Source organism: Trachurus japonicus, chromosome 1 (genome assembly GCF_045865225.1).
Source record: "Trachurus japonicus isolate A0001 chromosome 1, Traja_1.0".
Taxonomy (NCBI): Eukaryota; Metazoa; Chordata; class Actinopteri; order Carangiformes; family Carangidae; genus Trachurus; species Trachurus japonicus.
The window spans coordinates 13673143-13789889 of NC_140907.1; the positions used below are offsets into that span (position 1 = coordinate 13673143).

Below are 116747 nucleotides of genomic sequence, written 5' to 3' on the forward strand. Positions count from 1 at the left end.
CTGCCGGGTCTTTACTGAGTGAGATTCTGCCTCTGCGATGGTCTCACATTTGGGATTATTATGACAAAACAGTAGCTCTTATCAGAATAAGAAGCAGACTTTGACCGAACAAGCTGATGTGTTTTTGGTTTCTCTAAATAAATAATTCCAAAGCCCATGGAAGTTCAAACAGAATGCACTTCTGCTTTTTTTAGGAAAAGGGCTCCAAATTTTGCATCGCAGTTATTGGGCAGTCGGATGGAACTAACCTCACTCAGAGGCATGTCATTGTTAACCTCTACTGTAGGTGACAGGGATGGATCTACTATGGGCCAGTGATCTCCTCAGGACCTGGTTGCTGCCCTAAGCAGGACCCCCCCCCAAAAAAATAAATAAATAAATAAAACAAACAAAAAAACAACAACAAAAAAACATTAAGGGGGCCTCCTCCCTCGGCACTCTGGATCCCTGGTCCAGCCTCATCACCTAATACTTCAGTCTATCTTATCTCACCTTGCCTAGTTATACACAACTCTAATTATATTAATGGTAATTTCTATTTTTACACTATACTATACTACATTACACTATATCATTGTACATTACATTAGGTCGTGTTATATTATTTTAACTTACTATATAATTGTGTTATTATGCATACCTCACCGTCACCCAAGCATACGCATGGGAACACGCATAGAGTAGAGTAGTAATTAAATTGCTTTCACTGCCACTGTCATCGTCTCATCTTGTTATTAGCACGTAAATAAAAAGAAGCTCATTGTTTAAATTCTATAAGGCTCTCTGCACATTGTGAGAGAGATGATTGGCTTGTCTGGGGAAGAAAAATCAGTTTACAAGTGTTCAACTTCAGGCTCAAAAGGAAAATAGCAAATCACTGCAGAGATAGTTTAAAAATAATAATAATTTTTAAAAAAACAGGGGCATGGCAAAACTCACTGGGTTGAGCAGGCGCCCAATATACAGAGGCTATCACTCAGTTTGAATCCCCTTTGCTACATATCATTCACCCATTCTGTCTCCCCATTTCCTGTCTCTCTCTCACTATGCTATCAATTAGGCATAAAAGTCCCCAAATATACTTTAAAAATAAAATAATAATATACAAGCATAATTAATACTGAGACATACTGTAGCCTAAATGGAAATCTGCAACCCTGATCACATCTTCATAACCTCTACAGGCCAGGGTGAGCAATAAATTGTAATCGCTGTATGAACACAGCAAACAAAACTCAGCTACTATTTTTCTTGTAGTAGTTCTGATTTGTAGTTTCCTTTAAAAAAAAACAAAAACAGAAACACACAAAGATTAACTCTGACATAGAGGGAAAATTAGTTGCAGTGTCTGAGTTATTTTTGTAACGTCCCATACTCAAAACCTCATCATTTTCTTTCCCTCTTGCCCATATTTCATCAACTGCACATTGAGACCAAAGAGTATTAATGCAAAGAATTATAGCATCCATCCAGCTGAGCGGTGCAGTTGATAAAAGTATTTCAATAATACAGTACATGGTGTTCCCTGAGTTACAGAGGGTGTTTGGTTGGATGTTAACATGTTTGGACGGGTTGGCAACAGTCTCAACTCTGTTATGTCACATCTTTGTTGAAATACACAACAATAATGGGGTGGGACTTCATACCACCAATCCTGGTGTAAAGTTGTTGCTGTCACACTCAATTGCTCCATCATTCAGCTTTCAGTCACTGACAGGTGCAGCAGGTTATTCTGAAACCACCAGAAACTTGACTCTGCTGTGGGGCTCTGGATCTGTGATCAGTCTGAAGGAGAAGAACCTTCAGGGCTACAACCAATATCTGCTGTCCTTTGAGAAAGTGGAGCACAAGTCAGCAGAGGTCATAAATCTCGGGAGTCAGGTAAGCCCAGACCAGTCCGCATTTTTCTAATGTCAAGAAAAGTAATGAATTCCCATGCAGCCACTATTGCTCGAGATACAACTATTCTCATACTCGTTCCACAAGAAAACAACAGCACTTCTGATCGTGCTGCTTTATTTGGTGTACTTGTAGTCAGTTCAAATTACAATGTGTTGTGTTGGACTGGAACACTGAATAACAATCAAAGTGTGATTAGTAACCTGGCATTAATTTTCTGCCATTCTTTAGAGCTGTCATCCCTCTGCCAATTTTCATCACCATATAATTATAATAAATGTGTCTTTTTACTATCAACAGCAATCCATTATAATTTTCAGATTAAACCATAACCCATACATAATCTTTGAAAGCACGTTTTGATGTTTGGATATCAATAGGGTTGAGGTAAAAAACAAATGTTGCTTCTCATACTGTCCTCTGGTTTGACTCACTGGTTTTCAGACTTGCCTTTCCCCTGGTTGACCAAGAATTGTCAACACAATATAGAAACTGAACCCTAACTTTTAATTGGGATTTTAAAGGTTTTTACATCAAGACTACAAAGAGGCAGTGTCTGGGTTAATGCTCCTCTTGTACTTATCTGATTCTGTGTGAGAGGATTCAGTGAGTTACGAAAAGTGGTCATCAAACTTAAAGCAGAAGTAAGTGATATATTTGTGTTAATATAAGTCTTAAATAGTTATATCTTCCGACAGCAATCACTTACATAGAGTGTTTGGACTGAAACACGGGTCTCTCAGTCACTCTGCTCTGCTCTGAGCCGAGGAGAAAACATTTATCGTATCCTACAGTTTTTATCCAATGAGGAGAGAGAACGGCATGCAGGGCTATGTGTGCAGCCAAGGAACGCCGTGAATGTGGCAACGTAGGGACGAGGACTGTTATGGTGCGTTCAAGGAAACTCGTATTTTTCCGACCGTGAACTCGTACCAGTTCGATCTGGTACGAGTTCACCGGTCGGAAGTTACGAGTGGCCGTTATAGTGACTTTCACAGGTAAAACAGGTCGGAAAAACACGAGTGGGTTGCCTGGAACGCTACAAAGTCGTAAGTTGTGACTTGAAGCTGTAATTTACGATTTCAAAAGCCTGCCTGGAACGCAGCATTAGCGAAAACGACCGGACCACTTACTTCTGCTTTAAAAAAAGTGCCAAAAAAGTACAAATGTAATCTTTAATCATTTTAATCAGTGCTGCAGGGTCATTGTTTGCTTGCATAATGGACACAAGATCACCAAAAACCTTCATGGGACTACCTTTAAAATTGACTTTTGATGTACGTATGTGTGTAATGCCCGGGAAAGAAGTTTAACTTTACATCTGAAGAACAATCTGAAGATGAACTACAGCGCTTGGCTGTATGAGACATGCAAGAAATTTGTAACAATATTGTAGCATCAACTTTGTACTTAGCTAGATTTCACTAATAGATTAACTGTAGAGTCACCTTGGAGCTCTGAGAGCTCCTTGCCTCTGCATCAGCCACCGCCTGCACCGCTCTGCTCCTAAACTGGCTTGCCGTCCATGTACATGACCCAGCCTGCCAACTAGAAACTGCCTTTATCAGCTCCTCTCACTACACAACCCTTTTATCATGACTAATAAGGTCAGGTATTATAATACGTTATAATTTCTAGTAACTCGCTGACAATGCCCACATTTATGCATTATAAATATAGTTATAATGTGTTACAATTGGCTTATAGTCGTGTATAACTATCATAATAAACAACTGGCACTACACAACCCTCTATACCATGTTGTTAATGCATATTCCATGTTATAAACTGTTTTCTTGTCTGTACACAACATCTATTGCATGTCCCCCCATCCTGGCTGAGGGATCCCTCCTTTTCTTCTGAGTTTTTCCAAGGGGCAGAGGATGTTGTCCAAAAATGGGTTATTTGTCTTGTCTTCTTACTTAGTCTAACTGCAGCTGTGCTGCAGTGACTTTATTCCTCTTTGCAGAGCACTTGCAAGACCGAGAAGATGCAGATCCATTTGATTTTGGCAGGTCTTGTCTCTTTCTGTAGCTTCGCTTCGAGTCAAAATCTAGGTAATATAAACTCTACATTATTGCCATTGCCTAATTTATCTCTTACAGTGTGTTAGTTTGTTATGCCCGTGTCAAATGCCTGAGCCTCTTTTCTTTCATTTCAGCATGTAAACCAAATATTCAAACGGAGACAGATTTCCAAAGATCAGACATAGGATTCGGCTACTCTCCTGATGCAGAGCATTGTCAGAAGCTGTGCACCCAGGTCCCAAGATGTCGCCACTTTACCTACGTTTGGGAGAACCATAGCAGTACAGAATTGTATGACACTAACCCATGATGACATACACAGAACATAATTACATTTTTTTTTTAATACAAATTTTGTTTAAGAAAAGGGAGGAACTAAGTGTTGACTTAAGGATTCAGGCCCTTTCCTATAGGTTGAATCTTCTGCTTTTATTCTCCAGCTGGGCCCCTCCCGGACACTCACATTTCTTTCTTTTTAACTAACTCCAAGCAGCTTCACAGCTTTCGCCGAGAGCCTCCTGTCTACCATGATGGCCAGATTGGTGGAATGCTGCATTTCATTTCCTTTATTTGTTCGAGAGGGACAGTGTACATTAATGAACATTTTAAAAGGATAAAATGTAAATGCACCCAATTATAGCCAATAGGCTAATTTCCGTTGGCAGTCCCCCTGCCAGATGGAGCATGGCAATGAGACCTATGATAAAGGTATACAAATTACATTAAGACAAATGGCACAATATCTACAACAGCAACATTACACTTTAGCCCCCACCCATACGCACATATGCACAAACACTATCCAATCCACAACCAGTAGCCTACTCCCTTTACCCCTCAACCACACAGTAATGTATACATCCCCCATTCAGACAGGGGAATATTCATATCAACAACAAGAACAACAAGTACATGTCAAATTACACTTAATTAATTAAGCCATGTACTACAGGGGATTCAGGGACTAATGTTCACAAATTTGGTTTTCTATTAACCATTTCTTTAGATTGGCTTTAAATGCACCGTATGAAATGGACTCTCTTATGTTTTGTGGTATTGTATTCCACTCTTTGCCTGCCCTACAGGAAAACACTGACTGACCAAATAAAGTTTTTCTATATGGGATCTCGCAATCTCCTCTAGCCGCCCCTCTTGTACCACTTGTTGCAGGTGATCTGAATTGTATAAGGCTGCAGAGTGGAGGCGGAGCTAAACTGTGACGGATTTTGTATATAAGGCAGCAGTTTTTGAAGAAAACCAGATTGTTCCAGCTTAGAAGCCTATATTTTTTGAGGATTGTGCAATGATGGAAGGTTCTTGATTTTTTATCCAGGATTTTGAGTGCTTGCTTGTATAATGATATTAACGGGTTTAAAGTAGTGGGGGTTGCAGTGGGCCCAGGCGGGTAGACAATAGTTAATATGAGATAATATGAGAGAAAAAACATGTACATTTTCGCAGCTTCTGTAGACATATGATTTCTGAGGTGCCTGAAATTTCCAAGTGTGACTCTGAGAATATTGCTTACTTTTTTTACATGATGTTTAAAAGTGAGATTACTGTCCAACATAATACCTAGATATTTGTATTTGTTTACAATTTGGATTCTCTGTCCAGAAATAATAACATCAGGCTCGGTGTATGATTTTTTTTGTTTTGGCAAAAAACATAGCAACAGTTTTGGATGAATTAAGTTGTAGATGGCAATTGTTCAGCAGTTTGATACATTTACCATGACCTTTGTAAGCTTGTGAAGCAGCATCAGAAGTGGTCCTTACCTTTTACAAAAATCACGGTGTCATCTGCATACATAATAACCTCGCAGCCTTGGCAAACAGTTGGTAAATCATTGATATAAAGACTAAAAAGAATTGGACCCAAGATTGAACCTTGGGGGACACCTGTGATGAGATCTTTAAAAGTAGATTTTGTATTTTGTATTTTAACACACTGGGATCGGGTAGTGAGGTATGATTTAAACCAGTTGGACGTAAACTGAGAAAAATTAAATTGATGAAATTTAGACTGAAGGATATTATGGTTAACAGTATCGAAGGCTTTTCGAAGATCTAAAAAAACTGCACCAACCACACCCCCTCTGTCCATTAGAGACTTGACCCTTTCGATTAAATAGACAGTCGCCGTCTCTGTTGAGTGGTGGGCTCTAAAGCCATGTTGCATGGGATGAAGGAGCTGGCTGAGGTTGAGATGAGAAATTAGTTGGTCTGCTGCTAATTTTTCTATAACCTTGGATATGACAGGGAGGATGCTTATGGGTCTGTAGTTTGAAACTGAGTGGGGGTCGGCACCTTTAAAAATGGGGACAACAGCTGCCGGCTTCCAGTATTCTGGGAAACTCCCCTGGCCCTGGGTGAATGAGATATTCACAATGTGGGTAATGGGTTTGGTCAGCGAAGGGGCTAGATCCTTTATCATAGATGAGTCCATTTCATACACATCCTTTGACCACTTAGGTTTTAGTGAGTCAATCACCTTTTCAACTTGAGTTTCAGATACTCTTTCAAGACAAAAGATAGGCCCAGTCGGCTTTGGTGCCTTGGCATTATATTGCTGGAGTAGGGGAAAACTATTAGAGATGGCAGCTACGGATTTGATGAAGTAGTGATTGAAAGCTTCAACTACTTCTGTCTTCTCATTTGTTAGAGTGTCATTAATCCTCAGTTCAATTTGTTTTTTAGCATTATTTTGTCCGGTTAATTTCTTAATTTGCTGCCATATCATTTTGGAGTTTCCTTTATTATTTACTATTATTTCCAGAAAGTAGTTTGCCTTGGCTTTCCTAAGTTCTCTTGTCACATTATTTCTTAATGATGTAAATGTGTGCCTATCTGTTGTGAGTTTGGATTTCACTGATATTTTTAGGGCTTGATCACGTTCTTTCATCATTTGAAACAGAGTATCATTTATCCAGGGCAAGGAGGCTCTTTTATTTTTATTTCTAAACTTCTTTGAGAAGTCTTTAATACGTTTATGTAGTTCATCAGTAAGGTACTGGCTGGTGTAGTCCAGATTATCTGATTTCATTAGATCATCCCACTTAATACTCTGCACAGTGTTTTAAAATCTTCCTTTTTATTCTTTGGTATCTTCATGGAGTCCGTGCTCTGGTCCATGATAGAACATTTCTTTCCATTTACTTTTCTAGCCATTAAAATTAAATTATGATCAGAAAGTCCAGTTATAAGGTTATAAGATTTGATTATTCTATCTGACATGTTACTAAAAATTAAATCAATCTGCGTGCTGGATGAGTTGGTGATTCTGGTTTGGGTCCATCAATTATTTGTGTTAAATTAAAACTGTCTGTTACTTGTTAAAGTTGCTTTCGTGCAGATTTATCTTCCCAATTCACATTCACATCTCCTAATACTATCACCTCTCTGTTAAAGTCACATTGTTGCAATAGTTTTCTAAACTTTTCATAAAAGCTGACATTTGATTGAGGGCGGACGATTAAATGACAATTAGTGTAAAAGGACATTTCTGGTGAAAGTACAATGTTTAGACCCAGGTATTCTAGTTCACAGTTTTCAAGTTCAATTACATTGCATCTAATTGTGTCCTTTATATAACACATAACACCCCACCTTTTCCATATTTACGATCGTTCCTAAAAATGTTAAAAACCGGGCACATTTATAGCCGCGTGCGGCGAGTTTCATTCAACCATGATCAGATATGGCCAAGAAGTCCAGATTTGATTCTTGTAGGAGATGCTGAATTTGTTCACATTTAGAGAGAATACTTCTGATATTTATGTGACCACCTAACAGTCCTTTGGGTTTACTACGTGCGTCCCAGATTAATCTAGAGTTGTTTACAGTTTTGAAAAATTTCCATTTCCGATGTTTGTTTATCGCTTTATTGATGCGCCGATTAGATCTAATTGCGCGTATTACTCCAGTCGTCAGCTTCCCACGATTAACGAGATCCTCCAGATGTCGAGTCGTTTCAGTCGCCGTCAGTCCAGGATCGCTCCCTGGCCCTCCAGTCGCCCCGTTCGCCACCACGCCAGCCGCCGCCTCCCTGGAACCTGTCCCCGAGTACCCAGCCTCCGCACCCCGTAGCCAGTCTCCAGCAGTACGCCCACTCCCGTCTCCTCTCCCGTCAGCCACAGTCAGTCTCGTCACGTCTCCCACAGTCGTAGGACCAGCAGAGATATCCGCATTAGTTAAAGTGCCAGCAAACTCCATGGATGTACCCCAATCCACCGTGCTTACCTGAGGAATCACAGCGGTGCTCCTGTCGGTGTTTTCGGTATGTCTGCGCAGGTCGCCATGTTCGTTACTCGTTTCCCATGTGGGAAACGGGCCGGGGCACTGGTGTATATCCCCGGACATCAGAAGGCAGATGGCAATTATAGCTGCGTCAATATTTGTGCGTTTGGATGCGGTTCTGATATTTATATTGCCGTGACGGTGACGCTTCGGGGCTGCGTGCCAGCTTGGATACAGAAAGGTGGACAGCAACGTAAGACTGCCATACCCAAAATGTTTGAGGCTGACTTTATTCCGTTCGTGAGAGAAACACTCATTAAAATTAGGTCCAGAGTCGATGTTAATGTTTGTCCTACTAGTAGTTTCTCCAGGATCTCTGGAGCTCAGGCAGAGACCTACAGGTTCTTGCTCATTTCTCCCCATTTGCTCATTCTGTCAGGGCAGAAAGCTCCTTAAAGAGTCCTGGTTGCTGCAAATTTATTCCACTTAAGAATAATGGAGGCCACAGTGTTATTGGGACCCTTCAATACAGTGTAACAGTTTTTGTCCCCTTCTCTCCTCCTTCTGTTTTGTTTTTTGCTCGGATCTGCATCACCAACTGAGGGATCTTATGTAGACAGGTGTGTCTTTCCCAAACATATCTAATCAGTGTTGACCACAGGTGGCACTCAGTCCACCGTCTCCAACATGATCAAGAGAAATCTCTTTTTCAAGAGGAAGCTAAGAAGGATCAGAATACTTATGAAATTTGTAATCCATTGGTTTTCCTTTTGTCTATTTGATAATCTGTATCTGTCTGCAGGCATTATAAGTGCCATTATAAGTTCACTGCCAATGGAGAACCAAGCGGTGTTGCTGCAGGAAACGGTCTCGCCTCTGGTTATTCTCTCAAACCCTGTGACCCGGAGCCACGTAAGTTCACCAACATTTTACACCATTACGGTAATTGTTTAATAGTTGGTGAGGTATGGTTTTGTTCTCTCTAAGTCTGCTGTCTGTCTGTTGTCTGTCTGCTGGGCTGTCTCTCTGCCAGTCCTTTGTCTGTCTAAAGTGTACCCCAACCTTGAGTTCCTGGGGACAAACTACACATCTTTGGTCATGGCCACCTATGAAGAATGTCAGAGGGTGTGCACGCGGGACCCTTTTTGCCAGTTCTTTACTTTTGTACATGAAAACTTCACAAAAACGGAAGAAAGGTAAAACTGGTTATCATGTTACTTTGTGGTTTGTCATCTTTTTGAGACATTAGGGGAAGTCATTGGCTGAAATAAAGCGGGGCATGTACTGTAAAGGTACATGATGTGGAGTGAGAGGTCTGCTAAGGTCATTAACAGAAACCACTGATGCATCTTGAGAACAGGGCTCAGTGGTCAAGCTTCATAATATTTGGATCCTATTTTGTTTGTTCATGTTTCGCTAGTATTTTTCACTCACTCCATAACCCAAAGCTTATAATTCTGGTTTTCTGTTCAAAAACGTATTGTCCGAGCTGCGTGATGTCACAGTGATATTACCTGGGTTATTTTCACAGATGTGACAAAACTCCTCCATAGCCACAGATATTGTATGACTTTCTAGTTTTCAACATGAATTGGGACTTTGATTAATCCATCCAATGCACTTCATTTCTGTTTCAGATACAAATGTCATCTTAAATACAGCTGGTCGATACCAACGTTTCCCTCTGTGAAGACTCTGACTGGTGTAGTCTCTGGATTCTCCAACAAATCAAACATATTTAAAAACTTTACAAACGGTGCGCAGTATTGTAGCATCAATAAAACACCCTGTAGGTTGTTGTGTGCATACATCCTAATGTGTTGCCTGTGTTTTGTCCAGCATGTGAGAGCACACTTTTTCCAGACACTGAGATCCAAGAAAACAGCTTCCAGTCCCTGCCTGCTGCCTCTGCTGAGAACTGTCAGGCACTGTGCTCTGCTCATCCATGCTGTACCTACTTCTCATATGAGAGGTAATGCCTGGGAGTCAAACAAAGATGGCACAAACTGAAATGACGAAGTGCTAAATTACTGTAAATTGGAATAATATCTAAATCTGTGGTAATTTCATTTTTGCTATTTTTGCAGTGCTACCTTCACATGTAACATGATGAACAATTCAGATGTACTGATAACACAAGCCAAAGTGGGATTCATATCTGGACTTCCAGTGTACGAGTGTCTGATGAATAGCAGTATGTATCACTAATCAACACTAAAAATGTTAGTCAGGACATAACAACAGTAGAGCAGAACAGGCCATCTAAGCACAGATATTCACAGTCCCCATATTACAGAATGAATACATGATATACATATACACATACTAAGACAAAGGCCAAAATCATTTAGCACAGATGAACATTTATCAATCCATTGTTTCACTATAGAGAGTTTCTGTATTAAATGTGTGCTTCTCTGCTAACAGGCTGGGTGAATGCTCAATATGATAATGTTGACTTCCTTGGTTCGGACATAAGCATGAGTCTAAAGGATACTGTTGACGACTGTAAGGAGGCCTGTAATACAGACCGTAACTGTCTGTTCTACAGCTACGTCAATGACAACTTCAGTGTCATTAGTCGGAGGTACAGTATTCTTAATACATGCATGTATGCCAACTTGAAAACATAGCTGCCATTGAGTCATTTGAGTTGAATGATTAACTGCATTTATGAAATGATGTTGGTTGTATTTTTCAGAAAGGAATGCTTTTTGAAGCGTGTCATCACCATGCCTGCTCCTGATAAAATTGAGAAAGTAGACGATGTTGTGTCTGGTTTCTCCCTGAACATCTGTGTGTGAAGTGACACAGAGACGAAATTAAAGGGAAATCAGTGATTTATAAATCTCTTGCTTTGAAATTGGCAATGGGACAGTTCTTTTGGTTACAAAAGTACATTATTGTATACTGCTCCCATGATACACTTGTACTCTAAGCCTTCATATATGGCACTTTGCTAGTAATGTGGCTCATCCCTCCCTCCTTTTCTTTTTTATATACAGTATTTACTTTCTTTTTCTTTACTTCTTTTTTGTTTGTTTGTTTTGCACCCTATACTTAACTATGTATGATTCTTTTGGTAGGTAAAGGTATTCTCAGTTGTCTGTTTGTCTCTGCAACAAGGTTTTTGGAAGACTACATTAGAATTTCATGTTTCTCTGTGGATTCACATATCTGCCCTAATTGGATGATTTGTCTTTGATCTATATGCTTGTTCAAATATTAAAAAAAGGAAAAAACTTCATAAATAAAGGCATGCTTTCACATTTATCTATTTTATGCTTTTTTCAGGCTTTTTGTTTCATTGGCTCAGTAAAAGTTTGATCACCCCTTGATAAAACTGACCTCTGGGACCTCAGAACAAGTTGTTCAACTCATAGATATAAATGAGAAGACTAGATAATTCACCTGCCACTGCTGCCCAATGACACGGCGTAGCTACACAGTGGCCATCTTGGGACGGGCAACTCTCTCCCTCAGAGCATTAAGCCTACAGTATGGTGCATGTTCTGCTACAGTATAATGACCAGAGCATTAATGCAGTTATGATGTAGCATACTTAAAATCATGGATCATTTTAATCATGTACTTTAATTTTTTTTTATATATATATAAAAGTAACATTATAGTAACATTATGCAAATAGTTAAAGTAATTGCTACATACTGATTTGTTTTTCACAGAGTTATGAATAGTTTTTTTTCGTGAAGATGACTGGATCACCTATTTACTGCACTGTAACTGTATTCAGAGTCAGAGCAAGTTGCCTGTCCTCAATATGGCGGACTGTGAGCTACGCCTGCGTGTAGTCCATGGGGCGTCTACCTATATTATATGGTTCCACTAATACAGTGCAGACCAATCCAACCAAGACTGACTCAATACAGACTTGCATACTCATCAGGATGTTTCCTGGGATGTCAGGATTTGTAAATAACCTGGTCTGACATCATCAATACACAGATAAAACAGGGAACCCGAGTATTGATTTAATGGTATCTTGTTGGAGAGTCGTGACACTAAGCTGTGTAACTTATTTAGCTTATTATTAGCAAAAATCAAATATTGCTTTCATAAATACATATTTACCGAAGTCTAATAATCATGAAAGCTTTCTCGTAGCTTAGAGTTATTTACAAATACATAGGGGGCGGTGCACCCAACCGAGGCTGCCATATGTTGCATCGCCATCTTTGAGTACAGTGGCTGAAACGGGACAAACTTGGTTCAAACGCTCTATTGAGTGTCTGTGACTAGGGTTGTGCCGATCAGCAACCTGATCCAGGACGATCGATTATGTTTTTTTTTTTTTTTTTTGCCGTTATAAAACACACACATGGTGCGAGTCATACATAAGACCTCAACATCGGGGCAGCAGATCTCTCACCATGGAGCCTACTGTTTGCACCAGTTATTATTGACATAAACAGCTGTGCCGCTGTAATGGAAATTTTTATGTTTATGACCCTTGGTTGAACTTTGAAGTTGTATGCTCATGAACTTTAGGTGAACTTTGAAGAAAGTGCAAGTTGCACTTTTCTGCTGTGCATAGGGCAATATACAGGTGTCCATCTTGGTTCCTGTTGTTTTTGTGATGATTACGCTTAAGCAAGCAATTGTCTCCATATTCAAAACCACGGTGGATGTCAACGAGATGTCAACACGCTGAGGTGTGAAAAAACCACAACAAACCTTCAGTTACAGATAACCGCTAGCTTCCTGCCTTTACATATGAGTTAATCTTATAATAGCCCAATGCTAAGTGCAAACCTGTACTTTGATTGGTCTGTTGCAAACTTACTCTGCAAGAATGCAATAATGTTATTGGACAATGTATGATGCCGCCTCTTAGGAGGAGCACAATGGCTCCTTCCCGCTCTTGTGCCTAATCTGATGTACTAACTACATCTCAGTGTGCACTCTCAGACTTTGTGCGTGACAGTCCACCATTTTTGTTTTAAAACCAAAAATAAAATACATTATAGTCTCATTACTTATCCATGTACTCAATGAGTTTGTTGTCACCTCCTCTGGGTGGAGCTGCCCAATCACTGCTAGTTGACTGCAGCTGTATGACCCCCTGCTTACTCAGCCTCTGATTGGCTATCTCTGACAGTGTAGGCCATAGTAGGGGAGAGTGGGGTAATTTGTGCCATGGGGCAAGTAGTTCCACCCCTGTTATCTAGAAAACCATAGAAGACGTTGGTCTTGTGATCACATATTTTTGAAGGGGCATCCAATTTCACTCATCCTATCAAGAAGGGAGACACATGGCTTGAGAGGAAAGCACATTTATGTTCAAAAAACAAGTTTTTGCCCTCCAAAGTAAAATTTCTATGATCAAGGTTTTTTGATTGCCATGTTTGAACAATTATAGATAACTTTGAAAACAGTTCACACATGTTTTAGTGCTTTATTAAGCTACACCATGAGTCTATACAGTTAGCATGATGCCAGCTCAAAACAGCTGGGGAATCCCTTTTTCTCAAAATGCTGGGCTTGGGGTAATTTGTGCCAAAGGGCCTGGGTTAAGTTGTGCCAGTGGCAGTGCTGTCTGTGTATAGGAGAAACATGGCAGTGGGCACGGATTTGCTTGAAACTTGACATGTGTGATGAGGGACCGCCCCTGAACACACCTGCCCAGGCTGGTTGTGCTCGTAGCCTGGTGGATGAACAAAACATTGCGTTTCTTTGCGCCACAGCCCCCAGCGTGCCTCAGGCCTCCGCGACTGCATGGGGACAAGCGAGGGCCCGATCATCGCCGCTTCTGGCTTTAATTTTGTATTGAATGTCTTGCTTTTATATAGCATTAACATTTGTGAGATTAAAATGATCTGTTTTACTTCAATTATCAATGGCACAATTTACCCCAGTGTATTCTCTCTAATGGCACAACTTACCCCGCACCGGGGGCAAGTTGTGCCAGAATTTTTTTTTTTTCTAAAGCTATATTTCTGAAACGGTTGATTTAAGATTCAAAGTGATTGTTCCCAGGGATGCACAACATCCTAAACTATATGTACATATATTAGTTGGGGGCATTATTATAATCCCATTGCTTTAAAGGCAGTTTAAGTAAAAATTGGCACTACTTACCCCGCTCTCCCCTACAGTATATTTGCCTGTAATGTCACTGCTGTTTTAAAAAAATCTCTGCTTGAAAAAGGTCCTGAGGACCGAAACATTGTTTTTTCTACATTAAAGTCTTTTGCTACTGACTGGACAGTGCGGGGGAAACCCTTTTTTTCCTCGTTTACTCGTATCTCATGCTCCTACACACCTGTCTACCAAAGATTTTTTTAGGTGTGCACCAGCCTCCATATCTTGTCTGTTGTCTGTTACCTCGTTGCCGCAGCCGCTGCCTTTCCGCCTCGCTGGCTTCTTTTCCATAGCCGTAACCAAGTTTGAATTTAAAGGAAGAACAGAAAGTTATTTCTTTATGTCAATATCTGAGTTGATCTAGCCTATGTCCCTGCTACACTGGTCTTCAGCACCAAAAATGTCTATTTTTGCAGCTGCATGTAAAGATGGCTGTAAACTCAATTGAGTTTTCTGTCGAAATATCAAATAGAAATCTAATGAAAAGAAATACAGAAATACAGATGCCTCCAAATTCCACTGAGAGCGAGAGAGCGAGCTGACAGGAGCAATGATGTAGACACACAACCACCAACCAGGGTATTTCCAGTTGAGAACTGAGACTACTTCTTGTAAATGGTGGAGGGAGAGGTGAGGGTAAAGTCTAATACGTAATATACTGATGCAGGCATGTAGTCTACTATATAGCCTACTCAAATACAAATCTGAGTTGACACAGCAGAACAGGTCTTGAGCCAATAAAATATATAAAATGCTATAGTGGAGGACCTTATTCATAAATAAAGGTTGGAGAAAATAGAAAAGATCACTAACACAGAGCATCTTTGAAAAATCTCATTTATCTGTACGTAAAGCCACACAGTATTACACTTAATTGAGGAAATGCATTAGTAATCTGTAATCTTTGAACAAGATCCTAGTAATTTTCTTGTCTGATATAAGGAAACACGGTGGTACTAAATTGGAAGACTTGCAAATAATGAGTAGGACAAAGAATGTGGAAGCAGTTCATCAAGAAAACAAAGATAACCAGCCTTGTTGGGGGTCATTGGTGACACCAATGAGCAAAAACATCTCCATTTTTATGTCCGCTGTGCTGGGATCATATGGGATATGTTGGTTTGATATAATGTGATTTACCAAATGAAACTTTTCCACAACTAAGATAAGCTGATAGTGGTTAATTGCTACCTCTTGTCAAACTCTAAAAATCAACTTCAGATAGCGAATTGTTACTTAAATTATAATGGGGCATATTAAAACAACTCTTGCTAAGCCAAAGCATGGTTTTGAATATATTCTTATTATATCCCAACTATAAGTGAAAACAAAACTCCCTGATCGGGTTTTTCTTTCAGTTTCCTTATGAGAACACTGCAGATGCTTGTGGGTGTGTTTGGTACATTGAGCCCATATAAAAGAAACTGACACATGCTCAACACTTCACTCTTTGATTTGACTGCAGTGTCTACTCTGGTCTGTTCACCTTAAACACAGGCAGCAGCTTTTACAACCTAAACATGGCAAACTACTCAGGTAAGTCATGCTACAGAATCATCATGTTTTCAGTGAACCTTTCCAGTATTTTAGTGCTGAATCAAACTTCACATAAAGTACAGGTCCTGATGCTCAGACAGAACTGCATATGTGTTATTTCTGTTTTTCATAATCCAACAACAAACTCCTGACTGCTCATACATCTTGAATTTTCCCAGTTATTACTTTAGATTGAAAATGGGTATGTTACTGTAAAGCAGAAGTAAGCGGAATGTTTGTGTTAATATAATTCTTAAATAGTTCTATCTTACTTACTTACTATCTTACTTATATAGAGTGTTTGGTCTGAAACACGGGTCTGTCAGTCACTCTGCTCTGCTGTAAACCGAGGAGAAAACTTTCCTTGTATCCTACAACCTTTATCCAATGAGGAGAGAGAACGGCATAAAGGGGCGGTCCTCTCTGTGTGTGCAGCCAAGGGATGCGCGTGAATGTGGTGACGTAGGGACGAGGGCGGGGACTGCTAACTCCATTGGCTGACAAGAAGTTAGCCAAAACCACCAGATCGCTTACTTCTGCTTTACGTAAAGATTTGGGGCATTTTTGGGTCTGAAGTAGCTTTTATGCTATTACATAAATCAATCTGTCTGAATGTCTCAACACAGGATTAAGCAGGACAAATGATGAAGAGCTCAGGATTGTGATGGTGGGGAAGACTGGAATTGGGAAGAGTGCAACTGGAAACACCATCCTGGGTCGACACTGCTTTGAGTCAAAGTTCAGTGCTAAGTCTATGACTGTCGACTGCTCCAAAGGCAGAGCTACAGTAGATAGACAGCAGGTTGCTGTCATTGACACCCCAGGCCTGTTTGATACCAGGTTTGGCATGGATAAAACAACTAAAGATGTCTGCCAGTGCATTTCTTATGCTGCTCCTGGACCCCATGTCTTCCTGGTTGTCATCAGACTGGGCAGATACACTGAAGAGGAAAAGCAGACGGTGCAAAGAGTTCAGGAAATGTTTGGCCAGGCTGCAGACAGATACAGCATGGTCCTCTTCACACATGGTGACCTTCTTGAAGGCAACACTATTGAGGCGTTCTTGGATGAGAGCCCAGACCTCCAAGAACTCGTGGCCAGGTGTAATGGTCAATACCATGTTTTTGACAACAAGGTGATGGATGGCTCTCAGGTCAGAGAGCTGCTCCAGAAGATCAAGGCTTTGGTCCAGAGGAACGGAGGAAGCCACTACACCAATGAGATGTTCCAGGAAGCTGAGAGGGCAATTGAGGAGAAGAAACAACGCATCCTGAAAGAGAAAGAAGAGAAAATACGTAGAGAGAAGGAAGAACTGGAGAGGAAGCTTCAAGAAAAATATGAAATACAGATGAAGAAAATGAATGAGCAGCTCCAAGCTGAGAGAGAGAGGGAGAGAAGAGAGAGAGAGGAGGAGAGGAAGAGAGAGAGGGAAGAGATGGATGAGGAGAGAAGGAGGGAGAGGGAAGAGAGAGCGGCAGAGAGAAGCAGAGAGAGAGAGGAGAAAGAAATGGAGATGGAAAGAGTGATGAACAGAATGAAGGAAGAACATGAGAGAGAACTGAGAGAGGAAAGACATAAGTTGCAGTCCAGACATGAAAATGAGGCCAGAGATGAAGCTGAAGAATTGAATCCACTCTTTGCTCTGGTAAAAGCTGTAGATTTTGCTGGCAAATCAATAGTACAAGGATTTAAAGCATTGGGAAACATATTCAAATGAGCTTCCAGAAGCTCTCACACAACATACAATGAATAGAAGAATGAATCCACAGAATAATAATCACAAATCCTTTTATCTTTATCAAAGAGGGTGATATCCAATATGTGTGGCGGATAATGTTGTGCCATATTGGAAATATGTGTATGTACATGTATGTAAATTCTACTCTTTTTAAAGTTGAAGATAAAACATACTGTAAGGACAATTGTTTTCACCAAGATCACATGGTTTGTTTTTGTGACTCTAGTACAAATCTGTGTTTCAATTTGAAGAAAGAAAAGGTGAGTGTTGATGATGCCAAGTAAAATTTTATATTAGTAAAAATACAAATGCATGTTTTGAATATTCTGTAAAACATATCTGCCTGTTTGACATACTGTACAACAAAGATGACACTTTTGATGATGAAAGTATGTTTTAGAAATAAAATCCATAAATAAAGTAACTTTTATATTGGAAAAAGAATATTATTGTACACCAGATAATACAGGGTAATGTGGGGTGGAGGGATACAGAATAAACACTCTTATGTAAAAGAAAAAACACTTTTAAATGGCACTTTTTGCACACACTTGACTGAATTAAACAAACTTTTGGCAAGTCTTTAATATTTTCATTACCTCAGCTTGAAGGGAATTTATTTTTCTCTCTTTGAGTTTTGGATTTATAAAAAAGTACTTACTTTTATACTCCTGATATGTGATATTTCTGTTTGATAAACAGTGTTGAAAAATAAACTGAACTCCATTCTTGACAACTTTCTAACAGAAACCTGTACTTGATGTCAGACATTCAACAACACTGTTGGAGAACATTTCACTCTGAGACACATTTGCTGCTCCATTCAATTCACTGTTCAATCTTATTTAGATTACATCAATGATTTACTTTACAGGATGGGTGTAGAAGACCTTGCCCTGACAGATAGCCACCCAACAGTCCGTACAATGAGCAAGCAAACAGAACCAGACTCAGAGTGGCAGTTGTTGGTGTTGACAGGTTGGTTTGAGAGGGAGGCAGGTGGTGGAGAGAGATAAAAGTTGGGGTCAGATGCAGGTTTAGGATGGAAGGTGAGGAGGTGGGAGGAGTGGACGGAGACTTATATCCGTGGGCCTCTATTTTAATTTCCCCAATGAGATCAATAATGTTTAATGTTAGTTTTCCTCAGTTTATTAGTCTTATGTATCTTGTGTTCATTTATTATAAAGATAATATATTGTAACACATGAAGAAATGCATGAAGAAAATGTTTTTGAAGGGAAAAGACAAAGCAAACACTTTTGTCTTTTCCATCTGCCATCTGCACTAAAGATGTCATAATAATTCTAGCAGCTGCATTTCAAGACATTTCAAGAGCTGTGTTTTTAATCATGTTTTCTGTCAAAATAGAAATTAACTTCTAATGCAACAAATCCAAAAATCCAGATGCTTCCAAACTCCACTGAGAGAGAACAAGCTGACAGGAGCAGTGTTGTAGACACACCCACCAACCAGGGTGTTGCTGGGAAATGAGACTACTTCTTGTAAATGGTGGAGGGAGGGGTGAGAGGGCTAAAGTCTAATAATGACAGATACTGATACAGACTGATAAAGGCATGTACCATTGTATACTCAGATAAAAATCAGAGCTGACAGCAGGACAGGTGTTAAGGCAAACAGTTCTTTAAATACTACTGAAGGACTGAAATGATTTTGTAAATGAAAAGAATTAGGAAAAAACAGGCTGGAAAGAAATAGAAAATAAAATCAACATAGAGAATCCTTTACTATATGTGTAAGGACAAAAGGACAAAACCTGATGTATTTGTGTATATATGAAGAGGAAAGTCTGTGCCACAATTATCCTTCCTTACTAGAACACAATATCTGTACTTTTATCATGGAAATACCCCTGCTATAAGAGAACAAAGCTAAGCTCAGTATCACTTTCACTTTGGTTATTTTCAGTTTCACTCTGACGTTCACAGAGTGGGAGTGGTTTGCTGCATGGATCCATCTTATAAAAAGGCGAAAGAAAAAGACTCTGTTACTTACCTTGAGCTTTGGCACCCGGTGACACAAACATGGCCAGCAAAAACTACTATGGTAAGCCATGGACTCTATTTAGTAAGGATACAGATACATATATACAACATGTTTACTTGAAGCAACTTACTGTAGTTTTGACATGTGCTTACTTTTACAGTATCTTCTATTCTATTTTATCTTATAAATCTACTATACTGTATATGTACAGTTGGGGGTTGTTACTAACTTGAAATGACTGTAGATTAATGAAAGCATCAGTTTTAGAAGGCATATCAGGAAACCTTTGTATATCATAAAGCTAGAGTGTTCATTCTTATTTACTGATATTTGTTGTTCCACACAGAACAAGATGATGTTGATGTAAGGATTGTGATGCTGGGGAAGACGGGTGTTGGGAAAAGTGCCACTGGAAACACCATCCTGGGTCGACACTGCTTTGAGTCAAAGTGCAGTGCTAAGTCTATGACTGTCGACTGCTCTAAAGACAAAGCTACTGTAGACGGACAACAGGTTGCTGTCATTGACACCCCAGGCCTGTTTGATACCAGGTTTGGTATGGATAAAACATCTGACAGTATACATCAGTGTATTTCTTATGCTGCTCCTGGACCCCATGTCTTCCTGGTTGTCATCAGACTGGGCAGATACACTGAAGAGGAAAAGCAGACGGTGCAAAGAGTTCAAGAAATGTTTGGCCAGGCTGCAGACAGATACAGCATGGTCCTCTTCACACATGGCGATGACCTTGAAGGCACCACTATTGAGGAGTTCTTGGAGGATAGCCCAGACCTCCAAGAACTCGTGGCCAGGTGTAATGGCCAACATCATGTGTTTAACAACAAGCTGAAGGATGGCTCTCAGGTCAGAGAGCTGCTCCAGAAGATCAAGGCTTTGGTCCAGAAGAACGGAGGAAGCCACTACACCAATGAGATGTTCCAGGAAGCCGAGAGGGCAATTGAGGAGCAGAAACAACGCATCCTGAGAGAGAAAGAAGAGCAGAGACGCAAACAGGAAGAGGAAATGGAGAGGAGACTTCAAAACAATTTGGAAATACAGAAGAAGAGAATGTATGAGCAGCTCCAAGCTGAGAGAGAGAGGGAGAGAAGAGAAAGAGAGGAGGAGAGACGGAGGGAAATTATGAGGATTAACTTGGAGAGGGCAAGGGAGATGGAGTTAAGAGAAGCAGAACGGAGGAGACATGAGGAGGAAAGGGAGAGGGTTTTGGCAAACGCGAGGAGAGAACTGGAGGAACAGCGTGAGAGAGAGCTACAAGAGGAAAGAGAGAGATTGAGAAGGCAAGTAGAAGCAGTGCAACAAGTTATCTATCACTCATCTCGCTCAAATGGTGGTTGTACAATTCACTGATTTGTTTTTCCTGCTACTTTTTTTCTTTTATGTCCCGGAGTGCAGTGACCAATTCAACTACTTGTAACATCTTAGGCCGTCCACTGGTTGTTTTGATGCTCTATTAACTGTCCATTTACCACATGTCATCTCCTTAGTCATTACAAGCACCCTGCTAATGGGATACAGAAATGAGAAAGAGTACCTCTGGTTTGTGATTGTCTCCCTCTTGCCCAAGTCCATGTCATCAATTTGGCGATCAAGTTGTCCTTGTCATACTTTATAATCTGTCCTCATGCTGTCATCTTTTATTCCAGTGCCTTTGCTGTGACCCACTTGAGTGAATTGAATTTGAACTGGACAGCTATGCACCACAGCCCCGAAAAAATCTAGAAATTTAATACACCATGATTCTGCTCGTCAATAGCCCTTTTACTGTACCCTATAATGAGTCCTATCCTACTTTTAAACCTGATTTTAAGTTTATTTACATCTATTCATTTTTTTTACCCCTTGCCTGCACTTGAATTTTATGGTTTTGTTTTGTGAATAGTGGTTTTTCTTTTTACTGTTATTGTAAATCTGTAGCCTATGGTGTTTTATATTTTATTGACCTGTAAAGCACTTTGAATTGCCCCAATGACATTTGCTACATGAATAAAGCTGCCTTGCCTATTGCCTGTGCCAATAGGTAAGGACAACAACAATTAACCACAGGCTTTTTGTGCAACAAACAACAACCGTGGAAAAGCAGCTTGTGTGAAAACCACGTGGATGTAACTCTTAATATTTATCATATTTGCATAAATCTGGAACAACCTGAAAACAAACAAACAAACTTAAACAGAGGATCTACGTCACATTAGTTACGCTGAAATCTGTACCTTGAATCCAAGAGATGGCTGCAGCAAACAACTAAAATACTGATGCTCATCAACTGGATTTAAATGACATCAAAATTAGTTACACATTCATTTTTAATTTGGCTGTATGCAATTTTGTGATAAGAGCCCCAAGTTTGGCAAAAACACTCAAAACACAGATTTAATTTATTAGTGAACTGTAAAGAGTCACTAGATGGAGCCAGTGAGCCACTGTTCAGTGATCCTGAGGGGCAGAGGGGAGAGAACTTTTCAGATCCTACTCAAGGGGACTAATACCACATTGAAAATGATCCGCTGCAAAATAAAAGTCCAACACTGAAAAAAGCTATACTCAGAGAAACAAACTTTCTTCATTAATAGTAAAATTTAACTGAACTGTTTCAGATTTATTACAAATGATAGATCAGTAAAAATAAATGAATAAATCAGGATCAAATCTGGTTTAGGTGGAAAACTTTGTACAAAACTATTTTGTATCAGACTGCAGCTGATTATCATTCTAATGGATTAATCAGTAAATCAGCGAATAAAGAGCATGCTCATCCAATCTAAGGTGTTATCTTCAACTGTTCCCTGCTCAAAAGTAACCAGGGTAATCAAGAAAAACAAAAACTTGAATAATTAAAGAGGAGGCTGTCAAATTGTTATTGCTTAGCTAGAAATGTTCAGCACTTCACATGAGAAAAAGATTTAAACTATTATCAAAGGAATTAGTTTCATTTAATTTCATTTGTCTGTACTATATGTCTTAGAGCAAAGCATCATGTGATCAAATTTTTCCTCTGAAATGTAGAAATGGTATGGAAATTGGTATGGAAAGAAAAGACTTAGATATAGTACAAGTACTTGAGCTCATGTGCTTAGTCCAGACGCTGATAGGAAGCTCATAGTTGCCATGGTTATCTCTGATCCCAAAATTATTTGACAGAGTGTCCCGGTTTTAGATGAGGTTTGGTGTGATTTAATTAAAGCAGAAGTAAGTGGTCCGGTCGTTTTCGCTAATGCTGCGTTCCAGGCAGGCTTTTGAAATCGTAAATTACAGCTTCAAGTCACGACTTACGACTTTGTAGCGTTTCAGGCAACCCACTCGTGTTTTTCCGACCTGTTTTACCGGTGAAAGTCACTATAACGGCCACTCGTAACTTCCGACCGGTGAACTAGTACCAGATCGAACTGGTACCACTTCACGGTCGGAAAAATACGAGTTTCCTTGAACGCACCATAACAGTCCTCGTCCCTACGTCGCCACATTCACGGCGTTCCTTGGCTGCACACACAGCCCTTCATGCCGTTCTCTCTCCTCATTGGATAAAAACTGTAGGATACGATAAATGTTTTCTCCTCGGCTCAGAGCAGAGCAGAGGGACTGACAGACCTGTGTTTCAGACCAAACACTCTATGTAAGTGATTGCTGTCGGAAGATATAACTATTTAAGACTTATATTAACACAAATATATCACTTACTTCTGCTTTAAAGCTCTGCAATGTTAGTGAGTAATATGAGACATGAAACTCAATCCATGTGATATCAATAAACGTCTGTATTCTATATTGCTGTTGGTTTTGATAGACTGCTATTTTTATTATGATAATTATGACAGTTTGTTGTGAATTTTATTTTATATTGCGTGAGCTTAGAATTATAAGGTTCTATCTCCATTTTTTTCAAAATTGAGTTTTTTGCATAATATCATGCATTAGTGGTCTGTTAATGCCTGTATGGTGTTATTTTTAAATTTTCAACATTTTTTTTAAGTAGTTATTCATAAAATAAAAAGGTTCTATCAACCAAAACACAAGCCGAGTTGGAACTTTGATGCTCAATATCTCGGAACTACCGAAAACGGAGATAGAACCCTATAATTCTAAGCTCACGATTGGTTAATCTATTAGTCTTAGTTGTATTTATATTATTTAAATTACTAATCTGTTCAACTTGCATGTGACAAAATGCCTTAAAAATAAAAAGGCACCATTTTTGGATAAAGTTTGCATGTTTTCCATTGTTTAAGCATCTGTTCAGGCACCGCTTAAGCACTTTACTCTAAGTGAAAATACACAATTACAGACGGTACAACTTTCAAATCTGATGGAAACTGCAAACTACATTTCGTAACAACCTTGATATAACACATTTTTAAGAGCAGCCATTGTACCATTTCATCCCAGTGTTCCTCAAGTTAATTGACAAATCAGAATTGCCTCGTGTTCAGTGAACAGCAGCGGACAGTAGAGGGCAGCAGCACTAAAGTGAAAGCCTTGGAGACCTTCAGTTTGACAGATCCAGCTCAGGTCATAGACAACCGATTTACACATTTGTGAACCACATGTCCATGTGGATTATTCAGTTTTGTGTAGATTTCACAGTGAAACTAACATCATAGTGTCTTTAAGTTGGTAAGAATCAGACAGATTCACTAGCAGGTTGTGTTTCCTTGTATCCTCCCTGCTTATAACCGCCTCCAGCATGTGAACCAGTCATGCATTGCCGATTCATCAGTCACAAAATACTAGACAGAGTATGTATTGTATACACATAATATATACTTTTTTATTTTTAAAATTTCATGCTACAGAGCATTGGCAATGCTTGAGTGATGGGCGCAAGATGTCTGAGTGAGTTATTTCATCTTGTCTTGACGAGTGACAGAGTGACACCCTTTGGTGTGGTGCAGAAATCTGCCATTTTGCAAAATGCTGTGACAGCTCCATCTCTCAATTGTTGGCTTCTCCAGTCGCCTCTTTGGCATAATAGACCTGTCATCAGCAGCGTCCTCCACCATCTCTCTCCTGCTTTTGTCTAGACAGCATTTTATCAAACATCTCCTTTTTGTTTTTCTTTGTTCAGATAAGGAAGATCAAATGTGGAGTTTTGAGTACCAGATGCCAGATTAGACACAGATTAATATTTGACCTCCTCGGGCACTGTCTTCGGTTTTCTGCAAAAGTACAGATTGATGTGCTGTCTTGGCACTTGCTCTCAGTAGGACATTTTGTGAATTGTTGAATTCTTAGGTGTTTCCTTTTGGATTGAAATTGTTTTTGAAATTATTTATTTATTTAATTCTTTTCCGTTTTCAACACCGATAATCTCACTTTTTTGAAAACCAGTCATGTCAGCTTGTCATTACTGAATATTGCGGTATTATATGAAAATAAAAAAGAAAGTAATTAAGATTTGAAGGGTTAATAAAACAAAGATATCATGATTATGTGGCAGCCAGTGCACTGACAGTAATGACATTCTGATCTATCTCCTTTCCTGCCCCCGGTCGCCCTCAGCTTCCTCCTTACCTGGCAAACTGTCTGCTGCAATGTCCACAGACGGTTAGCAGAACCTCCTCTTACTCTTTATATGTAGGCCTACTTTGTCTCAGAGCAGCTACCGTTGAAACACAGGCATCTTGGAATCTCAGACCAGGTCTTGTAGATACATCTATGTTTAGTATAGAAACAGTAGGCCTAATGTAAATATGAGCACATGAGGTTGTTTGTCTCTATCGGTCGGCCCTGTGATAGACTGGCAATGTGTACAGAGTCAAGGAATGTATTGGTAAGAATAACACACATAACAAAATAACTGTGAAAGAGCAAGCAGAGCATACTGTTTAAAAATGACTGAAACATTGGCAGATATGATAGTTTTCTTTGTCACCATAGTAACCACAATATGTTTGGCTTTTGAACTTTTGTTTGAATGAAACAAATGTGAATATGTTACTTGGACAGAGGGAATATCTGACATTTCATAGAGAAAACATTTAACCAATTACCCCAGATTCTAATCGACAGGTTAGTCAATTGATAAAAATGTAATTTTTACTAGAGGGAATTACAGGAAATCATATGACATCCTAACATCTTGTCATGTCAGAGGGTTCATATAGCCTATGGCAGTTTTGAACATATTAGGATTACAGCAGGTCATGGTCAAGGTGACACTGGAAACTTATCAATACAAGTCCATGTGGCCAAGTGGCAGCAGATAATAGACTCCTGGTCCTAAATGTTTCTGTTTTATCACAACAGATATGTTCTTCATCATCTGTCAGGGTTGGAACATCTGGAATACTTTGCTCAAAACTTTTATACCCATTAATTTATGTAGCCTTTAGGGCTGAGCATGCATGCTCTTTTACAGCACAACCCTGTTTAATGAAGCAGCTAAAACTAAACAGCAAGAACAAACAGAGTCATTAATAAAACCCCAAACTGACAATCAATACATAAGGTACAGACTCAGTGAAAACAGTCACGACAGACAACGATTGAGAGTGTTTTTCAGTTTTATAGACATCTGAATGTTTTGATTTTTAGTCGACACAGTGTGTTACTCCATGAGATGGTTACTTGAATGGAAAAGGAGAGACATGGGCCAGCAAACACGAGATATAAGATGGCAATTTTCCAACCATGTTGTATCAGTACCTGCAGTCATTTCATTTCTCAGACAGGGAGGGCCAGCCAACTATATCCTGATAGTGCTGTGGTGAGTGTGTAATGATCAGCAGTGATGAACCTGGGGGCAGGGTGGTAAATGAGATCTAGGGGCCTCAGGGCGAAGGCAGCAGCAACTATCTTCTTTGTACATGTCAGGACAGATGGTTCAGCCACTGCAAGAATTTCCAAATGATATTCAAGTTGACATTTCCTATCAAGCCAGGTGACAAGATATTTTGAATTGCTCAGAAAAACTGAGATCTGTACCTGTGGACTTGAAGACTAGAGAGATATTTGTTTCATTTTTTCTGGTCCTGTGATCTTCATGTCTTCATGTTATCCTTGCGTCCCTTTTGTGTGTTTCACTTATCGTGCTTTTGTGTGCACTCAGGACCCAACCCCGGGTCATCTGCTCCTCACCTGCTCAGATTCCTCCATTCATTCATCATTCATAAATAGTTGAAACCCTGAACTGGACGCGTTGTGCTCTGTGTTTGCGCCTGGGTTCCTCTGTGTTTCTGTTACAATTGATCTTTACTTACAGTATCTGGTAACTTGACATCTTCCCATCATTCCTCTTTTCACCCAGTTTTGCTATCCACTTTAAATATTTTTGGATCTATATCTGTGAAATGTCGTCTGCTACAATAAGTATGTTCAATGGCTAATCTTAAACTATGTGTGTCTGCACTGCACTGTGCATTGATCAGACCTTTCATTTTTTACACAATGCATCTGCTGCCTGCTGCTGCTGGAGGACACCACTGAAACGGGGAGCTGAAGGTCATGAGATGATGCTCAGTGGGGTCATGTCTTTGTGTGACCCATGTCACCCATGTCCTCCCCAATTTCTGATTAATTGCCTTTCCCACACAAAATTCAAATGTCTCCAAACTCGAATATATCATCTGGGGGTCCGAGCGGAGTCCAACGCAGAAGGTTTGGTTGAAATCGGGCCGGTGGTTTTGGAGAAAATGACCAGAAACCACACAGGCGATTTTCAAAACTTCTAACGGCTCTGTTTCACTCTCCCCCTCTTTATCTCCAGATTTCTCCACCTCTCTCTCTCTCTCTCTCTCTCTCTCTCTCTCTATCCTCTCTCTCTCCCCTCTCTCTCTCTCTGTTTTTCTCCCCACCCTGGCTCTCTCATTCCATCAGGTCCTCACAACACACACACCGCAGCCGCTGAACGCCTCCTCTCCTCCACCAGAGCGAGAGGATCAGAGAGAGGGAGAGCAGAAGTGACAGTGGAGCAACATCAGCACCACTGACAAGCATCTCCCTCACTGGGGGAGAGAGGGAGAGAGGAGAGAAGTGGCAAGAGTGAGAAGAAAAGAAAAACAGAGGAATGAAAACAGTGAGAGAGATAAGTTTTTAAGAGGCAGGAGGACAAGTGAGCGAAAGTTTGGAGTGAGAGAGCTCGGCGGGTGGCAGTGGGGGGATCCGGTGCTACGTTTTTCCTTTTCTTTTTTTTTGGCTGTGAGCGCTGCCTGCCTCCGCTCCTCTCCGTCTCCCCTCCTCCTCCTCCTCCTCCTCTTCTTCCTCCTCTCTGCTCCTCTTCTCACCCCGACTCTCCTCTCCCAGCTCCCGCCGTGGGTTCTCAGCTCTCCGTCTCCCTCCCCCCCTCCCTCGCCCCCTACCTCCCCCGGGCCCTGCTGGGAGCCTCCGGGCTGCTGCGCCGCAGGGGGATGTCTCGCAGGGAGTCTCCGCCGCCGCCCTCGCCGCCTCCACCTCCGCAGCTGCTGGGAGTGATGAGGAGAGGAGAGGTGCAGTGTGAGGACCGTCCGGAGCGGGCCAAGCCGCTGTCCGACGCCGAGAGGGAGATCATCCAGGACACGTGGGGGCACGTCTACAAGAACTGCGAGGACGTGGGGGTGTCTGTGCTCATAAGGTGAGTTTTGTTAAGAAACGTGTGTGTAGCCTACTAGGGTGGTTAGGTCAGATTGGTCTCAGCATGAGTGGACTCATGAACAGATGACAGATCAGATGAGTGAGTGACCACAGATGAGTGGTCACATCTTTGGTTTCCCTGCTGCTTGAGCCCTCACTGTCTGTATAGGTCTGCCTGGATGTACGTATACATGCTTTATTCTCACTTTCTATTAATACTCGGACAGCAACTCATCGTCCAGAGCATCTTTAATAATCAGTGGTTGAAAAGTTGAGTATTGGGATCATTCTTCTCATTTGTCCTCTCTCCATTCTTTGTGTTTTCATTTGTATGAAAAACACAATGAAGGCAAATGAACAGACATCCACTCCAAATCTAAAACATGTTTTTCTATTTCTAAAGTAGTTTATGTTTTCTGCTCTCAACAGTGAATGAATAGTCAAGGAATACAGCAATCACACACTGTGAAAAAATGTGGGGGAAAATCTAGCCACATCTTACTATTGTGCACCAGAAGAGCTCATCACAGTCAGATTTAAGAAGCATGAGAAACTCACTAGAAAACTGACATTGGGTTGAGTTTATAAGTAAAATTGGTTTCACACATAATAATGGCATTTTGTTGCTGCTAATTCACTCATAAGGGTTTTATAGCTTTAAAGTTTCTTGATTATTGATTCAGTGGCTTCTGAATGAACAGATTGGTCAGTTCTACAGTTTACAGATCACAGACCGCACAGTCATGCTTGTGCTCAGTATCTGCAAATCCTCACCAACCTGCTGAGCTGAACAGTGATGGGCTGTGAGGAAAATTGCAGGTATAGTTATGCACATATTCCCAAAACAGATTTTGCTGTGCACGGCTATTACAAAAAAAATGTGAGAAATGTTTTTAAAACATCACAAACGCTCTCAAGGGTCTTGTTCTTTAACCAGAATTGTTGTTTTTTTAGCTCCCAATAATGAAGATGTAGAAGAAGTTATTATTTACGTCATCTACATGAGTGGTGAATCAGCAGAAGTCAGAAAATCCAGAAGTCTGAGGAAACCTGAAAAACCGTTTCAATGTGCAGCTTTCACTGGGAGGAATGGGGAGCACAGCATTCGTCTGTGATGCCTTAAACATTGGTCCGTACAGATCTGATCAGCCTGAAGGATTTCTCTGTTGTCACGGTTACCACACCAAAGTCTCAGCTAACCTCGATCTTTAACCTCAAAAGGACTATTTTCAACTTCAGATTTTATCCCAAGGATTACAACTAAAGATACTATACTATATTTCAGTTAGTGCACTTCTGGTCATGCCCTTGCTGAGATTATCAACAGTACGAACTCAAGGCAATGATTTTCTGCTCAACACCTCCGTATTGGTGCGTCTTGTGTGTTATACCATACCCATATTGCCCATCCTTTTGAGGGTTGGGGGTGTGTCTGGAGGCAAGATACACCCTAGGTGGGTTGCTGTGTCATATGCATACTGTAAAAACCTTGGAAATTGGCTTTATTAATATGCCCTGGTGACTATATGTTTACAAAGTCACCATAAAAGCATGAAGAGAACTTAGCAGAAGCTATATCTTCTTTTCATGGACCTCGAGTTTCTAACTTGCTGCATTGGTTGCACCACAGGGTGTGTGGAGTTACAGACCTGAAAGGGAAGTATGATATATCTCAGTAAAATATACTGTCTGCTATTACAGTAGTTGGCCAAGTAGTTTATACTGCGGAATAATTTGATGCCTTTTGTATTTTTATTAACTTCTTAATTACACCATGTTTTGTAGAAATAATCCTTTCATATGATCACAAAGGGAGGTTTTTGTTCAGTGACAGGAGTCATGCAGACACACACACACATACACACACACACACATACACACATACATACATGCAATCAGAGAAAAATAAAGAGGTACATGGTCTGTTCATGTGCAGAGTAAGTGTGTCTTAGCATTAAGAAGAGTAAGCAACAGATACTGACACATGGTGTAGGAAACCCAGCCATACATATGATAAATGGAGGCTGCATTTTGCATAGGCCAATCACTCACTCACACACACACACACACACACACACACACATACTCACATGCACGCACACATTCTGCACCCACTCCCTCAACCTCTCACCAATAACTGTGCTGTCACAAGTGTAGGGATAGAAGGAACATTTCATTCCTCTCTCATTAGGATGCCGAGGAAAATCTCCATAGTTCCCATCTTTGTTGACAAGTCATGCACCGTCTTCTCAGATTGGTAACACACTGATTTTGTTCCTCAAGCATTTAAGCATTTGTATTTGCTCATGGTGTAGGCTAATTCACGTATAGAGGACAATTCATTCATTGTAATTCTAATTCTTTGGATAGAAAGTAAGCTCCTTGTTTCTATATTAATCACAGCTCTTGCTCACCTACTGCTACTTTCCTCTTAAGTTGTCAAACTGTAGCCGTAAACAGAAAATCAGGCATTTTCTCCAAGAGCCTAATCTTCAACAGGCAGTAATGCTCTTTGGAGCTGCAAAGTGTCTCAGACTAACTGGATGTAACACAGCTTGACTGTGTTTTTCCTGCTTCTTTTCATGTTTTTTTATGTGTCACAGAGGAAGACTTGATGCGTTTGAATGTCCCCAGCTAAAGTGTCTCAGTGTTACACTAAGAAGGCCTTTAAGGGCTTGTTAAAATGGACAGCGAGTCGTAGCCAAGGAGACCGATGTGAGTGAGACAAACTGATTTTCAGTTTGGGGTGAGGAGAATCCCTGAGGGGAGAGAGCAGAAGGGGCAAAGACCGTGTTTGTGTGTATGTGTGTCTTGTGCTCTTATCTGTGGATGACAGCAACAAGCTTTGGCACTCCATGCCTCCCTCCAAGCCTCACTGTCTGCCATCTCTCTGTCACTACTTTCAATTCTTTACGTATTTCTTTCCCTCATTTGCCACATTTTTCCTCCCTTGATGATGAATAGGTGACTTATCTTTGGTTGTGATTGTCAGCAAAATCCATCCATTCAAAGCTGCCGAGCACATTACATATCCAGACATTTGTTCCGCTGGCTTTGCTGTCGATGTATATTGATAGTTCACTTCTCACAGCCAAGGAGCATCAGAACAAACATGATGTGACAGAAGCAGAATAAACACAACTCCAGTGTTTGTTTGTTTTTAAACTTCCTTCAAGCTTTTTTTTTTTTTTTTTTAAATGTTGAGACCCACCTATTTGATTTCTACAAACAAAAGACATTTTTATTGTAAAATGTTCAAAATCTCCATCACAATATCTGAGAGCTGATACCTTCGTACTGCTTTTGCCTGACCAAACCCTCAGATTACAATGAAATGGAAAAAGAAACTTGATTGAACATTTTTAAAATTGTAATATTCCAGGTATCAGTGAGTGATGTTTGGCATTTTCACTTACGTAATAAAAAGACTGAAATGGTAAATCATTTATCAGAAGGATGTTCAAGGAATTATCTGTTGATCTATTATTTGAGTCAACATATTTTTTCTCCACTTTCCATGACATTTAAGTTGTTCTCTCTCTGTGCAATTATCAACAGTTGGCTGGCAGTTCCCCAGTTACCTAACATAACCTGAGGCTGATTCAGGGTCACGGTCCTGCATGGTCTAGATCTTATTTGTGAGATCAGTGCGCCACATCCAATGGATTTGCATTATTATGTCGATCCATCTGCTTTATGCATGGAGAGACAGTGACATTAGCCTCAGTTGATCTCACCAACGCGTACAAATGCAATTGCACCAAAGAGTGAGCGCACCCCAGGCGTTAACACAACAGTGCATACAGTATGGAAGCTTTGTGAATATAATCAAACTGTGCACAGAAAAATAATAAAGTGCTTATAGGTGGATTCAAGCGCATGTTCACAGAGGACGATATTTAAGTGTCACAATGATACAGAATCTAGAGAAAATCTAACTTGGGATTGGTTTAGTCTAAATGTTTAGTGGTGCATGATGAAGTCGTCATACACAGCAGGAATCACTTCATTTCTTTTTAACTTAGCATATATAGATAAAATATAAAAGAACACAACACTCAAAAATATGAATGTGGTGAAATGCTGTCTGAACATCTGCACAAGGTTTCATGGTGATCCATTCAACAGTTATAAAGATGTTTCAGTCTGAGACCTACATTACTGTTAAGCATAACACCTTTCTGTGTCTTTCAGTAACCATTATCTTTGGAGATACTTCTGAGAATAAATATAACAACTGATTGAGATGCAAGGGCAGCCCCCAAAACCTCTCAAAGTCTTCAAGAGGTCTGCCCCACTGCAGACAGGAGACACAATGCTGTTCCAATATGAAATTTGTAGTAAATTGCAGATTTATTTGATAATAGGTCTTCTGAAATAAGTTTCCTGTGAGTTGTTTTCATCATTATTATAATCATTAATTGTTAATAATTGAGCAAGCAGTGTCATAGAGTTTGCCTTGTGAAGACGTCCTTTAAGTTCTGGCAGCGAAGCTCAAGGTTGTTGAAAGAACTCCACAGAATTATAAAAAACCTTTCCAGTCTAATCAAGGTGTGATTAACAAGCCCCACTAATGGCTTTGATGAATTCATTTAAATGCAGAGACAGGTGCAAGAATGTGTTCAGAGCCCTCCAAAGCACTAAACACAGGTACTTGTCTCACACTGGAACAAAATGTTTCCCACCATGCCTTAATGGACAAGTAGGATTACACTTCTGGAATATATATAGAGTCACAGCTAGCTGCAGGGATGCACCGAAGGGAACATTTTTATTCCAGTTGATTGTTCTGTCTTTTGATCGGTCAATTCTGTCCACCACTTACAGTAGGCCCAGGCTCATATATACTAACGACAGGATTGAAAATGTTGCTTTGTAGAGAATGAACCCCTTTGATTTAGGTGACTTTACATCCATTGGATGCGCATTTGCTGTTTATGAATAGTTCCCAGACGATGTATGCATTTGACTCTGACTGTAATGTCAACATGAGACTGACATTCATGGTTTTTAACTAAGGAGATCAAACCCCAATGAGTGAGCGTAGTCCTTCAGAATACATACTTCCTGTAAACCGAACAGCTCTTAAACAGTGAGGATCCGACTTGAAAGTATGACAGGGACTTTTAGACTTACAGAAAGACCAGATCAAAAAGGTTTGCTGCGTGTGGTGATGTGCCTGTTGCTTATTTTCTTTTTATGTACTGTAAAACCATGCCTTGGCTGTGAGGGATTAATGGCGTTTCATCCTAACACAAGGGGACAGGGACTCTGTTTTACCTCAAAGAAAGCTTCAGAGCAGCAGCAGCCTGTTTTCTTAAAGCGCTGCAGTTAACTCTCATGTTTGTCTAAGCTGTACAAGGGCTGCTAGACAGTCTGTATTCTCCCTCTCGTCGAGGAAAGAAGTGTGTGTGTATGTATCGTGACAGCTGGTAGAGCCAAGCTAGAAGTGCTACAAGCGACCCGAGCCTTTGTAGGCCTAGCATGACACAAGATCTGGGGGATGTGGATGTAGTGTAGCAGTGCTGCCCAGGGCCAAACTCCAACTGGGAAATAACTGTACTAGCAATTCTAGTCAGCTGGAGGACGGACAAGATTTAAAGTGGGTCACAGCATAAGTGTGTGTGGGTCCGTCTGTCTGTGTGTGTATGTGCAAACATGTATATCCATCTGTTTTTCAGTCAGTGTTGGTCTGTAAAGTTCAAAAGCTTTGTGTTAGCTACACATTTTACTTCATCTGTCAGATGTCTCACAAGCCGCTTCAGCTAAGCTTGTGGAAACTATATTTCTTTGGCGTACACTCTTTCCTCTCTCATACAGAGCTGCGATTAGCTCACAGTCGCCTGTGATGAAAACTGTCAGACCCCTGAATCAAAGCAAGCCTTCGTAACTAGAGTCCCACGGGACAATTTACATTTTCTTTGTTTATCTCTTCACTTACATCTACCAGGGTGGTTCAAGAATGGAATTTACTACATCTGCACCTAAAATAGCTCCTTAAAGAATAAGATTAAACACAACCCGGGCACATCAGAGATAAGTGTCATTTTCTTCCACATCACCAGTCTTTATGGTGGAGCAGAGTTTTGAAAAGCGGTACAGTAAAGCTTGGAAAGGACCAGCTGAAACGCTTACTCAGGTTTGCAGGATCATGTCGGGACAGGCTAACTACACAATCTTTTTAAATCTTAAAAGAATTATTCCAGAGCCTACACTACAACATCTCTAACACTATAAAATGGATTGCAGTGAAATTTGGTTTAGACTTTCTTAGTGTCCAGAAGAGGAATCCATTGAATTTTCATCACTTTTTTATGTACAAGAAACATATTGAACTAATGAGATTTACACTACCTGTGGCCTCAGCTCTTAGTCTAGCTAAACCTTGGAGAATGTGGAAAGTATTTTATCAACAACAAATAGTAACACATAGACCTTTCTCAGATTACGCAGCATTGGGTACATTATGTAGTGGGGTCCAAAAAGTCTGAGACTGCTCATTTTTGGATTCCGCTGTCCAGATTGCAGATTTACATGTTCATCTTTAAACAAAGACGTGTGTCTGCTGCTCTCGACAGCGAAGTGATTAAAGCTCGATTTATTAGAATTCATGGATATGATATTGTGGAAGGTAAAAAGGTATTATAGCTACAGCTTTTTTAATCTGTCTGAAACTGTGCCAACAGTAGACGCCATTCAGGTTGATCCGTTGGCACACACAGCACCAGACATGCTTGAAAATTAAACACCTCTCTCAGCACACCTGCATCTAATTACAGTCAAAGAGGCTGATCAGTCTTAACCATCGAGGTCTCATCGGCACTGCCACACTCTAAAGGTTTATGCCAAGGCACTTCCTTCCCGGCATACTGATAGTGCAGAGGTGGATAACACACTTTGCAGGCATGAAAAAGCATGTGTGAATGTGTGAATTGCTCTTTGGTGAAAAAAACTACTTACTTAGGAAGAAAATCACAAGAGACTAATTAGATGTCATGTCATGCTGTGAATTTAAAGGCTTCAGGACATTGTTCATCGTTTGACTCTGGGTCGTGTTTTCGTAATATGAAAGACTGACTCTGTAGCCGTGGGTCATTCATTTCCTGGTTAATTCTAATTTTTCAAGCATGAGTCCTCACATTCGTTTGGGATTTAATATGGGACTCTAAAGGGATTTGTCCCAGTTAAGTCTAATAGATGTCATAGCTATCTGTTTTTTGCCAATAACAATTCAAGGCTAAATAGAAACAACAATGTGAGGTGACAATGTCTTCCTTGTTCCAGTGCATGTAGTCTTAATGCTCTCAGTATCCAGGATGGTAAAGTATGTCTTTCTTCTTAAGCTCTTTGGGAAATTCTTCCAAATATGCAGTACAGTACACAACCAGAAAATTACACCCGGCAGGAGCATTTTTGTAATTCCTCCTCTTGCATTTCTCAGCCTTTCTTCACATACAAACTCTGTTTAAAAAAAACAACAGCCAAAACACTAGGTAATTTCATACTGCTATATATAGCATATGTATCATATATATAACTATAGCATCCCTGCTCTTGTCTATGGCATAAAGGTACAATTTGGTACCACCTTCGTCACATGTTTTGAACCTTCTGAGCACTCTGGATTTTTTTCTTTGTACAATTTGGTAGGTTAACCAAATTGCTTGGTAAAGAATAAATATCACAGATTGCTTTTTAAAGATTTATATTGGGCTTTACTAGGTTTGACACTGATCTGGTGGTTGAAATGGAAAATGAAGTGTATTCTGTAATGTTTGCTTGTGTTAGTTATTGTCTCTTAAAAAGTACAACGTTCTTTTCCTGGTGTATCACACAATTGATTTATTGTGGTGTGTCTCAAATCGCATAGGCTACTAGTGCACTTCTTTACAGTACACTATAATGCACTTACTTGCACAGTGCACAAATTTTGACAGGGTAGTACCGTCTCAAATCAAACACTGCCGCTGCGACTCGACAGCTTCTTCTTCTATTTTTAAAATTCTGATTGCAACCGGCCGTTGGAGCCCTATCGCCGACACTTGACAGCGCTTTTTTGCCGATCAAAACAAGCTACTAAGTTGTGTTTTATTGTGTTAGTGTTGTTGTTGTGTTGTTATGAGTGTTTTTTAAAGACATTTACGCCGGTGTCAGCTCCGTCGCTGCTCAAATCAACCGCCGCCATTTGACCGCCACGCCACTAAGATGGCGGCCGTTGAGGGTGGAAAGTGTCCAACAATCCACACTCAATTTTCTGGCCGTTAGAGTGCGCCAATTGAGTGTGCATAGCACACTACATTTTTGCACACTGCTCAGTGTGAACGCACTTATGTACTCAAAATATTAAGTGTAAGTGCAGAAGTGCACGATTGGGGACACACCACTGGTGAAGAGTTGGCTATTTGTCCAGCATCATTGTGTGCCATGTGATAATCAATCCATTCATACCTTAAACCTATTGTTGTATGTTACTTAAGTTGCAGCTCTAACAGGCTATGAATCATTTTTCTTACTTTTTTTCTTTCTTAAAGCAACCCTTACCTTTCTGGACATTTACATTTTTTAAGTTAACATGCTATTAATAATCTGATGACACACTAAAATGTAAGTGAACCAGAGTCAACCAGAGGTGAGGCAGGAGAAAGAGGTGGGTGGGACTTTGGAGGGAGGTGCAGTTGGTGATTTTAAATTTTTTGTGCTGTGCTGTGTGAATTGCCAAAAATGTAAGGGTTGCTTTAATATTCTGCGGCATAAACTACCTTGCTGGTGGCATTTGATTTTAGACCACTTGAAATGGCATATTCTGTGTCTTGTTGGGATCGACAAAACATAGCACTGTTGAAATACAGCAGATGTTCTATACACCTCTATTTAGGGAAGGCTAGGGGAAAATAACAGTGCCTGTCCGCAGCTGCCACTTATGTTGGGAAAACACTGAGAGTTAGATGAGAAAAACAATACCACAGCCATGTCCTTAAGATACCCCCCCCCCCCTCCCCCAAACTACTGAAGTAAGTTTAGTTGATCAATGAATTTCTGCATAAGTCAGTATAATTCACTGTATTTTCTGAAACAGAATGAAAAGTGGTGTACCCTTTAGGGCATGCAAAAGAGGCTAACCACATTAAAGTGTTAGCTTTGTGAGGCTTATTGTTACTAACTGGCTAATAGTGAATATTAAATGGCTACACACAGAAAATTCACATTTTTAGCAAGTTCAACATCAACGTTCGCTCACAAAGCAAAACACTTAATTGTCCAAATCTGCCCAAAAAAGAGCTTTGACTACAGCTCTGATGTCAGGCAACAGCATCCAACTGGATATAATTAACCTGATGATGACAGTGCAGGGCAATGAGAGGTTATGGGCTCACCAATGAATTCTCAGAAAAACATACACTGTAAGTATTATTACCTAATTTTCATGGTACTGTTATTAAGACATCACTTAGACATATCACTATGAACCATATAGAGCCTAAAAAGGCTGGTGAAGTTGGAAGGAAAAGTAAAGAGTTTAACAAAGACATAAGGACTATGAACCTTTTATTCATTTTTTTAACCGATTTATTCACACATGCTGAGCAATTTCACTGGATAATTGGAAACTCTGACATGCTGGTGACTCTAGATCTAACATTAGGGTTCATCAAAGTCATTGTGATTAATTTTCCTTAATGAAAAATGTCACAGCAGGAAAAGTAGTTGATAGGCCAGCACTGCCATCCCACTGTAAGACAAATCGTCTTTTAGATCTAATGTGACTTTTTTTTTTTCTTTGCCTCCTTAGGTTCTTTATCAACTTCCCATCAGCCAAACAATACTTCAGCCAGTTCCAGGACATGGAGGATCCAGAGGAGATGGAGCGAAGCAGCCAACTTCGGCACCATGCCCGCAGGGTGATGAACGCCATCAATACTGTGGTGGAGAACCTCCATGACCCCGAGAAGGTGTCGTCAGTGCTGGCCCTGGTGGGAAAGGCCCATGCCATCAAACACAAGGTGGAGCCCATGTACTTCAAGGTAACTTTAGGAATTGTTGCATACTCGGATTCCTATAAACTTTGTCAGCCACATTCTGCTTTAAATTGTGTCTTGTTTTTTTTGTTTTTTTCTCAGAGTTTTTGCTGTCACCAAGCCAAATTTCCACAAGGGTGTTGTTCTCTAGTTTTGGCCACTGGTGTCCTGTATCTAATTGTCGAGCTCTGTCTCTCTAACCTTGCTGCAGAAGTACTGTAGCACAATGGAAGTATTTTATTGCTTCAACAGCCCCCTGACTTATGGAAATACCCCATGTGAAAAAGGAAATTTTAATTACCAATCTAATATGACAGGTGATTCTACTAGTTAAAATTTCCTCAGGCAGAAAGAGTGAAAGAAGAGTTTTATGGGATAGACAATGAGCCTTCATCTTCCTCAAATCTTTTTGATAATTGATCTTCTGTATTAAAGAGTATAATGAAACTACTACAAATCAAGCATGACTTTCAAATCACATCTGCAGCAGTTACACAGCCTGAAGTCACTGCAACACAGGAAGAGTTAAATCAGTCAGCGTTCATGCATTTAAGACATGACATGAGACTAAAAAACGTACTATATAGTACCATATTGACATCTGTTTTTGATTGATAAGGGTGTGACTGTCACCAGATACAACAGTGCTGAGGCAGAAAAGCACAGAATCAGTATCATCAAAAATGTTAAGGACCTAATGTGTAATTTTAAACCATACGGTTGCATAATTTTGAGTGTGAAAATCCAACATACTTCCGCTCTTCATCTGATTGAAGAGGGGAAGTATGCGTCGCCTCCTCAAGTCTTTTGAATGTCATCTGAAGTTTGTTAATAAATGCAGCTGCGGAGAACTAACACACTGCTTCCAGTGAAGCAACGCTAACTTCCGATTTACTGTAGAATACATTAACATTTAATTGATCAGTTCGGGAGTGAATCATTAAATTGATTAGTCTCTGTGTGTATTTCCTGAACTCTTAACCCCTCATGTACAAGGCTGTTTCATATAGTGTCATTGTTTTAACACTGCCATTTATTTTAGGCTATGATAAAGAAAATTGATTATTGAAGAGCATGTGGTGGTCTAAAAACATTTGACCCCAAATTATCCGTATGTGTGTGTGTGTGTGTGTGTGTGTGTGTTGTTTCAGCCCTTTGATTAACCCTGTCCTCACCCTATGCCAGCTGCAGCCAGTCTCTGGCGATCTTGCACAGATCAGTGGTACAGATATAATGGATGGATGGAGGCTTCTTTCTTGACTTTAAAAAAAAAGAAAATTTTCCATACAAGGTTAAACTCACTCATGGCCTACCTCAGAAGACGGACTGGCTCAGTTGTCATGGAAACAGCTAGAGATACATTGAGGAGGTCGTTGACTCTTGACCGTGGTTACAATCTCTGCCCATATGACCACCCGTTGAATACGCAATCTAAACCACATGCTGATCACGCGATAGCAACCTAACACTCGCCATGTGCTGAAAGGTTTTGTAAACACGGAGATGGGGAAAAGGGCTTTTTACTGTTTTACTGTTCATTGTGTTTGTAACGGTATTATTGCCACACTAACATGTAACTTAGGCAGTTTCTACATGTCCTCATTTCTCACAGATTGCATTTCATTGCTATAGCTTCAACACCACTATTCATCCACAATATTTATAAATTCATGCTTCTCTCTTTATTTTTGCTTTCCCTTTATAACTACTTTTTTTCACTTCCCACCTGTGTTGTCCCTTCTCTCTACTTTGTCATTTTCATTCCCTTTGTGTTGCCTGTCCGCCCACTGCTTTCATGTTTTACTGTTATCATTTTCAATTCTCACCTGTCTCGCCTACTTTTATGTCCAGTGAATTGGATTCTTTTTTGTCCACCTATTCGCTCCCACTTTGCCCCTTTAATACGATTTCTCTGCATTTCCCTCTCCTCCCTCCAGCTGCCATTATCTTGATAGCTGCATATTCCCATCCTTTCTTTCTTGTACTGTTGCCCTGCTCTTTTCTTTGTTAATTAAGTTTCTTTCTCACCTTCCTTCCCAGATCCTGAGCGGCGTGATGCTGGAGGTGTTGTCTGAAGATTTCCCAGAATTCTTCACGGCAGAGGTGCAGATGGTGTGGACCAAACTGATGGGGGCGGTGTACTGGCATGTGACAGGGGCCTACACAGAGGTGGGCTGGCTCCAGGTCTCCAGCTCAGCGGTGTGAAGAGTTAGGAAGGAGAGGGGGTAAAGGAGTTTCCAGTGGACTTAATGAAAAATAGAAGATGATGCATTTGTGGTTATGTAAAATGTTGACGAGGAGATGAGTGGGATTGCAAGAGGTTCTGTAAGGATGGTTTCACAGATATGGATGAGGTAATCCACACAACTCAACTTTATTTTGGTGACATTTTGGTGCTAAGCCTTTGTTGTGGTGATGTTTCTGCATCGCAGTTCCTAGAGGTCATGTGGACACCAAACGATGTAGCCACATATCATTTTACTTTCAGTTTTAGCACAGGATACTTGCTAATGCTAACTATTCCATCCCTCTACAGTTTATTCAAGACAAACTCCCGGCCAAAAATATGTAATGCATCTCTTTCTCTGTAGCATTGGATTTTCCCTGTTGGAAATCTACCAAGTGCTTAGACAAATCCAAAAGCTTTAATCAACTGGTTGATTTTTTTTTTTTTTTTTTTTTTTTACATTCATTGACAATTGACCTTTCACCAAGCCTGCTGATTGACCTGTCAAGTTTTCCAGTGATAAAAGTTATAGATTACTAATCACGTTTCTCAGTAATCTTTGAAATAATTGGTCTTTGAGATAGAAAAAGGCATGACAAGACATTGATATAGGCAAAGGCCAGTGCATCATTCCTCAGCTAGATATGAAATGTGGCTTGCAGACTAAGTCAGTTATTGCTAGCTAGTTGTTAGATAAACTTAAAAATTAAAATAGACATCTGATGCTAACTTGTTTGAAGTCAACAGTCTCGTAATCAGCACTGAAGGGTGAAGCTGTAGCAGCTACGAACATCAAGCTAAAAGGCTGAGACAAAATATCCAGTGTCTATTTAAAAAAAATCAGATTAAATGATTTTTGCATTGCAGAGCAGCTGGTTAGGGTTAGTGTTACAGTTCAGCATGGTAAGAGAAGAGAAAAAAGAACATATCACCTGGGTATAGCTCCAGTGCTGGGGAAATACTACAAAATTGTTACCTCACAAAATAATGCGGTCAGCTAATGACATACTCCTTAGCCTTAAAGTTAGTTTACTGCTGATGTTATAAACTCCTGAAGCAGAGATGCTAGTATCTGCAGTTTATATTAAGGACAAAGTTTGATCTGTAAAGGTAACCAAAGTCTATTTCATTAATTGCCATGTCAAGTTACATGAGGTGTGACTGGACAGTCGCAGTTCAGGGCAGCGCTTTAGTGAATGGTCAGTTGGGGATGTCAGACATTTATTCATAGCAAAATGTTGTGGATTATTACTTTATAGAGTTCATTTCTGTGGAAACCAGTGAGGGGAATACCCTCCAGCTAAGCTAACACACTCCATATTTTGACAAGGAGGTTAAGAAATGTTAAGACAAGGAATGATTTTTAAGCTATGAGAGGGGGGCGGTTTGTAGTTGAAGCCCCGGCTATGGGACCATGGAGCTGCTGACTGTTAATAGATTATCTTTGTGTTCTACTACAGTATATCCTCATGTTTAGGGGACCCGTGCCCCTTTCTCTCTCTATTGATGCATTGTCTTGTTAAACCTAACTGAGGTGTTGTTTGTATAACTGTACAGTGGGCAAGTGTGCATACTCTTCTGCCTTTGTTTACAACTCATTGGCACGTTGACTCGTTGGCGTGTTAAAGAGGGCTGTTTTTTCTTTGCTATAAGTCTTGGACTATCAACAACGCTTTAAAATTCTTCCCATCTATCACTTTCATCATGCAAACACACGTGACTGAAAATAACAGCAGGTGGACACACTCAGCACCCGCACATGTACACATTCACACAGAGGCAATGCTATATTGGACCTCCCCTGTGTTAATATTTACAGGACTGTCAGATCGTTTACCTCTTCCAAACCCCATCAGAGAGACATGCTGCATTAAAGGCTCCATCAAGGGCTTTAGAAACTCTCTGGAGGTCTCAGAAAAACATGTCAACATTAGAAACACCATCAGTGAGCTTCTTTTGACTTTGAACCAATCCAACTCAAGAAATAATATACCTGAACTGCAAAATTTGAAATTCCTTCATATTTCACAAGCAAAGTGGTTCAAGATTAATGTCATCATTTTGACAGTTTCTGCAGACATCACATTTAGTTGTCTGCCCCTCCTCCAAACATACTGCATACTGTCAAACTAACTTTCTTTACCTGACATAACCCCGCCTTCTTGTCACCAGTGCATGCACGGCTGTGTGCAGTCCCCATTTGCAGGTCTCTCTCCAGTCAATTCCCAAACCTACGCAGCAAATCTGTTTAGGATGGACATTTGATCCAATCTTCAGTTTGCATCTGCTCCAGTGACGTCCTGTATCTGCCGTCTGAACCCCCCTTGGCATCGGCATCTGGCATTAATGAGGAGGTAATGAGTCTCCTCTCCTCCTCATTTGGCCATTCATCTACTGTAACTTCCCATTGCCTCCGTTAGGGCCGCGTCACAGAGAATAAAAACAATTATGACTGGACAGATGGCCTTAAAGCCACCATGCCATGGCAGCAATTCACAACACCACTTTATAAAAATCTCTTTCATTTACTTGGAGGAGAGCAAGTTAACATAGGAATGTTCAAGGATAAATTTCATAGATTTAAAAAAAAAAAAGTGTTTAAGTGACTTCCTGAGGGTATTAATTACACACTATGCTTTCTAAACTTTTCCTATCATGCTCCCCCTTTTACCCCCTGGTGGGTAGATTGATTGACTTTTTATCAATCAAAAGTAAAATACTGGGGAAACTGGAGAGAAATGAAAGGATCAAGTTTGAAAATCTGATCAGAGTGTCTCTAATTAGTTAGCTAATTAGTTTCTATTGCACAAGTGCACATTAAAATTTGTAAAACTGTGCATAGGAAGAAACAAGGCTTCTTTTCTGCAGTGTCAAACATCTGTTCACCTTGAACTTTACTTGTTGTCTTGCTTCCTGAGCGCATCTTGCCAACCTGATAAATGATTCTGAGTTACAGACCTTTAGCCGCAGCAGACGCGCTGACTTGTCATACACAGGTGTGACTAATAACATTAACGATCACTCTGATCCAGTAATCGCGTGCACACAGCAATTAAAAGCCTATTGGATACACCTGTGTTTGTCAAGTCTAAACGTCTGCTCATGTGTTTTCACTGGTCAGTTGTGCTCCCCCTGTATTGGCTCTTTTTAATTTCCAAGAAGAAAAAAGGTTGAAATTCACTTGGCTGAGGCAGAAGTTTGTGTGACTCTACAGCTGTTGTCTATTCTGTGCATTCGTTTCTTCAGCTCAATGCACCCAATTATAATATTTGCATAAAGTGGTGAATGGAAATGTGGTTTTGACACTTTATTTGGTCTGAAAGAAATGAGATTAACGTAAATGGTTCAGGCATTGTATTTCAGGGTGAGTTTTGCTATAAATCCCAGAATATCTCCTCTGAAACGTCATTTTAGATTTATTCACTGAGTTGGGGACAGCCATCATATTTTTTAAGACTCATTATCAAGAGTTAATAACTTGCAAGTCTATACCCTGTAACATCATTAAATTGCCGTGGCCGGTTAAGTTACCATGAGATGGCCAGTTAACTTGTAATGTTGAAATATCAGGATTAAGAACAGTTATGGCGACCACAGCCACTCTCAGCTTCAGCGTCTGCACACACAGGCCATTAACATCCAGCTGCATGCCGACGTTTATGAAAAGCCCACATTAAACTTTCAACTGGAGAGACATAAGCAGGTCCAGTCACACAAGTAGAATAAAATACACAAACGAGTCAAACAGACCTCAAGTTAAACTATTTCCACTTCGGCTCAAATAGATCTGGAGGTCGTAAAGCTGTTGTCGGTCATAAAGGATCCGTTTCAAAGTACACACCACCCCTGATGTTGTGTCCCCCTGAGGTCAAACCTCAACGTTTGAGTGGCTCAAGGTTCAGGTATATTTTTGTTAAGCAGAGTTCCCCCGACACCTTGTTTATTAAACACTGTGTGGTATGAAATCCATCTGCAAACACACTCATTCGAAATGGAGATGTATTGTTTTTCTTGCCAAGCTACAGGTTTTGTGTCCCTTTTCCTCTATATGCAGCATGTTTCTCCTCCCACTAGACACACACACATTCAATTATGTTCAGACACACCCAATCATGCTCACTCAGTTTCTTTATCGCTTCTCACACACACGCACACAAATATGGTCCTGCATTAAAACGCTGGACATGTCCTTGCATGCCAAGTGCACTACAGCTGCACCTAATCCAGTTTATGTTTTCAACCATTTTCAGCTGAAAGTTGGACAAATTTTCTTTTGCTTATTAAGAAATTTCACACATTTCCTTCCAGCAAATAAGGGCATCACAGCATATGTGGAACTATGTGTCTTTGTTGTGTAATGTTTCTGTCTATCAGTTGAAAAGTTAGGACTTTATATTTTTCTAAATATATCTATAAGAACGAATCTTATGTATTTGAATACTGTAAATGAATATGTCATTGTATTGCGTTGTTGGTGGGAGCGAGTGCAGTGGCTTTGTAGTGTTTTGAGCATGTTTGCACAGCCTACCACAAACTTGTATCTTTGCAGACCTGGGGAAAATGAATCATGACCATCAATAAAATATACTTAAGTTAGTTTGTCTCTGTCTGTCCAATCCTGACTGACGTTTTTAAAGGATGCATCAGATTTCAGACATAGATGATCCAAATGAAGATATGACTTTTAGCTTTAACTAATGCTACATACAACACACATGCACAAGATGGCCTTAACCTTAACTTTATCCTTAACCCTTAAATCAACATCTAGCCACAAAATAATCAGACATCTATGGTGAAATGATCAGTTCTCAATCAATAAGAGAAGACAGAAGTTGGCTAAGGTGTGGTTATTCCACTAGTCTCTGCTCACTGAGAAATATTACATCCAGGTTACATCATACACTCGCTTTTATTTTCATTATTTATCCAAAGTGACTTGCAGTGTGGATAAGAGTAGAACTGAAATGAATTCCTCGATCACCAAAAATACAAGTAACAGAGATGTAATATATTATGTACAGTGGCCCTGAGAGCTTAATGCACTGCAACTAAAATGCAGTTACGCAGCATATCTATAAATATATAGATAGTTTACACTTGCAAGTTTATGAAAACATTATACAAAAATGTTATATGTTTTTGCACACTGAAATTAGGTTTATTAAACTATAAATGTAAAACAAGTAGAAAGGTCAGAGGCTTAGTGCTCTAATCAGCCCAAAAGGAAAAACAGAAATAGAAAATAATAATAATTCAAACAAAATATAAAAGACATGAAACATGAAAACATATAAAATAAAATAAAAAATAGAAAGAAATACATGATAAAAGAAAGTGAAAAGTAGTAAAATGGAAGAGTATGACATGACTGTTTATTGCGACATGTGAATAAAAACAGAAAGGTTTTAAGCCTTGATTTAGCTGAAAGCTGGAGGGTTTGATATGTGATGCTTGGAAAATGAATGCTGCTTCTCCATGGGAGGCCTGGATGGTTCAAAACGTAGCAGCAGAGCAGAAATGTATTTTGGCTCTGAACCGTTCAGTGTTTTATAAACCAGCAGTATTTTAAAATCAATTCTTTGACACACAAGGAGCCGGTGCAGAGATCTGAGAGCTGGTGTGATTCCACTGTCATGTGTTACTGAGCCAGCTGAGTGAGGAGAGGGGATTTTTTTGTGAAAATGACAACTGAGGACAAATGTTTTTTTGTTTGTTTGTTGTTGTTTTCATTTTCATGTCCACATTTTTCTTTGTTTTACATTTCTTCAGTAAAAGTTGAGCTTGACCCAATTAAGCAAGCCTCATGCACACAGATCTCCTGCCTGCAGGTAGTTGGTGCAAATACACTCTGCCTGGCAGTCCCACAGTTTCAGGAACAAGAGATAATTAAATGGAATGAGATGTAAATGTTCTTAATCAATGATTAATGGTTGCCTGTTCGCTGTTTGATGCTGCAGGCGAGACTCTATCTAAGACTCCAGTGGGAGGTTCATGCAGAGAGGAAGAGACTCATTTTTCAAATCCATACAATAATTTATTCAGACCATACATCCCATCATCAAATGGAAGACTCTGTTACTGTATATCTGCTCTATGAATGCACACAAGCATTTTGAAGTGATATTTTCCTCTTACTGTCATAAACACATTCATGTGTGCTATGAAAAAAAATTAAAGATATTTACAGCAGTTTCACAGCATGATGCTGTGCAGTGGTCGGGCTGAAACACTATCTTTGGGAATCAATATGATAATTAGGAAATCAATTCTACCTCCTTGCTGCCTGGCTTGAGGAACAGGAACAGGTGAAGCAAGTGAACAGCACCACGAGTCAGAAAATAGAGTCATTTTCCCATTAGTGTATCCATCGTGCACAGCGTGGTCGACAGGACACGGACTTGTCACCATGGCGACACATTTTCCCACTGCCAGATATTGTCATTTCCAGAGAGCGCTGGCAACAGGGGCACATCGCATCCCATGGGACTGATGTGCAAACCCACCTGGACCAACTACTTTCACACCCACCTGAAAACACATACAGGCTAAAACTGGAAAAGAAAATCCATCGCTCACTGACAGAAATAGCTTGACATATTTTCTAGATCCAAGCTACTCTTGAAGATGCATTGACATTTCTCATTTAATCATACTGACACATTCACATGTGTCTGTCTCAGCAGGTCATGAGATATTCAGAGGGTTACTGGACAGACACGCAGGATTGGAATTTGTGAATTTCACTGTATCACAGGTGGTATACTGGAAAATTATACTGGTTTGCAGCTGATCCACGTTTTCATGTGAGAACTAAGGATCAAATTGGAAATGTGAGTGTAACGTAGGAAGCTGATCATAGAGACAGACAAACCCTCACATTCTCAATACTGTTTTTCAGTTCATTGTTTTCATTATATTACGTGGTCAGCTCTCATCAGCTTTTTTTCATTAACAGGACAGAAAAAACTCTGATAAAGCTATGACTTCCTAGTGTCACAAGAGTTTTACCTCCTGACAACAAGAAGACCTTTTGCTACGTTTGGTGAAAGAAACATCAAAAAGTCAACAACAAAAAAGACAGAAACAGCATGCATGTTGTTTTGTGTTGTTCACAAAATGAATGGTCATTCTATTTCCCTACCACAGGTGCAGACAGTGTGTGCAATCGCAGCTTCTGGGCTGGATGCAGACATTTTCACAGATATGGTGAAACCTACATAATGCAAACCCTCGCAGTCATGCAGACACGAAGACCATGGATTATTTGTTTGCACTAAAATATGTAAAAGTTATTAGATGACTCCCTCTGGGCACCATGAATGTCTGGACAACATTTATGTTAATCCATCCAGCAGCTTGAGATATTTCAGTCTGGTACAACATTACAGTCCCTGGATGACAAAAAACTATCCAGCACACAGGATATTGCAGGTCTAGTTTCCAAAATACTGACAAATTTGCTGCAATAAATCCCTTAATTCTCTGATTCAAACCGGCTCAGAGCATGTCTAAGCCAGGCAGCACATGCAAGTCAACACAAATAAAAGCTCTGTGGCACCTAATCCCAATGATTTTTAGGCACTGGTGAGTCTGAACAGCTCTCCATCACCACAAAGCCTGAGAGGAGGCCTGAAGAATTTTCCAATTAGGCGGCATGAGGTTGTCTCAAAGCTGCAGATGAGATGCACAGCCACATCGCTGCAACTTGACATTCCTGACAGCCACTTGTGTGAAGCTCGATCCGTCCGCCATCCACGCACCATAGGTTTCGTGACAGAGCGAGGTGACAGCAGAGTCACAGAGGCTGTTGTGGTGAATGTCATCACTGACTTGAGAATATCCACATCCTGCTGTCTGCAAGAAATATAACTTCAGCCTAATGAGACAGAGATGTGTGTGTCCACTGGGTGTGTTGTGGGTATTCATAGCCTTTCTCTGTCTTGGATCCATACTCGTTATGTAAGCAAGTTGTAGTTCAGTTCCATTTAACAATTAGCCTGGGTGTACCCATGCTGCCTTGCGGGCGATTTTATTCACTCTGCAAGTCAGCCGGGAAACCATGGACCCAATTTTTCCCTCAACAAGGGAGCCAATCACAGAATGGGGAAAGGGCAGCAAGACGATGACGACACACCGAAGTGACTTTGTTGATAGCTTGTCAATCCAACATGGTGGCAGACGCTTTACCTTTCAATGCAGCATTAGAAAATGTTTTAAGTAGTTTATACGGCAAGTTTATTTTGAAAAAAGAGCAACGTTAAGCGTTAAATTATTTCATTATCAAGAAGGATGTCTTTGCCCTGCTGTTGCTCTACATACGTCATTGGGTATGATTGATACGATTGGCTAAGCTACGTACGCATTTGATAGACATTCATAGCGCCCCAATAAACAGCTCTGGGCTTTCGTAAACCATGCCTCAAATATGAAAAGTTGAACAGGTGGTTCCCAGACGGAATCTCAGTCTACATTGAGATGAGGTCTGGTGTTAGCCAGGCTAGTTAACAATGGTCATCATGTTAAAATACCTGAGTGGGATTCAGCTTTGGATTCTGGGCTTGAAATGCTGCTGCAGGTTATCCTCCATTATTGACAGGCTCAGGTCACTGCGCCATATGAACAGCAAACAAAAGTGAAGAGTCAGGTCATTGCTTTTTCTTTATCATCTAATGTTGGTAAAAGTCCAAATTGTTGCAGTCAGTTTGCTATGGATCAGAGCTGTGCTGCTCTGCTGTGTCAAGTGTTGTGTGGGTCCCAAAGCACAGAAGCATAGCAGGTGAGGAGGTTACAAGACAATGTGTCCAGTCCATGAGAGAAAACGAGTACTTAAGTGACGCCTAGTTTATTCAGTCTATTAGCTTCTGATCACGTATTGATCACAGTGCAGACCACTCTCCAAATCCAGAGGTTGGGACCTTTTGTTGCAAGTTTTTCTTTCCTCCTGACAACCATATTGCCAATATTTTTCTACATTTGCTTGGGAAATTAGATACCATAGGTTTTTCTAAGCAACAGATAAACTGTCAACAAAGGTAGACAAATACAATCCCCCATGGTTGCACTTGTAAACTTTCATATCATCATGACAACTGTACAGCACTGATTGTTAAGCTTTAGCTATCACAGAATATTAATTTCACTTTGTTTCCAAACACAAATTTAAAGACCCGACATTGTATTAACTGATATTTCCACATTTATTCAGGTCTGTGTTCTATAATAACAGAAAATATCAAAGCACTTGGTGCACAGAGAAAAGTACACCGCCTATATTCACAAACTGAGCCTTAAAACGAGCCGTCAGCTAAGGCATCCATACATTTGTGATGTCACAACAAAGCAGTCACCACCTTCAGCCATTGCCCCAGCCCTGCCCACCTGGAGCAGGTGACTGGAGATCAGCAGGGAGTGCACAGCTGCTGGGCCATGAGGCAGAGTCTGGCATAAAATGTTACAGCAAAGAGAAATGGCATGAACCAGAGAAAAATGCAAAACTTAAAAAAGTAAGGTGGTGCTGTCATAAAAAAAAAACAAAAAAACATGAAGGTAGATGCTTTTCATTGGAGATTTTCACATTAATATCTGCATCATGCACAATAACTGCACACACATCATAACATAGCTTAGATGTGCAGCAGCACTGCGCCTCAATAATGCACCATGTCATCTTTTCTAATCTGGGATTGACTAATCCCCTGACGCTCCTTATCCAGGCAAGCAGGCAGAGAGAGAGGGAGAGACAAACACCTGGTGACTGGAGAAGTCCGCTGTTCACTATGGCTGGTTCATGTTGACCCTGCTGCCTGTTTGGCTGCAGGGTGGTGGTCTCTGGGGACCATGTGCACCACCATCATGCTCCTCTCCACTCTGGCTCTCGTACTGCGCCAGCATTTCACCAGCGGAGCCAAAACGTAAGTTTTTTTTTTTTTTCTGTTTAAACTTTATGTGTAAAGCACAAGGTTTTGTCAGTTATTCATACCCCTTCTAGGTACTACAATCTCTTTTTCATTCATGTTCATTTTTTACAACTTGACTGCCTGAAAATACTCTAAATAAAAATTTGAAATTCAGTACTGACTTTGAAACAGAACACATCTGTGAAATCTCTGTTGAACCAACCGTCTACTTTTGACAAGTTTTCACATTGATATACTGTCACAAAGCATGTGAAGTTGCAATTGTTTTATTGCAATTGCTTCTTGCTATTTATTGCTTTAGATGTAAGCCCTGTTACAGACTAGTCTAGGCTGGATTTCGTCACAAAAACGTTCGTTTGTTTTAGAAAAACAAATAGTTTATTAAAAAAATTCAGAGGCCTCATTGCCAGCTCAGTCAAAATATCACACATGCAATTATCACCAAACGTTGGCCTTTTTGTGAGCCATCCCAGCTTTAATGAGCACCCTCAGGCCAGCACAGTGTACATATGCTCTAACTAATTATGACAGCATAATACACGATTGAAATTAATCTTGTTTAATTCAGTAGTAATCCAAACTTTAGAACAAGTTAAATCTGTTCACTTTCTATGAAGTCAACACAGGACAAAAGCTTGTTCAACACATCTTTTCTATCCTCCATCTGTATTGTAGCACAATTAAGTGATGTTGAAAACATGAATTCACCTTGTGTCTGGTCCAGTTTTACTGCTCAGGAGGTTCAGATTGAAATCTCTTTCATTAAATACTGTGAAATAGCTTTGCTTTCCTTTGGTGCTCTGGATGTGTCCTAATATTTGAGAATAAATTGCTTTAGATGTTATCATCTTCAGGGTGTCAGATATTGATCTATCCACACAATTATGCGTAATGAGGTACGGTGCCTCAGTTGGAGATCCATGTCTAATGCCAGAGCATGACAAGTAGAGACCACTGCATGAGTCATTTTCTGAGAAGCTTTCTTGCCTTCAGATGCTCAACCCCGGGCAGAGTCTGTCGTTGGATCTTTAGCTCATTACGACGTTGAACATCCGCGGACGAACAAAGTAATCATGTGGTGTGAATAACACCACGGTTTGGGGCCTGAATTGATTCCAAGGTGACTGTGTGCTGGGAAACGAGTGCTGATTACTGTGAAATGTTTTTGTCTGTCTGGGTTAGTCAGCCTCATACTGACTGATTTGTCACTAAAGGGAATCTCCAAGAGCTGGATGCTATTTTGAGTTGGTAAATACTGATTGCAAATGCCAGGACTATTATGTTGAGAACAGTAACACAGTTCAAATACTGATGTAGGGTTATCGAGGGTTGTTTTCGCATAAATGTCTGAACAAACAACTCATCATTATATGACAGATGTTTAGGTTGGCTCCATGACTATAAAGTTTACAATGACGCCATGATTGGACATGGCATAAATATGACATTTCAGAGGAAGTTCAATATAGGAATGTCATGAACAACTTGTATGTGATAAATGTAGACAGAACTTTCCTCAGGAACAGCGTGTTTTCTCATGAAATACCCCAGATCTAAACTGATCGCAATCAGGTACATCCAGTAATAATCATCTAATTGTTTTGACATTAAACTAAATAAACAGAGAACAGATTATTGTATTGTCGTCAGCTACCAAAAGACTCAACAGACATGCAGAGAGAAAGGAAAAAGTAAAAGGATTCATTTTTGTTTTTGTTTTTTAATCAGTGTCAAAGGCCAGTAATGAAATAACCTCGCTTTCCACGCTCAGCTAATAGTGCCTAATTAAATTAATTATGCTTGTATATTATTTTGCACCAACTAACAGTGGATGTACGTTGAGAAAACACATCCAGACATAATTTCAACATGTGGACTCATTTTCACATAAAAGAAAATGCAGCCTCAGCTGTAGCTCTACTTTGTCTTCTCTGTAAATGTTAACACACTAATGTGCAAAGCATCCATGTAGAGTCTAAATCTGATAATAATCTGTTGGATAGACTTGAAAAATGTCACAAATAATACATTCATCTTCCTTCTTCATTGTTGAATCATGTATGCTCTGATGAAGGTCTGCTAGACCGAAAGATCACATTAAAGTGAAATATTGCACAGATCTGAGTGTGCAGAAGCCCTTTCTTTTCCTCTGGACGCTTTTGGTTCCAGCACCTTGACAGAGACTGGTCTGGGTTGAGCGGTGGTCCTGCTGCAGTTTACACATTTATCTTCCTTAAAACGTCTGCTGGTGGCACCTAAAACATGATTAAAGCTCATGAGTTTTTGAATTTTTCAACCTTTGACAAGCAGCTTATTCCTTCGTTTTATCTAAAAGTGAAGGTCAATTTACAGAATGATTTAATCTATCATAACAAAAATAACATCTGTTTATCATAAATTTCTTGAATATAAAGATATTACTCACCTAGACAAGTTTTATTTGGATCCATTACTGTGATAATGACCTGTGAGGATAAAATTAAACAAGCTCAACAGTCTATCATCACACTCTCAGCCCTGTGAGGCACAAATGCCCAAAACATTAAGGTTAGTATACTAACATTATGGCAATTACAATTGATGTTTGGCTGGTATGATAATGCATGTTTGGGTTATTATGATATATCCTCTGGGAACATTGAATGTCTTGTATAAAATGATTGGGAAATTGTATCTCTGTCTGGGGAAAACAGGTGGACTGAACAGCTACAGTAAAAATCTAAATTAGGTCGTTATGCTCTCTGGTGAGTGAACTATGTTGCTGAGACAATATTTTTACACTACTGTAAACAGGTATTTGGCATTCTGCTACAGAATTTATTGTTAGCAAAGATCCAACATATATCAGCTGAAAAAACACCTTGGCTAAATTCTTACCAAGACGGTTGTGTGACAAAATAAAACAAAATCAAATGTTTAATTATTTGTGACTTATAGTATTACAAGTTACACTAGAAATTAAAAGTTTTTTTCAGAGTAGCTGCTGATACACTAGAAATGTGCATGTTAAAACCCACTCTGTAAATTGTTCAGCAGCACAGGTAGAAAATTAAGTTTTTACACTGCTTCCTCTCTTGATAGGATTAAAAGACATCATCAAGGAATCAAATTTGCTTTGTGTGCACTTGAGTAATTCTACCAACCAGCTACAAACTGCAGTAACAACATAACCGCTGGTTCAGAAAGTGATCACGCAGAATAAACCACTGCCAAACAGATTCATTTTGCATTTGTATTCAAATGACTTAAAAGACTTTGTTGAAACATTGCTTCAACAAAGTCTCTCTCTCTCTCTCTCTCTCTCTCTCTCTCTCTCTCTCTCTCTCTCTCTCTCTCTCTCTCTCTCTCTCACTTACACACACACACACACAATCTGAGACAGTGTGACTCATAAGCCTACTCTCTCTATTTGGATTACTGCTCCCGACTTTCTATGGTAATTGTTATCCCACCATCATTACTCCACTTATCACCCTCAAAAATGTTTCTCATCATGATCTCCCTCATTTAATTCATTATAATCTTAATGTACATTTCTACCCACTTCCCACTCTGCTGACCTCTTCCTCACCTCCATCACTTCCTCCTCTCAGTTTTCCAAAAGACTCGGGGGAGAACGAGGCGTCCCGAGTGCAGAGCAGCAGAGATGCTGAAAAGTGAGGCCCAGTGTGTTACCAGGCATCCACCTCAGGTATACAATGATAGAGATACAGTTTTATTCTCCCACAGATCACTGCTTCTGTTTTCTGCTTTTCTGACAGAAGGTCGGCATGTCAGAGTCAACCCTGGGATCAGCAGTTTGTGGAAAAAGTGACTTTTTTTCAACCAGAGGGCAATCCTTTCTTTGAAAGCTTTCCTCTTTTCACACAGAACCATTTTGATTGTGTAATGTCACCAGAACCACCAACTGCATCTCAGACTTTGTGTGCTTTCTGTTAACTACAGTATAAAAGGTCTGCCGTTGCTCAATTTTTGAGTCAAAAAATGACTCAAAAACTGACCTAGACAGGTGTATTAGAAACGTTTTATTTAATGATAAAAACTAGTAACAGCTGTGTTTCCTTAGTGCCAAAGACAGAACATTGATGGGTTAAGGCTTTTAAAATCTGGGACAAATAATACAATCAGCATCTCAGTAGTCACTACCGTCATACTAGTGCAATGGGTAGATAGATTCATTTCACTTATAAGTTTGTTTGGGAGCAAAAAAGGGTCACAGCAGCCCGAAAAATAAATGAGCAAGAGAATATAATTTTGCTGTTCAATTGCAGCCATGATTGTTGGTCTTTTAAAGCGATTTAGCACAAACGAGTATCCATCGTGAAAGACAAGGGCTCGAGGGTCTAGGATAAGTAGAGATCAGCGTTAAAGATTTGCTCAAAGGTGGGGAGGAAACATGTATTAACGTTTCTGAAAGCAACTGGACTAATTAGCTTTAAGCTTGTAATGGGTGATTAAAGTCAGAGCGAAGCAGTAATACAACATGATGCAAGCCAAGTGCTGTAGATCCTTAAAGGACAAGAGGAAAAAGAAGTAGCAGTGTTTCCTTTGTCAATAGATTTAATATCTGTTCAGATCCTTTGACTGACATTGCCACAACAAACGCATGTCTCTGTTCACACAAACCTCTTTAGGCGGATCAACAGTAGGCTTCATCCCCATATCCTGAGATAAATCCTACATTTTAGAGTGAAGACTTGGTTTAAGGTGAGAGTTGCTGTAACGTTCATGGTTCTGCAGGTGGTGGTTTGAGTTAGAATTAGGGAAGATCTGGAGACAAAAGGTTGAAACGTCACAGTGTGTGTATCTGTTACAGTAAGTGTCAAGTGTTATATGACTAATGTGGAGATTTAAACCTGTAAAGTCAGTGAAGAATCTTTGGCTGATGCAGACTATAAATAAACCAAAGGGGAAGTTGTCCACCCACATTTTAAATTTCTGCAATATTTTCTAGGATTTACATAAAACATCTGAAATATTTTGATATGACTTCAATAAAATCAGAGTCTAAACTCTAATAACTCTGCTGCTCCATTTAATCATAATGTGTTTGATGTCTCCACAGATGTGTAGGCAGCCTCCAGCTGGGAACTACATTTAAAGCTCAGACTCAATAGGACTATGTTCACCAGGTGAGACCTGCATTATTCTGACTGGCACATGTAGCCAAACCTACACTCTGGGATCCTGTAATGTTTATAACACAATGAAACAGTTTCAGTTGATCAGAAACACTGCAGTGAAAAGGACATCTAGATTTTGAGATGTGCATTTTGTCGGCTTTCGGACTGATAATAGGACTGCAGTGCCGCCACATTATCTTTCGAGCAGAATAATTTCGATCCTGCACACCGTTCCCACCCACAGTTCAGCTTTTTGCTTTAGAGTATCAGTTACTAGAGTCGAGTTACATCGCAGGAAACTGTGTTGGACACTTGAGGGGGCGGACGCGCTTAGTGCAGTGACCCAGCGCACTGGCTTGGTGGAGGGGACATCACGGCTAGGAGGGGAGACGGCCGGGCTAATGATGCATGTTGGCCAGGGCACAGGAGGGATGAGAGATTGTAGCAAAGGGAAGAGACAAAGCCACAGAGTTAGACAGTTCTGCACACAGAGGCCTGAACATTTTGTGATCCAGTTTTCTAGGAATAGTCCTTCGCATAGCTTTTGCACATTTAAGTGCAAACAGACTGAACACAAAGCTACAGTATTCGTTGTTTTCTCCTGGTTCAGTCAATACTAAGTCATTTAGACAGTCTGTTATGTAGGCTATTCTATGTACAGTGCCTCTGGGTATTGTCCAGAGGATCAATCATTGGCAGTTCTTCTTTACTTATCGCTTAACTGTATTGGGGCTGTTGTGTAACAGCTCTCTTGAGTCTTTGTATGTTTTTATAAAAATAAGATTCATACATGATTGAGTCCCATTGGGTGAATAAAATATCATCCTCAGAAGCAGTATATACCTGAGCTTGCTGGTACTACATATTCTTTTATATATTTATTGGATGGTTTCATGTATTAAAATGTATAATGACAGTTCATGTGTTTTTTTTTCCATTATGAACAATCTATTTAAAAAAGCTTTTAGAGATAAAAACCAACAGGACATTTTAGGACAGTGCTAATATTAAAGACATAAAAGTATCTCTAATTTATGTTTTAATTTAATACATATCTGTCCAAGATCTGGAAACTGGACCTTACTCCCTGTGTGAGAAAATATCTTCGTCTTATTATAAATCTGCAGACTATACTGTATATGTATTGTCATGTGTTTTCTTCAATTGCTGTGCCTGTCAGGCACAAGGAGAAAGACAACATGAAAAACAAAAGCAGAGACTAGTCATGAAGACGATGATGACGGGCATGGTTATTCTGGAGACAGGCCAGGAGGCTGGACAGACAGTCACAGGGGCTCTGGGGACCAACCAGGGGGGCAACGCCGCTTGCAAGTCCCCTCGGGAGGCAGGGCTGGAGGGCAACACTGCTGGTGAGACCCCTCTGAAGGCCAGGCGGAAGGGCAATGGTGCAAGCAGACCACCGACTGGAGACCAGAGACTGCGATGGATCAAAGTCGGAGGACTGCCAACTGGAGACCTGGGACCACTGGAGGTCAGGGGCTGTAGCTGGATGCACCACCGGCTGAATGGTGCCGAGGATCGGCGTGTTTGTCTCCTACATCTCCTCCTAGGTGCTTTGACCTTTTCTACTGAGCATGGTGCTGTTGCATTGACCCCTGGCGCTGAGACAGAAGTGGGTTTCGCGAGAAGCTGAGACACAGGAAGCGAAGGCCCAGCCATGGTCGGGGCCGGAGAGGGGGCAGGTGGTGGCTGCCGCCCAGCGGGAGAGGGACGTGGAGGCTGCTTCCCAGCCAGAGCAGGTTGGGGAAGCTGGAACAGGGAAGGAGCAGAAGAGGGGACAGGAGGCGGCTGTGGCCCAACTGGATGAAACTATGGAGGTGGCTGCAGTCCAGCAGGAGACGGCACCTGATTTGGCCGTGAATTAGCCTGCGAAGTTGTACTATCGCAGTGCAGTGAGCTGGAAACCAAAGCTCTGGATTAAGTCCTTGCAACCACGGTGCTTCCATGATCCTGGTGTATGCCAGACAGCAGGCCAAACTCCTCCCGACACTGTGCAACCAGACACCTTAGGTCGTAACGCAGCTCGTACAGGTCCTGTTTAAAAAGAGGGTCTGCTCGGTCCATATTGATTGGTTGGTTCTGTCAGGTTTTCAGTAACTGGACCCAAAAATGTAGACTCGCCATGGAAACAAATAAAGTGCAACAAAAATATTTTATAAAACTTACGGGAAAACTGAAGGAACATGCAGGGGAAAACACAGGAACATGACATGGACTCAAGGCAACAACGCAGATGAACCGATAGAGGACACTGGGAAAACAATGAGGTTAAATACACAAGGAAACGAGACAGAGGTGAGACACATGAGGTAATCACAGGTGGGAGCACATAGGAAGACAGGACACTGAACTTCAAAATAAAACAGGAACTCAACAGGGAACGAAAGGCACAGACCATGACAGTGCCTTAGCAACAATCGAACTAGATGTCTATTAAAAGCCCCTGAGCTTTTTAAAAAATTTCATCAGCCAAAATGTGAAACTGCTCCATTCAATCAGAAGTGGGTCTACTATGATCAAAAGCAACATGAGCCGATTCCACTTTGCATCCTGTCTCTATAAATGATGAAATATTTCATTGTCAATTTGTCACTTTCACATTATCCCCTCTGCTCCCACCCTCCCTCTCTCACTCTCCTCTCCACAGATGTGAGTTGCAGATGTGCAGGGCATCCTCGGGTCCATGGCCAGACAGCTGGTGAGTACTTCACGAGAGGCACACACCACAGAAGCCATTTTAGTTGTGGGAACTGGGAAGCTATGTTCAAATATCGATTGTATATGACGGAGCAGATGAAGTCAGAGTGGATAATAAAGTGATATCATTAGTTCCTCCTTACAGTTTATACGGCTTGTGATGTTTTAAGTATATGGGTCTATATGTATTATGTGTGGTTTGTAGAGAGTATCACCATTGTCACATCCTCCAGAGCAAAACTGATGCACAGTGAAAACTGGAAACCACAGGCAGCCCACAGCCCTCTGATTATATAATGTCAAAATCCTGTCACAATTGAATGATGAAGCACTATTGGCTCAGGCAGAACAAATACAACACGGTTTTCTTGGAAACAGTAGAGTTAAATCTTTTGTTTTTTCCTCCTAGTCTTTTGTATTACTTGTATTTTCTGCTTATTATCTCTCACCTTCATTTATGCCACTGATGTTGCTGAAGTTCCTCTGTCTGCTGTTCCTCCTTTCAATTAACTATTTTTCATCAAGCGGGCCTTTTTTTAAAAATTACAGTCAGAGTCTGAGCTTTTAGTGCCATCAGTTGTGTTTGCGTTACGTCTGTATTTGCATACATGCATTGCATACTGTACATATACACATAGATACCAATATTTTCTGTGTTTGTTTGGTGTGTATGACCAGTTTCTTCATTGGCCAATAAGAGTTTAGCCTCATCCACTGGATTTGTTTACCTGACTGACCGTTTACCTGTTTATGAGGTACTTACAAAGATCCTGCCATTGACCATCATATCTACTGTATGCCGTGTATCCTGAGACCTCTACTTGTGGTTGTGTAAAACTGAAAAAAAAATCCCTCAACTTAGCTGCCATCTGTAACAGTTTGTTGTTTCCAGTGTCAGTTATAAAATCATCATTTACCATCCAGGTCTCAAAAAGTGAGTTTTGGCACAATTTTATAAAACACATAAAATTCTTTTGACCAAAAAATATCAGGAGGAACCTAACAATTGTGAACTCATGAGGTGTTTTTGGATGTGATTGTTTGTAGCCTCTTATGAGCAATAACGTGTCAAACTGATTTACCTTTTCTTGTTAAAAAAACAAACAAACAAACTGAAATGTCATAATTCACGATAGAAACTTATAACATTTATTAAACGCACAGCAGTGTCAACGGACGCGTTTCAGCCCTTGGCTTTCCTCAGTGTGAATGAGCTGAATGGGTGTAGCCCATATACTGTATATAACATTCAGGACCTCCCTGAATACCACCAGCTGGCATGAATCAGTCAAACAATTAATCATAAATATTCACAGCATGAGGAAGATAATACAACGAGTGGCCAATAGGTATTCAGAACCTACAATACAATTAATAAGAGATACCTTTTCTTGTTCCCAGAAATACCCCACAACGTAAGTGGAAACCATCAACTGTGTTGTCCTCCATCTTCTTCATACAACAGCAAGTCTCTCCCCAGTCGGCGGCTTTAGATGTTCAGCTATTCAACTATCTTGCAACTAATTATACACTTTTATTCAAATCAAACAATAAGTTTGTCTTTGTCCTATTAATTATCTTAAATGTTTGTAGGAAAATAGGGATGTCACCAAGATAGGCACCTATCCCAGCAGGCACTATGTCAATATTACATCAGTGAGATGTTGACTGTAATGACTTTTTGGTTGGAAATTTTAAACTGTGTTGACATCAAGACTCAATGCTGGCGATTTGACATTGTGATGTTTAACATTGGTTGGGTTTTACTCCTATCATGTATTATATGTCAAAATGGCGTTAGCATAAGACGTTGGAAAGAGTCTGGTTGTTATTACTGAACATTACAAAAAAAAATCAAGCTCAGCTGTAATTGGTATTACACACTGTCCTGATTTTGAAATTTGTCCAATGACTTTACAAACTGTATTTAAACAGATATCAAAGTCTTGTCGTTCGCCCACTGGAAGCCTGCTGGGATGGCACTGTACTGTATGCTTTGTGTTTTGTGTCATGAGCACCGAAACTGTAACAGATGTAACAGGCAACTTTGATTGAACCCAGTTTTCTCTTCTTCTTATTAAGTTATTAATGTAACTGTATAATTACTCACCTGTCCCATAAGCAATGGCAAGTGGTTTCCAAGTTAATGTTACACAACTGCTGAACTTTTTGTCATTACTCTGCTGCCATTTCAGAAATTAAAGTGTTTTCTCTCTGATGTTCACATCACGTCTTTATTCGATGGAAAATCCACATCCACACTCTCAACAGCACAAAAGCACCACACACATAAAAACAAGCCACCAGGGTTTTTCTATTGTATCATTTTTATTTATTTTTTTCAGTCATGTTAACCCATTAAATGAGCATTATAATAGTCTTATACAGTAAGAACTTATGTGCAGGATCTCTGCTACAAACTCTGTTTTCTATGTATCCATTTCCCTCGCACGAAATGAGATCTTGTTATTTCCTCCCTGATTACATTTATGATTGAATCCTTGTTGATATTAAGGTTGTTTTCCTGTTTGTTGTCCGGGGGACACCGGTGTGCATTCAATTTATGTTCCACTGGGACCACCAGGCTACAGAGTTATTTTTGAAAAGGGACCAAAAGCATCACTGTGACAGGAATGTGGCTTGGTGTTATTAAGAGCTCTATTATCCGAGATGTTTCTATTTGTTATTGTGACAACCGTGCACCAAATCTCTCTTTGCTCTTGCCATAGGAACTAATGTGCCTAATATGTCCCCAGGAACATCGCCTCTGCCAACCATGCACTTTGAATCCGCCTGTGTAATCAAGGCGGTATAGGACACGAGTATCTGCCGATAGTGGCAGCAGCACTTCCATATCTCGCTGTTGCCTCCTGCCCTGATGAGCCTATCTGACTCAAATTACAAGGTGAAAGCGGGGCTTTTGTGTGCTTGCTAAAGCAGAGCAGCTTGGGTAATGAGTATGGTCTTCCTGCACTCTCTGGCAAAGCATGGGAGTTAATCTAATGATGGGGGAGAGAGCCACGACTCATAATGTCCTCAGAGAAAGAGAGAGAGCTATAGGGACTGATGGAGACTCTTATACAGCGGTCTTTCTTCCCCAATCATCGGGGCATCACAGTTGATCTGCAGACTCAATCATCTCTCCACTAGATTTCGAGATTCAATGTAGAGAAAACCCTGAGCAAGGACAGGCAGGAAAATAAGTAAATGAATTGGCTTTCAGAGGCTTATAGTTGTGCTGTTGACTGTTGGCAGCACAAGGATGCAGGGCATTTAGACATCAGCTCAATATTGTGACCTGTTTTAAAGTTATCTGGTATGAATCATAGTAGCCCACAGGCATTGCTTGTATGTGTTTATGTTACTGTACCATAAAGAAGGAGTCAAGTTAGCATCAAACATAGGGCAGCTTTTGTTAGCATATTAGTCATGCCATGCAGGGAGAGGTGGACATTCAGACCTACAGTATTGTATATGGTTTGTTTTGTTTTTTCATACATTCAAGGATACATTCGTCCATTCACCAAACATTTTGTTTTAGGATGGCTTTAATAAGTCAATGGTCACTGCATCAAAAGAAAAAATGAAAATGAATTCATCACTGTAATATTTTATTGCACTATGGGATTTGACATTAACATGATAAACAGTAGCTTGCTTTAGTTAAGGTTGAATGAAAATACAGTTGTTGTTGTTGTTGTTGTTGTTGTTGTTGTTGTTGTTGTTGTTGTTGTTGTTGATGATGATGATGATGATAAACCAAAGTACAGGACAAACGGCAGTTTTATTCAGGGATTCATAGTTATGCTGAGAGGCATATTAGGTCGGTAGCAAGTCTCACGGCAAACTTCTCAAGAGACTCCACGTCACATGGAGCTCGAACAGAAGTCGAGGGATCATTAGAACTCATTGTCCAGGAATTTTCTGTCAGTCCACACAGTGGTTATTGACAAATATCAGCCTGCCTGGACCATTTGTCCGTCAGACCATTATTGCCACCCCTAGAATAATGCTGTGTCTCGTTTACACTATGAGAATACTATATTAACGCGGAGAGATACAACAGTCTGCAATGCCCTGTTCCATTTAACTGAACTAATTCAGTGGCATATAAATGAATGTGTGAAATAATTGAGATAACACTCATTAATTGATGATCCATTGAGCATTAACTAATCTAATTAACTATTAGTGACTTGATCATAATGGGGAGCAACAGCAATTAATAGTACGCCCAGCAGTAATGAAATCATCAAGATTCCTGCATGAGTCATGTTTACTTAAGGGCACAGTAACACTGGCATGTGTTTTGTACCTATAACACAAATACATGTTGATGGGATATATTTACCTTAAAGAAGATCATCTGTAGTCAAAAACAACGTCATGTCCATAGAGTGCAGTGTGGAGCCAGATGGCTATGTGTGGGCAGCTTTTCATCTTTTTGCTGAAGCAACACCTCTGGTTTTTGAAATGTCTGCAAATAAACATGCCTCAGAGGTAACGCAAACACCGAGCGGAGCACCTCAGTAATCAGCAGCAGGTTGGTACAGTGAGCGACGGCCTCCTGCAGTGAGAGCAAAAAGTCTGACAAGATTCCACTCAGAGGCAATTAACACGCACCGGCAACAATAACGGGCTTCTCAACTCTCAACCAGCCCCCTCAGACATACACAGTTGAAAACGCCCCCACACACGCACGTGCGCGTTCACTTGCTCTCTTTTTCTCTAAGGTTGTATAGGTTGTGTGGTTTTGTCAGGGGGTCTGAGTGGATCAGAGAGGTTGTGGGAACGGTGTCTCTTCAGCCAGCATGATGTGTTTGTTCTCCTCTTTCAGCACCACCAGGCCACCACTTCAGGAAATGAGCAGCGATATACAGAGGAGCTACTTATAATAGGTTACATATAAGCCTCATGAGAGCTGACCCCGTGGTTGACACTGTGATGGAGGAAATGAGATGATGGAAAACCACAGCAGTGAGCGGCCTGATACATGTACTGTGGTTGTCGCTGCCGTAAATATGTGACTGTGTATCGAAGATTTTGACACAAACGCATTGACATTAAGTGGATCTCTCTCTCTGTCTCTTTCTTTGGCTGCTTCACCATGCCATGACATTTGCCATCTAAAACTGTACATGCAAAGAAGTGGCTGCTGCCTGCCAACATACTGCCCCATCTACACCACATCTCAGTAAACACACCCCCAGGACATATCAGTAATGCCCGCATGGCCGCAAATATCTGCGCATTTCCAAAACGACGCCGCATTTCTAGAGTTACATGGACTCCCTCTAATCGAGTCAGGCAAGTTTGTTCAGTCGTTTTGCAAGCGTGCATATCTCCTCCTATGACACATATCAGTGCTCATACCATCATACTAATCCAGTTGCTTGCACACAAAAAAAACCCCCAAAGCCACGCTTCATCAGCCAGGCCATGAGAATGGAGGTGACCTGATAAACCACATCTACATGTAACAAGGCGTGATTCCCCCCACTGCCGAGGGAGAGGCCTGGGCTTTCCCCCGTCTGTTCCTCCTGGCATATCTTCAGTTCAGTGAGTGACTCAGCCCTCTGAATGCCCCATGGCGGCTGGGTTGCAGCTGAATTAAAGATGGCCTGGTGGGCCCTACAAGCTGCTTCTCTCCTGGTGTTTTCAGGATACTGGAATTTGCTGCTCTTTGTATTTCAAGAAGAGAGCCGTGCACTTAATAACACCAGTGACTCACGCATCAGGGATGAGTACATAGGCCTATGATAAATAATCAGTTATTAAATGTAACATAGCTATCTGGTGCTGACTCAGCTGATTCAGAGTGAGAAAACGGATCTGCCAAAGGTCATGGAGAATATGCAGGATTTACTGGTTGCAGCAGGTATGAGAATGTGAATATATGCTGGTTTTCTTTCTCCTCTGCGACAGCATTTGAATATCTTCAGTTTGGTACAGATTAAAGATGGAATTGCTTTCAGACCACTGAACAGGACAAATGAAACACAGAGAAAGAGAGAGAGAGGTCAGGACAAAAATATGCCCTTATTTTAGAAAGCTGAAATGGGTGTGAAGGGCAAACTTTTTCTTTTTCTTAAAAAAAAAAACATTTCTATCTTTATTCCTGTTATCTGTTTATAACAAAAATGATATTGTTTGGTTTTTATCTCATCTATTGTGTTCATCTCTTAAAACTTATATCATACGACTTGTTTATGTTGGTCAGTTGGTTGGTCTATTATCTTGGTGTGAATTGAATTGAAAATCTTAATAACTGTTACCATGAAATTTGGTCCCCAGAGGATAAATGTCCCCTTATGTGACACCATCAGTTCACCATTAGTGGTTTTTGAGTGAAATATCTAACTCTATCTCTTCTCTTGGATGAATGTCTGCACTGAAAATGATGATGATGTATGTCTCCTCAGAGTGAAGTGACCTGACATCATACCTCATCCCATACCTTAACCACATACCTGCAAAATTACTGATATTGTGTGTCAGTAATTTTAACAAATGCTGGCACTCAACAACATAAACATTAACATTGCACCACCTAAATATCAGCATATTGTGAGCATGTTAGCATGCTGATGTTACCATTTAACTCAAAGTCCTGCTGTGTTTTAAAGCCTCACAAAGCTGCTAGCTCGGCTTTCATCTCCTCATCATCCCATTTAGAATCACATTTTCAGTTTTCACAGTAGCTGGTCTACAGAAGATTGAGAATGGTTTTGCATGAAATGACACAAAATTATTCTCCACGAGGCACCCTCGCAGTGACAACTTTATTAGTTTTAAATGATAATTTTCGCAATGTGTGGCTGTATATCTCTCATTTCAGGGCTAGGAATGTTTCATTGTTTGCCAGCAAGAGACAGGTTTGCATAACTCTTATATAATTACGGCAGCGTCTTGATAAAGGGGGTGGGCATCTGAAGAAACAGAGCAGAATTAAGGGGCAACTGAAGGAGAGCTAGGCAGACAGGCGAAACCTTTCTGCAAGCCATCAGTGCTAAGCGACCCAGACAGGGTATCTGTCATGTTAGATGCCAATGTTAACTTAATGTTGAGGTATATGACATTCCTTCCTCCCACTCAGTTGTCTGTCAGTGTGAGTACATGAAGGGCGTGGGGTGGCGATAGGGCAAAGACAGGCTCAGTGACTTGAGTGTTATATAAGCAAAAGATGAGGTTAATGTATTGACCGTATTGATATGCATTGAGTTGACATCTGCGCTGCTTTGGACTAATGGCTGCTTATCAGTTACTAAGCTTGTGTCGACGGTCTCACGTTCAGGAGCTGAAGCCAGATGGTGAGGGATGCCAGTGATGGCAATTAGTGCAAACTGGAGCATGTGTGCAGAAAGTGTGCACGGAAAACGTGGTTTTCATTGCCCTTCTGAGATGAAACCTCTCAGAGCTATACACTCAAGCACATCTTGGAGTGACAGCACTGTCTGTTAAATCCCATGAAAACCACCATATGCAGGGACGGCCCTCTCTCCCCCTCCAAGGCCAGGCAGCAATAGAGCTCACAGCTGGAGAGCGGTGGAAGTGAGAATCTACTGTCTCCATTCATGGCAGCTCTCCCGCTCCTCAGCTGTGCCATTTTCAATCAATAGCTTTTAGGAAATCAGCATCTACCCCGCAGTTTGAAATGAAAGGCCTCTTTTGTTGTGAAGGCGATAGTGTGTATAATGATCTCTCGCTGAAGAAACATGCATGTTTTTCAGCTGCATTTTCTCCCGTTGCAGCAAATTACATAATATCTTCATGTTCAAAGTAAAGCCTGAGCGCCTTGGGGGGTGGGGGGCAAAGTAGGAATTAAGGTGATGCCTACCTATCCTCGGTGTGAAGTGGATGAAAAGCTGTGTGTTTTTAGAAGCACATGACTTGCATGTGAATAAGATAATCTCGTTTCCCCTCTAGCTCCAGGTGTTTACTGGGACCACTAATTCCCATCTGCATATATGCTTTCTTCCTCCTCCTACACCTCCCACTCCTCTCCTCCTTTCTGTGTATCATGTGCCACTGCCAGGAGCAGAACAAGAACGCAAGAATGACTTTGATTTGACCAAGAAGTAGTCAGACAACTTCTTTGCCACTTTCTTTCCCACTATTGCATTGTCGATGATAAATGATGCTGCAGGTTATTGACGTAATAGTGGAATTGATGATACAATACAGAAGTATGATTGTACTGCAAATTGTACCAGTACTTGAAAAGTAATCAAATCCTTCAATAAAAACAGAATTTCTATTGTTAGTGAAAATGCAAAAATGTTGGAAATCAAGTGCCTATTATAAATAAAAACATGCAAAAAATAAATATATCTTTAAATAGTTCTCAGTCAAATGTGCAGAAGCAGAAGAATCATTTCTCACAAGTTAATCAAGTAAAAGGACATTGCCTTAAAATATTTTTCTTACAACAGAGTGGAGATGAATTGTACTGAGTCACATAACACTTCTGTTTTGGACAGATATCACATCGATTGGTGCAGCAGAGTTTTGTGTCTAGGTAAGAGTAGACATTACAGCATGGTGACCATAAGCTGCATTTTTCTGAATCCAACATCACCATCTGCTGGATGACTAAAGCACCTGCTCCATCTATTTATCTGTCTATCTGTCTGTCTGTCTGTCTGTCTGTCTGTCTGTCTGTCTGTCTGTCTGTCTGTCTGTCTGTCTCATCATATAGCATGTTTCCTGTGTACATTTTAAGATAAGATGTACTTTATTGTCCCAGAAGGAAATTCATTGTGGGCAGAAGTGCAGGTAGACTGTATCGCCAAACAGGACAAGACCACATCACAAAACAACACACGGTAACACACAACAGCCACATGACAACATCACAGTACAAGCACATGACAACGACAGAACACCAATCGTACGATGACGTACAGTAGCAGCGAAAGCAAGAAATAAAACCATTATTATTGCGTAATAAAACTATTTTAATCTAAAAAGTGACTGGTAGCTGTGGAAACTGTAAAGGTGAACACGATGGAAATTCTGAAGTAAAGTCCAATATCCTCAAAACTGTATTTAGTTTCTTTCCACCACTATACAGTGGGGTGTGTGTGTGTGTGTGTGTGTGCGTGTGTGTGTGTGTGTGTGTGTGTGTGTGTGTGTGTGTGTGTGTGTGTGTGTGTGTGTGTGTGTGTGTGTGTGTGTGTGCGTGTGTGTGTGTGTGTGCGCATAATGTCCAGTGTTTCCTACCCGACAGCTGTAGTGGCCACTATTTATGGAAGTGAGATTTATTTAAATACATTTTCTCTGTGGAGATGGTGGTTCTCCCAGTGCTGCAGTGATAATTGTCCCTCTGGATTCATTCATCTGCTCCAGCTGCCCACCACACAGTCATCACCGTGCACATCTGACAGAATTAAGCTAAATTGAACTGACATCATTTGAAGCAAATTTGGGCCGTGAATTGTCAGTCATCCCTCCACAAATGAATGATTTCCATCCTGCCATTTTCTCCACTTACTGGCGCCCTGTTCTGATTTTCAATGACATATTAAAGGATACTTAAGAAATTATACATACGTTTTTTTTTTAACCAAAAACCTTTCTTTTCTTTATCACCCCAGTTCACACAAATCAAACTGCATTTGTACATGTAGGTAACTTAATTAAACACTGAGCCACATTCTGTGAGGTCATTTTTTGCTGTAGTTTCTGATAAGATTTTTCATGAATATTCAACGATGATGAAGGGCAAACTCTACCATGTAAGAATCAGAAAAAATCCATTTCTTACTTGTGATATTCCATTTCATCTCAAAAATACATTATCATTTTTCTTCTTTTCTTCTGTCCTTTCAGTTCCAGCAACTGAACACAATGGACAGACTTCATTTTCTCTCAGACCAGCCTAACAAAACACAGATAAATGTGGCAGCACAATAAGGTGCTTAACAGCTGAACATGAGAGCAAGAGAGCAACCACCAATGCCATGCTTCTCAAAACTCAGGCCAAGTTCCCAAACTTTCTTTATTCTTTATTCGGGGGGGACAAAAACAAGGATCAAGTCTCTTATCGCTTGATTCAAGCTCACTGCATGAGTCGGCGACAGGAAAATGAATGCTGACTTGGGACTTGTACTTTCAAGCGGTCTGTCCAGGAAGCTGTGGAGGTGGGATTCATCCACAGAGGCTAGTGGTTCTTAATCTTTTTTGGCTCGTGACCCCATTTTGACATCACAAATTTCTGGTGACCCCGGGCCGCCAGCTTTTTATATGCTTCATTTTATTTGAACTTGATTTATATTCGAGAAAGTGAAAGTATAGAATACAGTTGTTTAAGATTGTGTGTGGTGTTTTTAATCATAATATTAAAAAGAATAATAATTAGTTACATTTTTTTTTTTTTTAATGAATAGACATTTCAGGCGACCCCATTTGAATTCCAGGCGACCCCACGTGGGGTCCCGACCCCAAGGTTGAAAAACACTGGACACTGACCTGGCAGCAGAAGCTATGGAGACAGGCTCAAAGGATGAAGATTGTCTAGTGGTGGCGGGTTGCAGATGCTTCATTGTGAGTTCAACCCCAAGAGCCAGAGAAACTCAATCAAAGCCCTGGGCAAACAGCAGAAAAGAACAGTCACTGGCTGAGGATGAAGAGGAAGCCACCTGTGAGACAAACTCGGGGCTGATCATCCTGCAGTGGGCTGCAGTGTTATTTCACCCGGAGAGACACAACTGCTGGTGTGTGGCAATGGCAGCGCCATCTGGTGGTCATTCAACAAGTAAACTGATGAATACTGAGGGATAGTAATAAATGCCACTTATATTAGTAAATGTTGCAGAAAAAGGAATCTATGTAGCACTCACAGCCACGGCTGTTCTGCCTCTACATTAACCTATGCTATGAACTTCTCAGGCCTAATCAACAGCTACCTCAGGTCTCACTTCAAGAAGACAAGACAGTTTATATCCACATATACATAAATGTTACATGCCTTCATTTCATGATCTTCTGTGGTAATTTCCAATGCAGTAAAAAAAAAAGAAGAAAAGTGTAGCTGATAGCTTCAAGTGGCCCAATAGCCTTTTATTTATTTTTTTATTTTATTTTATTTTTTTTAGATAAGTTTATATGACGATTCCTATTAAATATGCAATGGTCGGATGTGACCATCAGGGGGCAGCACACTACCTCTTTTGGGAAGGCAGTTTAACGTGCAGCAGTAAAGTTCCCCGTAAACTGCAGCGCGGTGGAAATGCGTCAAGCTGCAAAGAGACACACAATAACCCAGTGAATATGTAGCCTAGGCCTACGCCCTTAGAAATAAAAGCGTGAAACGCTCTTCACATGACTTCAGAGTAAAACCATAGCAAAAATCACAAACACAAATTTACAAAGTTTAGGCTACAAATTTTTCTGTCAAACTAAAAATCTTTTTACCTTCAATACCGTAAACATAGCCCCACTTAGACAAACAGTAGGCTAGGTGCTGCTGGTTTTCTATAACTTTGTTAATTTCATAATTAGCCTAAACTGAATCCAGCTGCTGTCCTGTGTGACACAGGCTGATGACTACAGACGAATTAGTGGGATGGGTTGTGCCGTTAATTAAATGCCTATGCATACGTGACAAAAAATACATTGAGTTAAATCCAAACCTAGTGTCAGCCCGGAGTAACTAATGCGCGGGTCTTGTGGCTCTTATTTTGAAACGTCACCGGATGTGGTGTGTAGGCTACATTTCGTGTCTTCTGACACCGGTCCGGGCAGCGGAGTGAGTGTCAGTCGCAGTCTCACACTCTCCACTTTACTCGCATCATTGAGGCGGGCAGCGATGTGAGAGTGTGGCTGCGTCCCGGTCTCTCCAACCCGGCTCCCGCTCAGGATGGATCAGAGGAGAGCAGAACCGGACAGTAACACCGGCAACAGCCCGGTCACACTATACGGGGAGTTCACGTTCACTGGTAACCGCAAAGTGAGGTGCGCCGTGAGCCTGACCGAAAGGGAGCTCGTTATCCAGAGGCTCACGTCCGCACCTGTCGGGCGGAGCAAGGTGGTGCTCAGCCTGCGGGACTGTGTCGGCTGCCGGGCGTACTACCGGGAGGATGACACCGCGGACCCGGCGGCGTACTTATCGCTCTACTTCTACCCGCTGAAGCGCCGGTGGATGAGCTCCGGGGTGTCGCGGCAGAGAGCGGAGCACTGCTTCCGACTCGGCGCGCTGCAGGACCCGCGCGCCAACCTGGAGGAGGCGGAGAAGTGGGCTCGCGCTGTCCGAGAGCGCGCTGGTCGGCAACAGTATCTAAGAGACGGTGAGTGTTCGTTAGCAACGGGAGGCAAAGTTTACTGTCCCTGAACAAACACAGGTGTGATCCATGTTGAGTTCAGTGAGAGAACAGCCTTTAAGTCTTCACAGTGAGGATGATGATGATACAACTGTTTCCTGGACACAGATCATGGCACGATGGAGCACGTGCTATCACATCTGTTCACATCTGTTCAGTGTGAACGCGAAAAAGAAACAAATATGAGATAAGATCAGCTTAATTTCATTGGGAAAATGAACTGCTATACCGAGCTGTTTTCTCAACTCTCTGTTCAGTGCTGATCACCAGAAAATTAAAGTTTCAAATTGGTTTACAACTAACCCCAAACTCAGATATTCAGTCGGTCTTTTAAGCCTCTATTAGCTACTCCAGTGTATAATGTGTTTAAAACTAATAAGCCCATCCAAATCGTTGTCAATTATCTGTGGGTGAACTTATTAATCATTTCAGTTGCAGTTTCATAGCCTATACTGACTTGAGGAAATGACCTGGCATCCCCCCTTAATCTGAATAAGTACATAGCCTACAGTAACTGTATTAGGCCCTACAAAAGACAGTAACCTACATACACTGTACTCAAACTACAGGTGCCAACGGGTTTTTAGATGTAAACGTGATTGGTTACTACTGTAGGGAAAGGGGGGATACACAACAAGTCACATTGAGCATTTCATGTTTCTGCCATCTCATTGCTATTTGCAGGTCTACTAGTAATGAAAAAGACAAGTGAGTTCAAGGTCATTACTTAGTCATTTGAGACTATAACATTTAGTTTCTGTTCGTCAGGTGATTTAAACTCTACCTGTCAACCGTTCCTAGCCTACATCATTTAATAATTGAAACCATAATGGTTGGGATGGTGATATTTTCTTGTCAATTCTCGGGCAAATTTTTCCTGAAGTTAATTTTACCTCATTACTATTTAAATAACTAATATTACCCCTTGCTTTTCTCTGTGCAGAACTAGTTTCTTCTCACAGTATCGACTGTGCCTTTGCTGGAGGCTTACTGTTACATTACCTACCACTACTGATATACAGTACTACTGAAATAAATAAAACAGGTGGGCTGGTCTGATATCCAGTCACATTTTTTATTTATCCCTTATTTAACCAGGAGGTCTCTTGAGATATAGTATCTCTTTTACCAAGGGTGTCACTTATTAATAAGAACATTCATCATTCATTTGCAATATCTGAGATCTCAGAGGCAGATTAAACTCAGCTACCATAAGGAATCTTATTTTTGAATGTAATGTTAGAGTGATGGATATCAAGGCAGTGTTTCCAGATGAAGTTTATCCTAACTCCGGGGTGGATAACAAGACACTGCATTACAGCAGGTTCTCAGCAGACCCTGAGGACATGAGAGATAATCCTTCTAGATGATCTGGCCTACTAGCTGTGAGAAAAAGGAGAAAGAATTTAACTAAAGTAAACAGGAAGTTTACCAAGAGCGGCTTTAAAGATGAAAAAGGTGCATTTTTGGTCCAGTCCATTCAGTTATTTTATATAAATGACAGTAGCCTACTTCTTTTTCCAACATTCATGATGATGGCAAGAGGACGATTTGCTGCAAACTGAAAGCATTTCTTCAAATATTTACAAAACTTATCAGTGTGAGTAAGGAAAAAAATATTAATCATGGAGCCAGATGTGCATAGTTTCTGGATGAAATCATAAAGGTGAAGTTTCAGCTGGGGTGTGTAAATCAGTAACATCCTGATTTAAACAAGGATGGATTAATACCTGTACAGTAAACACAGATGCATGATAAACCTGAGGTAATATTCCTGCTTCCCAGAGTTCATATCACATCAAGAGGTATGTGCTGTACAGAGCTGTATCCTTGTCTCTTATCAGCTCTGCTTTGTCATAGGATATTTTATCTTTTCACACGCTGCCTATATGAATAAAACAATAGGACTGACGTGGTGTGGAGAGTCACATTTCAGTAACTCCAGTCTGGAAATAAACCGTGTTAGCATACAAGACACCTGAGAAACATGGGACAGTATTACCGCTATTGAGTTCATGTAATGCTAAGGGGTACAACCACTCCACTGGGAAATGTCCTGTAACTGGAGATTTCTAAAGATAAGAAATCTCATTATTTGTCGTCCTCACCAAGCTGTCCTGGCTGAATGAAAAAACCAAAACGCAATTCTTCGCCTGACACAAACTTTCTCCCCCACACAGCAATGGTATCACTGGTACACTGTGACCCAGATAGCATTTCCTCATTTGCACAAAATTATTTTTAACAAGACAAAATATGCTGTGATTCTATCCACCCTGTCATTGTCAGAAGAAGAAACAGCAGACATTTGGTAACCCTAGACGGTATTATCTGCTTTGAAACATTATTGTGATTCAGCCGCCTGGAGCTTAACCTGAGACAATGAACAAATAAGTTTTCCACAAGAACACAGGTGTCTCCGTGGCTTCACCTGTTCTGTAGTCAGGAATGTAGTGCACCTCTACCTTCGTCCAGCTACTCAGACTGAAACCAACTTTTTTGCTTTGGAATACCTGCTGTATCTGGAGTCTTTTTTGCATCCACATCTTTTTTTTAAGTTTAATCCTCATAGGAATGCAAAGAGGAACATTGGAAACAGGAGCTGAGGCAATCTTCATTAAAACTGGGCTTAGACCACGGCAATTTTGATCCAACATAAGGCCTGTTCACCCCTCCAATATTTAGAGAAGTCTGCTCCTGCTCCTTGGTCAGTAATCCAGATCACGGTTCACAGATTCAGTTTTAAACTGACAAACTGCTCTCAGACTCATAGTTATGAGTTAAAATCAAGATAATTATGATTTTCTTCATGTTTAATAAATCCTTGAGAGTGTTGCCAAGTAACAATAAATATTCTAGTCCCATAGGCTAACTTCAGCTAGCATATCACGGTTGTGTGTGACGTAAGGTTAGCACATTAATTCTTGGACTCTGGAAATGCTGGGCAAAAATACATATACTGTAGGCGTGGCTGCCGAAATATCACATTCATGCTGCAGAGGTCTGTGGTATCTCTGGAATGTGGCAGCATGATTTCTGTCTAAAAAGCAGTCTTCAGTAAGTTACTCATTATGCCAGAGGCCTTGGGAACCATACTAAATCATGTTCAGGGGCTCTGCATCCCAAACCATTAGTCTAAATGAGGTCAGTGCTGCCTATCTGACCTCCCCATCAATACTGGTTGGTGTGTCATTTACTCACAGAATTATTCAGAGAGCCTCAATTTTCTCCTGATCCATTTACCTCTGACAGGTTGAGGCCTGCTGAGTGACAACAGTGTCCAGGTCTAAACAGTGCCTGAATGAAAACCCTTATTCCTAAAGAAATATTCCTAAATGTATAAGAGACCAATACCATCCTCCTAATCGTTCCTTGAATATTTGGTTGCCAGAAACAGGTGTCGGCCATGTTGGCGCATGATCTAATAGATAACATAACAATGTCAAGCTGTAAGATAAAAGCTTCTCTGCTTCTCTGTTGATAGCATCAGTTCTAGTTTGCATGATAATGATAATTTATCCAAGCATCTGTTGTGGCTCTATCAAGCAGGCTGTCAGTTGGCCTCATGGTTTGCTAGCGCAAAGCATGAAAACATTTTACTGTAGCAGTTTTCATCAACCCTATACATGCTTTATTCCTGAGTTATTGGGCTATTTTTTTTAATCTTCAATGATGTGAAAATGGTTTGTGTTTTGTCATTAGCTGTCTGTTCTGGCTCTGCTGTTTTAGGTGTGTTCATGTGAAACTGAAGACATAAAATGACCGGAGGTTACACTTCAACCCTGCAGGTCCGTTATCTGCCTGATCTGCCTTATGTGTCACAGCTCTCATTCAGGTTCCACATACATTTCATCCCTCCTCTGATAATTACAATTGACAATTCAGATACATGGTCAAGTATTTCCTAAGCAGTATTGATCTGAGGCTGTCAATGAATGGATTCAATGCAGCTGTGGACATATCATTATCTTGAGTGATGAGGTGAGAGTTGCAAGTACTGATTAAATCAGTCACTCTCTAGGTTGTCATCTGGCTTGAGCACTTGGTTGGCTGCCACTCCCCAGTGACTGTATGTTGAAGCCGTTACCTGATAATGAGAATCAATGACTTGTGGTTATCTAAACCATCGGATTAGTGTTTCACTTTGTTACAAAGTGTATCTGGGTCAAGTGCAGTGACATTTTCATAGCCTATAATATTACCATTCAGATGAGTATCCACTGTGACATTTTGAGTAAATTCGGGGCTGTCTAATAGGTTAATGAATTCAGCACCAGTATGAGCAGTATCAGTACCACTATGAATTTGAATGACCAGCCCAGAGGGGGGAAGGACATTCAGGTAGGGCCACTCGATGCGAGATTCGAACCAGGGCCGCCTGCAGGGAGGACTGTGGCCTCAACACATGGGGCGGCTGCTCTACCAACTGAGCTAAACACCGCCCCAACCAGGCCCCTTTTCTAAAATCATTCTCTAACCAGTGTTAGCCTGAGTTGATTATAGGAGCCCCAGGTTCTTATAAAACACATAATATAAAATATTAAGCACAATCCAATCCCCTCTATTGTTGTGTCTATTTGAATTGTAAGTTATATTGTACCGAAGCCACAATTATTTCAAACCAAGGTTTTCTCAGTCACCACAGCACTCGTTGCTGCTGTTTGCTTTTAGGCAGTGGACACACTGGGTTTGGCCTAATTGAGTGAAATCATGCTGATTGGCTTTTATTGGTACACTGGGCTGAAGTGGAGTTTTTTTTTTTTCCAAGCAGGGCTCCTATTTCCCACCAGACACGGTGTAAATGGCAGATTCTTGGAGGAGAGGCTAGTCCGTGCTCCATCTCTCTTCTATGACAGTTCTGGCTCCATGGCAGTCTTGCTGCATATTTTAAATACAGCAAGCTGGAAGTGTGTTTTACAATCTACAGTGTTTTTTAATTTTTATCTAAATAGTAATGATAATACGTTTTAAAAGTGCCCAAGGTCACAAATACAAATCAAACATTTAGAACATTAAACAAGAAGAGAAGCAGCAGCAATGAATAAATGAATAAATACAATGTGTTGTGATCTCGAGGGAGAACAGTCCAGTGGTTATGGACAGCTGCACTAAAGGCCCTGTCACCCAAAGTGCTGAGCCTGGAGAGTAAAGAGTAGATGGTTATCAGAGGAATGTAGCGACTGAGTGGGTTAAAAGGGATGAAGAAGACTGGAAAGGAAGGGAAGCGCTGAGCCACAGAGAGATTTGTAAATGAGAAGTACTTTAAAATGAATGCAGGATACATCTGGGAGCCAGTGAAGTGCTGAGGGGTGGAGGGTGATGAGCTTCCAGGAGTGACAGAGCTCCTGCAGCAGATTTCAAGACAAGTCCTTTTAACCCCTGAGTGGAAACGCCAAGAAAAGTAGCATTGCAGTGGTCAAATTTGGCAGGTAATGAAGACATGGGTGAGAGTCTCTGCAACAGATGAGGCATCTGAGGCACTGGATAATCATAATGGTTTAAACAGTCTGTCAGGTTGGATGGTGTCAAAATGGAATTGGGTTTGGTGTGAATAAATGGTTGTTTGTCGTCAGCATAGCAGTGGAAGTTGAGGCCATGATGTTGAATTATGGAGGATGTTAGGCCCAGTCCCCTTGTCCACCCACAGACTCAGACTTTGTGGCACGTTCCTGGTAAGTCCATATGTCAGCATTTCTGCAAACTTTGCTTGAGGGAATTACCCAAAGTTCAAGGATATCACAGCAGGATGCCTGGAGGAATAAAATATGTTAAATAACTACTAAAATCATATTAAATAAGATAGAAGAAGAATGGTTACAAACAAGCAGAAAACTGTTGTTCCAAAAGCCACTACAGGATAAATACAGGAGTACCAGGAGTAGGTAGATTAGACTATACAGGTAGATAGAAGTAGATTATTAGTATTTTGGTAAGTACATCTCTGCGCTGTTTAAACGCAGATTGAACCTTTTCCCATACGTCAGTTACACACTGATCATTAACTGAGGATGAAGCTGGAAAACAGAGGGGAGGTGTTGCGCTAAATACTCGCCGTGTCCCAGGCGAAAGCAACTGGATTTAGTCTATTTGTCTCATCCAAGAGGCTTCATCAGTTCATATACTGTACGCATCTGACCAGGCTGGGACTGGTCCAACTATCTGGTGTGGAGACTCACTATTTAACCTCTCAGACACCACCTATCTCCAATTTACAATGCTGCCCTTTCATCCCTTCCCAGGAGACTCAACCATCTAGCCTCAAAGAATACAAGAGGTTAAATAGTGAGTCTCCACACCAGATAGTTGGACCAGTCCCAGCCTGGTCAGATGCTACATGAACTGATGAAGCCTCTTGGATGAGAGGTGAAACGTCTTCCTAGACAAATAACTAAATCCAGTTGCTTTCGATTTAACCTCCTTTGAAAAAAAAAAAAAAGTCCCAGGCTAAGAATTTTCGTAGTCGAAGCTGATTGGTCAGATTTTGCCTTTAGTCGACTAATCGTCAAATCATGTTGTTTATCCATCATTGATTCATGATCTCATCAAAACTTGTAAGTCCCATCGTTGTGTGGGTGTCACATGTGCATCAGTGCTCGTAGCTGGTTCAGGGGTCGAGTGTCACAGCACCATGGACAGCGCTGTTTTTTGTGTGTAGTAGGTGTATGTGCATGTGCGTGGATACAGGTGCTCCACAATCGATAGACAGAGAACATGTCGCTCAGTTTAATCTTGTAGCCTAAATAAAACTTGAGGCCCAAATTCAATTTTCCCTCTATTGAAGGGAAATTACCTGAAGTGAAACAGGCAGAGAGAGACATAGGCGGCCGCGGTTCCCTCCCGACCCAGAAACTTCTCTCTCCCTCTGACCCTCTCAGTGTTCCTGGACCTCCTCTTGGATGTTTGTATCAAATAGTTTATATTTATATTTATTTTATATATTTTATTTTAAGAAATCCTTTGTAAAATCAGATGTTCAGCAGCAGTGAGCACCCCCAGATAGGCACAATGTTACGGTCTTTTTTGCGTCGATTCGACAGTGAGATTGGCAGTCGAATCAGACAGAATCAGTTGAATCCACTTTAACGAAATGCCGACTATTCGGCATCATCCCTCCTGATTCACAGCAGAGCTTTCTAGTGTCAGCTACTGGAAATTGTTAAACTTGTTTAAGTATTGTATAGACAGTGAGAGATAGATTAGATTATTTATTATCTTTAAAGGGACAACGAGGAGCTTCTATTTGGTTATAAAAAAGTCTCATGTTAATGTGGATGAATCTACGCTACCCACACTTGTTAATGGCTCCATTTTCAATAAATATATCATTTTGTCTCTATAGTTATTTTATTATTTTAATTAGTGGCGGAAACGCTGGGCGAGCCGACCAGCGTTTCCTTACTTTGGGTTTCGTGGACGCTGCCCGGAGAGTCATGGGAATAACGCCGCCGAATCGCCATTTATGGTCGGAACTATGACGGTATGTGATCGTCTTCGAACCTCCGACTTTCATTGTTGATGAATGAAATCATTCTCAGCAAGACGTCCGTCTTGCGCCGGTCCAAGAATTTCACCGTGCGCGCGGAGGCTCATGGTAAATGTAGTCAATGTAAATGTAGGTACTTCCCTTTCCAAAACTCCTCGTTGTCTCTTTAACCTTCTGGCAACAATGGCAGTGGCCCAGTTCAGAGCTTCCTTTTGGCTTGATGATCTCTCAAGGGTAGGTGTGTGCATAGTTTAGCAGGTTTCCTGACGATGGAGTGATATGGCAGAAGGACGGACTGTGTGATCTGTATGGATTCAGGTACCTGAGAGGAGGTCACTATATTTAGAGACCAGGTCATCGGTTGATGAGTTTGCATCGAGCATGACTAATCATTTTGTGGCACCATGTTCCTGACTTGTATCTCCATTATCTGTAGGACAGAGAAATGAGTCACAGATTGATGACACAAGGTCTTTATCAGTTTATTTCATATCGTGAGTGGGTGAAGGACAGATATTCCTGACTTTTCTGTTTTCTCTGTCACTCATTGTAGTCAAAGTTGTGTTTGTGTTTAAGGTGGGGACAGGTGGGGGGTAGTCCCTGGAAGGCGGTAGTGTTGTTATCAGTCGTCCTCAGTTCAGGGAGCAGTGTTTGTCAGTGTTTAGTGTGTGGAGACATAGCAGGTGCCACTTGTTCCATTTCATAAGTTTGTTTTCGCAGTCAGAGCACGGTCAGACTTTTCATCATCTCAGCATGGGATTGTGTTTGTAGTTTTCTCATCCTCCATTATCCAGCACATGATGGAGATTCAGCTACAGCTGTTAGCTTCCTTCTAAATTACTTTCCTGTGGGACCTTGATTATCATTATTATGTAATTGCACTTTAAGTGTAGACCAAACAGAGATTCTTATCCTCTGTACTCAACCAAGATGTGGCTGTTTGAGGTTGTCCTGCAGTGACACCGTGAGTTTAATATTTGTTGTAAATAGTTTCTGAATCATGACCCGTGCCAACTGAATAAGGCTGTTATTAAAAATGTGAAACCATGGAAACGGCAGTGATGGTAAGTCAGAAACAAAGCACCTTATGCAGCGTCCTCAGGGGGACAGGCTCCTTTTGGCAGCAAAATCCAGGCTCCTCTCACAGTCAGTGTTATTACTAAGACATTATCTCTGGCCTAGACAGAGTTGAAACTGGGACGATGATCGGGAGCTACTGTATGTTACACACACATTTCAAAAGTGGAAACAAAAAAATATCAGTTGAATTATGTGATCATCTCTTTTACAGATCTAGAGCCCCTGTTCACATGTTTTTATATCCATGCATTACACCAATATATCAGTAAGTTTTGACCAATAAGTTTTTTTTATTCAGTTTTGCCACACCACTGAGACTGAGTGACCATGAGTGAAAATGTTAAAGCCCCTGTTCAGACTTTTCATTTAGTGTTGATTTTGGTGGCCCCTGTGGACGAAAGTGGCGGAATGAAGACTGCATTTCCCACTGTCATGAAGATGTTTGTCTGGCCGGCGCGTGTAGATTTGTTTTGGAAACGTCTGAAAGAAGACGGGATTTGCTTTTTTTTTTTTTTTTTTTAGCAGCGTAATGTATCTATTCCTCGTATCGTTTGGTCAGTAGTCCGACCCAACCATGCCTTCCAAAGTAGACTACTTAGAAATAGTGTATCTTCACACTGATGGGCTCATTTGCTGTTGTAGGTTAAAAGCTCTGTACAGGGGCTTTAAATATTTGGGTCAATTTGGTTTTTAATTTTTACCAGTTTCTCACTGTCACTGTCCTCGACAAAATCTTCAGAACCCCACAAGACGTCTTTAGCAATTGTGATGTCTTGAAGCTTGACCTCACTGATATGAAGAAGTGCAACACTTCAATAGCAGAGGAAAATACAGCCAGAATACCTTGATTGGCTGTTTGAGATTGTGGTGAGATTTGATTGGTGAACTCCTGAAGTGATCTGATTACAAGGGATGAGGTGAGAAAACGAGAGTGTAGTGAATCGAAGCAGAATTGAGATCATCCTCCTAAATTAAACTTATGCTGCTAAGTTTCATGACAAAGCACACGCAGCAAAGTGTCGGTCTGTGCGTCTCTGGAATTTGCTGCAGAGGATCCGGGAGCTCAGGTTGGATGAGGTCCTGGTGAAATTGTTAGCTGGTGGTTGAGATGCTGTTATTATAACAAAGGGTGACCTGTGGAATTCAAGTCCTAGAAACTGTTTTCAGCTCTTTTATACCCAGTTTCATATGGATATAAGAGCGCTAAAATCCAGCACATGTACTCTGACTTATAAACCTGCCTGCGGTTGTGTGACAGTGATAAACAGGAGTTCGGCTTAATGGCTACAACTGTTCCCATAAAGGATCACGCCCTTGTGATTTCATCATCCTGATTTTAAGTAGATGAGAATGATGATGAAACTTCCTGTTTGATTCATAATGATGGGTTAGGCTGCTATAGAAGTAAATGAAAAAGGGAATGTGACATTGTGTAGAGATGTGTGTGTAGCTGCAGCCGTGTCCCTGAGGACTCCTCCTTATTGGACATGCGCTGTGATGGAGCGTGATGTGCTGTCGAGACATACTCTGGAGCTCTCTCTTCCTCTGGGGGCTCCCAGCAGCTCCGTGTCTGTGCTGACAGTGTCCGGCCCTGTCTGTCTTAAGGAGAACAAAAATACAAACGATGGAGGATGCCGTAGAAGTTTTTCAAAAATACAGTTCAAGTAATACACTATTGGTGTTTTTCAGATCCTGTTTGTTGTAACACAGTATGTCCATCTCAAACTGGAGGAGGTACATTATAGCACAAAAGGACTCACCCACTTTGCTATTCTCAGAAACGGCCTCGAAAGTCATTCTGTGACACGCCGACAACAACAACAACCACAAATTGACCATTCAGCCTACAGTGCAGCTGGTTCGGCTCAGAGAAAGTCAGTCTTTGCCTGGTAGAAGAACATGTGGTTGTGGTTTTTTTTATGGTGGGAAGTCCATTTCCTCCATACGCCTGCAGTTATTGCATTTTTTAATGTATATGACTGTATATAACTTTATTTTTTCTCCAGAGTTTGCAGGAAATCCATGTTTTCCTCTATTTTTTTTGTTAAGAAGCGACTAATAGCTGCAGGAAGTAAACATATAGTCAAACCTAATGCCATCTGAGGTGATGTTAATGAAGAATAAAGTTCCAGTTCTGCTTAAAAGAAAACTTACAGCAAACCTTGCATTAGTGGAAATGTTAAGTGGCGCACTTTTGGAAAGTTTTTGCTTTGGAGTTTGTTTTCATGCAGCAGCTCAACCTCCCCTCCCTAATCTGACCCTGCAGCCCAAAATACCCATACGCACATCGTTGCACAGAGTGACAGGCGGTGGTTAGATCCTCTCCCATCTCAAGCACAAAGCTGAGGATACTGTAGCGACAGCTCCATGACAGACAGCACAGGAAGATTTTAATAAAAACCTCAATGTCGTAAACTCTACCTTTCTTTATATAGATCCACAGCAGGCTAACCACTAGCACCTCCTTCTCCTCCCCCCTTTCCACACCCTTTGTGGTTCTGGCTCAGCAAAAAATTTGCTGCTGTGCTCGAGCAGCTTCCACTCTTTGATTTACAGACAACATTACGGACAAGAGTTATCACCTCGCTGCACCGTGAATGTTACTGCAGCGAGGAGCTGTGAGGGGAGGCGAGGTTTCTTTAGAGGTAAAATCTGTGGTTAGACCATCGCTCCCTAATAAAAACAAAACTAACGCCTTAATTGATAGATGGTCCTTTCAGAGATTTCAGTGTTTTCTGACACATGTGGAAACTGGTAAAACAGAGATACATGATTTATGATCAGATGAGAAACTAAATTGTTGTTCTCTGAAAATAGAACAAAACAATCTGAAGAAAAAAAGCAGTGAGAGAAACATTTCTCAAGCTCACTTAATCTGACTCTCTTCACTCAAGACTTTTTTATGTCATTGTTTTTCATACTTTGTACTGTAGCCTAAATTTTCTCTGAGTATAGAAAAATATACATGAGCAGCCTGTCATCCCTAATTTTACCTAAAACTACAAGTTACATGTGCATGCACTTACAAGAATTTGTACATGTTTAATCAAACTAACAACATTCAAACATGATAAAATATGTGTTTACATCCAGTCTAATGCACGTTGATTCAAAGTTGGATTTGGATCCGAGCCTTGTGATGCTCCAAATAAAGCATGTTACTTTGAATGACATGACATTAGAGCTTAAGATCATCCTGAAGGGAACCTCTAATCATGACGGATACACCCCAGACTTTGTGCTGTATCTCTAAATTGCTGTCGTGAGGTTACAGCTGGTATGTGGTTAACTACAGAATGCTCTCAGAGCTCGGTTTAGAGGCAAAGCATTGTGCTGCTACCAAATGACAATCACATATCTGCTTGAAGAGACATTTTCAGGAAATCAGCACAGCTGGCTGGATGCAGAAGCTTAAAGATAAAAGATGATGAATGAAGAAAAACACCCAGTAGTTTAAGTTGTATCCTGCAGTATTTAAACAGACTTTGTGGTTTCAGTCTCTAAGTTTACACGTTTTATTTCACTCAGACATCAGTTCTCAGCTTTAGCCACTGATCTGAGTTAAGATGTCTTGTTTTGTGATGATATCCTAGTTTTGTTTGGTGCAATGCATCAGACTACATGAGGCACAACCATGGCATGCCAGAGAGTATGCAGCTTTTGCCGTCAGCTGGGCTGTGACAAAAACTAACATTCAGTAGATGGTGATTGAATTTATCTGTCATATTACATGAGACAGGGAGAGTATGAGTACCAGGTCAAATACATGTTAATCCATTTAATCCCTTTAATGTGGAAACTGGATTCTCTCCTAATGGGTGTTTGTCAAGGCTTAGAGCCCACACCACCACTGCAGAAATAGTGGGACTCAGACCTGTTGGTGGTTAGGTTAGACTTCTGTCACCATGATTTGTTAATAAAAATTAAAAAAAAGAATTATGTTTCATTCGAGAAGGATGAAATTTCAGTCTTGTGCCCGTGTCCTGTACAGACTCAAGGAAACAAACAGCACGAAACCACAAGGTGCCATGAATGTGCCACAAACAGTGCCAAACCCTGTACGCTGCGCACATCCGTTCACAGGTGCCAGCTGTGACCATGTGTGATTTCTGACTCATTACAAACAGGTATTCTGGTTTGGTTCTCACTGTCTCCCCCTCCTCAGTGATGAAACAGCAAAACAACCTGTTTTCAATGGCAGTAAGAAGCAGTAGGTTTCTGCTGCTTCTATGTTGAAACATCCATCTAGTGCGTCTTCCTAGTTGAATGTGAGTGTGAAGGAAGACGCGTCATGGTGCTGCATTTGAGCAATGTTGGCAAAATGACAAATCTGTTTTCCAAGATTGTGCAAGTAGTCCTGCCCACTGTTATGTACATAGTGTGACCTTTGACCTCTGTGTTTCTCCTTAAACATCACTGAGTGTTCTCATGTCAGGATTATTGTCTAGTCATCGACATTTCACCCTCGTTTACATTTATCGCTTAATCGTGATTAATGCTTTGTCATGTTTACTGGTGAAAAGAGGCAGATTTTAAGGAAGTGGAGCCAGACACCAGTGTGACAGACTGACGTACACACAGGTCATCACAATGAGTCAGCGTGAGTCGTCAAGCGGTGATTGTGCTGTAGATAGAAGGGGGGACCATGTAAGGTCATGGAGGGATAAGAGTGACTGCATTTTACTCTTGTAAAACCTAAGAGGTATTGACCTCAATTAATAAAAAAGATGTTTTGTGTAAATAGAAGTTCATAATTAAACCTTCATCTCTGCCTCTTTATAAAAGCTCTCATTCTCGTTGAATGCACTGGCAAATCGTCGTACAAAGCTAAGAAGGTTGACTACTCTCAAAAGTCAGACTCAGACTTTATTAATCCCACCAGGGGCAATTGGTTTCAGCAGCTTGCATATTGGCACAGTACAAAAACACAGTACACACAATAAATACATAGGGAATGGGCTTTATGCACAGCTCCACTACTTCCTGAAATAAGCCAGCTCGTTTATTTCCTGTCTTACATTATTGGACCAATTGATTAATCCAGGAAGCCGGTGCATATTCTCATTTTTCCAGGTCATAGTATTTCAAAGGAGGTTAAATCGAAAGCAACTGGACTTAGTTATTTGTCTAGGAAGACGTTTCACCTCTCATCCAAGAGGCTTCATCAGTTCATGTACGCATCTGACCAGGCTGGGACTGGTCCAACTATCTGGTGTGGAGACTCACTATTTAGCCTCTTGTGTGGGCGTTCACAAGGGTGATGATGTCACTGATTCCCTTTTCTGCTCCAAGTGCCAACAACAGTTGTTTGAGTGACTGTCTTTGATGGAAAGTTGGTTTCGACTTCGTTAGTGCCCTATGTTGTTATAACGACAGTCGTTGGAGTCACTTGCCACTTGTGAACAGTGGTTGTTCTTTGAGGCTAGATTGTTGAATCTCCTGGGAAGGGATGAAGGGGCAGCATTGTAAATTGGAGATAGGTGGTGTCTGAGACCCCCTCCCCTGTTGAGGGATGGTTTCTCTACTTTTACATAGATGGCTTCTTTGACTCCTCTTTCAAACCATCTGTCATCTCTGTCTAGGATTTGGACATTGCTGTCCTCAAGAGGACAGCAGCACTATTGTAGTGAGGTCAGACCTGGATTAATCAATTGGTCCAATAATGTAAGACAGGAAATAAACGAGCTGGCTTATTTCAGGAAGTAGTGGAGCTGTGCATAAAGCCCATAAATTAGAGTAAATAAATAGAATAGAATGCCAAGGAATACAGTATCTTTGTTCAACTTGATCAAGGATCAGGTTGAACAAAGTGAATAAATACATAGGTTGCACATACTGTAAGTCTGCACAAATTGAATGAATGCAGAAATAAAAAAAAGTCAAAGTCAAAATATTTAATAAATATTGCTATTTCTGTAAATTTTACATTAATTTATGTCTGTATTTCTTAATTTATTGAAGGCAGCATGGTGTTGCCATACTGTAGTTTGCCCCACCACCTACCATAAGGAGTTTTCACTTTTGAACCTGCCAGCTCCTGCCTCCTGTCTGTGTGACTCTTAAATTGTCCAACAGTAGATGTGACTACAAGAGTGTCGAGAGTGCCGATTCGTCCAGGAGCAACTCTGAGATTGGTTGCAGGCAAAGCACCTGTGAACCAGTCAAGGCAGTAACAGCAGATCTACGTACACAATCCACCACACTGGTACAACCAATCTGTTTTTAGACTGAGGACGGTCCGCCTACATGGTCACAGAAATAGAGATTCGAAGATAATTACCTAACTAAATAATAATTAATCACTAAAATGTTTTCATTTTTGCATTTATTTGTGTTTTTATACCTCTGTTGTTTTTTTTGTCATTCATAATAAGCTATTCTAAGCTGAAAAATTTGTTTTTTCCTGCTCTTGGGTTTCTCCCTTTCATTTAAGTTGTCATTTCCTACGTCGAGTACCTCAGTAGTAATTATTCCATTGAGATCTGGGACGGTCCCCTGCTTTTGGTTTGAAGCGAACAGATGAGACGTCTCGCTGTCACGGATCAAGTGGAAGTGGTTGCAATGAGGGGCAGAGCTTTGTTGCTGTAGCTGCTGTTGTTTTGTGTTGATGTGGTGAGGATGGTGATCCAGTGATCTAATCTCCAGCAGTGTCATCAGCTTTATCACTCAATCCAAGACCTTCATTGACGTTTTTTCCAAAATTGTTTTGTCTGGGTAATCATGCCTGTTTGTCTCTCTGTCATCCTTGTTTGTCATAATCTTTGGTTCAGTTAACACACTGATAACGTAACCAACCAGAAACACAGTGTTGTCACCAGACTGAAGTGTCCGTGTCCTTATATGTTCATCATCAGCAACGTACATCATCACTTGATCATCAGAAAATAAATAAAATTGGAAAATATATCAGCATGCTGGGAGATGTGTGCATGGAGATCGGAGAGAATTGTAACAGGAGCTTTATCTTTGTTCCTGTTGATTTTTAGTGTCCCTAATTAGACATGTGTCATAGTTTGGCTCAGTGCCATGATGCTGCTGCAGCCGAGCTAATGATAGAGGAGGAAACCCAGAGCGCGGAGAGGCGAGAGACGAGGGATGAAAGATAGTGCCCTCTGGAATGTTTTGAGAAGGGGAGGGGTGGCACACAGGAAGTGGCATGGAGTTGAAATTAGACAATGTCGGTCTGTTGTGTGGGTGGTGGGGGCACACGGAGACAGCAACAGCAAGGTCAGGGCCCTCGGTGCCAGCCGTCATGCCGGTTGATTCATGAGGGGTCCTCGCTGGCTTTCCCTCGGGAGCACAGTCGTTATGGTTTTGAGATGACTCCTCGGAAAGTGGCTGCAACTCTATAAACCTGTCTGAGTCATATACAAGGAAATGTGAAGCTCTATTTATGCAATGTAAAAAGTATACATTATGGAGCCTAACATTGCTCTTTTTATTTAGTACTTAATTTCTGCAATTTCTCGAAGCAAAACGATTGAACTTTTCAAGTGACCGGAGACCTTAGAGGTGCACTGGATCAAAAACTGTTGGCTCTGAGAAAAACTAAAAAGTCCCATCCACTATTGTGCACTTGTACAGAGATTTATTAATGTTTCATTCTGAGATCATCAGCATTCTCTCAAGACCAAACTGTTTACAAAATGAGTATAAATGACCAACAGTGTGTATATATACTGTATATATATATATTATAGTGCAGCACCATGAGATAAGCCACACACCCACATGGTCGTGTCTGTGTTTTTATTGGACACGTTATGTCATGTCAGACCACACCCATTTAGTTCCTTTTCCAACTTCTCCCAGAGATTAGGAGCTCCTGTCACCCTGAAACAGAAAGTGATCGAAAGAATTGATACAAAGTGATAAAAGAAAGTTGAGTAACTGTGTCGAGTCAAATCTGCTGGTTGTGTGATTATTTTCTCCAAACTTCACCTTTTAAAGAATGTAAAGAAACTTAAAGCAGAAGTAAGCGATCCGGTCGTTTTGGCTAATGCTGCGTTCCAGGCAGGCTTTTGAAACTGTAAATTACAGCTTCATGTCACAACTTACGATTTTGTAGCGTTCCAGGCAACCCACTCGTGTTTTTCCGACCTGTTTTACCGGTGAAAGTCACTATAACGTCCACTCGTAACTTCTGACCCGTGAACTCGTACCAGATCGAACTGGTACCACTTCACGGTCGGAAAAATACGAGTTACGGGTTGCCCTGAACGCACCATAACAGTCCTCGTCCCTACGTCACCACATTCACGGCGTTCCTTGGCTGCACACAGCCCTGCATGCCGTTCTCTCTCCTCATTGGATAAAACTTGTAGGATACGAGAAAAGTTTTCTCCTCGGCTCAGAGCAGAGCAGAGTGACTGACAGACCCGTGTTTCGGTCCAAACACTCTATGTAAGTGATTGCTGTTGGAAGATATAACTATTTAAGACTTATATTAACACAAAAATATTGCTTACTTCTGCTTTAATAAGAGGAAAAAAGAATAAGGTTGCTACATATCTCAGTGAAATTCATTACACCTACACTTAAACAGGCTTAACACCTGCAAGACTGAGGAGGAGGTTTCCTCAGGTCACACATGAAAGGAGTTTGAGGTTCATTGATGCGTGTGAACATATTTCTGACCTGACTCACTTCATTCCAGCAGCATCACCTCAACCAGAGTGAATTAAAAGGAAACCTGACAATTAGATTTTGAACCAGTTAGAAATTCTTATCCCAGGAGCGTCTGTACGTCAGTTCTCCCTGCCCGTCGTTACTCATTTAGCAGCTGTCAGACTTGTTTGGATGGTTCGCCTCCCTCCTCTTCCCGCGCAACGTTTTGATCTCTGAAAAGATCCAGCAGACTGCAACACAAAATGAGATCAGTCTCCAAGAGGAATATCACTGCAGGATTTTTGCTTATGGGGCTGTAGTTTGTTTTGTTTTGCATGTGCACGTGTGTGTTCATGTACCCTGTATATATGTGTGTGTGTGTGTGTGTGTGTGTGTGTGTGTGTGTGTGTGTGTGTGTGTGTGTGTGTTGTGACAAGGTGTGGAAAAAAATGTGTTTGGTGGAGCATGTCGTTTCTACAACAGAGAGGACTTTGTGTACCTACCTGTGAAATTGTCCCTCAGCTGCAGTGTGTCTAATACAGATGACGGCTTCTTGTCACACTTCTGTCCTCTTTGGTTTTACTTGTTTCCCAGCTGAACTTCTAGAAAATCATTCTATTAGAGGAAAGGGGGATAAGAGAAGACTAATTTATTTATTTATTTATTTATTTGGTTCATTTCGGGCATGTCAATTAGTCATCATCATCACACATCATCTCAATCCAATTAATACAATACACATGACCGAAAGGGAAAGCGGGAGAAGCAAAAGCTTATCTAGTCCCGCCCCCTAATAAGTTCTTTGCTCCTCCAGGAGTCTGACATGGAGTCATTTTCCCCTTACCTTTCTGCTCCTCTGGAGCACATTGTGATCGTCATCATATCGATATGTCTGTTTAGAAAACCTCCCATTCATGCCTCAAATATCAAATAATTGAATATTTTGGCAAAGCACAGTCTTACACTTGAAGCGATAGATTAATCCTTTACAGATGCTGTGGGAGATAAGGCCAAAGCCACTTCCTCTCTTCTCCAGCCCCATGCTGTGCCTCCTAGAGTGGTTTTAAAAGACAGATGATCTTAGTTTGTAAGATCTCTATAACCTCATTTAAACCCTATAAAATCTGTTTGATCCCTAACATATTTTGAACACTAGTTAGCATCAGCCCTGCTTCGTCTGTTCTTGTCCATTTTAGATGCGAGTTAAGTTTAGAGCCCACTGAGCTCTGTTTTTTGCGTGAACCCACAAATCTCCTGTCAATTCTATGTGCGTTACATGTGTGCATTATTTCAAACCACATGAAAGTGCATGTGGATTCTTGCAGCAGCAAATATGATATGATGATGAGTGTGCAAGATATGATTGAAAACTTAAATACATTCAACACATCAACTATGCACTAAATACAAAACAACAACAACTTGTTTTCATGAACAGGTTCAAATGATTACGCAATCAGAGAGCAAACTGTGACATGCAGATCCCTCCTAATAAATAATTCACACATGTGCAGAACACCTAAATCTGCAATCTAAGCTGCATTCCCTCTAAAACCTAAATGCATGGGTTTACATTGCAGTACAGCATCATCATAACCTCATGTGCCCCTTGTGTCTCCCTGTGTTGGACCGCAGTGGTTTCTTTCTTTTTCAGAACCAATAATCCCTCCGTCCTCCTTTACAGGAGCCTTGCCAAAGCCTGTGAGCCGAGATAAGAGTCCATTGTGTCTGTCCATCATGAAATATCCCAGGTCACAGATTCCCCCACCTCGTCTGTAGAAATGTTCAGCGCTGCAGCTCAGTCCTCAGTGTCCATCATCAACCTACTCCCAAAGCGTTTTAGCGCACTAAGAAAACCAAGCTGTGTTTTCTGATTTATTTCTTACATAATGTAAATGAGAACTGGTTTCTGTAACTTGGGCTGGGAATCAAGCAAAAGGCAAAGACAGATTGTGACGGAGCGACTCTGTCATGCACAGCGCGGAGAGACACGTTCATTCTCTGTTGTTAATCAGTTCCTCTTGTGCAACCAAGGGTACACACTTGGTAGACTACCTTCATTCATCTGGACTCATCTCATGTTGTGCGTTTTTGTTTTTTGTTTTTTGGTCACCGTGGGACAGTAATTCACAACCAAAAACTTTTGACAACTAACTTAAACATTTTTTCCTCACAGTTTGAAACTGAACGTCCCCGTGACACAGGGGAAGCACTGCATTGCAGGACTGTACAAAAGTCAAGATAAAAAAGAAAATGAATCATTGGTTCGTATTTTTGGTTTCTATGAATGAATCCAAAATCATGTCAAAACAATATTGAAGTATGAGGATTGAAAGTTTCCAAAACTGAACAATCATCTGGTGCAATAGTCATATCCCACGCTGCATTTTCATTTCTTCCTGTTGTTCCTGCTGAAATTTGAGTGGTTGTTCAGAAATAAGAGTCGTTCAAGAGCTCATAGAATAACTCAGACAACATTTAGGAACCTTTGTCCTCTCATCTCATCTTTGTCTTTTCTGTCACAGGCGTGTTGATGGACGAGTTGTCACGGCCGTGTCACATGATGCTGCTGGTGAATCCACAGAGCGGGAAAGGACAGGCGCTCACCCTCTACAACAACCACATCCAACGGATGCTCAACGAGGCCGGTGTCCCACACACTCTGGTTATCACTGGTGAGTTGAAGGCACAAGTCCACACCACACAGATACACAGGCTAAGAATATCAACATAATTACACAACTTGCAATGGGGAGTAAATAATAATTTATTCAAGAGAGATTAGCTGAACCTCTTCATTTTTTTTTTTACACATAGGGCCTATCTTTATTGATTTTTTGACTTGGTACATCATTCGTCCAAAAAATATTTTGTTACATCTTTCTAGTCTTTAAACAACTTCCCTCTCTCCCCCCAACCCTGAACTTGGAGCCATCAGTTATGTACAGTACACCTGCATGTCAGTAAAAGTGAATACATAATCAACTAAAATAAATAGGTGAGAGTGAGTGAAAAAAAAGGAAAAAAGAAAGAAAAAGAGAGAAACATACATACACTGGACTGAATTTTAAGATTTAAAAGAGGTGCAATTGTTATGATAGTAGTAGTGTACTAAAGGGCTCTATATGCACAGCTCCAGCACTTCCTGAATTTAAGGCAGCTCTTTTATTTCCTTTTTTACATTATTGGACAAACTGATTAATCCAGGTGTGTCTGACCATTGTGACTACTCAGACACACCTGGATTAATCAGTGTGTCCAATAATGTAAGACAGGAAATGAAGGACCTGCCTTAAATTCAGGAAGTGGTGGAGCTGTGCATAGAGCCCATTTGCCAATAATCATTGCGCAGTTATATGTTGTTATCAAATTTGTCTGGAAAGTGTGATGAATGTTAAGATGTAGTTTTGCCCTCCAACTTTGACGGACCCAAGATTTGTTTTCAACAAAACAAAGTGATCATTTTGGTCATGAGTGTGTCTGCAAATAATCCAGTAGTTTATCACTACAGCTAAAAATCCCCAGTGCCCCTACAGTACCTGAACCACAGGGTGGAAAGAAACTTAATAAAAGCAAAGATGATCAGAGTTTCCTGGGAGTTTTGCTGGTTTTGCCCAATGAAACATACAGAACAGACGTATTATGGATTCCACATAACACAACACATTTGACACTCAGCTCTCACAGATCAGTTTCCCACTTGTAACATGTTTTGAAGTAAATGGTCGTACAAACGGCTTCTCTCACTGTCGTACACACAGCCACAGCAAAGGCCACGATCACAACAGCAACACCTCCCTCCATGTCCTGCAGAATTCCTCTCTATCCCGGTACCCTCCTCTGATTTAAATCCTCTTCGTGTTTTCCTGCTGTCACCATCATTATGCTGATCAGCTGCCTCTGACCCATATGCATGAAGAGATGTTATATAATGAATATGTGTATACAGAGTCGGACGCACATATGGATGAGGACACATCAGCAACGAACACACACAAAATCCCCATTTGCCATGATTTGTTTGGATATAATCTTGAGCTGCCCCATGTTGACGTTATTATCTTATGTTTTATTTTTCATATTTATCATCAGTGTAATCTACATACACTGGGCAAGATTACACAGCGCAGTAGTGGTCACACTCTCTCATCCTATGGTGTTTCAGGGCAGATACAGTGCATTCTCTAGTCTTTCTACATTTTGTTATGTTGTAGCCTTTTGCTAAAAAAGAAAAAAAAAGAAAATCCCACAAAAGCTTGCAGCCAATGACAGTGTTTGTGCAACTTTATTAAAAATCAAGAACTTGAATATTACACCGAGTTAAGTGTTTACATTTTTGTTATGATTATTGTCATTTGGCTCATTAACGTCTTTCCCATGTTTCTACACTTTGATTCAAGTTCAAATGTGGTTAATTCATCTTATTGGACAGATTTGGAAAGACACCCGTCTATGTGTCCTTTAGCTGCTGATCTGAATCCATCTGGCTTCTGCACAGCTCAGATCGATGTGGTACCGTAGTGATGGTTGTAGTCAAAAGAAATGCAAGCAGGTGCAGAACAGCAACTCTCAGACAAGATTTGCATGTCTGATGAAATGAAACTAAGATCAAACTGTTTGGCCTCACTTCTAAGCAGCAGAAGTAGAAGAAACCAGACACTCAGGCTACTCAGTCAGACCATGGTGGCTCTGTATGGCCATGAGGACAGTTCAAGGAAGAGTCCAGATGATTATTCAACATTTCTTCCACTGAAGAGTTACAGAGGCCACTGTGCTCTTGGGAACATTCAATGCAGCAGAATATATTTTTCAAAGCCTCGACACAATCCTGTCTCTGAGCTCGGCAGGCAGCTCCCTCCACCCGTGGCTTGTTTTTGCTCTAATAGGTATTGTCAGCTGTGAGACAAATCACGTCTAGTCAACTGAATTTTCTAGAGGTGGACTCAATACGGTGTCAAAACACCTCAAAGATCAAGACAAATGTGAGAAACCTGAACTAAACTGTGTCAATAGCAAACGGTCTGAGCTGTTGATATTTCAGTTTTACCTTTTTAATACATTTCCAAAAAGAAATTAAATTCTGATTATGTTTTTCCATTATTATATTGATGGATGATGATGATGAATATTGATGTTGGGGAGGAAAACACTCCCTGAACACTCTCTGAATGCACAGTAGATAACTGATCAGCATGCAATGTAATCCTAATCCTATGAGTTATTCAGAGGCGTCTTTTTCTTTCCTCGTCTTCTATTTTTGACTTTCATCCTCTGTCTGGGTTTGTCCATAAATCAATGCAGTGTCAGATAACAGAGAAAAAAAAACGCAGCTTTCATCGCAGTGGGAAATGCGCAGACAGAGAAAAGAGGGCAAAAAAAGAGAGAAAATCACAGTGAGGAAGAGAAATCCTCTAACCTACACTGTGCTATAAATGTGGAACAAATGTACAAGGGAATGAGCTCTTTGTGACTTTCAAGATGAACTTTTTGATGAGTTAATCCCAGACAACATATTAGAATAGACTGAACCCCCAGATCTACATATGTGATGAGCATGCATGACCATAGTCAATCTCTGACTGACAGACTTTGAAAATAAATCTTTCACTATAATCCCTCCCAAATGTCTAAAGCCATGAATGATGTCTCAGTAGAGGAACTTTTTCTCCTGACATGCCATTGAATAACTCTGCAACAATAATGATTATGATTCACAGTATAAGAATACATATATTTACATAATTCATCTTAAATCAAATAATCTCTAATTAAGCTCAAATAGCAGTGTTAAAGATAAGGAGTGTAACATTTTTAATTGACTAGACATTATTAATACGTCCTGTGTGGAAAGTCACAGCCAACACAAAGCAACAAAGTTCATCATAAATCTTTTAGATTTATAAGTTATGATAACTAATGATTTTGTTGTTATTGATTCAGTTGTAAACCATTAATAAGACAATAAGTCTGGTGACTCAGCTTTAAGACACAGTGAAATCAATTTATAAAGTATTTATACAGGGAACTGAAAGATGATTATTCAGCAGTAAACACTTAGTTCAATATACAGTTGTTTGAAACAGTTCTTGACACCAGTACATGAGTATTTAGTGTCACACAGTGAAAATCTAATTAATAAACTTATTTTGTGAGAGTCTACTGATGAAACACACCGTGCAAGGGGACAGATGGAGAGGTGGTAGCTGCTGTCTGTGTTAAGCTGATTAAATTAGTGAATATAAAATGAGATTTTAAATTGCTGGAAACCTGCACCCATATGAACTTTGCCATTAATGAGCTTCAATGTTGTGCAGACCGCATTGCTCATGTTTGATTAATTAATGCACATCTGATGACATGTTGCTGTTTTATTCTTCATCTGTGTCACAGTAACATGCTTGGTTTTAAATACAACACTGTTTTACTGAGTAATGCCAACCATGAGTGTGAGATAAAAGAAAATTAGAAAGCAGCCGTCCTGATTTAGATGTTGTATATTGACCTCCTACCCAAATTAACTCCTGGTGACATATTGAAGCTGTATATCAACCACATGAAGCATAACAAAGACAAACACCAACTGTTTTCCTACACAGCAGAGAGTGAGAGCTGGTTTAAGGGCACTCGTGAGAACAATTTTCACTGAAATAAAATCACCATACTCCATTTTGGAGCAGCCAGCATGCAGAGCTCAGATTTAAACTGGCTATTTGTGAACCGCTTTCTTCTCAAGTTTAGTTTAGTTGAACTTTATTGTCCACCCAAGTGGAAATTTGTCTTTGACTTCCCACATAAAATCACCATCAAACAGGATTGTTATTGACCCTTTGCTAAGTTACTACTAGACATCAAGCTTGCCTCTGTAGCATTGCACACAAGCAGTTTTACATTTACAACAGTGACACTCAGCAGTCAAAATGTGTGGTAAGCTTTTAAACTACAGGATCTTGATTTCAAGCTAAAGTTGTTGTGGTACAGTAGTTGCAGTATGATATTGTTTGCTATGACAACTGTCAATGTACAGAACACCATTCAAATGTGTAATAGGCCTACTGAAATATTGTGGAAGGTAGAAGTAAAAGAAGCAAAACATAAGACAATATGTGTAATATTCAGAATTGAAGCTAATTAAAATTTTTAAGTATTGTTGGGTGGGTCCATTTATTCAAAAATGCATAATTTTTATGAATAGGTTTGGAATAAAAAAAAATCTCAATATGCAAAGAACCAAGTAAATGTAGCTGTGAAATAAATGAAACAAAGTAAGAAATTCAGCTATAAAAAGCTGAATAAAATAGGCTAAAGCTCTGTCTGGGCTTCTTTATAAGCAGCAAAGAAAGGGTTGTGTTATGTTTGTTTTATTGTCATCAGTTTTTAACTACGACAAAAAAAGTTGTTGAATATGAGTTGAAACAATGAGTTTATCAACCATATCTCAACTTCTACAAATCCCAAAAATGCAATTCTCAACACGGATAAATTAGCATCAGAACATGTCTTTTTCCAGCAGTTCCTGTGACAGCCACTTAATAGCATAAACAGCTAAGAACATGCTAATCCTTGGCCTGAGCTGAGCTGTTGGCTAGTTAGCCAGACATGACTCACTTAAAAGTATTTATCTACTGTATTTATTTAAACTTTATTTTAAAAAAAAAAATTCAGTAAGGACAAGTTCTTATTTACAACAGTGACCTGGCAAAACGAAAGGCAAGGCCCTGTGAGGGAGAGAGGGAAGGGGCTAAAAACATTAAAGGAACTAAAGAGGAAGCATCTCTCTAAACCCTCCAAGTGCACCACTTAATTTCGACCAACTGCTGCTCTGTTTCTATTGAAAAATGTGTTTTATAATTACATGTTTGGCCCAAACACTTGGAAAGCAGCATGTCTATTGGCTCTCGCTGGCATCTGCGCCGGCCGTGTGTAAGTCTCCGATTGTGGATGCTAACAGAAGTAGACAGACTCATTATGGGATCCTGCGCTGTGGCAGCTGTGGGCATTGCCATGGGTGGAGGATAGATGAAGGATGACTGCCCTGCTGTGGGGATCCAGCGCAGGAACAGAGAGTGTGTGTTTTTGTGTTTGTTAGTGAGCTTGTGCTCGTGTCTGTGTGTTCCTGAAGCTGACACACACTGATTCCTCCCACGCAGCCCAGTATTGATTTAAACATTGGCAAAATGATCATTGCCCTGTCTTGCTCAGACTCATCTGCTAAATACAAATATGACAAATGTTTACTGGGAGGGACAGATATCCCCTCAAACACTTCTTTTTTTCTACATTTTTCTCCTTTTTTATGACAACAAATCACGTGGTCTCTTGCAAAAACCTTGTGAGCCACGCTGTGCTGGAGCTCCTTTCTGTGTCATGGCCCATGTGACGATGTTGAGACAGTTATTGTAACTGTGGCACAGAGGGCAAGAAGAGGACACGGATCCTGGAAACATCTGAGATCTTACAACCTGAGGAAAAGAATAATGTGATACATTTATCAAAGGAAGTCTCACTGGAGCAACAGAGTTATACAAGACGTCTGATATTTATGTTCAGGTCTGGGCGCTCTGTGAGACAGATTTTACATTCACATTTTACTCACTTCTGGTCTCCTCGCTGCGATGATTTGATTTTGCTGTAAAAGTTACAGCCACTCAGTTTCTGTGGGTGGATGCAGGATAAAAAGTGGTCTGTGCCGCAGTGGTCTCTAACTGCCGGCCCGACGGCCAAATATGGCCCACGAGACAACTTTAGCAGACCTCCCACGGACTGTTAGATCTGGGCTATTTTTTTTCTCATTTTAATTTTAAGAGTTATTTAATATTTGAGCAAGGCCACAGGATCAGTATGTAATCTCTGCTTCTGTATTTCACATTTAACCTCTAACAGCTGTGCTCAGCTACGCGATTTGACAAAATGAATCCTTCAGCTATGACCAGCAGCACAGTGATTTCCCACGTTGCGTCTGGCAGCAAAATCTCTCTTCCTTATAAATTTAAGACCTGAAGCACAGACCATTTGAAGAGAGACGGACAATCGATCATTTCTTTATGGAGTCTGGTACAACTGCCTCGTGGGCAAAGGGAACACTTGAGTTCTGTACAAATTTCTGCCTGAAAGACATACATACATACATACATACACACTGTACTATACTGACAGACAAAAGGTGTCAAAATATCAATTTAAAAAGTCAGTGTTATAGAAATATCTCCATACATCAGTCTGGCTATATTTTAGTGGTAGTGGACCTGCTGCTGCAGCTGCACTTGTTGCTGCTGTTCCACATGTTGTTGTTATTGTTTATTCAGTCTGCCTCAATCATATCTCAATTTCTGTTTCAGAGTTTTAGCATCACCCTGGTTCTGAAGGACATGATTTAGTCACAGATGTATTTCATTATAATTTACTCAATTTTAAATCTTTTTCATTTCAGCTTTTAAAAAGAAAATTGCTTTTTGACAGCAGCTCCCTGTACGGGCACAGGGTTTGTGAAATGCGACGAGTCTTTCCACCGCTGCCACCACTCTGTGACCCAAAAGTATCATCATTTCCAGGATTTTCTTGTTTAATGCGGTTGTTACCACTTTGTATAATTGTAAGTTTGTGTAAATATACTGTCTAAAGTTTAACCATATCTTGATTATAGGTACTTTTTCCACTCTCAGACAGCAAAACATTGCCCATGTTTAAACTCTTACTAGCAGATATTTCCAGAGTTCTGGCTGTGGGCAGTGTCAGGACAGGATGTGTCTCTCAGCGCCTGTAGCCATCAACACAACCTACTGGAGTCTCTGTGGATCTGCGATGAGGCGTGTTTCTATTACTGCACTCTGGGAAAAAAATATGTCTCATAAAGTCCTACATCTCTACAGTGAAACTAGGTCCTCTTTGGTTTTGATTGATTCGATTTGATTTATTGGTCCCCATGGGAAGATTCGTCTTCACTGACTGTGCGTTACAATGGAGGACAACGTTGTACTGTACATCACAAGACAGACAACAACAGTAATTATATACACAACAACAGTGACAACATACGTGACGACACAGTGCAATAGTGGACAGACAGATCAACGGGGCCTGCTGTTCAGGGCAGATATGGCTGCAGGCATCAGACTTTTCCCAAGGCGCGAGCCCTCCTAAACTTGAGGTTCTGTACCTTTGCCCTGAGGGTAGTGGGATGATGTATGTGTGAGTGATGTCTTGTGCTATGGTGTTTGCTAAGCGAGTGATGGACTTTCTGTTTAGTTCTGTGAGGTTGGGTGAAGCATAGTGAAGAAACATGTGGAACAGTACAGAAGGATGGGTTGGATGATGCTTTGATAGAGTAACAACAGGAGGTGAATTGCGTAAAGTTTGCGAATGGCTGACTGTCTTTGTTGGCTTCTTTTTTGAATTCCTTTTTTGAATTTTTGCTGATCCAGGCAGCAAAAAGGAGAGAGATGTGGAGAGGAAGAGGAGGACAGAGGAGCTGAGAGGAACAGAGAGGGCAAAGAGGAAGATGTGTGATTTTTTCTTTTTTTAATTGAGTGGCATGAATTTACATTTAAGAAGATACTGACTAGTGAGACTGGGAAAAGACTCAATAATTGTGTTGCACACTCCAGAAAGTCTAATCACACATGTCATATGTTTTGCTATGATAAAACCAACTTAGCCCATGCAGACTTGCCAGTCTGAATTTGTATAATTGCATCAGACGTTCATGTCGATGTACTTATGTCATCCTCAGTGGTATTTGAACTTTATTTACAGTTAGAGGTGGTGACCACACATGAAAATCATCATAAACTGCAATGCCACAGCGTCACACCTCAGACACTCCCTGTTGTGTGTGAGAGAGACACTGCAAGGTATTTGTTAGTCAGTGTGTGTGTGTGTGCATGCAAAGTTTTGTGTTTATCTGTGTGGCCACGCCCTCAGGCACCTCCAGGCAGCTGAGTAAGCTGTCACAGTGTTTGTAGTGTTTCCTGCTGTATTACAACACACACATATATTTAAGAGGTGGTGCTGTTGAACTGTCATCACCCGCTGTCACTGTCGGTGGATGAGTACCGCAGCTATCAGACTGTGCCGCTTGCACGAGAGCTGCAGTCAGCATGTGCGAGACAGCAGGGTGGAGGTTCGTGTGGAGCTGTCGTTAATGGGATGATACAAGGTCAGCAGGAGGACAAAGCTTCTCATTACCTGTGTACACTCAACCTGTATCCATGTGAACAAACCGGTCGAGGCAGACAGCCGCCCACCCAGAGTCAGGATCTGCTCAAAGTGTTAAGAGGAACCTTTTTTTCTCTCCTGTCGCTATGTGCTTGCTCATAGGGACATGCTGAGTGTCAGTCTTGTATAAAGTACTTGAGTATCCTACCAGAAAATAACTTTGGCACAAGTTAAACCAACACCAAGGAACTTTTCAACCTTAATAAAATATTTTCATAACTTTTGTGATGATACATCGACTTACAACAAGTTGAATGACACCTCTGTCATGGTCTGAGGGGGTCTGTATCTCTTTCTCTGGCACTAAGCAGCTTTGAAGAGCATGGTAGGAACCCGGCTCTCACTTTACTTTCACTTTCACTTTTGCGAGTCACAACAAGGAGGGAGCAGGCAAAACAGCACTTTAGCAATGGATTATGTTTGTGTTTTCACTTTGAAATGATCCACTGGAAACAGAAACTTAGTTTTGATGTCTTCTGTTAATTTTAATGCAGGATATTTACAGGGCTTCACGCTAGTGTTCATGGGAAATGGAGTCTTCCTTCAGGCAAAACACTACCGCTTTGGTCCACAGGCGCCACCAAACTCAACCAAAACTGAAAGTTCTTTAGTACTGCTTTAAACTCACTCTTTAGAATATTATATCTATAAGGCATCTGATACTTACTGTACTCAAGTATCAAAAGTACATTTCCAACATTAAAGGTACTGAAGTGTTGAAGTTCTGCATAATATTCAGAGTTTCCACAGTGTCCGAAACATCAAATTCAAATAATTTTTTGGGACTTTCAAGGCACTAGTCCCTAAACTTAAAGGACCAGACTTATTTACATACGTTCAGTTGGCATAAGAGTTGCTTCATCCAATGTATGAAAAGTTCTCCTGTAAATACAGGCGACTGTAGTTCATCATTGTACACTTATTCTGTTTGGTGCATTTACTTGCAGTCTAGGAGCATGGATTCACCAACCTTTATTTTGTAGAAACGAGTAGCAAAGAAGATGCATGATGACAAAATGTGTCTCTCTGTCAGTGTTGTTTGCTTTCATTGCCTGCACACAATGGATCTTGGGACAAGTTCGCCCACAAGGGATCAACTTGTTGTAACCTTAGTCACTCAGGAGAAGAAGGCAGTATTTCTCAGTGGCATTTGAAGGAGCCTCTGAAATGGGATAGTCTTGTCACGCCACTCTGATGGTCTCCGAATGTGGCCCCTGAGTTGGAGCCCTAAGATAACTTCTGTTGCGATTTGGTGCCATATAAATAAAATTACTGCAGCTTAAGAAAAAGTCATTCATAGACAATTCATCCCCAATATCTGTATATCCGATATTGTATATAAATACAAGGCTAATGCTACATTTTGGTATCATAAACTTTGACAGCTAACACATCTAACACTGACCTGTAGATTTACTAGAGTAAGTAACGATCACACCCTCTTCCCCGTTACAGTAGTTATGCATATTGGATGGTGCAGAGGTTTAGTCATCTCTGCATCCTTCTTAGGAGAACAACTAATTTGGAAACACCAAAGTCCTGTAGCTGCGACCGGAGGCCAGTAATGAAGCAGAGCTCTGCATGACTGTAATGAGTTAGTCACAGTCCACTGCATCTACCCACAGGAAGAAAACTCAGCTGGACAAAACTCTTCTCCTCTCCTCTCCTCTCCTCCCCTCTCCTCTCCTCTCCTCTCCTCTCCTCTCCTCTCCTCTCCTCTCCTCTCCTCTCCTCTCCTCTCCTCTCCTCCCCTCTCCTCTGTCCAGACATCCCTGCTATTTGTTTTCCCACATTGCTCCGTTTTGCCATCATCAATCTGACTGATGAGGGGAGTTGCATACCAAATCTGCTCTCAGCTCTCCTTCCTCCACACTGCAGTGCTCCTGCTTTGTTGCTGATTGGGGCCCTTCAATCCTTTTATAGTGTACAGCCTCTGCATAGATAAGGGAACGTGATGTGACTGGACTGATAAGGAGGAATTGATTCTTTTATTCTGCAGAGTTTAGGGAAGGTAAAGTAAGAAGAGAGGCAGAGAAATCAGATCCTTCCCTAGAGGACTGTGTGCGTGCGTGCCTGTGTGTGTGTATGTGTATGTGTGTGTGTGTGTGTGCCTGTGTGCCTGTGTGCCTGTGTGTGCATGTGGCTCAGACATTGACACAATGACAACACTTCAAAATGTAGCTACATCAATACACAAAAGAGAACAAGTCATTTTCAGGTCTGCAAAAGATGAAAATGTTTCTGGGCCCTGAAAAGAAACTTGAATTTTTTTTCTCCATATAATTCATATAATAAACAGTTATGAAACAACACTTTGCTTTCTGTTGACATTCGGTGATTGAATTGGTCTCTAGCAGCTATACTCAGGCATAAAATTAAATATGGAATATCAAATAACAGGCTTGACAGCACCTACAGCAAGGTGCAACAAGGAAGCCAACTCCAATATAAAGAGGAAGAGAAAAAAAAGAGAAAGTCAAAACCAAAAAGTGACACATTATGCTTTTCTGTACAGATTACAAAAAGAGATAAACCTACAGGGAGTTTCGTGTATCATCCAACTCTCAGCACAAAAGAAAAACAGTTTAGGACCAACTTTATTATCAGTGATGATGAAGTATTTCACCGTCTTGACTCCTGCAGATGGTCATTGTTAAAGGACAAACAAATACAGTCCAGTTTTAAAACCCTGTGTTTTGATGAGCTGCCTTCAAAACCCAACTCAATTTGATGAAGCGAAGTCAACTTCAAGATAATACATTCAGAGGTCATCAATGAGCAAAAGTACAGTTTCATACAGAAACTGCTCTGCCTGTCTCTACAGCTTCACTACCAGCACCATCAGCAGGTTCCTTAGGTCTCATCCATTCTCTGTGTTTTGTGTCCTGTTCATGTCATCCATCTCTGATTTTATTTAGATTTTTTTTTTTTTACATCAAAACTTAAGTTGAAAGGATATAACACGAGAAAAAAAAACGTCTTTTTCTTCTTTTGTTTTAAAAGTGAAGGAAAAGTAAGTTTGGAGTAGTCGTGATGGACAGGTGGTGTGAATGGTGACTTTGACTGAGCCTCAGCAGGAAAAACAGTGGAGAGTTGTGACTGAAGTTGTGATGCTCCAGTGCACTCGACTGGATTTTCTTCACACCTCACAGCCCTCCTGCTGTCCTTTAACCTTCACACAGGACACAGACACTGAGAGACAGACAGAGACGGAGAGAGAGAGAGAGAGATGTCCCTGAGGCTCACACTGAACAGGAATATTGAAAAACCAGAGGAAAAAACACGTGGCTGGTGCAACAAAATCTAGATGTTAAAGTTAGACAAGTGACAGTTTGTCCACAACACAGTTATTAACCAGTGCAAAGTAAACTGAGCTGATCATAAGAATAGAAAGCCTTTATCATGACTGTGCATCAAGATGTACACAGTGAGATTTGAAGAGCTAACAGTAAAAAAAATTAGGCCAAAATCAAGAATGGGTTTGTATCACAGTGTTTTGTTCAATTTGTTATTGAACAATTACAAGAATTCTACCCAATGGGATGATTCATATTCATATCCACAGTGTCACAGCACAAGGTTTTCACATGGTGCAAGTACAATAGGAGCTCACATCATCTCACCCATAGGCGTCCTTGGGGAGTTTACATGATCCTCCAATAAAAATATAAAGGTTGTAACTTCTCCACACGTCAACAGAAGCTTCACTAGACTGGAAATTACTGTTCAGTTAGGTTCAGCAATCTCACTGCCGATATCCCCCCACAGACCGTGGTCAGCAGGTGCAGATTTTAGTGTGAACTGCAAAATAATAAAAATCTGGAGTATATTTCCATTCATCCATCCATCCATCCATCATGTCCCTACCAGCGGTTTCCAGCTGCTCATGGGGGATCCCCAGGCGTTCTCAGGCCAGATGAGACGTGTAATTTCATGAAAATAGATTGACTGGTTAATAGCTCCCTCTTCATCACTGTGGTCTGGTAAATCACCCGCTTTACTGCTGACGTTGCACCGTCTCGTCTGTCACTCTCCCACCCCATCCTCTACACATAAACAAGACCCAAGATACTTATTACTCTTTATTCTTTGGGTTTTTAATTTCCAAGGAAGGCTCCCGAAGAGACCTGTAATTATAAGGAAGACTGGCCTTTCCTTGAAGAAGCAGTTTAACTTTAACCCAAAGAAATGCTCATGAATGTGTTTTATCGTGCTTACTTGTGTCTCCAGCTGATCTGCCACTGGATTGAAGTTATACTTAATTAGAATTAAATAATTGAAGTGTACTAAATAAAAGGGCTGTCTACACTTTCCCTATAATTAGGTCAAATCATCTAAATTCTCTCCAGGAAATGAAACATTACTCGAAAAGTCTTGACTCTAATGAGAAGTAAAAAAAGTTGTTTTTGTATTGAACACCTGAGAGCAGCCGGCCTCGACACCAAAGTCCCACTTCATCAGATTACACAGCCCCAGATTAATCTGACAAAGTGCTACTGGGTAATTTAGTTGTTCCGATTTAATCGGCAGTGTGGCAGACACTTCATTTAAGACCACAGACCATAGATAGCTTTCCCTCCCACGGTGATACTTAAATTTGGGAATTGAAGGGGAAAGGAGTCGGAGAAAGAGGATTAGCAGCATGGAGGACCAGGACTCTTCTGTTACCTCTGATCTGATATTTGTTAACTTCATTTCTAAATGAACCCACACTCACAGGCCAGGTTGTTGGTGCCAAGAGCAAACACCTGCAGTCGGTCACGCCTCCATTAGAGCTGACCGTGACCTCTGACCTCTCTGAGGAGGGAGGAAGCTGACAGGACAAATTTCTCTTTTAGCAATAGTACAAGAGAAATATGGAGCGGGTATCCCTCATTTCTCGGACAGGAAAGACACACCTCCGCAAACACACTCACCATTTCTGTGTCTGTTTTGCAGAGCGGCAGAATCATGCCCGAGAGCTGGTGAGAGAAGCCGACCTGTCTCAGTGGGACGCGTTAGTCATCATGTCTGGAGACGGCCTTCTGCACGAGGTAAAGAGAGACGCACGTACACACACACTTCATATAGTCGCATTCAAGCTCAAAGCTCTGACGGTCAGTGAAAGTCAACATCATCACTTCTCAAAGGTTTTTGAATAAAAATATGACAGAGATGAATTCATATCCCATCACTCACCTGGACGTGTCCTTACTAACTCAGACACTGTTATTCCTCCTGACTAACTGATTAATCTGTTGAGTCTATAAACACATCTGCATGCACATTGTGTGTATTTCAGTTTGTATGACTACTGGTTTTATTCACACCAGGTTTAGACGGTACATAGACGTGGTCACATCATCATTCACCTAAAAAGAGAGAAAATCATCCTTCATGCAGCATCGCTTGTCTGTGTCTGGGTTTGAGTGTGACATTAACATAAAGCTGAAGGGCGATGTTACTAATAAGGCTGAAGAAATTGTTCAATTAAATCATAGACAGAAAATTAAACTGCAGCTCTTTTAATAATTCATTCATACTTCTCATTCTAATCAGATTTTTGCTACTAGCGAAATCTCTTTGTGTTTGAGACAGCTGGTTTCATACATCAAACAAAGAAACTTTCACAAGCAGTGCTATACATAATGTGTGTGATGTATTGTGTTATATTTATGAATTAGCCTTTTGTTATTATAGTTCTGGTGATCAGTCGAGTGTTGTTACTTTACTTTCTACAGACACAAAGTATTAAGACTAAACACTCAGTCCTGCCTGCTGTGTAATACTCTTTAAGTCTGATTTCCCTTATAGGGAATATTCATATATATCTGTATCCGTCTGTTTTCTCTGTGTCTGTCAGGTGATAAATGGTCTGCTGGAGAGACCGGACTGGGAGGAGGCCATCCGGACCCCACTGGGAATCCTTCCTGGTGGATCAGGCAACGCTTTGGCTGCATCCATACATAACTACTCTAGGTGAATAAAACCAAACATCAGCGCATTATGTTTTGTCTTAAATGTACAGGTGTGCTTCTGACGTTGTACAGTATGACTCAGGGCTGCACAGACGGTAGATTTACCGGATTAGTTTCAGTCAAATTTAAGGGAGTAGTCGACTGGGAGAGAATGAATTATTGGATGATGGATGATGATGAATTTTTTCACTTAATTTCAGAGCAAATCTTCACAATTTTCCTTTTTTTTCCTAGACCAAACCATAACTTGAGTAATCATTCATGTAACTGCTGTAAATGTAACAGTGAAAGTTGTTGTTATTTACTGTAGATAATGGTTTAAAAAAAATCTAATTTGCATTGTACTATCACTATTCTGACAAGACTAACCCTCCACAGAGCTGCAGAGAAACCAGTCCGACCAGTCAGGTGACATACTTGTTAGATTATCCAGTGGATAGTTTCAGTCTAAGATTCGCTCCAAAGCTTTCATTTTATCCCCCATCAGACAGGTTTCTGTGCTGCAGGACAGACTGGACCAGAAACAAGAAACTGATGTAAATGTCAGTGAACACACAGTTGGAGCTTTGCTGACAATGACGGGCTGTGTGTGTGTAATGGCCACAGTCCCCTTGCGTCAGCTGTACCTCAGTACCTCAGTGTGGTACCAATGGTGCACTGTATCTCACCTGTCTTAATATAAGAACCGGTATTTTGCTGCTTCAGCTCCAGACAGACCTACTCCTAAAAAAAAGCATTACTATTAATCTAAAATAATCCGATACAGTGTTGTTCCTATTACCAAACCTCAGACACACACAGTTTCTGCTCCCTGGTGCTCCTTAGAGTAAAATGCACTTATCTCATCTGTATTAATTATTGATGATTTGCTCATTTGAGTGACTGTTTGCAGATCATTCAGCCAGAACAAAGAACAGAGAGAAGAAGCTGAAGGCCTGAGAGAAAGGTGGGGAGAGTAAAATGAATGAATGAACAATATCTAATCTGATCAGATTCAGAGGTAGATAAATTGATACCATACAACTAATCATGTTATTATCGCTTACTAAGTAGATTATTTTCTTAGTGAAGTATCTGTAAAATGGTTTGTTATAATTCAACTTGTCAATCTACTGAAAACTATATCTTCTATAATCTAAGGGTTAGGCCTTCACTCTGGAACAAGTCAGGACAGAGACCTCGTCGTCCTCGTTTCCCGTCACCTTCTACTATTTTTGCAATAAAGACCTAAAAGTACAAACACATAAACCAGTCAAAAAATAAATAGACCTCAGTTAACCTGCATGATAATCTGAAGTTCAAACAGAATTGAATCGTAAAAAGGTGCTTTACGGTGGCGAGGAGTCTCAGTTAAACACCCTGTGTGGACTCACTGTTTTACCAGGATACATGAAGTCATCAATTCACTGGCTTCTTATATTGTTCCCAACTGGTTGCCCTGACGTGGGCAAGTACAGGGCTGTGCGATATCTGCAATTCGATTTGGAAAAAGAGTTGACGATATACTGTATGATCTGATGTTTAGGCCCTCAGAAGCTTTTTATTAAACCTGAGTTTTTCTTCGTCACGACCTGTGATGACCAGTGATTTTGATCTGAAGTGGGCCATCAGTCCATCTGTCAGCAGCGGACTCTGCTTCTGGCTGTGTCCTGTGACCTTCTACTCTAACGCTGACCCCTGACTAAATCAAGGCTTAGTTGAATAAATTAACAATAAAATGAAATGAAAGAAAACATCTCACAACGACGGTTCTGTCTTCACCAAAGAGCCAGATTCATTCATCCCTTCTACTGCATCTGCCAATCAGCTTCTCGTCACACAATGGTCTTCCAGCCGGAGCGGCAGCAACAATGGGAGGAAGAGACCAGACTCTGTATTGTTTACTCTCCTCTCACTCTCCCGGGGCATCCAGAAAACATCTCTCTCGCTCTCTGTGTGTGGTTGCTGCAGGCTGTCCTGCAGTGGCCCTGGCCAGAGTGTATTTGGTATTATTCCCAGCTGAATGTAGGGTTCACCGGGGCTACGTGGATCAAACGAGTGACAGCTAGAACGTATCTGGTATTATGCAATGCAGTGAACAAGTTCGCTGAGTGAGGGTTTAATGTGTTTCCGTACACAAACATAATGAGCACGAGCTGGAACATCATCTGTGAGGCTTGAATGCTGATGGTTTCTGAAGTGACAGAGGTGACACTTGGGGGTGAGGGACAGTCTCCCTCCTCTGGCTGTTTACAGGCACCACAGGAAAAGCTTCAAGTACATAGAGAGGATCTAGAAAAATATGGAGATTATCTCTTTAAACTTTGTGTTCAGACAGAACCTGAAGCTAATTTTGGAGCTGGAGTAATTTCCTAGGGCGGTGTGACCTGAAGCAAAGTCTGCATGAGTTTAGAAAGGTTACAGTCTCAGCAAAAATCAAGCCTGGAAATAAGACACACACACACACACACACACACACACACACAGGCTCCATCGTGTCTAACAACTTACCAGTTTGTAGATATTTTCAGTAACATGTGGTAATGTGGGCAAAAATTAACTTTGTTTTCAGTTAGAACACACACAGAAGATAAATCTGAGATAATTAGAATAATAATTTCATTTTTCAGACTTGTTTATAATCTTTTTTCTAATCTCTATTTTTTTTTTTAATAATTGATAATTGGACCTCCACAGACTGTATTTAAATTAAACCATCTGTGATTTTGCGAGGTTCTTAGTAGACCTTTGGACAACTCACTTGATACTTGACAAGATGCTATAAACAAACACTTTTATGAGAGCTCAGTCCAAGACAGTTTGAAACCACTGATTTAATCTTGAACAATTTTAGAAACATATAAAAACAAAGTGGAAACACTTAGGTAAATGAAACGTATATCCTGTCCTTCTACCTTATTAGAAGATGATGATTAGACAGAATCGGAGCAGAGGAAATGAGGATGAGGTTGTTTGGACGTCCAGACTGGTGAATTCATTCAGGATGATGAATATGGAGATATCTGCAGGGCCGCAGCCAGAACTCCACCGAGACGTCCAGTCATCACTGTAATTGGCCGTGGGTGGTAACAGCAGGCAAAATCTCTGTGTGTGTGTGTGTTGGCTGTGTTTGTGTATGTGTGTGTGTGTGTGTATTGTGGGTGTGCGTGGGGAGGGGTAATCTTGACCTTCCACCCCTGTCTCCGTTCTTCCAGATGGGGTTGTCTTTGTTGTCTGACTGGCCTGTCATGTCTGAAGGCCCATGAGCTGATTCTGTCCCACCTCTGAGATTTGTCCCTGAGCCTCCTGGTTTATTGAACCCAGTCCCCTGTTGACCCCCCCCCAACCCACCCACCCCCCACCCCCCTCGGCCGTGTCACTTCACAGCTCGATGGGACTCCACCCTCCTGATCTACCTCCTCTCTGTATTTTTATGGTTACATAATAAGGTCACCGTTACTCTGATATTGTATAACACTCCTCTTATAGCTCTCTCCCCAAAACACACACGAGCCTTGACCCACTTCCTAACCCAAAAATATTAAGTGCACCTTCTTGTTTTTATTTTTGAAGCTGGATTTTTAACTGTGTCTGCTCCTGGAGGACTGGTGTATGGCTGTCTGTAACCATTAGGCAATTAGTTGTTTATGAAGGGAAAGGGCAAAAACTTCCAGCTTCTCAAAATGTGTGAATTACACCCAAACTACATTTGTTTCAGTTTTGAACTGTTGTTTTGACAAAATTATTCGATGAAAGACACCAGCTTCACCTTTGAGGGGTTGTGATGGACTTTTCTTTTTTTTTTAAAACTGTTGTCTGACGAACAACCAGGCAGACCCTGGAGCATTAGGGCTAGAGTCCAGCTCCTATGTCTAATTATAGAGGCTCTAAACACAACCTGTCACACACTCAAGTGCATTTGGTCAGAAATGTGGACTAAATATACCCTGGGATAGAAGTAATTCTGTGGTGCCTGTTGTTTTCTGTTTAATCTGAAGTGTCCTGTAGCTGCTCAGACACCTCAACACCTCAGTGACTCCATGAAGTTCATGAGGTGTTCGTGTTGTTTTTCACACCATGGATGTACTTCTCTTTGTTTAAACGTTGAAAACATGACTTTTTATTCTTACATAACATATGTATATATATAATCTCTGCTCCTCCAGAGCGTCTCCGGTGTCCAGCGAGGACCTCCTGCTCAGCTGTGGCTTCCTGCTCTGCAAAGGACTGGTGTCCCCTATGGACCTGGTGTCCGTCCATCTCTCCTCCAGCCCTCGTCTCTTCTCCTTCCTCTCTCTGGCCTGGGGCTTCGTCGCCGACGTGGACGTGGAGAGCGAGAAGTACCGTCACGTAGGAGCTGCCAGGTTCACCGTGGGCACGCTGGTGAGGCTGGCTTCCCTCCGCGTCTACAAGGGCAAGCTGTCCTACCTGCCCGCCACCAAGGAATACAGCAACCACGGAGGTGTGAAGAACAACAAGACATCGCACTGCAACAATCAGGCTTCCTCCAAGAGTCCAGTTTCTCTGCTGCGCCGTCAGTCCAGAGACTCTCCCTGCCAGAACACCCATCGCAACTCCTGCCACTCCAACAACTCCCTCAAAGTGCGGCGGACGGAGAGCACGCCCTCCAGGAGCGCCACCAAGGCTCTCCCTGGCCCGTCCGACTCCCTGCTGCTGCCCCTGGAGCAGCCGCTGCCCAGCGACTGGGTGGTGGTCCAGGAGGAAGACTTTGTCCTCATGCTGGCCATGTACCAGTCCCACCTGGCCGAGGACCTGCTGGCAGCGCCGGACGCCACCTCGGACGACGGCGTCATCCATCTCTTCTTTGTCAGAGCAGGAATTTCACGCACCGCTCTGCTGAGGCTGTTCCTTGCTATGGAGAAAGGCACACATCTGGCTACTAACTGCCAACATCTGGTGTACGCTAAGGTGCGGGCACTCAGGCTGGAGCCGTATTCACCCAAAGGGATAATAACAGTAGACGGAGAAGTGGTGGAGTATGGGCCGGTGCAGGCAGAGGTGCACAGAGGTCTGGCAAGATTAATCTCTGGATAAACAAAACAGCTTTCGTATTTTCTTTCAAAGGCTAATGGCATTTTTTTTTTTTAAAAACAACAACTCATTTTAGCATTTCAAATCAGGAGTGAACAGGTACAGGAGCAAAGCAATGGATGTAAGATTCATTCACCTTTAACCTCTCAGCGCTGAAGAGGACCCACGTTTTTTATTGAAGATGCTGTGATGTTCAATGAGACATTTCAGCAAATAAGTGCCGTGTGTGGAGGCCCAAAGTGTCTAATATTAGATAAATTAATAAAAATAAAAAAAAGATTATAAATCATTTAAAGAAATACTGAAAAAAAGATTTAATATACTGGAAAATTGTGACACAAACAAATATATTTTTAATGTATTCAATGCCATTTATTTTCACAATGAGATGATTTATTGCAGGTATGTATTGTCTTTAATTCATCCTTTGTCCAATATTTATTTTTATTTTCCACCATTTCATTTCAATGAAGACAGATAGAACCCACTATGTTCATTACAGGTTTAAAAGACATAAATAAACGCTGACAATGACCTGCATAATACTCTGTCCCTTTGAAAAGAACCAATTCAATTTTATAATGTTTAACTTAAAGATAATTTAAAAAAAGACCTCCCTTTATTTAATATTTAACACTTTGGTGACTCCATAGCCACAATGAGCGTACTGTAGTAGATACTGTTAGTCTCTCCTTACAGACACAAACACACACAGAGTCACATTTCATCATCTCATGATGAAGTGTTGAACCTCCATGGAAAATAAACCCATCACCATCTTTAGCCTCCAGTATCTCATCGTGTTTATCGCTGCATGGAGAGCACGTCTCCTCTGTCCTGAATCTGACATATCAGCTTGAATTACTGCAGCTTATGCAACTGCAAAAGGGTTGGATTTATGCTTTCGCTGCTCCTCTGCAGTACGACAGAGACTGTGTGTGTGAGTGTGTGTCAGTCGTTGCCCTGGTGCCCTGGTGTTAACAGAGGCTCTGTGACTGTTTCTTTAAAACACAGGTTTATTGGAGGAAGAGTCAGGGTTGATGGTGCTTGTCCGCATAGACGCATTGGCAGGTTATTAGGAATACCAAGCTAAACCTAATGCAGCCTGATACAGGTCTGTACTGGTCCGATACAGGTCTGTACTGGTCTGTCCTGGTCTGATACAGGTCTGTACTGGTCCGATACAGGTCTGTACTGGTCCGATACAGGTCTGTACTGGTCCGATACAGGTCTGTACTGGTCCGATACAGGTCTGTACTGGTCTGTACTGGTCTGATACAGGTCTGTACATGACAAGTCTGCAGTAAATCTTGGATGAAGGATGATTATGTTCAGTTTGGAGGCCGTGGTTTGTGCTGCTGTTGACAGGCAGATGTGTCTGTTTTTTAACATTCCTCAGTAGTGTAGTTGGGCCAGAGTTATAGAAACACCTGTGTTTCTTCAGCTCAACAGCAGCACAAGTAGCAGCCCACTGTCATAAAAAACTGTCTCATCTCCTCATCACTTACTGCTGATTATAATTTCAACAACCATCACATGAAGCAGTGGAGGTAAACTGAGACACTAGTTCTTCTGAACAAAGTAGTTTGAGTATAGTGTAGTGTTCACAGTGAGGTCAGTAAATACAACTCTGTTGTTTCTTCATTTATTGAATGTAAATAATTTAGTGCAGCACCAAAAAATAAGACAAAAACATACAGTATATACACCACTGACCGACCTGAGTGGAGTCAGGGCAGAAACCTACTCAAATAAAACCAAAACTGTCTTCACCAGTGGTTAAAGAAAATACTGACCTTTTAATCCAGCTGTTCATCCCACTCTGTGTAAGCACAGGGTTCGTTTACCAGTTCCTCCTCCCCCTGTGGATCACTGGCCGATTCAGTTACCACTTAATTGGCACTTAAAGAGGAGGAGAAGAAGATAAATCATTGAGGTAGATGCAGCCATGACAGTGCAGTGTGGTGCGCTAAAACAGGACAAGCTGAACGTCACAGATTGATAACTACTGTGAGAAAGTGTTCTTCTTGCTCTTCTTCTTCCCTCTCTCCTGCTTTTATCCATTTAGCTGCTGCCCTAAGTGCTGCAGTGCTCTGCAGAGCCCAGTCCTGCGTCTCTGGCCCCAGCTGCTTTTCAGACACACACACACACACACACACTCACTCACTCATACCGTCTCTGTCTCTAGGGATTTAATAATAAACATCACCTAGTGTCCTTACCATTAAGCTTAAAGTCACATGGAGGAAGTAATGACTAAGTTTTCTGGCCTAGATGTGTTTTTGATCCAAATTGGAATTTTCCATTTAATTAAATTCATAAAAACATGAACACAAATTGTCATTTACATTTGTAAACGTCAGCGTAATATGAACTATAGGTGCTGCTTTAAACTGTGGGCGTGAAGCTGGTTGAAACAGCACATTTGTGACTTGTTAAATGCTGCATGAGGGAGGCGGGAGGCGTTGTGTTTGTGACAGGTTGCCCTCATTCTTCCTCCCCCACCACAACACACCATCATTTGGGAGCATTAGTGAACTGTTGTGAGTCTGTGAGCAAAAAGAGGAGGTGTTTCAGACCAGTGAACAAACACACACAAACAACAACCAAATGTCACAAACCATTTTCTGGTTGTGAAGACATAATTAAACGATGTACGTATGTCGTTCTAAACACGAAGAAGGAAGGTGAGCTTGTGAAGCCTCGATGTGCCTGTTTTTATCAACACGCCACGACTACATTTGACACTGTAAAGAGAATTTATGAAAGACCAACATTTATTTCTTTTATAGATTTTTTTATATTCTTTTTTTTGCACAATGTATGTTTGTTGACAATGACACTGAGGTCATTACAACAGCTGTTAATTTTTGTTAAATTATGTTTACTTATGACGACATGTATTCACCTGGAAACTGAGAAGCACAGGAGATGGAAACTGTACTTGAAAACTCGCTTGTTGCGCTTTGCTTCTGCTGTCGCTTCATGGAACAAAATGTGGTCTGTGGCAACAAAAACTTTGCTTTTTCCTGCTGAGAAAAAAACGTCCAAATATAATTATTGTTATGAAATGATTAAAGAGGCAGTTAAGTAAAATGATCCTTTAATTCAAAAGAAAAAAAAACATTATTTTGTGTTTTCAGTTGTTTCCTCTTGTTTGGGAATCACATAGATTTTTCCTATTTTTACACCACTGGGAGCTACAGGCCACTTTCATCTGTTTTCATTTTCTATGCAAAGACAGATTTGTTGAGTGCTGCAGGTCCATTGAACTGTTTGATGTGCCTTGACTGTGCTGCCTCCTGGTGGCTCGAACGCCGCGGTGCATTCACCGGCTTCTCATTTGCAACTGGCTGAATTTGAAAGGGAACTAATTTTATTGCAACAGAATAGATGAATTCGCTTCCCTCAGAGGAAAAGATCAAAAACTTAAGTCTGAGTCAAAAGAAACTGACTCAGATTCAACCTGCCCCATCACTGACAACTGCTGGAGAGACCTGGGAGATATTTTGTTGTTTTTTCCATCAAGGAGAAGAAAGTCCAGCTTCTCTCTGCAGCTCAGTGTGACAGGCCGTTCCAGTTAAACAGACTGAGGAGACTAAAAGAGGATGAAGGACCTGATGCTCCTGAGTCAGAAAGAAACTCACTCACTTCTTCCGACTGTTGATTTTACTGATTGTCTTCATCTGCTGCTTCTGTACTGTTGTCATCTTGTGTGTTGTTTATGTTTATGGTGAAGGGAAAACTGTTTATTTTTTTCTTGCACACTGAAGATTGAATGATTCTTTACTGAAAGAGAGATCTATTTTTCCATTTAGACAAATGTCTGTAATTTTCTATCATCAAATTAAACATTCTGCTGGAGTGTTTTTCATCAAAGAGTTAAATAAATGATGACAAATAATCTGTCTCCGATTTAGTTGATAAAGCTGTTGCTGCGAATGGTTTTGGAAAACAAATGTATTTGTTAAAATTGTTGCTGACAAGTTGTTGGCCTCGACATCCTCACTGAATTTTAGAGTCACTCACTGTGGCCGTCAGACGAGGGTGAAGCTCTTCTAACACATTGTTGGAGCAAAGTCACAAACTCTTACTGCCCTTGAGAAGCTTTTCATTTTCAAGTCCAAAGATGTTCCAAAATAAGAGCTTAAAGGTCCAGAAAGGTATTTGTTTGCATATAAGGTGAACAGATTCAATGTACTAGAAAATCAATGAAAATACTTACATAAAGTTTTCTGCTCATTTTTGTGGTATAGGTGTGTATATTATATTACATTCCTGCATCAACTTCAGGGAAAAAGCTTCAAGGATCATTAATTATTAAATTTAAGTAAGTAAGTAAGTAAGTAAACACCTGATGTCCTATATGTTTGTTGCTGCCAACAAATCCAATGAAAACATCACAACCAAAAGTCTTGGTTTATTTACTATGTGTGGCATTCAAAGCTCATTCATCCCTACTGCAGACATACAATAAATATTAAGTAACATTTTTATTTTGAAAAGGCCAAATTTCATTTTTAAAAAAATAAATAGCTGCACTGCTTTTGCATGTTACTAAAAAAACAGTAGATACTGCATTTATTGGTGAATATTTTCAGCTGTTGTTTACCTCACATTTTGTGCTTTAGCACCAACTTCCAGAGGGGGAGTGCACGTGGGATTTGAGTTAAAAGAGACAGTTTGTGTTCATTGCTGACAGACCACCATCAGCCTGAAAACAACAAGCGAGACCCACTGCTGCATTTTTCATTTTTTTTATATTTCAGACTTCGGCTGCACTAACTCTGTCAGGATGGATCAATTGCTGGATTTAGTGTTTTCTTCGGATTTGTTGACAGAAAGATACATTAGTTTATACTTTAAAATCACTTTGAAGAAAAGCTGCTGATGACACAAAAGCTAACTAGCATCCAAATGAAAAAATAAAGCCAGAGTTATGGTACTGCTTGCAAAGTTTAATACATCACTATACAGTTATCTTAACTCAACAAAAGTAAACCATTAAAAAATGGAAAATCATAAGTACAACACACACTCAGCATTTTGTACATATATGCCCCAAGCATCCACGTGACTTGTTAGAACTCAAGTTTGTGTTAAATATATACTGTATGTATTTATATATTTTTAATATTGTCATGACATCTGTACAGAGGGAATCAGGCTACAAATCATAACTTTATTAGTTCTTTTTTTTAATATATCAATAACAGGCCACTGTGGAAACGTAGACATCGTACAGTCAAGTCTTGTGTGTAGCCCAATCAAAAGGCTTAAAGCAACATGTTACATGCTTTGGCTGTAAAACAAACTTCTCGCAGGAATAATAATAATGGTAATAATAATAATAATAATAATAATAATAATAATAATAATAATGGTTTCAATCTGAATAATATACACACATACACAGAAAAATGTACAAAGCATCATGTGCTTGATATCCTGTTGGATTTTTGCTTCGAGATCTTGCGAGATAGTTTCACATTTTCTGTTTCTGCGAATGTTGACAAATGAGAGAGAGGGTGACAGACTGAAGAATAATGTCACCTTTAAGTTCTTGGTGGAGCTGCATGTTCGACCTTTCTGAAACACCGCAAGCACGGGTTTTCACTTTCTACGTCCTCAGGTGCAGCGCTGAGCTCTGGGAACAAACTCCTCCAAGAACTGTGAAGGTGACATTTTACAAACAGCAGCATGTGTGTGTGTGTGTATGTTTAGGGGAAAGGGGGTAGTAAAGCAAACAAGGCTACTTGCTACAGCAGCCAGTGAAAGAGACAAAACCTCCTCCCTCTGTAGCATTAAAGGCAGCAAAATAATGACAACGGTGAAGTAAAATCTAGGAAGAGGACAAAATGTCATGGATGCCCGATTGCCACATCTGATACAGGAATACCAATTTTAAGAGTAGAAAGGAGAAAAGAAATGGAAGACAAAGCAAAACAAGATAACCCTCATTCACCTCTTTTTTCCTCAAATGTTTTTCTTTTTTTTTCCTTTTTAAAACGCAGCAACTCTTGGCTCATGGTTTTTATCCTCTCCCACCTCTCACTGTTTCACGATGGCACTGTGTGCCCGTTCATTCAGAAACACTCTTCAGCATCAAAGTTCTTTGTTCAAGTAAAATACCAGACAGCCAAGGCTCTCTTATTTATTTCACAGATTATAGCAAGCACAAGGGGTTCATCTGACCTGTATTATTATTATAATAATGATAAGAAAAAGAATGATCATCACAATACGAATCATAATTTCATGAACGGGAAAAGAAGAACATTATGTTAAGAGGTGAGATGCAGTTATTAAATAGATGTAAACAAAGACTGTTCTGGTTTTCCCAGGAAGCACGATTAGACCCAAAGGTGAGTTTCACTTTGTTTCACAGTAAATTACAGCACAATCTGTGGCAAAGCAAGAGCTTTGTGTTAACTGAAATTAAACCATTGTTGTTGTTTTTTTCCAAGCAGATCTAATATTTGCAGTATATGTAGAGAGAAGAGAAGATAGCGGACAGTCAGTCTGTTTTGCCTGTGTTGCTGTAATTTGTGTCGTTTCCCTCCCGTCGGTGGGGTCGGCAGTCGCCTTCGTAAGGTCAAACATGGAATAAGAGAAAATAATACTCAAGCAGATTAATTTATAATATCAACAAACCTTCAGCATCACACGTACTGCAGTTTGTATTCTGATGTCATTAAACTCTGCACATGCAATTTGGAGAGGAAACTCAGAATACAGCGATGGCTGCAGAGCGACAGACTTATGTTAAGGAACTGATAAAAGGGGGAAACTGATCAGAAATCTGCACTTTGAAAGGAGGAAAACACTCAAACAGGGTTTTGGTGGATTTTAGTTTGTGTCTAGGTCTGTGTGGGTTAATGTCTAAAGCAGGATACGAGCAGCTCCGAACACAATGGTCTGAGATCAATAAGAACAATTCAAGTAAGG

At 40.7% G+C, this 116747-nt stretch overlaps 5 protein-coding genes and 1 long non-coding RNA gene across 6 annotated transcripts; all 6 read left to right on the forward strand.

Annotated features, from left to right (window-relative positions):
* Positions 1 to 1141: 1141 nt before the first annotated feature.
* LOC146991509 (coagulation factor XI-like) lies at positions 1142 to 10968 on the forward strand. The gene is made up of 10 exons (XM_085788969.1): positions 1142 to 1190; positions 4061 to 4207; positions 7886 to 8063; positions 8967 to 9076; positions 9198 to 9360; positions 9802 to 9920; positions 10004 to 10136; positions 10252 to 10358; positions 10592 to 10751; positions 10866 to 10968. Exons 1-10 carry the CDS (start codon positions 1142 to 1144, stop codon positions 10966 to 10968), a joined length of 1269 nt encoding a protein of 422 aa, XP_085645095.1.
* Positions 10969 to 15548: 4580 nt separating this feature from the next.
* LOC146991510 (GTPase IMAP family member 9-like) lies at positions 15549 to 17969 on the forward strand. The gene is made up of 2 exons (XM_085773830.1): positions 15549 to 15802; positions 16429 to 17969. The coding sequence occupies exons 1-2, from the start codon at positions 15787 to 15789 to the stop codon at positions 17517 to 17519; spliced, it is 1107 nt and encodes a 368-aa protein (XP_085629956.1). The 5' UTR covers positions 15549 to 15786; the 3' UTR covers positions 17520 to 17969.
* A 1598-nt stretch (positions 17970 to 19567) lies between these two features.
* LOC146991511 (GTPase IMAP family member 9-like) lies at positions 19568 to 21478 on the forward strand. Its single transcript, XM_085791502.1, has 2 exons — positions 19568 to 19604; positions 19891 to 21478. Exons 1-2 carry the CDS (start codon positions 19583 to 19585, stop codon positions 20910 to 20912), a joined length of 1044 nt encoding a protein of 347 aa, XP_085647628.1. The 5' UTR covers positions 19568 to 19582; the 3' UTR covers positions 20913 to 21478.
* Positions 21479 to 27360: 5882 nt separating this feature from the next.
* Positions 27361 to 40560, forward strand: cygb2 (cytoglobin 2). The gene is made up of 4 exons (XM_085791515.1): positions 27361 to 27573; positions 27801 to 28107; positions 37897 to 38128; positions 40163 to 40560. The coding sequence occupies exons 2-4, from the start codon at positions 27905 to 27907 to the stop codon at positions 40325 to 40327; spliced, it is 600 nt and encodes a 199-aa protein (XP_085647641.1). The 5' UTR covers positions 27361 to 27573; positions 27801 to 27904; the 3' UTR covers positions 40328 to 40560.
* Positions 40561 to 50058: 9498 nt separating this feature from the next.
* On the forward strand, positions 50059 to 59895 carry LOC146991513 (uncharacterized). Its single transcript, XR_015037110.1, has 5 exons — positions 50059 to 50263; positions 53863 to 53960; positions 55335 to 55401; positions 58061 to 58111; positions 59512 to 59895. It is a non-coding gene; the product is annotated as an uncharacterized LOC146991513 (long non-coding RNA).
* A 9942-nt stretch (positions 59896 to 69837) lies between these two features.
* LOC146991514 (sphingosine kinase 1-like) lies at positions 69838 to 109845 on the forward strand. The gene is made up of 5 exons (XM_085773949.1): positions 69838 to 70397; positions 90126 to 90275; positions 103750 to 103844; positions 104654 to 104769; positions 108914 to 109845. Exons 1-5 carry the CDS (start codon positions 69971 to 69973, stop codon positions 109800 to 109802), a joined length of 1677 nt encoding a protein of 558 aa, XP_085630075.1. The 5' UTR covers positions 69838 to 69970; the 3' UTR covers positions 109803 to 109845.
* Positions 109846 to 116747: the final 6902 nt, after the last annotated feature.

Coding starts and splice junctions, on each gene's coding strand:
- LOC146991514 (XM_085773949.1), top strand. CDS start 69,971: ATGGATCAGAGGAGAGCAGAACCGGACAGTAACACCGGCAACAGCCCG. Junction 90,276..103,749: donor ACACACTCTGGTTATCACTG/GTGAGTTGAAGG, acceptor TCTGTTTTGCAG/AGCGGCAGAATCATGCCCGA. Junction 103,845..104,653: donor GAGACGGCCTTCTGCACGAG/GTAAAGAGAGAC, acceptor TGTGTCTGTCAG/GTGATAAATGGTCTGCTGGA.
- LOC146991509 (XM_085788969.1), top strand. CDS start 1,142: ATGGAAATCTGCAACCCTGATCACATCTTCATAACCTCTACAGGCCAG. Junction 9,077..9,197: donor ACCCTGTGACCCGGAGCCAC/GTAAGTTCACCA, acceptor TCTCTCTGCCAG/TCCTTTGTCTGTCTAAAGTG. Junction 10,137..10,251: donor ACCTACTTCTCATATGAGAG/GTAATGCCTGGG, acceptor CTATTTTTGCAG/TGCTACCTTCACATGTAACA.
- LOC146991511 (XM_085791502.1), top strand. CDS start 19,583: ATGGCCAGCAAAAACTACTATG. Junction 19,605..19,890: donor GGCCAGCAAAAACTACTATG/GTAAGCCATGGA, acceptor TGTTCCACACAG/AACAAGATGATGTTGATGTA.
- cygb2 (XM_085791515.1), top strand. CDS start 27,905: ATGTCTCGCAGGGAGTCTCCGCCGCCGCCCTCGCCGCCTCCACCTCCG. Junction 28,108..37,896: donor GGGGTGTCTGTGCTCATAAG/GTGAGTTTTGTT, acceptor TTGCCTCCTTAG/GTTCTTTATCAACTTCCCAT. Junction 38,129..40,162: donor TGGAGCCCATGTACTTCAAG/GTAACTTTAGGA, acceptor CTTCCTTCCCAG/ATCCTGAGCGGCGTGATGCT.